The following is a 129,232-nucleotide window of genomic DNA, read 5'->3' as shown; positions in this document are numbered from 1 at the left end:
AGGAATATTGTGGGACAGGGTGCCAGCTTGCGTTTGGACAGTGTGATGGTTCGATTTTGCCGACCTCAAAATCTGCTACATCCCGCAGTACCACCACCACTTCCGTGGCTAGCTCGTCATCTTCAAGCTCTATGATCTCGACCACCACCAGCAGCAGCACCTCCCCAACATCGATCGCCATTCCAAGCTGCTCATGCCCAACCCCCACGGCCACTCCCTCCAACACCTATATCCGCCGCCATCTAAACCCCCAGAGACCGGCCTGCGCTTATGACAGGCCGCAGGCGCTTCTCGACTATCAAGTCGTGACCAGCGACCTCGGACCCAACAACGATTACGCCCCGGGGCTTGCGCAGTGCCAGGCGCAGTGCGACCGCAACCCCGCTTGCGTTTTTTACTTTCTCTTCATAAGCCGATCCCAACTGGTGCTTAACAACAACAGGGGCCAGTGTGTGATAAGCAACCAGCCCTTTCAGTCCGAGTCTTTGTTTTGCGGATACGATTCGGTTACCTTTAGCGCCGGCTACGACCAGGTCCCGAGGGGAGGTGGATCTTCTGTCGTCGGCTCGTTGACAAGCTCATCGATACCGACCACTAGTTCAAGCGCCTCAATGGCCACTACAAGCTGAGAAACCTGCCATCCGGGTGCTTTACTTGACCCATGAATCCACGCAACCAGTTTCCTTGTGTCGGGACATGTTGCAAATAGTTTTCTGTTTGTATATTAAAAGGTAGAAACGAATAACTACAGACAGCAGTTCGAACTCCGCACTACCTTTTTTCCTTTTGATAATAAATCCTACGCTTTACACGCCAGGGCCATAATCGCCCAGTCTAACCTTTGAGCTCTGGTAAGGTTAGGCAGGGTCAGAGATCTGTCATTACGGAGCAGAGGCTCAAGAGAAAATGAACGAGTAAACTGATACAATCGTTTTCAAACATGATGTTCGATCTCGCAAAGATATGGGCGGATTAATCTCGACACACTGAAATGAAAGTTGTAATCGTTAAAGTAATGGAAAAAAGGCGACCAGTCCTAAGGCCAACCCATCGTGATGCGTTTACTTTTACCGCCGATTTGGCTACGATATATGTTAACCAAGGCATTTGTAAAAGCGGAACAAATATTGTTTCAATATGTGCCAAAGATGAAAAAAGAACCAGGCTGTCTTCATAATTATATGCATTTGCGTATGCATTATTTATCGATAATAGACAGGGGGGTAGGTCCCTAGAAAAGGGCCTATCTTCGTTGTACAACCCTACTTTGTAACCTTTACTACTTCAATCAACAGAATTGGGAGCAATCAATAAAGTTGCTTCGTTGGTTTAAAAGCCCGTCGATTGGAGCTACGGGCACCCTATCCTTTGCTAACACAGGTGATAATTTAAAATACACATTGTCGGCCCAGGCGAGCATGGCAATGGCATTCCTAAACCTCGACCAATGTAAGGAGGCGGAAACTCTTTAAATACGATCATCTAAAATAAACAAGTATCCTAAGAAGACAAAAGATCCCGTATATTGAGCCACGTAGCCGAACTAGCGTCAATGTTTTTTCGTCGAGGCCAATATGCGGAAACAGAGCAACTTTTGCTGAGCTTGGTGGACTTCAGAGAAAGTTTTTGGTGTATTGTATCGCAATACACTTCTCACCCAGGTTCGTTTATTTAAGATATACGATATACAAGGTCAATCTTTGAAGACGGTGCAGTACGTGGAATTAGTGGTGGAAAAAATACAGGAAGTTTTGGGAAACGAGGATGCGGACATCGCTCTTGCTTTCAGTTATCTGGCCTTGGCAAGTTACCATTTTCAATGGCACGACAAAGCCGAAATCCTTAGCATACAACTGGTGTGGGTTAAAGAGAAAAGTCTGGGTCAGGACAATTCCAGCAGATTGGGGGTGAAGGTTAATTTCGCTTTATTATATACCTATACGCGAAACCTGAGGCCCACAGAGGTGTTTTCCGTCGACATTACGCGGAAAGAACAAATTAGTTGAAACGCAGGTGGGTTGCCATTCTGTCCTCAAGGCCTACGGAATTTGGGGAGTTGAACAAGGTAAAACTGTCAAACAGGAAAGTTATGGAAGAGAATTTGGCGATATTAGGGCCAAAACAAAGCCACGAATCTAGCCACGACTCAATTCGTGGGGCTCTGGGCTTCAGGGATGTGCACTGAGACTAAATGGATGCTTGTGACGCCAAGAGTTGTGAAGGCTTCCGCATATAGACCTTGTTGAATTGCATAGTCGCTTTTTTACTCAAGGAGTCTTGAGATGCACACGATTGTATGTATTACTACTAGGAGCTGCGACGGCCTTTGTAGGAGGTGAATGATTCAAATTATTATTCACATATTTTGTATAAGAAAATGGAAAAAAGGCACAAGGAAGTACGCGGCCTAGCCCCATCAATGCTCAATTCAGACGAATGACTTTTGGACGTGCTTAGCATACATGTTAAGAGAGTGGTTGCCGAAGCATGGTAGCATAATTGTCCCGAACCAACCCAAACGAAATGCACGGGAGGCTCATTTTTCTGTGGCAATTTCCACGTGGTCGTGGGTTTTGTCAAGTTTACTTTAGCAAAGAATTGCCGTCATGCTAATCCGGGGAAATTCCCTTGAAGATTTGCAATTTCTTTCACTCGCAGTCTCCTAAATTCCATGTAGACAGGGCACTACCTCGCCGAATTGAACAATTGATGTTTCGGATACTCTCTGTCAATACTTGCCTGACCATAAACATATGTTAAGAAACATAAGGAAACCTGAAGCCCATCATGCGTGATCACTGTTTGTTGATGTTCAACAGATCCTCTAGTACCCATGTCTAGAAACATGGTCGGGAAATTTGACCGATTTTATGCTTGTAATTTTACGTACTGGTAACGAGAATATTTCCAGTCATAGGTCATGCGATGTCAGACAAGCGCAAGGATAGCGGGATGGGGCTTTTTGATCTCTCTCAAACAAATCGGTTTTGGTAGCGGCCAATGCTGATGCAAGCCAAGTGCTATTCTTGCTGAGATATTTTGGTTCGTCCAATGTCAAAACCCCACAAAGTTATGTATTATGTACCAGCCTCTTGCGCACACCCAAGCCACATATATGCATAAAATATTTACTAAGCAAAGGTATGTACGTAATCATACGTCAATCGTATCAAGCTATCTTGGAAAAATGTCACAAATGCCAAAAGCAGTAGATAAAATGGACGAGTGCTCTTACTGCCTCGGGGCTAAATGGGATGGCAGCTGCAGCAAGCAACACTACCGTCCCATGAGAGAATGGAGGGGAAACTGTAAGTAAATGAATGAAAAATTAATGAGAGTAGGTAGAGTACGGTGCAATTTCTTTCTAGTTGTTTGTGGCGGGTGAGTGTGGATCCCTTGATCGAACACCAACAGGCTTGGACTGTGCTCAGGTCGGCAGTGTGGGCTGCCAATGTTTGGCTGTTGGATACATCCAGGGTGAATGATGTTTCAAAAAGTCTCCAATCATGGCAGTTGGGTACCTTTTTTTATTAGCTGCTTTCGAGGCCAGCATGACCTGGTACTCTGGAGAGCCGGCCGATGATCACCAATTGCCGAACCTCAGCCCTACACAAACCCCCGATTTCGACGCTCCCTTTATGTTCCCTTACTGCCTAACTCGGTACTCAATTAAGGGGAAACCTTACCCCTAAACATGGGGGGACCATAGGGTTGGCCAGTGGGTGAGACAATTCCATGGATTCTTTCTAGAACTAGAAACCAAAATGCTCTTGAGTTTGAGCGGCCCCCAATCAATTGAATTTTGGTTTGCACTGTTCCTTAATTTAGCGATCGTCGGGTGTAACCTGAAGCCCGCTTGTGCAGACAAGGAAATGGCCATGTCCATTTCTCCCGTTAAGTCTTTCATGGTTGTAGTTGTTTTCCATGCTCCTAAGATCCAATTGGTTTTCCCCACAACACGAGATCTCCAGACACCAGAAGATTCCAACATGGATCAGGGACCAATATTTACCAAACTGACAACAGCCTGCTACAGCCAACACAATGCCTCCCACGGAAGTTTGCTTTCACTCCCACAATGCACTCCCTAACGGGCATCTCAAGTGTATGCACCCCTGAAGCATGTCGCTATCCCTGTTGCACATCTGCACATGGGGTTTTGTTTACTGTGGTTATGTAGCTTCCCGGTGAGCTCTTCCTGACTATATCTGAACACATCCTCCGGGTCCTATCTCCCGACTGCTCGTTTGCTGTCGACAACCTCTCATCTGCTGCACCTCCACAGCACAAGATGTCATCCCGTCGAGGCAGCATGTCCTCCATTCACACCAAGCAGTCGGACAGGTCCGAAAAAAGCGACGCCGCGGCCCAGAAGCCAGCGTCGAAGCTGCGTTGGTACTCGGAGGACGACACGCCCAGGGAGCGGAGGTTCATCGCCAAGCTCGACATCATCCTGATCCCGTACGTGTTTCTGGCCTACGCAGTCAAGGCCATCGATGGCGTCAACCTCAGCAACGCCTACGTCGCCGGCATGAAGGAGGATCAGCGGTTTTTCGGTAACGAGCTCGTCCAGCTGCAGACCATTTACACCCTCGGCGCCGTGCTGGGCATGATTCCGTTCATCTACTTCTTCACCAGCCTTCCGATGCAGTGGTCGATCCCGATGATGGATGTATTTCGTGCCTTGTTCACCATGTGCCAGTGCCGGTCTGATAGTTATGCCGAGTTGGCTGCGTATCGTTTTTGTATCGGCTTTTTCGAGGGTGCTTTTTACCCTGCCATGAGTTATGTTCTTGGTGAGTTTGCCACTCGTTCCCTTGAACCACCCTGGTAGATCTTCTTCCGGAAAACCATTATTTTTAACCAGATTCTTCAGGGTCATGGTACCGCGGAAGTGAACTTGCCCGTCGAGGTGGTCTGTCGGCGATAGGAGTCAACGTGGGCAACATGTCGGCCGGCTTGATCGCAGCAGGCGTGACACAGAATCTTCAGGGCTTCGCCGGCATTGCGGCCTGGCGCTGGATATACATTATTTCTGGCATCATCACTTTCCCCGTAGCCATCATGGGCTTCTTCCTGCTGCCCGGCACAGTCGCCAAGCCGAACCGATGGATCCTGGCCGACGAAGATATCGAAACGGGCAAGAAGCGTCTCGAACGGGACGGCCACGTCGTCGCCGGCAAATTCAACCTCGCCATTCTCCCCAAGATCCTCAACCCGAAGAATGTACGTTTCTGGACCGTCGTTCTGGTGAACCTGCTCTTTTGGAACGCCGGTATCCACAAGAGCACCGGTGGCTATCTCCTCTGGATCAAGAGCTTGAACCGTTACAACGCCACCGAGATCAACCAACTTGGCTCGATCGCGCCGGCGCTGGGTATCGCCTACACGCTGATGGCCAGTTTCGCCTCGGACATGTTCTTGGGCCCCATGTGGACCATCATTGCCGCGTCGCTTTTCAACGCGACCGGGCTCGTCATCCTGACCATTTGGGACGTACCCGAGGGGGCTCTGTGGTATGCGTTTTCGACCATGTTTTGGTCCAGCTCAATCTCTGGAGTCTTGGGTGGATGGGTCAACTCGTTGCTTCGCGATTCGCCTTCGGAGCGGTCGTTTACCATCATCATGGTCACCATCATCTCGCAGCTGACCGTCGCCGGCACGCCTCTGTTGACCTTTTCGACCGTCGAGGGCCCCAGGTACCCCAAGGGTTATGCGTTCTGCCTCGGCTGTGCTTTGGCGTTGATTGTTGTCGCTTACGTTGTGAATCTGTACATGAAGCGGGAGGAGTAAGTTTTTTTTTCCACAAGTTTTGTTGCGTAGTGATTCATTGTGAAAACCTGGCTGACCAGTAAACTTTTTGTCGTCTTGATTAGGGAACAGAAAGCAGCAGTTGAGCGAAGGTTGGAGGAGGGGATTCAAGAAAAGATTGACGACTTTGACAGACCGTACACGTCGTATTCTATTATGACGACGGCCTCGAAGGCCCATGAGACGCAGCAGGCTGCAGGGAACGGTCAGGAACCTGGAAAAATTCCCACAACAGAGATCCCCAGGAGGATCGTCAATTATTCAACTAATTTCAAGGCCACCGCGCCGGCCCGGGTGGGACCTATTAAGCCGTACACTCCTCTATAGGATGGGAGCTGGATAATAAATACGGTTTCATAGGTATCCTAAATAATGTTACATATAATTATAACCAAGCACGTCCAGACTACCACCTGAACACAATTGTGCTTTCTCAACGCGTATGGGGTGTGTCTTGGGTATGCATATTTGGAGCCTCGGGGATTCAACTGACACGGTCCCTCCAAGCAAGAGAGGGCCTCCTATTGCCTGGCGTCCAGCTAAAGGAAGTCAACCAGGCCTTTCGAGCCTTTGATTTTACAATGAAAGAAAGAGAGGATCCTGACTCACTACCACTCACACAATGCGGCCTTTAGTCTCTGAGAGATTCGCGGAAAGCTTTGACTAAAGAAAACATTCTTAACTAGCCAAACACCTTTGTCCACCTGGCATCCTTTTCTCGCGAGTATGCTCTGGCTTCTCGCATAAAGAGATCATTAAACCGGCAAAGTTTTGTGAATTCAACATTGCAAACTAACTAAAAGATCCATCATACAGTCACTTTCGGAGTAGCCGCCTTGCCAGTGGCAAATCTTCAGGTAGCCACCTTGGGGGTTTCACCCTTGTAGTGCTCGCCCACGGGTTTGAAGTTTTTGGGCACAATGCATAGTGGTATTTCAGCCTCGCAAGTCTCACTATTTGTCGAACAGCTCCACGAGAAGGTAGCCTCTTTCTTAATCTCGCGCTTACCTGCCAGGGCTATGAACCAGCTCACGACTTTGCCGTTAGGGTCGTGGAGCTTGACGATGCATTCACCACCGGCTGCGACGGTGAATTCGGGGAAAAGAGCGAGTGCGGCGGCGGCGAGGAGAGCTGTGGAGAGCTGCATGGTGATTATTTCTAGAGACTTGTCAAAAGGAAACTTGTTAATGACTTTCTTGGCTGTTAAATCAGATTGCAAAGGACGGATCCGTGTAGTTGTAGTTAGACCAGTTTGAGTTTTCTTACAGAATTGACAAAAAGCTAGTTGTGCTAAAATTAGATAGTCTTATAGCGAGAGTGCGTTGAAAGAGTGATTGGAAAACGATAGTGTACTTCAAGTATGGTGAGTTTGTTTAAAAGAGATTTTCTCAAAAGAGTGTTTTTGGTACCAGACACCAAGGGTCAATTATTGTTCAAGATGTGGAATCGAAAGAATAATTGGAATGCCTACGCTGGCGGTCTGTCAGGGTTATGTAGCCACGACGGGCCACGAGTAATATAGGGGATAAGCTGGTGAGATTCAGGTTTTCTCAATGCAAGATCATTTGGACTCGCAAGCCGCTAGTATCTTCATCCGTGTGAATGATGCGCGGGGATCATTCCCTCATAAGTTGTCATGACTTGAGTTGGGATGCCCAGGCATCAGCCATCTTGGCAAATGGATAAAATAGCTTTGTCATTGGAAAGGATGCGTAAAATAGACAAATGACTGACATGGACTGAATGGTTGCTATGTCTCATTGGCTGGTTTAGTGCGACTTGGTAGACTTGACAGGCAAGGCATACCTTGCCAGAAAATATAGATTCTATTGTTAGCTTTACATGATTTCCAAATAAAGCCATCTGATATTTGAAATCAGGATACGGGAATGCTTAATATTATTATTAGAATTGCGCACAAGGATTTAGCCATTATTTGAATGTAGTGATGGGTGTTGTTTTGAGCGGAGCAACCCATAGATTGACTGGCCTTCAAGACTAGCAGCATACTAATTTTTTTGGTTGCCCATTTTCAAGTTCTGACGGTATACAGCCTACTGGGTAGTAGCAAAACATACCTTCGAAATAGTAAAAATGAGCCTCTTTGACGTCAAAAGCGCCACAACAGGGAGAAGCCTTGAACGAACCAAACAAAGTGGGGATATAAAGGAATACTCCAGCTACGGCCTGACCTTAATAACACAAACAAGACGAAAAAAAACCTCTATTATGTAGAAATGCAAGTAAAATGGTTAACAATGTTTTATAATCCCAGAATGCTCGGTTTCTTTTTTTCTTTTTCTTTTCCTTCTTCAATAGTCACCCCCCATCAGTCACCCAACAAGCAATAACTCCTCAGAAAAGCATGCAGCTCCTCGAGAGAGTCGTGCGCGACGTCCTGAAGATACGCCGAAGACCTTTCGGCGTCCTCCGACATGGACACGTCGAGCATCATCCGGGCCAGCCAGCACAGCTCCCCAGAGTGCCGCACCAGACCGCGCCGGCTGAGCTCTTCGGCCGTTAGCCCGCGCGCCGCCAGTTCCCACAGCTCCTGCCAGCGGTCGATGGCGCGGGCAACGACGGGCGCTGCGGCGGGGAGGATCGAGGCGAAGCGGGCGTTACGCAAGGTGCTATGGATGGCTGTGTGGTTTTTGTTTTGGTGGGCGTCAGTGGCAAATCTGCAATGAGAGTTTCTTTGGCCAAGAAAAATGAGGGTTTGGGGGTGGTTGTGTTTATGCAAGCTTACCAAATACAAGCACTTGTAGGTCTGGTAGAGTTAACGGCTTGACGGGGAATGCTTCGGGTCCGTCCCATCTTTCTGCCATCAAGGTTTCCACAGCCACGCGCATCGATGCGCCTCTGACCAGGCCGTCCTTGCCAAAGGTGGAAATGGCCTGGTCCAGTTCCGAAGGGCTTCCCGTGTTCCACAGCTCAGGCAGGGACGGCAAATCCCCCGTCATCTCGAGGGTCGTCATGAGCTGTGGGCAGTGAAACACGCCGCTCTGTTGGCAGTCGGACAAGAGTGTCCAGGTTGCTATGCTTTTTTGGGGGGGGAGTTAAGGGTTAGCGGTTAATATACAAACTTGATCAGCAAAAGCCCACGGGTTCTCGTCCTCAACATAAAAACCAGGCTGGACTCACCGGATGCGAGTTTCGGCTTGGACAAACTCGGCCCAACGCGCCTCGGGCGACATCATCATCAAATCCGGCACTGCATGTTTTGTTTTGGCCAACCTGAGCACTCGAACTGCAGACACGAGAGCAGGCAGCCGGACCGTCCTATTACGCCTCCTCGCCGTCGAGCTCCTCATTGTGCTCTGCAGACCGTGCATGATCAGCGCCGCCTGCAGCGTCTCGTAGAGCCTCGGCGTACACCCGACCCCATCCACACCACCACCACCACCCGCTTGCTCCGCGGCCGCCGCCAGCCCGACCGCCAACCTCCTGAACGCCAACTCCTCGGCGAGAAGAAATAGGCTCCGCGCCGACAGCGCACTGTCCGTAGGGGGCATGTACAGCGACCCGCACAGCAGGACCGCCAGCAGCAGCTCGGGCGCGGCCGTTTCGATGGCGAACGACGCGCGGTGCAGCAGCGGGAAGTCGAGGTGCGCGTTGCGAAAGTACCTCGCCACAAACGCCCGCACGTTCCCTGGGGTCAGGACCTCGGCCGCGAGTTCAGGCGTGTAGGTGCCGCCGCCTTCGTATGCAAACTCCTCCCCACCCCCGGCGCCGACGAGCCGCGCGTGCGTCTCCTCGAGCGCCGCCAGCACCACTGCGCATGCCGTCTGCTGCGCCATGTAGCAGGCTCCCCGCCCGGTCGGTGGCGACTCTGCCTCGGGCGTGCTGTAGTCGTACTCGCACCCTCCTTCCAGGTCCATCGGCTGCGGGCCCATGCTCCAGGGGAAGAACCCTGCGCCGGTGACCAGGGCAGCATCGGCTACGGCGTCGGTAAGGTCGACGTCGGGAGGGATGAGGTGGCTGCTGCTGTCGTTGCTGTCGGTGCAGCCCACTTCACCGCCCGTCATGGACGTGTCGTCGGGGGCCTCATCGCGGCCCGGCTCGTTGATCAGCGCCTTGACCATGGATTCCGACTGCGGGTTGGTCAAGCTGAGGAGGAACGACGCCGCCGCCATCTTCTCGTCGCCGTCGGGCTCCCTGGGTGTGTCTGCACGCTGCGTGGTGGTGGGGCTGGGGCTGGCGAGAGTGGTCGGCGTCGGCAGCTGCTGGTACCGTGGGTGTTTCTGGTTCTCTGCTGCCTGGGTGTTCTCGATGGTCACGACGGGGCTGCTGCTCTTGATCTGGAAAGCTGCCCTCCGGCGCGGGGTGACTTGTACTGCCGCGACGGCAGAGCGTTGAATGGTCGCCTGCCCGGTGATGGCGTTCCCATCTTGCACCGGCGGGGCAACCAGCCGCGCGTAGCTGCATTGCAGGCTCCGCCCCAGGCATCTGGAGCAGGGCAGGTCATTGTCGCAGGCTAGACGGCTCCGGAAGCAGGCGTCACATGCCCTAGGCTTCTGGCCGCGTTTCGCCAGGGGAGGATCGGCATTGGCGCCCTTGAGAGGGCAGTGGAGAGAATGTTTGCGGCAGACATCTCTGTTTTTTTTGGCGGGAGAAGAGGTGAGATGTTTTGGTTAGCAAGGTTTACCAGAAGTTTGTTCATTGTGGGTATCACCACTAGGCATACATACCGTCTAGCAAACACCTTGTCGCAAAAGGGACAGCGGAATCCTGCATCCCCAGCATCTGTTTACCCGTTTAGAGATGGTTAGTCAACTAATTGTTTGGTCGAGACTATGAGTTCTAGACCCTGCTGGGCTGTTGGGGGGAAAACAACTGACGTGTGAGTTCATGGCGTCGAAGATGGCTGGTGCGTTGGTACTGCTTCCCGCACGTCGCACATGTATGGGGAGTATCGGCGACGGAAGCCTGTAGCATCGTGACCTATTCTGCCCTGCGTATTAAGTAAATCTGTGTGGATAGTTGTAGATGCTGACCAACCTCTCTGGACAGGGCTGCCATGTGGTTACGGTGCAGAGAGGATGTGCGGCATTAGAATTAGGGGATTTTTCGAGGAGAAAAAGGGACAGAGAAAAGAAAAGAAAAGAAAAAAGGGGGATTTTTGTCGGTGCGTAAGATCAACATGACGCGGGGTGGAAGTAAAGAACAAAAATGTCATTGGGAAGATCAAAAGTCCATGCGTACCTGACGCACGCGTCACCGTCATGTTGCATGTTTCCGATGCCTGCATGTACTAGCAGCAGAAATGTAGCGTCTCCAGAGGTCTCATTGTATATGTATAGTAGGTAACAGTGTACGCTGACAGGGTTTGATGGCTAAAATATCAAAAACATCTTTGTACTTCAGTATACCCGATGATGATTCTCCTTCCTGATATGTGCTGCTGCTTTTATTTGGGATTTGCTATACAGGGTCTAGCCACGTGAGTCTTCCCGCAAAATATTCCACCCGCTCGTCTTTTGCATTCATCCCAAGTCTACGCTTCCGCTCGGACAATTTGCGCACCTAAATAGTGCAGTTTTCTTTTGTTCTGTGGCCCGGTCATCCAATGTGGCAGACTTCCCGTCTCTCGGTCTTATTTGTGACGATGATTGATGACAGTTCAGATGGTTGTGACTTTTTGAACGTGCAGGCTCATGGTACATGTGATACAATTATTGGTCGAAGGCCCACGTAAGGGCAATAGATTATCGGATAACTCAGTAAATATCTATCAATATCTAGGTTTCGTAACAGCCGCTAACTCCTTTCCCAGGCAATTACGGTAAAAAAAAGCGACATCATAATCCTCACCTTATCGTCCTGCACCCCCATAATAACATCAAGAAAGCCCATCAACACAGGTCCAGCAGGCAGCCTTGGCTGAATCCCCACATTCCTTGTCAAATGTTGCCTTCTGAGGATACGGGCAGAGCAGTCTGTCCTCGACATGACCGTCCTTGGTCAGAGCTTCGTACGTCGAGTTTTCAGGCGTAGTCCCGTCCTCGACCCAAGACCGGAGCTGTTTCATAAGCTCCACGGGAACGCCTGCCTTGCCCCCGTAGCAGTGGGACAGACCTGGAACCTCGAAGAAGCGGTAAAAGTCGTGTACGTCGGGCGAGATGGCTCCCACCTTCTTGTAGTAGTCTACCATGCCGCCGATGGGGATGAGACTGTCGGCCTGCGTGGTGAAGATTTATGTCAGTATTTATTTCCTTAGTGCGAACACAAAATATAAGAGGATAGATTGATCTTACAGTGCCGTGCGGGGTGATGATCTTGCCGCCAGCACGTTGGAAGTCGGTCAGGTCCGGGTAGTTGGCCTGCCACTGCGTCAAGTCCAACATTCCAAACTTGACCAGCCTGTCAAACTCGGCCTTGCTCACATTTGAAACGTCCAAACCCGGATCCAACGCGAGGAAATTCTTCAAAAGGCCCGGCCCGAGCGGGTACGGCACGGCGACGCAGGTCCCACTGGAACAGTCGCTCGACACAATGTCAGCACCGGGCGATATCGGCCTGGTCCCGTTGCCAACCAAGTCCGTGCCGGGAGTGACGGGAGCCCAGAGCCGCCTTCCCTGCGCCGACCGCACCCCGTCCCAGGTGGCGTTCACGACGGCGGCCGAGGCCTCCGTCACGGTCCTCGCGCCGTCGATGCAGTCGACCGGCTTTCCCACGACGGAAAACGGGTCAAACTCTGCCGCACACCGCTCGTACTCTGCCACGATGCCATCCTCGACGCCGTCGAACCCGTCGCACGCCTCGACCGCCGCCTCGGTGATGGCCTGCACCTCGCAGTCCCGCGACACGTTGCCCGACTCGATCATGTACTGGTACGGCCAGTGGATCTGCGGGACGATGGCGTTGATGGACAGCGCCGGCGCGCTGGCCAGGATCCCGTCGTACAGGTCCGGGTACTTTTGCGCCAGCGCCAGCGCCTGCCTCCCTCCCTGCGAGCAGCCGCCAAAGTACGAGAACTTGTGCGCGCGCCCGTAGTAGGCTCCGACGACCTGCCTCCCCAGCAGCGCCTGCTCCTCGAGCGACCGTCCGGCAAAGTTGCTGAACCGCACCACGTCCAGGTTCCCCGGCGTCAGGAGGCCCCAGTCGCCGAGGGAGGGCGCGGCTCCCCTCTCGGTGCCCGAGTCCGTCGACGTCGTGGCGTACCCGTCGTTCAGGGCGATGGACATGGTGGTGTTGTAGTTGCCCTGCACGTCACGGCCCGCGCGGAAGCCGCCTCCGCCCGTGGCCCAGATGCGTTCGTTCCATGCGTCCGGTGCGGGCAGCCAGGTCTCGACGTTGATGAGGTCGTCGTAGCCATTGTGGGTGTAGCTGACGGTGACGTTGCAGTAGTCGAGCTGGATCTGGATGGCCGGCTTTCTTATCGTGGCGTAGATGACGGTCCTGATCTCCGAGACGGGCGTTGCGGCGACGTTTAGGATCTCGGCGCCTACAAGGGAGAGGGAGGTGAAGGAGGAAGGGCTGCATAGGGAGGACGCCATTGTGGTGCTGGTGTCGATTGAGCCGAGAATTGTTTGATCGTGGGGCCCCTGGATGGGTGCGGATAGAAAAGAACCCAGAACGAAGCCACTGGCGATACTTAAATATTGAGGGAGGCAATATGGAAACATGACGTTTGGATAGGCAGCCGAGTGCCCCGGGTGAGCTTGGCTAGTGGAGATTGGTGAGATGCCAAGGGAACTCGGCGGCCTATCGCTTAATCTGGTGGTGTCTAGATCAAGCTAATTTATATTAGCGAAGCCTCTCACCAAGTAAGCGGACGTTTCCCCATACGGAAAGTCACGGTGGGATTAAAATTTTTACAGCAGTATGGAGGTTCCTTTCTTCTTCTTCCAGGAGCCAACAAGCCAATGATTCTCCAAGCCTGAAGCGTATAGTGGCAGAGGAGTACATTGTTGCGCAATGTGATGGATCGCCTTGGTAATCTAGCGTTGCATCGTCTCCTGCACCTCTCGTGTCGCCGACTAATTTATTCTCATACCCGCCCACCCCAAACTTGGCGACAGGGGGTGTCGATGGAAAAAAGGTACGATATTTTTTCTTCTCTGCTCTGGGATTTCCATCATCGTCTCCTGCTATCGTCTGCTGCTTGTACCGTAACGACCGGTCAGGCACCGTTGACTGCGCTCTGCTGACTGATATCATTGTTACAACTTACAAGATGGGCGGTGTGAACGCGTCGATTGTGGCCCGAGAGGTGGTGATGGTTGTAGGTAAGATTCGATCGACACCAGAATGACCTAGTGCGGGGAGCCAGTGGGCAACTGATTACTGTTGCAATATTGCAATATGCAGTGAAACCTGTTTCTGATTACCTATATTGCTTACATGGTCGGGATAGGACAGAGACTTTGGGTGGTGGTCTTAATAATCAATTCGTTGCTGTTTCTTTTTCTCATGGCAGGGTATCGTGCTTTTCGCCATTTTGATTCCTCCATTTATGAATGAAAGCAAATTTCACACTGGCTCAAAATTTCCCTATGTTGGAAAAATCCACAGTCTTATGCTAGCGGATCCGGATTCATCGGGGTATATATACATCGGCACCAACTTGCCGAATTATCGGCCGTCGAATCGGCCCCCGGTCACAATGCGGGGAAGCGCTCACCAGCCACCCAGTTCTCCCGTCCGCGGCACCCGGTTGGATCCATTTGGGAAGAGTCGTTGCAACGCTCAGGCCCCTGAAAGTGACGGATATTCCACGCTCATGCATCATACGGAACGATTTATCAAGCCGTCTCGATAAAAGATTCCACGGACAGCCAAATAATTCCATAGAGTACAACACTGATAGCACTGCCCCTTCTTGAGACAGTGGCTCTGTTCTTCTCCAGCTTCCAAGGAGAGCGTTGTCTGTCAATGCAAGTAGATGGGAAATGGAAGAAATGATAATTACTTAGACCCATGCAGGGCTCCAAGTGCATTCATATTCTTGCCCAGACGGCGAACGGACATGCCCGAAGCCGGGATTTGCCCTCTGCAATCAGGTGAGATCCGCCAAAGAAGTGCCCGGGACCCGGCGACTTTGGAACATCAACGCTTGAAACATAAAAGGACGCGTTCCATACTTGCAACACCAGTCAGTCTGTTTCATTTTGTTTTGTCTCTGATGAAGAATGCCTCCACATAAAAATCCCAAGTATATACTGAGTTGAGTAGTCCAATGGAGGACATCTCCGGCGACATTGAATGATTAGATATTTATTATGTATATTAGACTAGCAAATTCAACTTCAATATTACTACAGCTTGCTCCTCATCTAACCAGGCAACTTGTACTAGTCTAATAGTTGTTTGAATACATGCGCTTCTTGGTTTATTTCACAACATCATTCGGCCTCCCCCAATTTCATTTGACTAGGTCCATCTGTTTCTTGATTGCTTCACACTTTATATTTTGATTCTCTAAAACAAAAATCCGCCCAAACGCGACTCTCTAGGATTGCCTTGGCCATTGCCACGTTTGCTGCTGGCATCGAAATCCTTCCCATGTCTCGTCCGTCACAGTCAGGCCCACGAGGATATCAATTTTTTGTTTACTCCCTGTATGTGCGAGGGTTAAGCCTCGGTTTCCTTTCACCTATTTTCGTAATCAACCCTATCAACCTCGGCTAGATCTTCAACAGCCTTTTGGCATTCCGATAGGCAATATCCCTGTACTCCTCCTCATTCACCAAGCCACTATCCCTCAGGCTTTCCATAAACTCCTTGCCCTGGGTGTTGTTCCCAAAGGGATAGTCTACACTGTGCATCACCCGGGTTGCATTCGTCACCTCCAACAACGTGTACATAGCCGCGAGGCTAAAGTAGCCGCCAAAGGTCACGTACACGTTGTTGGCATAGACGTCCGTCACGTTCCTGCCCGTCATCGCCTCCCCGGCCCTCTCTATGCGCGAGGCGACCCGACCAAGATAGTAGGGCACCAACTCGCCCATGTGACCGAGCACCACCTGCAGCTCCGGGTGGCGGTCGAACACCCCCGCGGCGTAGAGCTTGAGGAAGCTCAGGCCTGCGTTGGAGTGCCAGCCCCAGGTCGACGTGCCCAGGCGGACGGCGTCCGAGTCGGAAAGAACGGACGACTCGTTGGTGCCGGGCAGGGAGGACGCGTACAGACCGCCCGTCTTCAGCATCTCGTCCTGCGGCGGGTAGCAAGGGTGCAGGTAGATGGGGACCTTGAGCTCCGTCAAGGCAGCCCACAGGACGTCGTATTTCGGAGAGTCGTAAAAGTAGTACCCGTCACCGCCGTTGGGCGCCTCGGTGCTGTTCTCGGATCCGGTGCGCGTGGTGGAGCCATTGGGGGCGCCGCGGTCGCCGACAAAGTGCGCGTCGACCAGCGCGCCGACGAACCCGAGCTCGGTGACGCAGCGGCGCAGCTCGGCGGCCGCCTCGGCGGGGAACGCCATGGGCAGGGCGCAGAAGCCGCGGAAGCGGCCGTCGTTGGCCGGGTCGACGACGCGGGCGTGCAGGGCGTCGTTGGCGGCGCGGACGTCGTCGGCCAGCCGCATCGCCTTTTGCGACGTGGCGACGTGCGACACCACCTGGATGGCCACGTTGCCCTGGTCCATGGCCGCGATGCGCTCCGGGCCGACCTCGATCAGGCGCGGGATGCGGCTCCGGATCCCTTGCAGCTCCGTGGCGATGTTTTCAATGTAGAGATCTCGGAACGGGGGCGCTAGCCAGTGCTCCTCGAGGGTTATGAAGGAGATGTCATCGTCGCCGTCGTCGTCGGACGGGCAGCTGGTGTCGTAGCTGTCGTCGTAGTCTGGCAGAGCGACGCCGGCTGCCAGTTTGGTGACGCAGGCTAAGAGGAGGAGTTTCCGAACAAGAGATGCCATGTTTTCCGATACGTGCCGCGCGGCCAAGGAGAATCTAAACAGTTGGGCAACCTGTTGTAAAGGCTATGGAAGTCGACGAGTGATGGGTTCCCTTTTCAAGCCATCGCATACGCGCCCCTCATCTGTAGTCCCGAATGTCGTCATTGTCTGATTTCCTGAAGCTTGTTTACCGGGGATCTTTTTTTTTCTTCAAGCCACCTAGATTTTGCTATTATTTTCTCATCACTTTTGAGACTAATGTGGTGGTAATTTGCAGGTTTTAGCTTGTTTGCCAATGGATGAAATCTCCGACGTGGCGCCAAAGGCGTCTGCGCTAGGAATTTCAAAGGTCAAGGTCACATGCACCTTTTTACAGCCTCAGGCGCCAGATGATGTATGACAAGATCATCTAGAAAAGATTGTGAAGACAAGATTGAACCAAAGGATGAAACAGCAGCGCATACTAACGTTAGCAGAGCTCAGGATACGAAGTCACTTGTGCTGTCCGAGGGTACGGTTGGAGCCGCCCCGGGGAAGCTCAGGCAAGCTTCGGTCGTAGCCGCCGAGTTGGCTTCGCCCTAGTTTCGCCCCGGATCTGGGTCTGGATGCCCCAAGGTGTCGATCACTGGCGAAGACATGACATTGTGCAGGGTATGGTTGCTTACAGCAATCCAATCGTTAAATGATCGCCAAGAGGATAATTTGCCAGACACGCTGCAAGTGCAACATTCAGTCGAATTTTGGGTGTTGATGCGCTCAAGGTACCGACCTAAAGCAGATTGACTACACCATCATTTCATATTTTTCTCCATGATGAGTTAGTTGGTCTTGGATTACATCCTAGCGGTAGATGCGCTCCGTTAGCCATAATGTCATATATTATTGCTGCCAATTCTAATCCCGGTACTCTGTCTGCCTACTGGAGTAGCTAGGTCTCGCTGACTTCTGAATTGATACACATGAATGATATTGGAGATTTTGGCACGAGTAGAGAGTGTAAACTTGTAATTACGCATAATCAGCTCTCTCAGATATTAAATTCTCCACCTTAGATCCCAGGTACCAGCCAAGCGAACCCCTGGAATTGATTGTACACATTTGGTAATTGGACGTCATGTTCTGTCACCACGTCTGTTTCGCTATTTTTGGACACCGGCCTGGGGCCTCCTCCAAGAACAGCAACAAAGATCAATGCTGGCTGAAGCGGCCAGATCTGCCAAGATAGTTTTTATGCGCCCCAAGGTTGTATCCAATCACTCCACTACTTACCAGATCTGGTCATCAAATGGTGTCTCGTTCCAAAAATTCACATTGATTGAAACGGTGATTTTGAAAAGTGCTGCGCAGCCAGGACCCACCACTACTTCTTTCTCCCCCTTATTGCAAAACTGTTTCGGACTGCCGAACTGTTTACCAAGTTAGCAGTAATATACCCCTATAACGTCTTTGTCATGTCTACGCCACCCCAGAAGTCGGAAATAGACTGTAACAAGAACTTATTTGGACTTGAGCACATCTGCAAAACCCTCAAGCAAGATTAGTATAAATATCCATCTAGACATCTCGCATTTCCCACAATTCAGTTCAAATCATCCATCATCTTATTCTTCTCTCTACAAAGCAGGCTTTTGTTTCCATATTTCTTCTCTACCAAAAAGATCTCACAACTTCTTTTTTTTTTTCACACCACAAACCGCCAAGATGCAGACCTCATTCGCCACCGTTTGCCAGCTCATGCTGGCCCTCTTCGCTGCCCAGGCCATCGCAGCGCCCACGGCCTCCTCTTCCTCCCGCCCAAACGCCGACAAATGCGAAGACGAGGGTTTCGGCTGCGTCTTACAATGTTACGGCGCGTGCGCCTGGGTTCCCAGGAGCTCAGACTCGTCTCCCAAGTAATCGTGCGAAAAAAAAAACGCGACGAGCATGGTCGACGTTCAAGGCGCTTAGTCTTTTTTTTCGAGAAGGATACCCCCCAAGACTGCTGAGCAGTGGATGATATATGAAGACCTCGACGTGGCGTTGGTGCTCTTTTTGTACTTGTATGCCTTTTCTGTATGGGAAACGAGGCGGTGCCTTTGGTTTGGGTCTTTCCTGGGGTTAGATGGGGCGGAAAGGTATATAGGAATCTCATGGAAATGGGAAAGTTTACAGCAAAGATATCTTGCTGTCAATAGGATACTTTTTTTCCCGTGCGTTGTTCTGCCGATAGTCTTTAAAGGGAGACGAGCCTTGTGAGTGAAATGATGTACATTGTAATTCCTGGGGGGTTTTTTTTTTGGTCTTTGTTTTAGGAAAACCTTAGCATCCAAAGTACTTAAAATCTTGCAATGTATCGTGTCCTCGAAGTCAATGCCTGTACTTTACCGCCAGAGTCCTTGTATTGTCCACCAAACCGTCAGCCAAGCGGTTCAGCTTAACACTGAGGAGCCATTGTTACTTTAGCATAGCTCACAAGTCTTGGCGACCGCTATTCCTCGATGACACATGGGCGGCTCATTTGGGCAAGGAAGTGGAGCAAGTCGCCATCGAGAGAACAACGGGACGGTCGCGGCGCCTAACGCGCTCGTTGCGAGGATAAAATTCCGTGGCTGTAAAGCTCAGTGCTGGCTCCTGCTTCCTGTCAAGCATTGGATATTCAGCAGGTTTGGCGGTTGACCTATACCGACGAGGTTTGTTGACGATGTTGGTCTGAGAGGACTTGTCGTCTGCGTTGCATGATGTACAGATGATGCCGAGGATTCGCTTCGATTTTCTTGCCAGACGAGAAGTCTGTTTCACCAGCCACTGTGCAGTAGAAGACTGAGACATTGTTCTTTTCATATTCTTTGCTGTGCTGCAGTGAACCTTTGGGATTGTCGGTGTATGTCGTTAAGAACGAGTATAGTGGTGATTGTATCGGGTTTTTCAGTTCCTTGCGTATTTACTTTTGGTACAGAATCTTACCAGTAATGCATGAAAATAGAGCCTATAGATGCGAACAATGTGCCTTATGGAAGAACAATGACTCATGATCAACCCGGCCCTTTGTATGGTGAATCCGAATATTGGCTTTGTGACAAAGACTTTGTGGACGGGAACAAAGCAACAATTTGATTGTTTGCCCGAGAAGGAAGCCCGAGAATTTTTATTTGAGACAACCTTGATAACGGGCTCGTTGATTGTGTGCTGTCAAGACTCACACCAAGGCGGACCCGACGGCCTTGTGCTACGCTCGAAAACAGAGGGGGAAATGATCAAGACTCTGAGACAGACTCTACTACAAAGCGGGTTCCTCCATAGTCCTTTCTCCAAGCACCTCGCCACAGGCCACTCTGAGTCTTTGAGTAAAGATGTCTCTGTTCTGCAAACATTCCATTCCCTTCGAATGACCAGGTACTCATCTTGGTGCTAGACGAGGACCGGGACTCCTCATCCTCCGCTCGATAGTCTGGATGCGTGATCCCCGCCTGCCGCAGCACTTCGTGTGGTGGCTGGAGATTTGGGCGTATATGCGTTGGTTCAAGAAAGGGGGCATGTTGTGTTTGGACCATGACTTGGAGTTGAGGAGTTTAGCCCTCGCCATGGCATTGATACAATCTTGTAGCAACTTATATGGTGCATGATGCTTTTTAGATAGGCGAGATTTTGGATCAATATCTATCTAAGTAGGTAGTTAAACAGACGGGTCTTCGCTCTGCTTGCCGAGCAGTTGCGCTCGGGTCTACTTTCTTTTCTGCATTTAGGTACATACATTTCAACCCCCAACACGATTGAATTCTACTGCTTTCTAGTTTGCTGGGCGATAGGAGGAGCTATCAAGTTTGTGTGCTTAGACGAGCTGATTAGTTGAAAATCTTACTCTATCTAACAAGTGACGGGTACAGACAAAATAAACGTAGCAAGCTGCTCGAATCCTAAAGTCATCAATCCAAGCTCGCAGCAATCAAACAATACAGATGGTTTCGGTCGGCGCATCGCTGATGATTTTTTCAATATTCAACAAGGCAGAACGCTTCGGAGGCTCTGTTCTTGGATTCATGTTGTGATCCGGCATGCTTTCTACCATGGCCTCAAAGTCATCGTCAGAATCACCAGCGGTCCGATACTCCTCTATTCTCTCAAAGCAGCCTACTCTCCGAAAGACTCGGTTCCCAGAGCTAAGCATCTCGATTCCCCTTGGATCGAAGCCGCAGGCATCGACGGTAAGGGGGCGATGGAGCTCAACAAGAAGCAGACCAGTTGCGTTGGCAAACCTCATGTTAGGCGGCTCTTCCCCCGATTCCCTGGAGTAGACCAAAAGCCCAAAGTACTGCTGGCTCGACTTTCGATCTGCTTCCGTGTCAAAGTAGATTAGGTAGTGCATAACACCGTTCCGTCCTCCCATTGGGTTGTATGCTGGGAGGCCCTGGAGATGAAGGCCCGCCTCTGATCTGACTAGTGGGAGTAACTTCCCCTCTATCTGAACGCAGGCAGATGCAGCTGGCCCATTGGGATCATTATTGGCGAGTTCAAAGTGGGTTGAAAGCAGTTTGCTCCTGAGAACCTCTGAGCCCGCCTTTTGTTTCCCATAAGATTTATAAGATATGCTACACCACGGCATTGGAGCCATAATCGATAACGTTGCGTACCCCCTGTTCGGCACCCCCCCTGTTCGGCACCCTGAAAATCTAACAACGAAATGCCTACTTTTATAAGCTGATTTAAATATAAAATTATCAACGGACAAAAATACAATCGTTTTCACGCTTCTCCGGTTCATTAACCTCTTCTTCATCAGCTAAAGGTTCCAAATTTTCTATATCCTTTTCCTGCAATCCAATAATGTTCTGTTTGTTAACCAAAAGCTCGTTTGGATCCGGAACCACCCTCCTCCTTTTAACCGGCCGTATTGCCTCCAGTTGTGCTTCCAATAAGCTGATTTTTTGCTGGGCGCTAGCCAAAAGGGTATCTTTAGCTTCGAAGCTTTTTTGGACTTTTGCAAATAAAAGACGTGAAGTAGCGTTGGTTTTGTTGGATTGGGAAAGTTTTTGCAGTTGAAATCGGACATCTCGGGTCGTTTTAGGGGTTTTCCAAATAAGTAAAGACGGGTCGTTAATTTTTTGGGCTGGGCTTTCCGGTGTTTTATCCCTTTGCAAACCGTTGTTTTTATCTTTTATAACGTTGGCATTGCTATTTTCTAACAAAAAAGGGCTTAAAAGTGGTTTAACCAAGTTTACCGGCCATAACCCCGTTGTACGCCAACCAGATTGAATGGTTTTTGCTATAAATGCTTTTAATCTGGCTTTTCGATAACAAAGTAGGAAATTTCGTTTTCCAATAATTGTTGAACAGCAAAATTGGCTAACAAATCCAAGTTGACGTCGATAAGCTTCTTTTAACGGCCCAAAAACCGATAGATCCAATGGTTGGAGAACGTGTGACGAATGAGGGGGTAAATATAGGAGTTGAATATTGTTTTGCAAGCAAAGAAGCATAAATTCGTCCGTTATATGTGATCCATGGCCATCCAAAACTAATAACCGCTTTTCAGGGGTTAAAGGTTGGGTATACGGAATAAACACTTTTTTTAACCATTCGATAGCCGTTTCGTTATTTGTCCACCCGTTTTCGGTTGCGTGAAATTTCCAATTATCGAAAAGGCTTAAATCCGTCGGAAACCATTGTTGTTGTACGTTTTTTCCCTTAAATATAACAAGGGGAGGGAGGGTAACGCCCGTAGCCGATATACATTCGATTATAGTCGTCCAACCCCGCGTTCCGGGCTCTTTCCGTTGCAACGGCCGGATCCCGTTAAGCCCTAATACCAGGCCGTTAGATCCTTTACCTTCCATTATACCGGTTTCGTCCATATTCCAACGGTTTTCCGGTTTAATAGCGTTAATAACCGGGTTCGTAATATAAAGCCACCAAGATTTAATTACCTCCGTAGTAGCGCCATTAACCCGGGCGTTATCTATTCGACGGGGCCTTTGGGTCTTAAGGATTGGATAACGAGCCAAAAAACGAGTTATCCAACGTTTTCCAAGGCCTTTTGTCTCTCCGGCGGCTTGAAGAATTCGTTCGGCAAAAAAGCGTAATTCTTGATGCGTTGGCGGAAGCCCTAAAGCTGTTTGGGTAAGTACCCAATCAGCCAAATGCTTTTCCTGTTCCGTAGAAAGCCTTTGAAAAGGGCTTTGTGCTTTTTTATAAGCTTGAGAACCTTTAAGTCGACTTTGAAGTGTAGACCTAGGTATTCCCCATTTTCGGGAGGTTTTTGCAATTGGATTGCCATTATTGACGTCGTTAATTGCAGATATAAGCTGTTTTTCAGTATATTGCTTCATTGGAAAATGGAGAATCAAGATTAGAAAAAAGTAAATCCAAAAGTGAAAGATTCATCGAGATATTTATAATAGAAGTTGGAGGATAAAAATAAAAGTGTTGTTATTTTTGGGTGCCGAACAGGGGGGGTGCCGAACAGGGGGTACGCAACGTTACGTTCAAAGCCTTGCAGGACAGCTAAGAAGCCCAGGACCAAGAAGGAGCACGGTATTTTTCCGTTCTCTTCTGGCAACGGCTGTCACCGAAATGCCAGCAGATGTGGAATAGGAGTTCCCGCTCCCAGATACCGGCTAAATATCTCCCGGCCCCAAGTGTCTGTAGGTAGGTGATGAGCCCTGACAAACCCGCAAAAAAGTCGGTGTCATGCGTAAGCTTTTTCCTCATGTAAGAAGAGATCAGGTCCGCCCACATTGGAAGCCGAGTGCTGTCCTCCAAAATGGCTCTCTCCAGTTCGGATCTGTTTGGATGTGCCTGCAATTCATATTCTCGAAGTTCGTCCTCAGTATCAAGCTCCATACATTCGCACCAGGTCGCTGACCGACATGCCCAAATCATCTTGCCCGGGAGAAAATGAACCATTCGGCGTGAGAGTAGCAGTTCCTGGAGCGCCCAGGCCCGCGACACGAGGAAGTTGTCCTCTCTGACGTAGAGGTAGCGCGTTTTTCCGAAGTAACGAAGGGGTGAATCCACCGGCCCATGGTCACCTCTGACGCGCGAATAGACCTTTGTAACCGTGCCGTCGGACTCTATCACTTGAGCAAGCTCTGGCTGGCTTCGCTGGCAGCGCTTGGCAAATGCAGAAGGATCCGCTTCCAAGAATCCCGTTCGAGTCGAATCTGACATGTTGGCCGCAATGGTGACAGTGGCACCGTGGTAAACTAACCCCATTTTAGGGCATTCCGCCACCCAATCTGCCTGATCGTCCTGAATGATGCACATTGCATCAATCCAGAGGTATCTGATGTTGAGTCCCCGGGTGAAAACAACGGCATCTCGAAAGGTTGGTGGCAAGGCAGATAGTTCTATACCGCGCATCTTGGCCTCTAAGGTATCCTTGGTAGTTTTGATGGCCAAATCGCCTCCCCAGCGATGACTGAGTGCAACAAAAGCCGACTTCTCCCCGGGTCGGGGAATATAGAGCTTAACTAGCGAGGCTTCATCGGTTCCAACGTCGAGCACACGAGTCGGTAGCTCCACAACATCGGCGAGCTGGCAGGATTTGCCATGTGTCTTCCTGCATCGTTCCAGCGACTCTTTGGTGAATTCAGCCCATACTTCCCCCCTCGTGGGGCCATGAAGCCGCCTGACGCCTATATGCGGCAAGCCGTACGGCCGAGTACCTTTTTCCGTGAAAATATCCAACTGAAAACCATCGTTCCATCCCCAGTTCATGTATTCTTCGTGATGGGATTCGACTGTTAATATTTCGAGTTTTCCATGCTCCCACGCAGCATCAGCCTTTTCACCTGGTAGCTTCTTGACGTGCTTCTGGATTGCCAAAAGAAGAATCTGGCACAAGGGGCATGGGACGTGGCATTCGTTCCCTCCTGTCGTTCGGATGCTGGCCTCGTTTCGGAACCAGTCCTTCTGCTTGCATGTGTCGCACAGTGGTAGCTGATCCGCCTCAGCGCTCAAGGTGATGATAGGCAAATCAGGAGAGGCAGTATCAGAAGCCAGGTTGTCATCTTGGGTAATAGACATTATTGCGAATGTTGGTTGAAGGGTTTGGTTGCTATTGTCGACCAGGCCAAGGGTTTATCGTGGCGAAATGTGTACAGGCTTTGGTGATGAACTGCCTGGAGTTTAAGAACCGGCCGGGACATGAGGATTTGTAGCCTGAAGAACCTGCCAAGAATTCTGGCTCAAGCATGCGGAGCTTCAGAGTTTTTGTGAGAAGCGAGCTATAACCCCGCATGTACACGTACGTGTCCCTACGAGGAGAAAAGGAGAATGGAGACAAAAAAAGATAAGGTCAGTAGTTGTGTGGTATGTCTGTGCTTACATCAACAATCTTGGCATCGTTGTGATAACATAAATCGAGATTGGGTGTTTCTAAGTGCGGGTCTGTAGTCATCTTTTGGGTGAATGGGCTGCACTAACCAAAAAAGGTGTGATGGCGAGCGACTGTGGCCCAATCGGTCACGGAAGTGACAGTTCATGTTATGAAATCTATATAGCAAAATAAAAGTTGTACGTGTATTTAACTGGCTGTTTATAATGCAGCGTCGAGCTTCAAGTTGTGCACACAGATCACATAAACATCGCATTGGGATCGACAACTATCTCTGCAGCAGAAGACCAAACCATAAAGGTATTCCAATACTCTGAATCCAAAAGTAAGCTCTAACCGAAAGGGGACCTAGGGATTACGTGAGATCCATAGACCTAAAAAGCAGGCCCTTCTGGAAGCATAAGTCTTTCGGTCCGCAAAGTCAGGCTCATCGCACGCGACTACTAAGACTCATGGAAGCTAAATTGATATGTATCGCTGCTACCGGCCAAATTAGCCATAATGAATGGTAGTTGGTTTCAGTCAGATATTCCAATTCCGGTTGAGTCTCGATCTTTCCTAACACGACGCCATGGTGCTAATTTGGTGGTATGCTTCAGCTCGTCCCAGCAAGTGCTCTTGGCCACTATATACATAGCTCTTCTTATCGTGACTGGATCCTATATCCCCAGTGGTTTGCCATGTCCTCAAACCCATCCACAAAAATTAAATGCGATTTTGACCTATTCCAGCGATCCGGCACTGCCAACATGAACCCGCGACATGGTTTCAACTCTCCACCACGCGGCAATCTCTCTCATACCCGACCTCTCTTTGCACCATGTAGCCAGTCAGGACTGGCGGTTGATACTGTCGCCTCGAGAGATAGTATACTCAAAGCGAGGCAGTCCTTTTAATGACAATTTGCAGTTTTTCTTGGCAATGATGGTCGCACCGATGCCGTTAACCACTCTTATGTGACTTGTTCCAGCCTCAATTATATCCCATTTAACTTCTTCTCCGTATCTTTTGATAGAATATGGGCATCCTTTGGCTGCTGTGGTGCCGAAATAAGCCATGATTAAAGCTAACGTGAAGAAGGTGGCGTCCGAACGCATGATGCCGGTTTTGTTTGGAAAAATATTGGGGTCTCGTGATATAGGATCAGGGTAAATGTGGTGCGAGAGGATAGTGGAATTCGAGTGAATTGGTTGTAGTTACAGTATCAGCTTGTTAAGTTTTGGCAAATTGGAATAACAGAATTGAGGAACAACTATACAAAAACCGTTCCTTTGAAAATAAACAATTTAGTTCAACCCTTTATATACAGTCCGCATAAAAGTGATCGGCTGCTCTGTCGTAGGTTAATATATAGATTGCATGGCCGTATGAAATTGGAACAATGCACGGGATTCAACTTGTGGAGATTTCCATACCGGACTGGCGCTCGACTAGAAGGGCTGGCGGATGTAATATGATGGAGATTGCTTTATAATACTGGTGAAAACTTATGATAAACATTCAAGATGTTGAGTAGTATACCCCACCCTTGTCCTTATCCATTCACGACTTTTGGTTGGTTTGGACATATCAGTGAGTGAGTGATTGAGCCCACTGATCATCGTGGTGCGCAGGATGACGATGACGTCAAGTCATGTTTTATGCACCGAAAAAGCTTGCGGAATGGGAGCCTACCTGCACTATTTATCTGACTTGCCAATTACTCTGGATAAGGTCTGTAGTCACTATAGCCACGCTGTCAGCCCGAGTTATCAAGACTACAGAGAATCCCATCAACTTCAAAAAGCTGCGGGTTAGGTCTGTTTGAGCAATAGCGGTAGTTCGCACTAGGCAAGCATGATCTTCCCGCCATCCGGTAGGGATGTCCGATCTTGGGCCCCCGAATCATGACAACAACGGTGATCTCCGAGTCTTCATGCACATGAGAAAAATCAAGAAAGCAGATCTGCGTTTCGAATCTATGGCGCACGAGGTGTGCTTGATACCGATCATAGAATACACACCAGCCCCTGAATAAATTTTAGCTCTGGGTATAGAGTTTGCTCATATTAATGAATCATAAGTCCGAAGCTCCGGTTGTCAATGCAAACCAGGTAGCAATGAGGAATTTATACAATGTGATAGATACACCCAAATGTGCGAGCATGGTAACCTTGAATCCATATCCTTTCACGATACGTAGTAGTTCTACGATACATTAATTCAAGGGCAATATGTATGCAGGGCAAAGGCTTCCACCACATCGATATGCGTTCTGATCAACCACATCAAACCACACAAATATCTAAATCGCTTCAGACTTATATATTAATAGAACAAACCATGATCTTCACCTTTTCTTTGTGAGTACCATTATGGGCCAGCGTCTCCACCCTCACCCATCTCTTTGGCTCGAATGTCGAATTTTTGACCCCATTCGTCGCCAGTGCATACCCAAAAGGCTGTGCAATCTCCCCGAGCGATTTTCCAGGTTGTGTGATCTATCTATCTGGCTACGAGTCAGTTACTTCTGGCAAGAAAACACAAACAAATAGCCGGAGATGCCACCAGAATGATTGAGAACCCTCAAATGTAAAAATAAAAAATAAAATAGCCCACAGTATGTGGAGGAAAGAGGAAATAAAGATTCGTACACCAAAAGTCGGATTGAGCAGTTATCTAGACCACATCGACTTCCATAATGTAAATCGAAGGACCTTGCCGCCGCCAACTCTGGCCACATTCACCGAGATCAAGGCCCGCCACGTCGCTCGCGTCCTGTTTGAGAACATTTCGCTCCACTGCAGCGCCTAGACACCGCCCCTGTCGCCAGAAGAGCAAAACTTTTTCCACAGGGTTGTCATTGACAGGCGCCGCGGTTATTGCATGGAGGTCAACGCCTTGTCATCAGCCGCGATGCGCGGGATTGGTTACGACGTACTCAACGTCGTTGGGCAGATCAAGAAGCCAGATGACTCGGGACGGTTCGCAGGATTGTGAACCACCGACTTCTCAACTACCCTTCATTGATACATGTAGCAAAGCGGCCCATCAACAATACTAACAAGCTCTCTAATCTTCCACTTTTTATCCGTTGGCTCCACGTTTCCTAAATCGATCAGATCATCCAGTGATTGCAAGCGCGTGCCGGCTCCAAACATTGATGTGCCGCCAGCGATGGTCATGAGGCGGTTCGACAAGTCTTGGGACTGCCAGATCGTCCAGACCCTGTCAATCATAGCTATAGTGTTTTTAGGTACAGTCAGTTATGGAAATCAAATCTCAACAATTCCCGGAAAATGGGTCTCTTTGTCTCCAGTCACATACAGTGGTGCAGCCAAAACACTGGATCATTCGGGCTGATATAAAAGTCTCCTCCCGGATCTTGACTACCGTGGACAAAGTGTCCAACTGCGTGTATACCTAACGCGCCAGAAGTTGATTGCATTGCTGTCTGAAAAGGCCCGATTGCATTGTTCTTGGTGATGAGGTTCACAATGTCCTGTGTCCGCCCATACCGCGATGACAGGTAGTTTGTAATGTCACGCTGAATGCAGCGCGGGTTTGATCCATACCCGTTGACCTGCGGGTTTGCCTTTGGTCTCGGGTCCGCTGTTGACGCAAGTGGTCCCAGGTAAACGGTCATGCTGAGGAAAAAAAAAGAAAGAAAAAGAACAAAGACCTCGTTAGTAGTCTAGTGGCCAATTCTAGTTGGGCAAAACCTGCTTCTTCAAGGAGAGACTTACTTCTTGAATGGACCTGACATCAGGCAGCCACCACCATCTCCAGGAGGTGACACTGTCGACTTGTGAGTGATATTCTCGCCGTTGCCAGACATGCTCGTGTCGCTGCCGTCAAAGATCGGGCTGTTGAGGGGGTCTTGCGCCCAGCGACCATAGTCCCAGTACGGCTGCGCGCCAGTGTAGCCGCACTCTTTGATCAGAGCTGACTCGAAAGCATAGGTGTAGTGTCTGTGCCAAGACAAAAAGTTTCCCTAATATTCAATTTCAGTAGAATGGTCTTGAATGTACTAGCAGCAAGAAGTTGGGTAAGAAAAGGTGGAGAGCCAAAGGAAAAAGGGGTTGGCGATATGGGATATGCGGGCGCAGAATCTTTCGGTCGCCATCACCACCCATGCTAAAAAGAAATACAGCTTACTGTGTTATGGATAGTGGGAGTGAACTCCATGTGAACGGCAACAAAGTCGTCATATCGAGATTTACAGCCTGGGCACACCGATGGGGAGTAGTGCGACGGGCGCTGGGACAAGCAAAGCACCGCGGCTATTCTGAACGTTAGGAGATAATCCAACCCTTTCCAAACCACCACGTAAAGTCCAAAGGAGTAGGTCACTCACCTATGTACCTTTTGCGTTCTGCACCCGGCAAATCACCCCTTTATATTCCCTCGGGGAAGTCAGCCACTGAATAAAGCTCTTGTCTCCATGGGGGACTGGGGGGCTGAAAAACAGGAAAGATCAGACTCACCATTCTTTGCGAATGCGCATAGTCGCGTTGGTACACGTCTTTGACTTGGCTAGCTGTGCCATTAGCTGCGGCATCCCTTTGTTCTCTAGCTGTTTGAGCGCATCTGGTTGCGACCCTTGGGCAGCGACCATGCCACCGACCAGGCCAAGCGCCAGAAGCGCAACGGAGAGTAGCCGGACCATTTTTTGACACTTCACCTTTTGTCAGAAGTAAAGAAACACTTCGTTGTCAAGGCAGGGTAACTGAAAGTTCGACTAAGCAAATGCGGCTGGGCGACAAATGGGCAGACGATGAATCGAATCTGCGGAAGCTGTCCAGAATTCCGGTTTATATATCAAGACTGAATGGCGTAAGCCGGCTCAACAAGCCGGGTACATCTCCGCCTTGGCTTTAGTACTTCAGTGCATGCTATCAGTAAATAGCTCCAGAAAGTGCCGAGCCGGGTAAGAAACCACTGTGCCAGTTGCATTGATATCTGATGTGCTCAATAGGGCCGACCTCCTGCAGCTTACCATGCAGATACCATGGATTGAATGCATTTTCCTTTCTTCAGAACTAGGAATCCATCAGGGTTGCCTGGGCGAACCAGCTCTATACGCGATAAACATCTCTGTATTTCTTTTCGTCCTCAAACAAATTTTGGCAATCGCCACAGCAAGCAATCCGTCATGTTTGATAGTGGTTCCAGAACTTTGGTTAGAGCTGGTGTGCCACAGCATAAATTCCGGGGTGCATGGCAAATCTGGCGCGTGCCTTACTCTTCATGTTGTGAAAGGGTCCCCGAACCTGGCTCTGGCTAAAGGGGGTCGATGAGTGTGCAGATTGGTTTGTCCGGACCCGGCCGTTTTCGCCAAGCCAAACAGATGGCTTACCCACCAATCAGCCATATTGCCACTATAAATAATCTCGGAATGGTTTCTTTATGGCTAAAAGTCACCGTGAGGCATGCGGGTAATTACCAGCGGGACCCCCCGATGTCGGGTAAGACTTTTGCCAGCCTGTCAGCTATACTTACACTATACCTTGAGTCTCGGCGAATGGCGGACACACGAGAGCCTTTCCAAAATTCTCATTGGCGGTGCATTCCTACCACCTTCTCAAACGTACCTTATCTATCTGGTAAGCAACTATGCATGTATATGGACGCCCCCACGTTGCCACTCTTCAGGAACCCAGCAAATCTGTCTTCCAGAAGTTCCTCGCCAGTGGCTCAAGTTTCTTTTTCAGAGACAGTATCCTCCGGACGTGGCATTTTTGGACCAAACTCCTCGTCAAAAGATGTACGAACCTTTATTCCGAGCAGCAAGCTCTAAAGCCTTTTTCGCTTTATACCAGCCTCCCAAAGTAATGCTCGTCACGCAACCTCGAAAACAGTGATAACATGTTACCAGCCTGCAACTTTGGGTGCGGGCGAGTATCTGTAGGTTTTGAGCTCATACCAAAGGCCTCAGCAGTGATGACCGCCTTGCCAGTTATTTTTGCTGGCGGTTGGCCGGCCCATTACGATTATAATTACCTGAGTGAGGCAAGCTGATCCATAGTTACCAACTGAGAAAGAGGAGACTTCAGGACTTCATCAAGTGCAGAAGTCTTCCTATGTTTAGCTAACAAAAGTCTAGCTAGCTAGCTGTATTGAAACGATGAGAATATGAAAGAGGTTTTAAGAAGGTTTTTAGAAAGCTGAGACTAGGTCAAAGTTGGACCTCAAAGGCAGGAATAGGCCGGGTCCTCGTCCAAGTCAAATATTAAGAATATATAATAGCTAGGCAGTCCCCCCTTTTTTTCTCCTCTCACGAGTAAACACAGGGGCACCCTATGAGGCATATCCGGTAGATAAGCTCGATGTACAAGTTTGTATTAACCTCATCTCATCCGCAAGGCCAACCAGATTTCTGTTCCTGTTGTCGCAGCAGGGTGTGTGGACATCTTTTCCACTAGAGGAACTTTAAAACATTCGTCATCGTGTGCTAGAATTTGGTGATAAATTCACTCCCTGTTCGAAAGATATCCTAATCCCCCTACTACCGATACATCGCGATCCGTGCGGACTCGAATTTTCCATTCAGAATTAGCGTTTTTCTGAAATTCGACGCGTGCATTTTCATCAGTTGTAAGCCATGTCCATCGGATACCAGCTTTGTTCTATGGAAGGAAATGACAACCAGGAAGAAACGTCATACTGCGGCAGGTAAATAGGTATCAGATCCGATGGCTGATTCTGGGCTGCAAAGCCCGGGTCCATGTTCATTGTCGTGGCTATTGGTCCCTGCTGGGTGGCAGGAATGGTGCATCCATTCAAAGTTGTCGACGACGTGCCATCATGAGAATTTGGTAAAGTTTGTGGCGGGATGGTGTATTTTTGTAGTTCAGCTCCCCATCTCACGCGAACAGCGTCCATCATTGGTCCACACTTGCTGAAAACGTCGGTCTCGGGCGGATTGTCTGGATCTATGGGATCGGTTGGGTCCAAAGTCGGGACTAGCCCCGCGACGACAGGAATTGCCAATAGTTTTTCACGCATAAGATCTATCCATTGTAAAAGGTCGATTCGACGGCGAGCCTCATTGGGGTCCCAGACAGAGTCGGCATAAGTGGTGCACAGCTTCAAAAGCATCCACATGGCATGTGGCAGCGACATAATTACGGGGTAGGCCATGTAGTAGAAGCGAATGGGAGGTGCTTCGTAGAAGGAGTTGAATAAGCGCTCAACGGCTTCGAGTAAGGCATGGAGATTTTCAAGCTGCCTGACACTGGTCGGTTTGGTGAATTGAGTTGGTTTTGTAAACGGTGGTTCTTTGTGATCCAGGGCGCTTTCGGCTATTATGGCTTCCACAAACTTTTGTAGAAAGTCGAGTCCAACTGTCATAGAAAAAATTGATCAGCAAACCGTACTTTCCATTGAGAAGGGTCTCAAACATGGAACTTTTGGATATTACCATCATTGGCGGCGCTTTCAGATAAACAGGAGCGCGCAGTTCGTACTGTGTTCAACAGCAAGTTGATGTAGTACGAAGGAAGCCCTTTATGGGGCTCATTGAGGAGAACCGAGTCATTAAGTTGTATCCCGTGCTGAAATCGGGCTTTATACACTTGCTCGTTGACCTGTTGTAGTTTTACGTGGAACACAAGTACCTCGTCTCCATGCCAATCCGACTCTTTGGTCAGATCTGACATCATCTCCTCGAGGTAGGGTGTCCATGGTAATCCTTCTGCCCTTTGCATCACAGTGAACATACTGCGGATGGGTTAGTGGATGTCTACTAAATCGCAGATCCTCAAAGGGGATACATACGCAGATGTGACAAAATAGCAGCCCAGAGCGGCTCGACGCTGTTCATTGGTACGTGCCGGCTTGTTCTTTTGGACATCGTTTTGTTGTCTAAACGCGTTGATCCCATTCGTCTCACCGAATGGCCGATGTAGACCGAGTTCAATAGCCTGTGATATGGCCAACCGTGTAATAGTTGTGAGGAATGGTCTCCTGGACTCATGAAAATGAAACCTGAAGTCATGTCAGCTCTTTCCTGACTGCGTTGCTCAACAAACATGCCTCGACTCAACGAGATTACTTACCAGCCAATGCAGGTGAGAAGAGCTAACAAAAGATCTATTGAGTGCTCGTAGTCGAGAACGATCTTTTGTGCCAGCGTTTGCTGCAGTTGCTTGGAATAGTGCTTCAGTTGCGGGAATAACTTGCAGGTGACCGACTTGATGGCAAGCATAAAGACTGGGTATTTGAGCTGTAGCTGGGATGCAGTCATATTTTCTGTGACGTGGAAAAAAGGAAATGAGTGAAGAAAACCTTTTGAGAAAGTCTGGAGACATTCTTCGGCTTCCTGATCAAGTTGCACGCTTGAAGTAGGAATAATGATGTTGGACGAGGCTGTCCTCTCACGGGATGGATCGCTGCTGAATTTCCTTGCTTTTTTGGGTGGAGAAGGCATCAGGGAAGGCTGATGATTATTGGGAACAGGAGCTGATGATGTTGTTGTTACAGAAACTGGTGATATCACGCCAGCCAAAATTTGGGCCTGTTGCGCTTGCGAGTGAGCCAAGTCCTTATTGGGTAAGGACGCAACTCGGGTAGTCGGATCGAGAGTAGCTGCACTCCCCACTCCAGGTGGTGGTTGCTGCTGGGTTTTGAGTAGCGAAACTAGATCATCAAGCTTCTCCTGTGGTTGCGCCGAAATGCACAAGTTAGGAGCCGAGACATTTATTTTCCATGTGGATAAGAAGAAAAAGAAATACGGCGGTAGAAAGAAGAAAAAAAAAGCACCGGTATTTTAGACAATTATAAGTAGGTATATAGGTATGTTAGAGTTAGACAAAGCAAAATATTACTTACCTCAAGTTGGGCAGTCCTTGATGTGGTTTGGCGCCTTGAAGTACGCCTCCGAATAGTCTCTGATGGCACACAGTCTTTTCCAAGTCGGTGACATCTTTCACAGCTGGTGAGCTCCCGACCGCTACCCCGGTAAAAACACTTGCATTTGGCCTTGACACAGTTGGCGCAGGCCCTGCCATATGGTGCTGGGATGCCTGGTGGTGTAGTCGGTGCCGAAGCTGTGGAGCTTGCTTTGCTACTGGAGCCAGATTCCAGGGGCTTCATTCTGAAGCCGCGGCTGGAAAAAAAAGCCAGCAAAATTGGCTATGTTTTTATACCAAGACTGTTAATTTCGTCCGGTCGCCAGGACAAGTTAGACGACTATTTGTTGGGAGCGGCTTTCGTCGTTGAATCAATTCCTTATTCGGGGGAGCTGAGGGTGGATAGTAAAATTAAGCCAAATGTCAGATGCGGATTGTGGCGTGCAAAGAGCGTGAAAGCCGACCGAAGGAGAGTGAGATGAGGCAGAAGGGTAGCTAGCAGGTAAGAAGATGGGGGGTGGTTGATGGGTTGAGGTCGGATCGAACGGCAATTCCAATTCCGGTGCCGCTGGAGTTTCCACCACAGTAGGTAGGTAGGTACCTACCACGTGACTGTCTTGGAACGAAACCCAAAATAGGTACTGTTTGAGACGTTGCGCTATCACGCCTTAAATTTAGTCTGTCAAGCCAGTGTTTGCCTGGCAATGTACCACTTGGGAAGTGCCGAGCTCCACCTTCCCCCACTTTCCTGCCCTAGCCTCCCACCTTCCAGATGTTTCTTGCATCTCGCTTGGTCCAAGTCAAAAACTTTGTACAAAGACATGGAAATCCTGCCTGACGAAATTGTGACTTTTCCCTTGACACGATGAGTTTCCGATACAAGATTTGAAATTACCGATGTCGGCCAGCCCAAACTCTATTTTATAAACAGTCAGCACTGACAGGGTAGATGGATGAACAAGCAAACTGGAAGAAAAGAAAACAATGACTTGCCACCAGTAGCATGCATCAGACGGTAGACCTCAGGAACGTCTCATGGTGTCCATTCCCAGCCCCAGCGGGCCACTTGGCTGTACACTTCCTATTATTTTACCCAAGTTAGGTAAAGTACCTGCCTAGTTGTTAGACCGTACCTACAGTTTATGCCTATCGTCCTCAAGGTAAAATGAGGTAGGTGCTCATTCCATTGTGCCCTGTTATCCAATCGTGCCTATCTGTTGTGGGCGACTGCTTAGGTTGACAATCCAATGGAATGCATGACGCGAGCTGAGGCTCCATGATGGCAATTGGATGCCCTCAGCCCAGACAAATCTCAACGTACCTAGGTACGTACCTAGTGTACACATCAACACTACCAGTCGTGTTTCCTAAACCTCTCTCCATCATAGGTAGTGTTCCCACCTAGAAATCAACAATAAAACGACAGACGCATTTTGTATTCTTGACTATATTTTGACAATCTGTATCAGCATGTGCTTTCTTCAACTCTCCCTAAATTGCTCTTTATGCTGCCATGGCTGCTCAACCAGCAAAAGTCGGCGCTTCACCAACAGAGATGATGATGGAAGAAGCGACAATCCCAGGCCAGGACAAGAGCCGCGACCTTGCGCAAGAAATTGAGAATTTCCAAGGCCATAGTACATCTACCTCGTCATCTTCACCTGTCGCTAGTTCTCGCATGTCACCCTTGGACCAGCGCGAATGTGTAGGAGGCTCTGCGGTCGGGAGCTCCGAGTCTAATGGCAGGGAGGAATTTGTGACGATCTTGCAGTCTCCTGCTCCAAACATCGGCACCATTAATGCCGGATCTGATTCAATCGAGATACTGGCGGATGTTATCCAGCCTTTACACATGTCGGGATCAAAGCTCTTTGCCATGTTATCTTCTGTGACTTTGGCTACATTCCTTACCCTGCTGGACATGTCTATCATTGCCACCGTACGACGCTCACCCCTAACCCTGGGTTGACAGACGACCCATGGCATGGAAATAACTGACTTGAGCTCGATTTGACACCTAGGCAATTCCTCATATTACCAACGAATTCAGCTCCCTCGATGACGTCGGCTGGTATGGGAGTGCATATCAACTTGCAAGGTATGGCTGTTTGAGAGACCAGGCTGAGCTACATGCGGTGTTCAGTCCTGACTCCTACTTGTCTGACACTTACCATTGTGATTGACCTAGCAAGAATGCTTACCCCATGCATTACCCAATACAACAGCGCGGCCTTGCAGCCTATTAGCAGTCGGCTGTACACTTATATAAACCTCAAGGTGAGCATCGTCATCCATGCGCCCACCTAGTCTTCTCAGATCGACTAAGAAGACAGCCTCTCTGGTCTCAGTGGACGTTTCTTATCTTTTTGACATTGTTTGAGGGTGGCTCCCTGATATGCGGCTTGGCGTCTTCGTCCTTCATGCTCATCGTGGGCAGAGCCATAGCCGGTATGGGCTCCTCTGGACTGATGGGAGGCGGGCTCAACATCATTGCTGGTGCAGTGCCCATGCACAAAAGGCCTTGTGAGTTTCCCAGCTGTTAGTATCTATGAGCAAAAAAAACTGACCTGCTTAATTCGTCAGTGTATATTGGGATCTTGATGGGCTGTACGTATCCGGTTGAATCGACCTCAGCTTTATCTCACAGAGGAACCTTTTCTTGGCCCTGGGCCAATAGCGACTCTAGCTAACATTTTGCCAACACTTTAATTGCGACAGTTTCCCAATTGGGAACGGTATGTGGCCCATTATTGGGCGGAGCTTTCACCCAATTCGTGTCTTGGCGATGGTGTAAGCCCTCTTCAATCCTCGGCGTAACCATGGCCACCAATTGGAATCTGGGTCGCTGATTACTTTTCAGGTTTTTATATCAACCTTCCTGCCGGAGGTCTCTCAATCTTCCTGATGGCTCTCGTGATGGTCCCGGAACAAGTCCCACAGCTCTCAGGCCACGCTTTCCCCTCACGCGGTCATGTCTCCATTGTCCGCAAGTTCGACTTGGTCGGCTTCATGCTAATCGCCGGCGGCTCCGTCATGCTTCTACTTGCGCTAGAGTTTGGAGGCAAGACGCAACCTTGGGATAGCTCCGTCATCATTGGGCTGCTCTGTGGGGCGGCCGCCGCGTTTGTGGTCTTCGGCCTCTGGATGTACCGCTTCGGGGACGAGGCGCTCATTCCCAGATCATTGATCAGCCAGCAGGTCGTATAGTGCTCGACGGTCAGCATGATGTTCACAATGGCCAGTTCTTTCACTGCGGCCTTCTTCCTACCCATATACTTTCAGTCGGTGAAGGGAGCGACTCCGTTGATGAGTGGCGTGTATACCTTGCCGACCGTGCTCGGTCAGCTTGTGTTTTCGGTGCTGTCGGGGTTGATCAGTAGGTTTACCACAATGTTATGTACTCTCCACGGTCTGAACACGAAACTAACCCTGCCTACCATGATCTTAGTTCCTTAGATCGGCTATTATATCCCCGTCGCTGCCGTCGGGGCAGCCGTCAGTGCGGTGGGTTGTGGTATGCTCTCTACCCTGTCACCAAAGAGCACAGCAGCTGAATGGGCTGGCTACCAGTTTATCGCTGGCGCTGGTAGAGGCTTGTATCTCCAGATAGTATGTCTGCTGGTACTTCCAAGTTTTTTTTTTTTTTTTTAGTTTCCTTTTGCTTCGGATTCACAACTGACCGAGACCACAAAAAACCGACAGCCTGTCCTCGCCGTCCAAAGCCACCTTCAGCCCTGTGATCTTTCGATCGGCATGTCGACAATCGTCTTTGCCCAAACCCTTGGTGCAGCAATTCTCCTAGTTATAGGCTCCTCGGTTTTTCTCAACTCGCTTCGTCACGAGATTCCCGTCGCAGCCCCGGATGTCGACCTCCCGAAAATCCTCAAGGCCGGTGCAACGGGATTCCGCCAGCTTTTCGAGAAGAACTCCTTGCTCCCCGGTATCATTATTTCTTACACGATGAGCCTCCGAAGAGTGTTTTATGTCGTCACGGCCATCGCCTGTCTGGCATTCTTGAGCTGTTGGGGTATGGGATGGAAGAACATCAAGAAAAAGGAGGCCAAAACTGAAGGGGAGGTTGAGTCTGGGGAAGTTTTAAATGAGAGGGAAAAGAGGAGAAAGTCTCGGGCGCAGGCTGCCGGGAATGCGGTCGAAACTGGCGTGCGACTGTCGCTATCTGCGACTTGAGGGATTGGCCGTTGTTTGTCTAACGGGTTCCTGTACAACCAATCATCCATGTCAACGTGCGCGATTGGAGGTTTTTGTCTTGGGGCAAATGGAGGTGTCACAGGTGCTCGGTTACTGACTGAACTTTTTAATCATAAGGAGGAAAAGAAAAGCTTCAGCACGCGTTGCATTCCCCGTGCTTAGTTTCGTGTTATCTGTCCAACCATGGTGGGAAATTGAAACGCGTCGAGTCGACATGTTTGGGTGTCACTTGTATAACGAAGCAACGCAATAAAGTATGGCGGAACACAGTTTCATTGAGTAACAATTGGGTTTCTCTATTTCGTTCTTATTTTTTCGGTTGCTCGTCGAATGGTTCCCTTCAAAAGTCAAGAGTGTCCGAATTTTGTAGGCTTGGGAAGATTTTAGCAGCTTACATACGCCATCGTCACTCTTTTTTCTCAGGACGCCAGTGACCCTGAATCAAATTTTAGAAGATCAGATTAAGCTGTGTGTTGTTTTCAGGAGTTCTAAGTCATATGCTTATACAGTGCTTCTTGGTCGTGCCTTGGAAAAACAAGTAGGCAAATGGCCGATGCGAACTTGCCATTTACAGGCTTTCACGTCTACCTCAGAGGTAGGTAACCACATTTTATGCATGTTCCCTTGATATTCAGCACCCTCCGGCCAATGTTGGGGCTTCTAACGACAAACAGGTTTCCAGGCCTGCTTTCTCTGCTTGTTGTCGACCCTCAAACAGGACTGAGAGCATCATCCAGTTCATTCCATCTGAGCCTCCTTCTGCAATTAGCCGCTGTCCCGGCCCGTTGGTCATTGGCCAAGCGAGTGGAATCACCAGGCTGTCTCAAGGTCCCCCGTGTGTAGCACTTATCTGCTAGCAACAATATGCAGACAAAGGTATCCTACAGGTAACAGAAGGCGATTCTGATCCAACTCTGCCCCAGGCCACTTCAAACACAGCTCACATCTGCTTCACCTTGCACTCAAAGAGGCAAATAGACCAGCTTTCAGGGCAAACACCCATAATTTTGCAGCAATCAAATACAAACGATATTATTAGCTTTTTTTCTTTTTCTTTTTTCTTTCCTGTTTACCAACTGCCATGTCCACCCTTCATCACCACCCCTCGGAAAGCTGGCGTCCTTACCGCCCCAACTACGGCCACCCAACCACTGGACATGTCCACGAGATGCATCCATATCCTTACCGTCGCTACTCACAGCATGAGGAAGCCAGTCTAGTGCCGCAGCTAGGACCGAGGACAGGTAGCGTGTCGAGCATGAAAAGCAACAATGGCGGCTACCAATCTGCATCACCACCGCCGCCTCCTCCTCTCATGATCAACAACAAGAACCCATCACCACCACCTCCCATGGCAACAAACCCAATGTCCATCCATTCGCCGCCACCCCTGGCGCCCACACCAACGATCTACCGCCACAACGCCGACAACACCTCGTCGGCACCGGCGCATATGCAACAGCACCATCGAGGGCCCAGCAACGTCGCCACCCTGGCATCGTCGGCGCCCACAATGGCATACCCAGACATGGCGGCCCTGCGCACCATCCCGGAACACGATGTCGACTCGGACTCGGACGCCGCGTCCCGCAGCAGCTCCCGTCGTTGTAGTTGCTGCTGCTGCTGTTGTCCATGTGCGTGCCTCAGCGACCCGCCCATGTGGCTCAGGCAGCTGTGGGAGTACATCGTCCTCAACCGCTGTCTGGTGTACGGGCTCATTGCTTTTGTGGTCTGCAGCGTCGTGTTTGGCATCGTGTTTGGAGTCGTCATTCCCAACGTCGCCGCGGCTGGAGGTGGTGCGGAGTCGAGGTGAGTTTTTTTATTTTTTATTTCTTTTTTATTTCTTTTCTCTTCTGATCTGTTGAGGCGCGAGGGGGTTGTGACATGGGTCTTGTAGGCTTACTGAAACAAGTCTCTTGCCGAGTAGTACTGGGACACTGCCTACGGCGACCGTGACGCCGACGAGCACGACCGAGTCGAGCACGAGCAGTACTGCAACATCTGCAACTAGCACTGCGATACCATTGCCTGTAAGTGTTTCTTCTGTGGTTCCCCGGGTACTCGACACCGCCAATTTCAGTCCGACAGTCTTGTTGTTGCCTGCTAGTTCTTCATGCCTTTTGGCACTTTGCCCATGCCCCCTTTTTCCTGTCTGGTATTGAACCTAGACTTACCTCTCGGCTCGGACCCCTTTCAAACCCATACACCCCAGCCCTAATCAACATCTACCCATCATATCACACTATAAAAAACAAGGAGAAGAAACAAGACTAACCGGTTTGGCTTCAAAAAAAAAAAAAAAAAAAAAAAACTCCCACCCTCAGACAAACCTCCCCCCACAATGCCAACCCTCGCGACACACAGCCCCGGTGTCGTGGATGGGCATCGCAGGCGCGACGGGCGGCTGGTCCTTCTCCTTCTCCTCGGCCGAGACCCCGGCCGAGTGCTGCCTGCACTGCTTCACCCAGGTCGACGGTTGCAATGGCTGGCAGTTCACCCCGGGGTCCGCCACCTCGTGCACCGTCATTGAGGGCTGGGAGGGCCAGAAGAACGGCGACTGGGACAAGGTGACGTGCCCGGACGGCATCGCCGGGGTCCAGTTCAGGAAGCAAGGGCAGGGGGTCAGGGAGGGGAGCGCGGGCGGCGCGGGACCTTGCGGCAAGGTTGCCGGTTCGCAGTGAAATGGAGGAAGTTGTTTCCGTGGAGGGGTTGGGAGGGGGTACTATTCTATTGGGTGGAGTGGTGTTGGTGATTTCTTGTGTTCTGTCTTCATCTTCCACGAGACCGAGCTTGAGAAATCTGCTTCCGTGCTGGGTTAGTATTTGGAGGGGTATGGATGGGCACATATTGCGAAACTTGTCCTGGAAACGGAGTTCAAATAATAATGATACCAAAGCTGATCAAATTTGCAGTTTTGTTTCGGTGCGTTCTGAATTATCAATATCAAACTCAAAACTTTGTCTACGATTCTATCTGGGCGGCAAAAGTCTACAAAGTTGATCTTGTCAAGGATTTTCCAGCTAAATCTTGTGGTATAGAGAAACAGCCAGCAAGTGAAAGCTGTCCATTGTTCGTCAGATGTCACTGGATTGCAAAGACTATATAACAGCCACTAGAAGAAGAAAGATCCGTCTTATTCTATACGAATTCCAGACCTATCAGATAGTCGTGAAACCTCATCAAATCAACACATAAAACAAAATCTCTAAGCAAAAGACTTGGCCTCGCCCTCCTTAAGCTTTCCAGCATCAACAAGCCTCTTGACCTCGCCTTGCCAGACAGCCTTGATCTCATCCGCGACGGTAAGCCCATTGAGCTTACCAGCCAGCGCAGCGATCTCGTCGGCGTCAATCTTGCCCTGGACCAAGTCAACATCACCCAACACGGCATCAACCTGTGCCGGCGATGCATCTCCGCTGGCAAAGTAGTTTGCGTCCTTGACCGAACCCTTGAGCACACGCTTGTTCTTCTTGACAGCGTTCTTGGCTGCCTCCTTGGCCTTCTTGCCAGCCTCGCGATCGGCCTTGGCCTTTTCCTCTGCCTCCTTGGCCGCCTTCTCCTCGGCCTCCTTCTTCAACCGTGCGTCCTCGATGGCCTTCTTCTCGGCTGCCTCCTTGTCTGCCTTCTTCTTGTTCTTGGCAGCGTTGGCCTCTTGCCTGAAACGCTTGATGCGCTCGTCGCCGGCAGAGGCGTCGTCGAGCAGCTTACGCAGACGAGCATTGTCCTCAACCTTCTTCTTCTTGCGGGCGTTGGCGTTCTTCCTCTCCATCTGACGCTTCTGGTCACGGTTCTCGTTGTCGTCGGGCACATCCTCGTCGAGGTACTCGAACGAGCGCCAGCTGTCAAAGTTGTACCAAAAGTTGTAGAACTCCTCGACCTGCTCCTTGCTGGCGTCCTCACCACCAAACTGCGGTACGGGGTGCGTCTTGCTGAAGCGCGCCTCGGCCTTGAAGACGTTGCCCCAGAGCTTGTAGTAGTTGCCCTTTTGCAGCTGCTTCTTGGTCGGGGGCTCAACGTCGGCCTTCTCGTCCACCGAGTCGAATTGGCGACGCTTGACGGGGTCCAGGAGCACTTCGGTGGCCTTCTGGATGCACTTGAAGAAGTTGTCGTCGTCGACGCGACCGGCGGCGGCCTTCTTGTCGGGGTGGTGCTTGAGGACCTTCTTGCGGTGTGCGCGCTTGATCTGGTCCTCGGAAGCCTTGTAGCGGTACTTGGACAGGCCGAGAACTTGGTAGTGGTCTTGGTTCTATTGGGCACAGTCAGTATAAGCTCAGTGCCTACAGGATAGGTTGATGCGGCGAGATATGTACGAACCTTCCAGTCCTTGGCATCCCTCTGGAACATCATAGGGTCTTCGGGCTCGCTGATCTCGCCATCGTCCTCGTCCTCGACCTTCTTGGCACGCTCCTGAGCCTGGATCCTATCATCCTCAGAGAAGGTGCGCTTGTGCCTGGAGCGGCGGGCGTGTGCGAGAAAGTGCGGGCCGACGGGCTCAAGGCTGCGCTCGGTGGCTTTGGTGAGCTTGCCCAGCGGCTTAAAGTCTTTTTCGGCACTCCACCCGGAGGTAAGCGCCGGGAGAGGCTTCTTGACTATTGTAGCGGTAGCCATGTTGCCTTCACTAACAAGATTGGTAGTATCTTGCTTGGAGGGGTTTGGGTGCTTTTCTTTGTCAATGAAACAAATGATGCTAAATTTCAGCGGGGTGTGCCTTTCATTTTTTTTCCCTTGGGGGTTCGGTGCTCCAACTTTTTTTTCTGGCCTGAAAATTCCCACCCTGCAGGGAAGCCCCTGTCACAGATGACTGCGGTCCCACTTTAGAGTCCTCGTCCAATCATTGGACCTTAAGCTTAGCCCAAGTATCGCGCTTCCGTGATCGAGAATCGGGATTAGAATGCTGGTAGAGGTTTTGCGATTCCAAAGATTCGACCATTTTCGACCAGACTTGCCAATTCACCAATTGCTCGTCATCTTTGCAAAAACTTTCACTACATAATATTCTAGAGCCATGACAACTGCTCTCGCCGCATACCGCCATCTGCTGCGCGCAGCAGGAGTTGCCTTTAAGGGTCAGTCTAACAACTCGCCTCTTTCTGCCACCTACGAATCTGAGGTAGTTTTTGGTCCGCATTAGCTAACCCACGGTCTGCCTTAAAGGAGATGAGCGAGTCCTCACTGCGGCTAGGCAGCAAATGGCCGAACTGTTCCGCCAAAACGCATCTCTGCCTTCGGACCAGCGCGAAAGGGCTGTCAAGCACGCCGAGGAGGTTGCATCTTTCTTGAAACAAAACCTGGTCCAAGGCAGGAGGACCGATGATGGATCGTACAGTAAGTTCACTTGGCTTCTTACATCACACTTCACTTGCTGACCTTTGGCCTGCGAAACAGAGCTACAGATTCACGACGAGACGGAACGTGGAGACAACGACACCATAAGGCTGGGAAACAAGAACATCAAGATTGACGGCAAGACGTGCAAGGATACCTAAAGGTGTTTTCGTTCCGAGATATCTGCTGGGGTGAGAAGCTCGCCGTGTGTTCAACTTAGATCCCTTCGGCATACTGTACATTATGATACTGTCCATGATACCCATGTATAAATGACTGTACAATCATCGCCCAGTCATTGAAACTTAACCTTGGTTGATTTTCCCTGTATATATTTAGTCCTCTAACGCCATATGCTATGCCAGTGTGTTTTTGAACGTGGTCGGAAAACTAGAAGTGGGTGTTTAATTTCCTGCTAGACTTGCATATTGCACGTCTTCGGCCCCTGGAGGAGCAGCCACAGGCGCACTATCGTCTGCTCCTGCAACACCTCCAGCATAATCATCATCGCCACCGCCCTCGCCATGACGGCCTCCCCTTCCACCAGCACCACCTCTTGAACCTCTGCTGGAAGCCCGAGTGAAGGCGCTACGCCCATCCCTCAACATCTCCAGCCTCTCCTCCCTGTTCATGGTGCCAACCGCCTTGGGTTTACCCCAATGTACCCTAAGCGGACACCCTGCAATGACCGCGCGGCCCTTGCACTCCATGGCCGCATTCTCGGCCGCTTCACGCGTTTCGTAGTTGACAAACGCGCAGTGTGACATGTGTGAGCAGACCAGCGACTTGATCTTGCCAAAAGTCTTGAAATGATCGCGGACCTTGTGCTCCGGCAAATCGTCCTCGACGCCGGTGACAAACAGCGAGGTGACGGTCTTGTCGTCTGGTGGGAGCCAATCCTTCTCGGTTGGTGGGAGTTGTGCCGCGCTGGGGAATGCTCCACGTCGCCCTCCTCGACCGCGCCCACCACGAGAGCCACCACCGCCTCGCCCAGTGTACGCTTCCGCCGCACGAGAATCCCGCGTCCGTATCGGGCCTGGGCCACCAACGCCCGCTCCAACCGCCGGGTCGCCTCCAGTCCTGCTTGGTCCTCCGCGTCCCGAGATCAAGTTACCGTCCTCATCCACGCCCCTCCCTTTCCTGAAATAGGGTTTACTCTGCGCAAGCCGACGCAGTAGCTCCCGCGCCTTGTCGTCCGTCTTCTCGTACTCCTCAACGCCTGCCTTGCCATCCTCGATGGCCTTTTCGTTGTTCTGCGCAAAGAACTCTCGGTTGATCTCGCTCTGCGGGCCGGGCGCGACCATCTTGAGCGCGGCGTCTCTGACCACGATCGGCAGTCCAAATGATAAATCGAGCATGCAGCCTTGGCAGCAGTTCTTTAGGCGCGCGCATGTGAGGCAGATGTTGGTGCGCTTCTTGCGGCCGTGAGCACGATCGGCCGACCAGCTGAAGACGGTAAATGGACGCGTGCACAGTTTGCACTCGGCGCCATAGTCTTCCTTCATCATCTTGACGTATGGATTCTCTGGTAGACAGGACTCGCAGACGGAAGGGAAGTCGGTCGATTCCCAACCGGAACGGTTGAGGTCTTGTTTTATTTGTGGAGGCATTGTAGCTTGATTTGTTTTGTGGTGATCGCCGCAGGTAGTCAATGATACAGGATTTTCCTGCTCTTATTTTCGATGCGACACGCTTTTCTAATCCTCAACGAGGCTGGCAGACTCTACTTGGTAGACACAAATGCTCGTGGTCGCGATAGAGAAGTTTGGGAATCGTATGATGCACTTCGCGAGTGGTGGAGACGATGATCTAAAGTCTGGAAAGTGTACTGCTACTGTGTGCTGCGTAATGCAAGGGGCAAATATATTTGCTTATGTCATCCAATTCGCATCACTCAAGGTTGTCTGTACATGTGGGTCTCGTGGCAAGCTGTCAAGCTAATCTGCACACAATCTTACTCGCTCTATTGGTCAAAGCCACCCACCACCGCAAAAGGTACAACATGCGGTGGGGGGACTCAAACACGCAGGAATCAAACCCAGGTCGCGCAGCGACTTTCGCAGACGCCAGATCACATGATCCCAGTACATTCATTCCGCAGAAAGGATTGACGGTAGCTGGCAAAGGGCAGGCAAAGGCTAATTGAGGTCCCCCACCGCCACGAAATTTTTCTACAACTGATGGAGCTACCGCGAACAGGTCCATTGCAGCTACAGCTCCAGAAAAGTACATAATATAGTTGCCCCTCCTATGTCTATTTGGGGGCGCACAAACCTACCAGAAATATATCGTGCTGTCTCGGAGAACCTTTAATGAGGTACGTTAATCACTGAATAATAGATAGAGACTTGGAGGAAAGCCGCGGCTGTTGAAAATTCAATTGTAAAATTAGGAGGGGAAATACATTTTGCGAGCTGTCGTAGTCGTATTCGTACACCAGCAGAAAAAAACCAGTCTTACTCAAATAAGAGACAATACTCGCCCACAAACCCACCTAGGTAAGGTACCCATGTTCGATCTACGTGTAAAGCCAAGCCAGCGACGTAGTAGTAAAAGGGTCGTCCGGTAATTTCGTGCTCCCCGTCCCCTTTCTGGGAACTCCACTTGTTCTAAAATATCATCTAAAAAGCTGCATGTGATTTCCCTACCGTGTTCGTCTTCTCCAACCCATCCCTCCTTCCCTCTACTTCTTTCTAAAATCTACTTTCTTCTACTTCAACACACCTTCAACTTGATCTGTTGTCTGTTGTCATTCCAACTACAACACGCTCCTTTGCAAACAAACGTCCTCAACGACAATACCCCTCTACCTTACACCGCAAAAATGGGCGCTCCCAAGCAAGGCCTCGAGAAGGAAGACAAGAAGCGCGATGCCGAGTTCAACAAGGCGCTGCACGGACAGTCTGCTATGGCTGCAGGTGGCATTGCTGCCATGTTCTCCAAGGACAAGGATGCCAAGAAGCTTGCTGTAGACGAATACTTCAAGCACTTTGACAACAAGACTGCCGCAAACGAGACTCCTGAGGAGCGTGCTGTAAGTTGTCCTCTGCAGACCGCCATTACAATGCATGATTTGGTCGCCTAACATTTGCAAAATAGGCCAGGCAAAAGGAGTATGCCACCCTCACGAGGCACTACTACAACCTTGCGACAGACATCTACGAGTACGGCTGGGGCCAGTCCTTCCACTTCTGCCGCTTTTCACACGGCGAGTCGTTCTACCAGGCCATTGCCCGCCATGAGCACTACTTGGCGCACCAGATTGGCATCAAGGAGGGCATGACTGTTCTCGATGTTGGCTGCGGTGTTGGTGGACCGGCCCGCGAGATCGCCAAGTTCACCGGCTGCAACACCGTCGGTCTGAACAACAACGACTACCAGATCGACCGCGCTACACACTATGCTAAGCAAGAGAAGCTGGACAGCCAGCTCCAGTTCGTCAAGGGTGACTTTATGGTATGTTCCCCAAGGTTTTGCCCCTGACCAATCCCCATTCACCCCTTACTCACCGCCATGTACCCCGCAGCAAATGTCCTTCCCCGACGAGTCTTTCGATGCGGTCTACGCCATCGAGGCCACAGTGCACGCCCCCAAGCTTGAGGGTGTCTACAGCGAGATCTTCCGCGTGCTCAAGCCCGGTGGCACCTTTGGTGTGTACGAATGGCTTATGACTGATGATTACGATAACGACAACCTTCACCACCGCGACATCCGGCTCAAGATTGAGCTTGGAAACGGTATCTCCAACATGGTTCCCATCAGCGAGGGTGAGGCTGCTATGAAGGCGGCCGGCTTCGAGATCCTCAAGACGGACGACCTCGCCCAAAAGGGTGACGAGCTGCCCTGGTACTGGCCTTTGGCTGGTGACCTCAAGTACCTCCAGTCCTACTTTGATCTGTTCACAGTCCTGCGCATGACCAAGTGGGCCAGAACCTGCCTGCACGGCATGGCCGGTGTGCTTGAGACGATCGGTGTTGCTCCCGCTGGCACCAAGAAGACCGCCGACGCATTGGCAACTGGTGGTGATGCTCTTGTTGCTGGTGCCAAGGAGAACATCTTCACGCCCATGTACCTGATGGTCGGCCGCAAGCCTCTTAACTGAGCGGACACTTGTAGTGCGGTGCAGGACGGGATTGGTGTTCATTGAACCGGATGGGAGGTCGTGCTGAGCCCATCCTGGACTACTTTTTTGGAAAACTAATGAGGATTATATTATTGATAGCAGTAGCACTTAGCGGAGCAGCGCTTCGACCTTCATAATAGCAGAAGACCTGCGAAATAAAAATGATTTGGACGTCTGGTGGAAAACCAACTACGCTAGCAATGGCGCCGATAATGCTTTTTGAGTGTCCGTATCAATGTGTTTAGTGCAATATCCGTACTCGGGCGGGTCAATTACGGCTGTCGCCTGATAACGACGTGGCTATTCAATTCATGTTAGCGATATGGAAGTTGGCTCCATGGAAAGCAATCTCCCCACTACGTCGTAATCACCACCCACCACCCAATCTTTTGCTCTCGAAATTCATTTGATTTTGAAAAATTCTGTACCGATGTATGGCAATCTTCTTCATCAGATCAGATGATAGCATCGCCTTCTAGAAGATTTCACCTGTACGCAGTACAGATATTGGAGTGCGAGGCCCACGAACCTACCACTAGAAAATGTTGCGGACCCTGACCCTAGCAGTGTTTTGGCAGAACATCTACTACGCTAGTCCCTTTTAGGCTTAGCTCCAAGCCAGTCCCAACAAGTCCAACTCAACTGGCTCAGGTACATGCAGCTAAAGGCATTAAGACATCAGCACGGACGGAAGTAAACGGGCAGCTCCACGCCGCAGCTCCGACTCGCGAGATCGAAAAAAAAATTGCCTCGACAATTTGCTTGGTTGAGCTTCCATCAAACACCACAAGCTCACGACTCATCAAGCAATCCCGACGCTCGTCTAGCCCCTCAATTGACTGTGTTCAACACTCGCCGGGCAGTCGATTGATCTTTTGACATCTTTGACTTTTTTTTCTCTCTACGGTCTTTTCTCACAAACCCAGCCGCCCACGAAAATGTCCCGCTACTTGCGACCGGCAGTCCGTATGGCTGCTACGGCAGCCCGCGCCCCGGCACTCAGATCTTCGACTGGCACGTCGTCATTAATAGGCTCGCAAAGGTCTGCTGCCTTCCGCCCGGCAGTTTCGATGCAGCAGAGGTGGGCATCGTCGGGAACCAAGGAGTACACAGTCCGTGAGGCGCTCAACGAGGCGCTCGTCGAGGAGCTTGAGGCCAACGACAAGGTCTTTGTCATGGGAGAGGAGGTCGCTCAGTACAACGGTGCATACAAGGTCACCAAGGGCTTGCTTGATAGGTTCGGTGAGCGCAGGATTATCGATACCCCCATCACTGAGATGGGTTTCACTGGTCTGGCCGTTGGTGCTGCCCTCAGTGGTCTGCACCCTGTCGTAAGCAGAGCCCCCTAAAACTATCCCCTTTCTGCTGATGCGGGAGCTCGAGCAGCAGCGAAAACGAACGAGTCGTTGTGGCCAGGAAACTCACTAAAGTCAATGCATTAAACCGCAGTGCGAATTCATGACGTACAACTTCGCCATGCAATCTATTGACCACATCGTCAACTCGGCCGCCAAGACCCTCTACATGTCCGGTGGTATCCAGCCCTGCAACATCACCTTCCGTGGCCCCAACGGTTTCGCTGCCGGTGTCGGTGCTCAGCACTCGCAGGACTACAGCGCTTGGTACGGCAGCATCCCCGGTCTGAAGGTCGTCTCTCCTTGGTCGGCTGAGGACGCCAAGGGTCTGCTCAAGGCTGCCATCCGCGACCCGAACCCCGTCGTCGTCCTCGAGAACGAGCTCATGTACGGCCAGAGCTTCCCCATGTCTGAGGCTGCGCAGAAGGACGACTTCGTTATCCCCTTCGGCAAGGCCAAGATCGAGCGCCAAGGCAAGGACCTGACCATCGTCACCCTTTCGCGCTGCGTCGGCCAGTCGCTCGTCGCGGCCGAGAACCTGAAGAAGAAGTACGGAGTCGAGGTTGAGGTCATCAACCTGAGGTCCATCAAGCCCCTTGACGTCAACACCATCGTCCAGTCGGTCAAGAAGACCCACCGCCTCATGTCGGTCGAGTCTGGCTTCCCGGCCTTCGGTGTTGGTTCCGAGATCCTGGCCTTGACGATGGAGTACGCCTTTGACTACCTTGACGCTCCTGCCCAGCGTGTCACTGGTGCCGACGTGCCCACTCCTTATGCCCAGAAGCTCGAGGAGATGAGCTTCCCCACCGAGCAGATCATTGAGGAGCACGCTGCCAAGATGCTGAAGCTGTAAATGGTGAGGCACTTGGTGGTTTGGAAACGAATAAAGGCAGACCTGATGTACGAATAATCCAATAACTTTAACCGAACAAAGCCAACGGGCGCGTACGTGTTTTTTTTCTGCCGAGAGGAAAGAAAATCTAGCAAAGCTTTTTAGCAGTCAACTTCCTTGACACAATTTTTTTTTTTTTTCTGTCTTGTTCTTTAGGGGGAAACTTATAGACACGCATTTTGCCCTTTGCATGGCGGGCTTGGCCATGTTTGTATTCTAAAAACGCACTACCGGGCAGGCGGTGTTTCCATGTCAAGTCCAGTCTTCTATCTTGAGCGTCTTTCTACTAATTTGCGTACTAAGTCTCTTTTTTCCCGTACCGGGTCCTACATCCACAAGGGTTGTCCTATGTTTGAGCAGCTCATTGGACGAGTTGACAGGCAATGTGGTACGGTATCTGGTGGGACGAAAAAAAAGTAACATCCGCACGCATGTTTTTTATTCGTTGACTTACTTCAAATGAACAGTCTGCCTTAGTCTTCAGCCGCAACTAAAGAGAGTGAGTATACTTGACGATCTGCGGACGAGGCTAATCGTCTTTTCCCAGCTCTACTGGCCTCGCAGTCACAGTATATATGTAGGAAGGAATTATGTTGTTTTCATACTTGACAATTGACAGATACAATAGAATACAGAGGTTTTACAACAAAGGGAGGAGTGAACCCCCTTTGTAAACCCAGCACCTTGGCCATTTCTCTTTTTCTCTCTTATCTCTTTTTGTTTTCCTCAGAAGATGCCAAACCCGCCTAGGTTCAAGAACCCAGCCCAGGGCCTGTCGCCACCGAACCCAAACGGCGTGCTGATGAAAGGAGTGTGGATGTGGTTGATGCGCGGCCTGCCGTCGTCGCGGCCGTCATCCCAATACCTGTCGCCGTTGGCCCTGTCGTCCCGGTACCGATGATAATCCCGACTGCGGCCGCCCTCGTCCCGCCAGTCGCGTCCGTTGACGGTGATGGACGGACCACCGGACCCTCCAAAGCCGAATCCCCCCGTGCCGATGTTGATGGAGACGTTGGAGTAGTCGCGGACGCGAGAGGAGGATGTGTTTTGGTAGTCTGCGTCGTTGTAGGAATATTGCTGCTGCTGCTGCTGCTGTCTTTGCGATCCGGCCCGAGGTCTGCTCTGCGGCTGGGGCTCGCTCGGCTGGCGTCTCCTCGTGCCCTGGAACGGACCCTGCGGCATCTTGGGAGAGGTGCGCGTCTGCGGGGCCTCCTTGGGAGGGGTTGGCGGACGCTGTTGCTGTTGCTGTGGTTGTTGTTGGGACCGTGGTTTTGTAGTGTTGGCGGTAGCGCCGTCGTTTGAAAAGTAGTAGCTCGGAAAGGCGGATGCGACAGGTTCTTGTCGGCCGCTAGTGTAGCGGGATGACGATTTGTTGAAGTTGTTCCTGTACTGGCCGCGAGCGGCGTTGTCGTCGTCCGAATAGTCCTGCGGCGGCGTCGGTGGGGCGCGCGGCTGCTGGGCTGCTGGTGGTGCCGGCGGTGCGGACGGACGGGGGAAGGGGGATTGGCCCTTGCGGACAGATAGGGCTCTGTTTTGCCTGTCCATTGTACGTGTGTGTTTGTTTGTGTATATATATATGTATGAACAGGTATGTATCGCACTGGTGGCGCGTCTCTGGACTGTGAATGAATAGCTTTGCTGTTTGTCCTGCTAGGTGGGAAGGTATATTATATATCTTTTAACAAAACTAATCGCTTACTATAACTGTCGCTTTCAGGAATACTCGCAGGGACAAAAAGGAAATCTACAAGAACTAATATTGGAAAATGGTCACAGTTCCAGGAGACGTGTCGGGCTTTTTTGTAACAATGAGAATCTACAAAAATCACATGAGTCCAAAACGCCAGAAATGCCATCCGAGAAAAAGGAGAGACCACAAATCGGCCCATAGATGTCCAAATATTGGCAAAGGGTCGGTCGTGGTGTCGTCGGAATCGAACGATGCTCAACGGGGGGTTTGACGATTTGCGTTTCAGTATTGCCGGGGAAGTGGCGTGGTTTTTTGGGGGGTTTTTTTTTTCTTTTCTTCTAATAACATGTATGTCCTTACCTTGCTGGGTACGTGGGTGTGGAACGTGGTCTGGAAGAATTTTTGACGATCCGGACGAACTGGTATCAAGGTTGGTATTACCTTGGTGGAATGGAGAGGATCAATTCCTTCGCTACCAGTGCCACTGTTGTGTTTCGCGACCGGACCACCTGCATCCAGCCAACAAAAGGTTCTGGGTCGGAAGTTGATCTGAAGGATGGTTGCATGCGAGAATAAGGTAAGGTAAGGTACGGAGTAGGTACCATCGATGTTGCGCCGACAGCTCCAGCGCATGCAAAGCCATCTTAGGCAGGGGTTGTGGGGCATTAGGTCCACGCTGGGCGGAGCTACTCATTTCGTTCCTGAGTATTGATTCCTTACCTAGACGAGACAGAAACATAATAATACTGAACTGGAATTTCTTGCCGGTCACTCGATCAACCGTGTTTTTTTTTTTTTTTTTTTTTTTTTTTTTTTTTTTTTTTTTTTTTTGGGATAGAACCTCCCGACATCCGTGGGCTCTTGTTTCTGGAGCTTGCCCCGTGATAATTTGCGACATTAATTGATGTTTGCCTCAGTTATCAGAGAAACTCCCTGAGCGGCCTCATCCACAGACAGCAAGAAAAGGCAATCAAACCTGCTAGCCAAACGTATCCCATGTTACCTCACAGACACCAAGCAGTATCGCTGATCAAGATGCATTTTCACGGCTTACAAAAGCATACAAATAAATTTTGTATCAAGACTATGCACAGACGCTATGACTGTTTGATCACCACCTCCCACTACCATCATCGTCGTGCGGCGCGATCCTTGACGATGATTGAGTAATGTCCTTTTGCACCATTATACCATTCGGCGGTATCTCACTCTCTACTTCACTTCCTTTCCTTCTAGAGTCGCCGTTCCCACCATTGGAAGTATAACTCGACACCCTGAACATGACAGCTCTTACGTCGGGCCGAAGATCGGCATCGGGTGGACTCTGCAAAGATACCGCCGTCGCTCGCTCATCGTCATTCCCATGAAGCCTTTCATCGCCTCTGCTGCTGGTGCTGCTGATTCGCGCATCGATGCTTCCCAACACGCCTGTCTTGCCGTCGTAGAGCTCATGTCTCGACGAGACGGTGGTCGACCGCGGCTTATTTCGAGTTTGTGGCTGTTGGCTTTCGTACATCATGCCCCCACCAATAGTGAGCTGCGGCCCGGTGCCCGACCCCATGCTTTCCGGATGGGACTGGTCGGATGCTTCGCCTTGCGAGCTGCCAAAGGTGCTGCGTTTGATACCGCACTTGCGGGCGAAATACTGCAGGGAAGGACGCAATGTTGGCAGGCAGGCTGAGATGATGCCGGCCGACATTTCTATGGCCGTCCAGCCTACCGTCGGCGCTAAAGTGTAAGTTGGGTCGTTTTCGTCGTAGGTGAAGAGGACCGTGGTGCGGTATGTTGATGCGAAGACGACGCTAGAGGTGTGGTTTATTAGCTTTGAATCATTCCTTGCCCTTTGTGAGACGTGACTTACAAGAAACCTAACCCAAAGGCAAACGTCAACCCGATTTTGTCCATCCGACGCAGCTGAAGATTCCAGACCTGAGTGAAGGGGATGGCTAGGATGGCCATGTCGGTGAGGATAGTCGAGACGGCGTTGGCGATCCAGGTGGCGACCTGGTTGATGCAGTGACCGGGGATCTGTGGGTACCACAGCTTCTCGACGGGGACACAGATGAAGATGAAGATGAACATGATTGTGAAGCCCCAACAGACGACCAAGATTCCGATGCCGATGGAGATGCGCCTGATGATGTTGGTCTGAAAAATACGAATGTACATGAGCAAGAGGCTGATCTTGGTCCAGACTGTTGTTGGAAATGTTGAGAGACCATGTCAGCGGTTCCGTTACTACGAAAGGAAGATTTGCATCAAATCAAGGCAACCTACCAAGGTTCCACGCATAAAAGATCTCGGCTACAACGAGCCACTTTGCCATAATGACGATGTTATCCATCGGCACCTTGTCGGCGTGGAGTCCCATGCCGTTACTGTACATGGCAAAGGCAAAGCTGACGACCATCAGGTTCCAGATCAGGCTGAAGATGATGGTGTAGTCGTCCCACCACAGCCGCTGACGCTTGAGGCGTCGACTCAACAGGCGCATCCCGACCGAAACCACGGCGAGCACATTGACTGAGACCTCCACAGCCACGAACCAGGGCCGAATGGTTTCCCGATTAAAGCCCGGAAGACCCGGGAGCTTGGATGGAGTTTCTGCCATGCCAAGGCGATGGCTTCCTCTTCTTCTTTTTCTTTTTGTGGGTGCTGATGTATGTGATCAAGCTGTTTCTCCGTCTCAACGCCGGTCTGTCGTTTGTGTGATGCGGCTTTCTTGCGAAGAAATCGGAGCCGACAGAGTTATCCTATGGGCCATTGGGCACAACAATCGCTCCACAGGCCTGAACCCTTCACAACATGAAAAGGCGGGGGGAAATGCAACAGATGGGCAAGGGGTTACAAAATGACGCGAGTGACGATAGGTTTCTCTCCCTGGGAAAAAAAGAAAACTTATTCCCTAGCGTATCACGGAGTTCACACTGCCAAGAGGCACGGTTAGCATCTTGATATATAAATTTGCATGCCTCCTTTCTTGGGTTGACAAGCTCCGATTGGCTACCTCGTTTTTTTGGCAGCTTTGTGGCATTGCTTGTCACCGTTCTATCCCCTAGACTAGACAAGTTGTCTCGTCCCATTGTCTGTTTAGTCTCGGATACAAGCTGGTGGGCTTGGCTCGAGTAACCAAACTAGAACTTAGTCCGGACGAGCTTATAAACACCTTCAAAATTTCCTCGGCACGCTTACTCCGCGAGGCTAGCCTCTCTGTTGGTGAGATCCCCATCCCTTCAGAAAAACAAAAAAAAATATTATTAATCTTTGGGCTACGTTACGCCACCTAACACTGGACAGACCAAGCCATGATACGTTTTTTGTTTGCTGTCCTGGGCGGGGTAAATAAGATGGGAGGCTAGGGTAAGACATTTATTTTTACATATAAACAAACCAGACGCCACTGGGGAACGGAACTGGGACATGTTGCAAACGCTTGTGACCTTTTGTAAAAGCTTATTCTTTCTGGCGATGGGTTTCCAGACTGAACCAACTTCCAGTCACTGCCCCCCTTTGGCTCAGGTGTTGCTCGCCCTTGTCTTTGCTGTTACCGACTGCTACAAACTTTTTTTCAAGTAAAAGGAACACCGACGTCATTATGGCTCACTAACACGTCTTTATATTGACATGGACAGTTTAGTTGTACGGAACGTGGGGCATCACCGAACTTGATCTTCTTCACCTTGCACAGGAAAATGGTATTATTTACCTGCTGACTACTGCCCCTCCACGGATTGACGTCTGTTGCTACCGTCGGGGGGCGGATGGTTAGCTCACTCGCCCACAAATTACCTAACATGGAGATGGATTCTGTCTTGTCCGGGCTCCCATTCGCCAAACTGGGAGGACAACAACTGGAGAAAGAACACACGTAAGGCGAGCATAGCGGGGTGAAACTCAGCATCTCTGCTTTCCGCCGGGCTGGTCTGGGAATGCAATTTCACGATCCTTTTTTTATTGGCGCTCTATCTGTCTTGTACATACAAACCTGGTAAATAAAAAGATCAAGGCAGCTGAATTTGGCCTGGAATAAATAACTCAACCCAACGATACAAACGGGCAGAAAACTGCAGGGGAAAAAAAGGGGGGGCTACGTAATGGCGGCGCAAACCACCATCACCGTCCCGCACCTGGGCGGCATCACAGCCGGCTACCGGCTTTCCGAGCAGCCGGTCCCTGGAAAACCGGTCCTGGTGCTCATCAACTCAATGTGCACGACGGCTTCGCTGTTCGACGCGCAGTTCGCCAGCAAGGCGCTCACCGACGCCGTCACGCTGCTGGCCGTCGAGCCGCTCGCCCACGGCGCCACGCGCTGCGACGCCGCCGGTCACTACACGTACTGGGATTCGGCTCTCATGGCGCTCCAGGTCATGGATCGGCTCGGCGTGCGTGAGGCGTTTGCTTTGGGTACGAGCCAGGGAGGTTGGATTGTTGTTCGGATGGCGCTTTTGGCGCCGGAGAGGGTATGTTTTTTTTTTTTTTTTTGCGTTGCGTTTATAGATGGCTATTTCTGTCCGTGACCAAGTCACATATGTCAATCGTCAATCTAGACAAAGCACCGCTGACAAGAATTGATAAATGCACAAAACAACCAAAACAAAAAAAAAAAAAAGATACTCGGCCTCATACCCCTGGGAACATCCATGGATAGCGAGTCGTCCTACTCCCGATCCAAAGGCTGCTGGGACCCGCGCACAACCCTGGCGCCTTTCATGGAGGCATGGTCAACGACGGAGAGCACTCCCGACTTTGTCGTCGACGACGCATGGTGCCAGGCGGTGGGCAGCCTCGGGTTCTCGGGCGCCGTGGCCCCCGAGACGCTGCAGTTCTGGACCGACACGCTGCGGTCCGTGTACCGCGGCGACCGCGGCAGGCGGATGCTCAAGATGGCCCTGGTCAACCTGGTGGAGCGCGACGGGCTGCTTTGGCGCCTGAGGGACGTCGTTTGTCCCGTCTACTGGCTGCAGGGGACCAAGGACGTCGTGTTTGGTGTCGAGTTGTGCAGGGAGCATGTGGAGCTGTTTGTGAAGGCGGTCGAGAGGGATTTGGTGTTTGTCGAGGGTGGTGGGCATTATTTAAACGCTACTAGCCCTGAGGAGGTGGAGGCTGCGGTTTTGAGGATGGTTGCCAAGTATGCCGTTGGTCGTGGGCTTGAGAAGGCTAACATCTGAAGGGGGTGAACTGGGATTGCATCATGTTCTCTTTCACTAATCTGGGGAATGAAGTTTCAGACACATTATTATTAGCAGGGTACTGTTTTTTTTTTTTTTACTTGATAGCTCAGGTTACTTGTCATTGGTTTGCCTGCCTCAAGCATCGATACCCGACATGCATCATTTGTTCGAGGCGATTTGTCTTTACGATCATGTCTATTGTCAGTGTTGAATGGGACGATAGTCAATAAGAAAAAAATAAATAGTTGAAGGTTAGTATTCTCGACGTCCATTTAAAGGACTTTGTGTCTAGTTGCTAGACCCGCTAGCTGGATTCCATGGATGGGGAAAGACTTACCTTTGATCTTGTGGCGATATCCCCATAGCCGTTATTGCCGTCTTCCAATAGCCCTTATTTTACTCTTAGCGTCAGCAGGCACGGAATCGCCAATATTCCACCCCTCGCCACGAACGGAAGCAGGAGGAGGAGGAGGACCACCAAACTTGGCCCACCTACCTGAAGACGACGACTCCGTCTTGTTCACGTCAACCACCAAATTCCCCTCGCTCTCCCTTTCTTCCGCACTCACCTTCATGCCATCATGCACAGTCGCCGCTAGGCTTCCCTTCTCAGGCTTCTCAAGTCCCGCATGTCCATCGGGGATCGGGTCTCGAGGCGGGAAGTTTGCGGCCAAAGTGGCGAGGACGCCGTTGCGCGCGTGCTTGTGCGCCATGACGCGGTCCCGGGCCGCAAAGTCGGACTGTAGAAACTGCGCCGCCAGGTCCGGATCGCGAGCCAGGGATGGGTGGAAGGTGAAGGGTGAGTCGGCGGGTTGGAGGTTCTCTGGGAGTGGGAGGGAAGACATGGTTGGTTTTGGGGGAGTTACGGCCTGTGATTGATCTTTTTTTTTGTCGCCGGTAGTTAGCCACACATAAGTTGGGGGTGAATACTTACCTGGGGGTTGGCGGTGTACACTGGGCTTCCAAGTGTGACACCTTTGGATGGCGTTTTGGATGGTAATTCTCATTCCATGGAGGGCTGTAGAAGCGATTTATTTATCCGATATCATCAATGCTGTAGTTATTCAAATTCATTATGCATTCTTTCGACGTTTGTTTCTTTGTTCGACTATAGCATTGTTCTATTGGCAAAGACAATCTGGGCTATTTTTGCTACTTTTTAACATGTCGACAAAGAAAAATAGCGCGGCACTTGTTGTTTTTGAACAATGACAAAACACACCCATGCATGATGAACCGTGTTATTTGATTGATTATATGACAGCATCTCTGTTGAAGTTGAAGCCTTTCCGCACACAAAGGGAAAACCCCAAATTGCGTGACTGGCCGGGCAGGGGAGTTATTTGGCGGAACAATCTACAAGCAATGGGTGGGAACTGCTCATATAGAACACGGAGCCACGAGATTCCATGTCCAAAACCATACCACCAGATAGCTATTTGAAATTTGATCTAGACCCTCGGCCCTTTACTCGTAGAGACTGAGCCTGCCAGAACAAGGGAAATTTGTAATATCGAGTCCCAATATCAACGATGTCGAACGGGATGGCAGCCGGTAGCGAGCTCCATAGTGTGGGGGCTCACAATATTAAACAACACAGAAATCAGACACATCGAAGACATGCAAGCCCGAGCTTGTACGCCACCTTGACTATCAAGTCAACGATAACACAGCTCAACCACACTATGTACACCTCACTGCAGCTCCCGCTGCTACTCTTCAGCGGCGCAGCTGACCTCGGGTCAGCCGCAACCCTATCCAAGCGCCAATCTGAGCCGAGCAACATACCCTTTGCGCAGTTCACCACTCCCGCTTCAACAAACATCAACTTCCGCTTCGCAATCCCCTCGACCGCCACCGCCAACGCACCCTTCGACATATTTCTGAAAGTTAGGGCACCTAACGCCCAGCCCTGGGCGGGCATCGCATGAGGCGGCAGCATGACGTACAACCCTTTGCTGGTGGCGTGGCCATATCAGGAAGACGTGGTGGCCAGTAGTAGATATTCCGCGTAGGTTCAGGCTCTCCGTATGCTTCGGTGTGTTTTTTTTTTCTTTTGCTCCTCCCGGGCTATAGAAGACATACTTCGTGACCATGTCTCTTGTTAAAAAAATAGAACAGAACCAAATCCGACCCTTCCGCCTACCCAGACGCTCACTATCGGATCATCTCGTCACACGTCAACGCCACCCACTGGGAGGTGGCCAGTGTGTGCTCGGGCTGCAGCCATTGGAGCGAGGTGCCGGGCGAGCCGGTGCTGTCTGTGCCGGTCGGGGGGTCCGCGACGCTGGCGTGGGCCGCCAGCACCAGGTCCATCCCCAACACGGCCAGCAACACGTCCGCCACGAGCTACCACAACAACGGGGGTTTCTTCTTGGTTGATCTCGGCGCAGCGAGGGTTGACGAAGAGGAGTGGGCGCGGTTGGTTGCTGAGGTGTAGTTGGATGTGGCTTTGATTTCTAGAGTGTAGACCATTGAGGTTTGGTGTCTTTTACTTGGTTCATGCTTCAAAGTGAGGGAAGATATGACTTCACTTGAAATAAATGATAAATCTGTTTAGAGATATATGTGCAACTTAAATAGGTGGTTTAGTCATGTATGCTATCTAAAGATGATAAGAGATCTACCTGTTCTAAAAGCCAGAATTTATTCCAAATAGTCCGGAAGTTTGTCAGTTTTGTTTGTTTGGCATGGTTATGTACATTTAATTCACTTTCATTACAATCCGATTTGTCACGCATGATGATGTTGCACATATGCAAAAGGACAAGTTGTGCTTATATTAAATATGATTTTTGCATGACAATGACCGAAAACCAGTCCAGTCAAAGTTCTAGGAAAAAATATCCCAACAACCTGTTTAGGAGTGCCGGGTATGGAAAAGATGTTCTCCTTTTTCAAACAACCCGTGCCATTCATGGGCATAGGATGCTTATACCTTGGATGGAAGTCTAGTTATCCTGCCTATCAGCTTTTCAATGGCCGAACGTGGATATTCAAAGACGCTATTGTATTATTTTCGTGCCATGTTGCCAGTGCGATCATTCGAGAGCAAGCCATCAACCTTGTTGACCAGCCAATCAGCCGCCTCGACATCAATGTCCAGAGAAGATGACGAACGCGACGCCAACCAAAGCCGCCATGACTCCCAGGACAGCCAGCCACGATGCCAGGTCTGGGACAGGGCCGTCTTCCTCTGCTCTCGGACAACGTCAGCCAGGAGGTCGTCGAGGCTGACGTAGTCGGCCGCTACGGTGTAGGTTGACATGGTTGATGTAAAGATGTGGGGAAAGGGGGAAAGCAAAAGAAAGACAAGTAGTACTCACTAGTCTATCTGGAAACTGCGCACTGATGACTTTTACTTGCTTTCGGTTTCCCGCAGTGTTTGGTTGTGGCTGGAAAAGGTTGAAACGACAGTGGTATCGAAGGGGTTTATATGTATTTATTCATGCTAAAGGACACCCGATCAAAGAAAGAACAATGGGCGGAAACATCCATAAGAACATAGGCCACTTGTAAGTTGTAGCAGGGTCAACAATGAACAGAGGCTGTCCCATACATAGAGTGAATGAATTGGCTCCAAAGAAAGGTGTCATTGATAGCTTCTTTGTCTCAAATATATTACACACAATACAGTCTGTTTCAAGTAACATGCGTATCTGAATGCCCTTGAACTTTCTTGACCAATGAGAAGAGCAAATTAATAACGACACGATGGAAAAAAACATAGGCTATTGACGCCATCTGCGTCTATAGTGGCTCTTTATAATAACAAGGCCACACTCCCTTGTCTCTGGAGATGCAAATCCGTGCAAATCTCACAATTTCTCATGCCAAAACTCTTCTTTTCCTGTTTTCCCTCAGATATTTCAAAGCCTGTTGGTATCTTCTTCATGGAGGCTTCTCCCTAGAATTATTGCACCCTCACACTTTGATTCAGTGCTCAACTGACATAATCAGACACTTGCACCTGCATACAGCTTGAGCCAGCAAAAAAGTCAGGCAAGACACAGAATGATTGGCTTTGCCCCCAGCTTTGACGAGCCCTAGTAACGGGGGAAAGCCCTCTCATGCAGCGCCATCTCGTACGCGCTCCGCTTCGAGTTGAGCTTGCGCGCCACGTAGTCCAAGTCCCGGCCGGCCTCGTCGAGCTGCGCGGCCGTCATCCCCTTGAACTGCTCCAGGTAGCGGGCGCGAAGGCGGTACTCGTCGTAGTCGTAAGCGCGCGGGGGCGAAGATGATTGAAAGCGGGCGGCATTCAAGTCCTCGTCTTGGTTGATAACACCGTCCTGCTGCTGCCGGCGCTGAATGATGTGTGCAGGGGACTGCAATTGCACTTCGTTGTGGATGGACTGGTTGACTGCAGTGTGGTGCTCGCTTAGGGGAGACGGGGCGGGGGCCCGTCGTAGTGCCTCGTTGAGGCGGGTGTGGGCGTCCTCTTCGTCGTTGTAGATAGGTATGTTGGACTCGATGTCGATGGGGACGTTGTCGGCGTGGCTCTCGGAGTCATCATCCTCGGAGGCTTCAGAGTCGCCGCACGTGGAACACACAGCAGAAGAGGAGGCGACCGAAAAGGAAGATTTGATAACATGATCATCTGTTTCGATCTTTGCAGGTGAAGGAGCAGCGTCATGCTCATCTTCATCTTTGCTATCAGTTGTATCGCCATCTTCCTCCTTGGGAACCGGAGATGCCACTCGACACATTGCCAGTCTCAGGCGAGAGCGCACGCGGACCAAAGCCTCGTTCTCATCTTCGTCACTTTCGGTGTCGTCACTGTCAGATGAAGAGTCTTTGCTGTCATTGTCGACATGCTCGCTATCTTCACTGTCATTAATATCCGACGAGCGCTCTTGGATGGACTTGGTATCGTTGCTGCGAGATCCGGTATCATCTTCTCCAGAGGAACTGCCATCCTCGCTTTCAAGCTCGGAATTAGCAACATAACCGTCACTCCAGGAGCCAGATGATGGATAGTGGCTAGCAATCTGTTCTCGCAGGATTTTGAGGTCTTCCTCCCGTCTCTGCTCCTCTTGGCGCAGCACAGTGATGGATGGTGCGGCTGTGGAACCCTGACGACCGGAAACTCCTCGGGCGGTAACTTCATCCTCTTGTCTTGTTCTAGAGCTGTTCTCAATCTTCGGAGCTGTAGGCGAGTATCAAATGATTAGCTTTATACTCTTTATCCTTCGTACGCTCGACATAGGTTCAAGATGGATGCCACTAACCGATGCCTATCTCAGTCCGAGCTTTTCGACTACGAAGCTTGGCTGTAAGCCTTGAAGCCAACCGTCCGGCTGGAGATGAGGACTGATTGGTGGTAGAGGGATATGGTGGAGAGGGTGGCAGATGCATGCCGTCGTCCCAGGCTTGGGGATCACGGCGGCGGCTCATGGCTTGAGTGTTGCGCAAAGTCAAACGGACTGGCGAAGCCGACTCTGATTTGATACTCGCGTCTTCTTTGACTTCTTCCTCTAGAGATGGATGGAAGTATGTTTTCAAGTCAGGTTTTGCTCACTTTGGGCGTGCCAAGTTCACGTCTTCATCAGAAAGTCAGAATAGAATGACTTACTGATACTGATCGGCTGCAGCACCTGACGACGTCCACCACAAGTCTTCGACCTCTTGGCTGTATTGAATGGTGCGCCCTCGAGTTCGTCGGCGCTTCGTTTATCTGAAACCTGAGCCTGACTTCGCGTCCGCATCCTGCCGCCACTGGCGGAAAATATGGTGGTCATATTGGATGAATGTGCATGTGTATGCGAGAGTTAATCAATATGAATGCAACATTGAACTGCAAGGCACGAATAGAAAAGTCGAGGAGGATGATTTGAGAATGCTTGCAAAAATGAATATCCGTAGTGCTAAGTTATGCGTTTGTTGAATGAGGTAAAAGTTGGGAGAGGGGAAAAAAGTGAGTGAGTGAATGAAAGATGAACAACAGCTGGGCAATTTGATAGTGGGGCGTTCCGTTTGCATTCTCCTTTTTCGCTATGAGATCAGATCCTGTTCACTTCCGTCTCAGAAAACAATTGACTGTAGTAAGAGTTCCAAGCCATACTTTGCAAGCAAAAAAAAAAAAAAAAAAAAAAAAAAAAAAAAAAAAAAAAAAAAAATTGAAAAGAAAATAAAGCCACACCCGAAAGATACGTCAGGGATTGCGATCAAGACCGGGCCTTCTCTGCCTCCTTCACCTCCTTGACTATCTCGGGATACGTCCCTTCCCACACCATCCCAGTCTCACCAAAATACTCCCCATCCATAAACGCACACTTCCGATACAGACTAGTCCCCTTGACCGACGCAGAGAGACAAATAAACGGTCTCCCCTCGGCCTTGTTGGCCAAGATGTATTCCATGAGCGAGTGGATGACCAACTTTCCCAGCCCCTTGCGCTGGTGGTCAGGCAGGATGGCGACGTCGACGATGTGAAAGTACCAGCTGCCGTTGGCGATGACGGCGCCCATGCCGACGATGGTCTCCTCCGAGGAGGTCGTCGACGTGTGCACAATGTGGCACCCATACCAGGTCCCCTTGACTGCCGCTTCGGCCTGCTCGTCCGTCACGGGGATGATGCCCGCTCCGGATCGCAGGTCCCGATACACTTGGGCCGGCGGGAGGCCGCCGCGGACGGTGTATCCTGCGGGGATGGGCGGGACTGGCGCTAGGGTTGGTGACGTATGTTCGGCCATTGTTGTTTTGTTATGACTCTGCTGTTTCTTTGCCTTTTTTTTTTTCTTTCTTGTTTTTTCTTTTTTGATAGTTCGACGGTTGAGTTGAATCAGATAATGTTGGAATACGGGATATTTGGCAAGAATTCGACGTTGAAGGACACTCCAGGTGAATGCTTTAATGACGTTACTCGGGGTACGTTGTGCTTATGGTGCCAGTGCTCCCACCGATATGCGGAGCTTGATCCTGCTCGGCCCAAGCTTCGGCGATTCGGACTTGAAACATGTGAGCAACTGCAGCTATGTCACCTCCTAGTCATGACAAAACAGGGACTGGAGAGGAGAAATTATTACTTTTATTGTTTTTTGTTCCTCGCTGTTCAATATATACTATTTTAGTGATATAAGACTGTGTCAAAAAAGAAGACATTCCATCTTTGAAAGTCATGGCGAAGTCGTAATCTTTGCCTTTTGTCGCAAATCCAAACAAAGGCATGTCTGGCCCTTGGACGTATAATGTGGTATCTTTTTCCCCCCTCATATCCAGCAGCGGCTGGTACAAATGTGAAACCTTAACGCCATCTAACGCCCGATTAAAAAAAAAAAAATGAATACTGCACCCTGTCAGTTTCCCGAATTCCGAAAAATCAAACGCCGTTCAAAGAATCTCAATATTGGAACAAGGTACGTTCAGCACCACTGCTGCTGCTGTTGTTGTTGTTGTTGCTGGACTCTTTGCACACCGGCGGCTCCATTCATGACCAACATCTCGAGCCCATCGACCTTCCCCCTCAACCCGTGATTCTCGCGGGCCAGGGCACGGTTCTTGCGCTCCAGGTGGTTGATGTACTCGGTCGCCTTGCTCAGGATCGTGGCCTTGTTGAGCTTGTGCGCGGGTGTCAGGCCTCCGAGGTCTTCCTCAAACTCCTGAGGCGATAGGACACAACGGCTGCTGCTGCTGTCATCTGGCGAGGCGTTTGCCTCAAGGCGGTGGACCATGACTCGCAAGGCCGGGACGGCATCGCGCAGGGCCGAGATCTTGTCGTTGAGGTTGTTGCGGTAGCGCTTCTCGATCATGTTGTGGGCCGTCTTCTTGGGCGGAAGGTGCTGTGCCGGCCTCGGGGGTGGAGATGCGGAGCTGCGCGGTGACGGCGACGCGCTATAGGTGCTGCTGCTGCCTGTGGACTTGCGCTTTGTTCCACGTCTGGTGGACACGCTGAGCTCTGGCCGGGAGGCGTGATGGTTGGTTGGGGGTGGGTTTTGGGTCCGCGCGAGCTGAGGAGATGGAAATAATGGGCCGGTAATGGTGTCTGGGAATGCCGCCGAGTCGCCAAAGGGGACATTGTCGTCCGGTAAAACTGGGGCAGCAAGATCCATGGGGTCTATTGAGGGGCTGACGGAGGAGATGGAAGTTAGGATGGGCGAGTCGTCAAAGGACTCGGTCTTGAAGATGTCTGGTGATGAGAGAGAGTCGAACGAGGTCCAGTCGTTGTTGTTGTTGTTGTTCTCCAAGGTTGGAGACGCCAGTGATTCCGAGTTGAAGTCTGTGGGAAAGTAATCCAAGGGGGCAAAAAGTGCCGATGGAGAGTAGTCGTAATCCTGGGCCATGGTGCATGTTAGTGCATGATTTGCTGGGGTATTGCATAGATGGTATTATTTAGGCTGACCGACCTGTTGATCTCGGACAAGGTATGCGGTTGAGAATGGGTCGAACGGTATTGTTGAACTCTTCATCAACATGCCGGACATTTTGAGGTAGTGTATGGGGGTGGTGAGGGGTTAGATATATGATAAGGTAATGGTAATGGGAGGGTGGTGTTGTTATTTATGTGTGAAGGATTTGGTTGGTTGGTGAAGTGTTATTGTTTGTTCAAGTTGCTTTGCTTGGGGCTGGTTGGTGGTCATGTAATATTAATCCATGGTGATACCAAAAAAAAAAAACAACTTCATTCCTAAAACTTCCAAAAAGGACGCCATGATATATAGTCAAAGTTGTAATGCAAAATTCAAGCTTGGACACATGCATCTCGGCTGCTGGTCATGGGTGCAATGGCTGAGGACTGTGTGACTGATGTGTTTTTGGAGGGCTGAGAATCTGCTGGTCTGACGATTCTTTTTCGTACAATCGAATGATGGCCGGCTTTGCCAGGCGCATTAGGGACCCGCATTTTGTTTCCATTTGGCGACTGAGGACGGGAATGGAGGGGGCGGCTCACAGGGGGTTACAGCGCGAAACCCCATTTCGACGGCCGGTTCCGTCTGCCGAATACCTGCAGTTGGCGACTTGCCTACTACATTGGTGGATATAACGCCGACGTACTGTAGTAACGGCCAAAAGAACTTCCCCTTGCCAGTGATTTGCCATTGAAGAGCTACGCAAGGTACTTAACAAGGGTTGGGTCACTTGACTGTAGGCAAACAGGTAAATTTTCGACTTTTCTTATTGTTTCCATTGGTTGAGCTGAGTTGGTTGGTTGCCTTTCTTCCATTGCTGTTGGCCGACATGCTTGTCGAATCTCGATGTGCCAATTGTCCTGACAGACGTGGTCCAAGGGGGGAAGGTCCTCCTGCTTTCTCTTGCCTTGCCTTGCTGCTGCTACCTGCCCTGCATTGTGTGTGCACTTACTTTACCTTTACCATCTTGTTTTGATGAACCGGCAAAACTAAATCCTCCCCCCGCCCTCAAAAAGAACTTGCATCCTTAATCTTGGCTGTAAGAGGGGTCTTGTGTCAATCGCGGAGAATGCAAAGAATCAAAGAAGAAGCCCAGAGATCATTTCCCGGGATACGACATACGAGGAATGCCAATATTTGAGTAAATCCATGCCGACTTTTCGAGAGTCAATGTCAAAAATGGCCTGATCGAACGAGCTCTGTCGGCTGCGCCCCACATAGATTCCTAGAACACACCACGACTGGCACCATTGTTAGCCCCACTTGTACCGTTACGCTGAGGTTTCCTGCAGAAAGGAACATTGTTTCATATCGCGGGTTATTATCGTGGGGACGAAAGTTCGGCCTGGAACTATTACGGAGAGAGGTAAGGTATGATGGAGAGGAGACGGGAACTGCGCAAAGATACAAAACGTAACTTCTTGGGTTGCAGGTTGCAACCTTCCTTGCTGAGTGCAGCCGTTCAGCCTTGGTATTTATTCATTTTTATGCATGTTTGGCAGGTCTAGACTTTGCCGTGACAATCGGTATTTCATTTGAAGAAACTGTCAAATTACCTACCAACCTACCTACCTACCTACCTACCTACCTACCTACCCAAGCTGCCTTGGGCGAGGTACCTTAGTCATGGTATATCTTTCTTTCGCTTGGTGCTTCCATTCGCTACCATTCATTCCAATTTATCGTCTGCCTCCCTCTCGGCTGATGCCGTTGGTCGGGCGGGCGGATAGGCGACAAACCAAGGACATATGGCCTAGGCCGTAGGTGAATTAACTGCGGGCCAACTATTAACCTGGATCGGTGCCAACTCGCCTAGTCATGAATGACATGGACACAAACTCCAAGCCATAGACAACCACGAAAAAAACAAAGGTTATTCACAATTGTATAATATAATTCACATGGCTAAAATTAACATGTTAAAAGACACATTTTATTGGTCAAATTTGCTGAGATTCTAACAAAGATAAATGTGATATCCTGGGCCGCTGACAACTTACGTGACTCACCAGTCCTTGCCAAATCTCTCCTTGGCTCGCCTCTCCTGGTCCTCGATCGACCGGCCCATCTTTTCTACCCACTCCTTAGAAGGCACAAACCTCTGGGGCAACGTCACAAGTGTCTTGACAAGCGTCTCCTTGGCTCGATCAAATTGATATCGTGCCTGTTGCCCTTCGCCCTGTTCAATGAGCTTCTCAACGAGGTGAAACTGGCCAATGAACGTCCTGACTGCACTGGCCGCCTTGCTATCCTCCTCACTTGTTTGCTTGTCGATTTTTGCCTGTACCTTTCGCAGCTTGCACTGCAGCTCCTCGATATGGCCGGGGAAATGGGCCTCTAGTCTCGATGGAGATACACGCTTAAGGTCGATCAGAATCATAATGGCGCTGACATACGACTGGTTAGCCTTGGCCAGGTGCTTATTGGGCCCATACTCAAAGGCTTCCGCGTCGGCAATGTGATGATCGTACCGTCTTTTGTGCGACGATAGCCATTTATCCAACGCCATGTTTTGCCGCCAGACCGCTTTGTCGGCCTGCCTCCGGGACTCGATGTAGTTCGAACCGCCCAACTGCCGATCGACGTCTGCTAGGCGCATCAGGTCGGAGCCGAGCCGGCCGTAGATCACCGACGCTTCGTGCCATGCCTTCCGGGTCCAAGCCGCCTCTGCCATGCGGTACCCTTTGACATTGGCGGACAGGAGACTGTCGAGCTCCGCCTGGAGCATTTCGTACTGGGACGACCGCTCTGGCCTGAAATCACCGGTGCGCGAGCCTTTCCGGGATGATTTACGGCGTCGTCGTTCGTCTTCCCGAGGTTCCGCGCCCTCGTGGCGTTGGGACTTGGGATATCGTTCCTTGGAATCATATTCGTCATCAACTACCACGCTGCCATGCCGGTATTGCTCTTTGGGGGTGTCGTGTCTGCCAAAGGGGTCATGCCGATTCTCTGATGAAACGCCAAAGGCACTCCACGACCGCTCCCCGGATGGCTTTTGGGATGAAGAGTACGAGTTTTGCCGGGTTCTGGTGCTGGATGAGCGCTGCAGAGGCCGGAAGATGTCAGCCGGGTAGGTTGGCTGGCTGTGCGACGAGCTGCGCGGGCGAGTGGAAGGACCGGCGTTGTAGGGCTCGGAATAGTCCCTTCCAAAGATTTTGTTGTTGGAGGTGGGTGGGTATCGGCGACTAGAGGGTTCCCCGGGGGCCGGTTGCCGTTTGTAGTTATCACTGGACCTCTGGTGCGATGTCGACCCTCTGCGACTGGGTTGGTAAATTGGCTGGCTGTGTTTAGGTTCTATATGTGAGTTTTCATAAACTCCCGTCACAGACATGTACGGGTGCTGCCAAGTAGAATCTGTGTACCCGGTACGTTCATTTGGTTCGGTGTATGGGTACGACATGTCCGCTTGCTGTTGAAGAGCAAATTATATTTAGTTAGGTTGAAGGAAGACTGACAAGATACTTACCTGGTTGGCTTGATCTGCTCTATCAAGATGTCTGGCGGAGTTGAGTTTGCTGGGTGTTTGATTCGATGAAATCTTTTTGGACAAAGTATCACAAGTACTAGCATCAGCAGGAATATATAATGCGTTTATAGCCTGGGCTTTCAGCTTCAGGACTAAGTTCCGAGCACAATGGAGCTCGAGCGACAAAGATGTCATCCCAAGGAGTCAACCTTAAAACCATAATGAGGCAATGAAGACAATAAAACATAACAAAGCATATCCCGCAGTCTTCTCACTCGGGATGACAATGACTTTCTCAGCCCCTTGGTGGCTACGAAAAACAAAGAAACTCATCTAGATCTCTTTCCTCATTCCTACCGAAATTGCCCTATTCCAAGGGACATCCACCATGCTCTCATTTTATAAAAGCTTACCATATAATCTACGGTCCCCCATCCAATCTGTCTAGATTATTTCTTAAGCTTTTTTGGTGGATGACGACTGTTGAAGATACAAACACCCCAAAAAAGGTAAGTCACATTCTCTTTTACAGCCACCAACATCTTCAACGCCAAAAAGGTACAGCCGCAGACATACAATGTGCCAGTTCTCAATCTCAGAGTACGCCTCATGTGGTCACATCATCTTCGAGAGACCAGAGCCCTGCCTTTTCAATGGCTCCGAGCTACTATGTGAGTCCTACCCCATGATCGAGAACCGGTACCGGTACTGTTGTCCCAGGTGCACCATATTCCCAACCAGACGCGCCAACACCATAACCACCCCTTTTCCTCCCCAGTCTCACCTCCGAAAGGCTTACTCCCTCCCCACCCTCAGCAACAGCATGTGGAGACCGTTCAGGCCTCGCACGCAGACGCCGGTGGAGTGGCGCCGCACGAGCATGGTGCAGAAGCTCCTGGTCGACCGCGTCAAGGAGCAGGTGTCCGACAGGGCGAAGGAGGTCGGCGTGGACCCTGCCGAGATGCCCGTGTCCAGTGGGCTGCTCTGGTGCATCAGGGAGGAGGGTGAGGAGATGGGAAGTCTGAGCTGGGGCGACGATATGACGGTAGACAGGGAGTCTTGTGCGAGCAGATTTGACGAGTCGCTTGATTGGTGCTGGATCGCAGGGTCGTCTGTGCCCAAGGTGGCTGCGTTGGGACTGGACAATTCCGAATGTGGTGAGTGGGTGATTGTGAATGTTGACAAGTCCACCGCGTCAGAAGAACCGGAGTAGACGATGGCGGTGAGGGAAGCCTCTATGACCGATTATACACCAGGTAAGCATGTCTGCCATAACTAGGAGAAGTACGATGATGGTGGAAATCCGAGTGTGAAGAAAAGTTTCGAGCTATTAGTGCTATGCACGGGTAGTAAAATCCTCACAAAGACCATCGGTATAGGGGGTCTTGCCTGGTGCAAACCATACCACCAAGCATCACAAATGACAAAGAAATTCCATTCCATACAATGGCCCTCCACCCTAACGCATTCTATCTGCTTGATGTATTTGCTGTGATAAAAATAAGATTAAAAGTTCCACCACAATATAGTATGACCGCTTGCACCTTTTGACCCCAGAGTTACCTAGCCTTGACAAAAGAAAAAAAAAAGTCGACCGTTTTGGCCGAACTACTGCTACTACTACTTCTTTCCCTTGCCCTTGCGCTTCGTCGCAACTTTGGATTCCTCGGCCTCGGCCATCTCCCTATCGATCTGCACGATATCGCTCGAGTCACCTTCACTGTCCGACTTGAACTTGGCGCTCACTTCTACCTGATCGGCGGCGCCGCTTTCGGACCGGGCGGCCAGGACCTCCTTGACGAGACGTTTACCCTCGTCGACCTTGTCCTCGCCATTTTCGGCCCTGCAGCCCATACAACGCCACCTCCCAACATCGCCAAGAGTCTTGACACCCGGCGGCGCCTGTCCATTGACCAGCCGGCAGTGCGCGCAGATCAGCACGATGCGGTTCTTGGCCGCCATCTCGTCGTCGCCCAGCAGCAGATCCATAATGCGGTCATACCAGTGTGGCTCGCTGCCGGCGGCGGGCGGCAGGGGGGCGTACTGCGCGTTGCCCATAGTCGCGGGCGAGTCGGGTGGTCCTCCTGGCCCGAACGCATTAGGTGCGAACTCAGCCGAGACCTCTCGGGGAGAAGGGAACTGCGCTGCGCGGGGAGGCTGCGGCGTACTGGGAGCCGAACTGCGCTGGATGTTGGCGGTTGGCGGTGGTGCTATGCCGGTACGCCCAGGGTTCGCAGAGCCGGAGCGCATGGGCTGTTTACTGCCCTGGCCTTGTGCGTCGCCGCCATCCTCGCCACCAATGGACCCCTTCTTGCCCCGCGGACGTTTCGGTTCCCCGCCGTACTTCTCGAGAAGTTCCAACGTCGAGTCGTACTTGGTTGCCTCCTTGAGCTTCTGAACGGTTTTAGCGCGCTCCTCTTTCTGGCCCTTGAGGCGAGTGCTCAAGCTCTCGATACGATAGTTGAAGAAAGTCGAGATGGCGGTTCGCGTCACATAGATAAGCACGGGACCTCCGGCCACTCCACTCCACTCATACGGGCCCAAGTTTGTCCAACCAACGACAAGCACGAGAACGATAGCGTAGATAAGGTAGGCGAAGGACAGGTACAGCGACCAGAGGACCTGGACACGACGAGCGGTCGATCGGGTGCGGTCGAGCTGTGCCTGGGTAGCGTTGATCTTGGCCGACAGCGAGGAGAGGGCCTTTTCGAAGGAAGCGGTTGAGGAGGTATCACCCTAGAGGGAAAAAAACGCGCATGCGAAAAGCAAAGTTAGCGACACTGACCGACAGAGGACTCCAAAAGGGCGGTGACGGGGCAATCTCGAATATTTATCATACCCTCCATGGCCAAAAGGAAAGCATTTTAAACCTCGATGTTGTTGGAGGTTTTGGGCCAAAAAGGCGAAGAGTGCGCGCTCGGTCGAAAAAAGACCGGCGGCCTATCCGGGGATCGAGGGAAGGATTTTCCCTGGCTTTCGGGTTGGCTTGATGTTTGACTTTTGTTTTTTTTTCTCTTGGGCTTTCTTCTGACTACCTAAGTAGACCAGACGACACGGCAAACCACAGCAGCCTGTTGCTGCATGCGGCGCAACAATGTTTGTTTGATTTTTCTGCAGATGTCGTTAAACGTACCTGCTTTGCAGCAGGTTGCTGAACTACCTAACCTTAGCTACAGTAAACTGAGCGATCAAGAGACAAAAGATTGGTCCTGAAGCCAGCTGGCGAAGTGACCTCATCGTCAAAGATTGCACGTGCGGATTTTGCCGTGGCGGGCCTCCGAAGCGTGGGGCCACGTTAGCGGGAGTTCTAGCCCAATTTAGGAACAATACCTAAGGTAAGGTATTCCGTACCTAGGCATCTTAGACATGGGGTACCTAAGTACCTTCCTTACCTCTCTACCTTGCCTACCTGACTCTGAAAACCAGCTAGTACCTAGTAGACGCTAGTAATTTCTTGCAAAGTGCTTGCTCGCATTCAGCTGAGTGTTATGTGCTGTGAAAAGTGTTCTTTCTTCTATTTTCATCGTCGTATCAATCAAACAGAACTCATGGATAGGGAGGAAATATAAAAGGTGTACATTCGTTCTCCAGATGGGTACCTAATGCTATTGAATAAGCCCCGAGGGACGAGCCGGTAAAGGTACCTACCATTCTCTTTCTCGCTAACAATTGTCAACTGAAACAAACGCGCCATAGCTTGACGCTATCGATAGGATTGGGGGTTTAGATTCCGCTTGCGTAAGGATAGGACCCTGCATCGGTACTTTAGCATTGGGTGTGCATCCTGCACAAACTCAAGTCGCTTTTTTTGGTGGATATGGGGTAGGACACTCAAGCCAGCTTATCCCCCTTAGGAGGTACGATCGGCTCGACATGGGTCAACGGGATACGTAGGTGCATTCCTTGGCTACCAAAAAAACGGTCCAGCTTTACCAGCGATTTGGCTTCGATTGTGAAAGTAATCTCAGTTACCATTGATGACTTTTGCATTCTTTAATGATACAATATACTGCTGCGGGTCTCTGTACGATATATTTCTCCAGTCTACGTTTGTGACTTGGTAGCAGCGCCCAGATTCGGGTTGCGCACGTTCCGATCCCTGGCGCATCGTGTTGCTAGCTCCAGAGCGCCATCACCCAACACATCCATCCCGCATCGCCTATCTTGTGCTCGGTGCCGCCGTCGCATCTACACCCGGCCTCAACGGCTGCAGCTTCGCGAGGCTATTATGTTTGAGGTGAGCCCATATTTCCCCCCCTGCTCCAGGTTTACATTTGTGCCTAGAAACCGGTCAACACCTCCCTGCTTCGTAGCCACAAAAACTGACCGGGATTCCAACTCTAGCGATTCAAGGGCATCAAGAGCGCCATTGATCGGACGATCGCCGAGGAACAGGCAAAAGCTAAAGCACTCGCAGAGCAGAGAGAGGCCGCCACTGTAGCCTCGTCCTCCCGCCGCTCAGGCTCTACGTCGCGCAGCCGAAACAACGAGTCTCCAGCACCACGACCGCGAACGACCCGGAGGACCAGCCAGCTCAACGCCGGCACCACGCAGAGTACAGATACCGATTCTGCTGATTTCGACGCCGCATTTACCATCGACGACGAAGAAGAAACCAGGAGCTCTGCGGGAGACAATTCACCACAGGCGGACACTTCGCGCCAGGAACCCAGCGGGGGTGGTGGTGCTGCGAAGAAAAATTCCAAGATGGATGGGACCACGACGCCAGAGGGGTCCGAGGGGGCAGGGGCTCCTGCTGCCCTCCCTCAGGAGGTTCGGTCGAAGCTGCGAAAGTTGGAGCGGCTGGAGAAAGTCCACGAAGGTATGTCTCTGCCATTGGGCGTCCCCCCATCCCTTCGTTCCACTCCAGCTCCCTTGCGCGACAGCTACTAATGCCCCAAGTCTTCTCCTCATCCAGAACTTCTCAAGTCTTACAGGGTTGCCCACACCCGAGTCACTGCGATTGAAGCTTTTGAACAGGCGCTTAGAGAAAACACGCCTTGCGAGAATATCAAGGACCCTCAGGTATTCATTGAATATCTGAACCAGGTTAAGATGCAAGGTGACATGGTAAAAGAGGAACTCCAGCGCGTATCTTCCGAGAATATCACCTTGAAGAAGGAACTAGAAGATACCAAGGGTGAAGTTTCGAAGCTCAAAGCCTCCGGCCAGCAACCAACAGAGCAGTCGCCTGCTGACAAGCCATTGCCGGAAGTCAAGGGAGAGGCGGCCAAAGAGGGTGAAGCCGCTGATTTAAGCACACAATCGACGACCAACTCAACAAGCATCAAGTCCCCAATGGTCTCCTCAGTCTTGGGAATCTTTTCTCCCAAATCCAAGTCTACCGAAACCTTTTCCGACTCGGCTCCTCCGGATAAGGACACTTCCGAGTTCTTTTCATTCGAAGCTGAGAACTCGCAGTTTGAGTCCCAGCTGGTCGCCAAGACGGACGAGATCAAGAGACTGCAGAGTGAATTGGACAGCCTCAAGGCTGAGGTGTCAACAAGCAAGGCGAAGTCAGAGGAGACCAGCGACGCGCATGCCAAGATCGAAGCACTTGAGAAAGAGCTTGCTACCATTACTGCTCAAAAGGGAGAAGAGATTGAAAAGCTGGAGACTCAGATTCGGTCATTAAAAGAAGAGATCTCTACAATAAATGCTGCCAAGTCCGCGGATGAGGAAAAGCTTCAAATCGAACTCAAATCACTTAAGGCTGATCTCTCTAAAGCGGAAGCTACCAAGACTGAAGAGGCCAATAAGTTGAAAGAAGAACTCAAATCGACCAAGACAGAGCTCTCCAAAGTGGAAGCTGCCAAAACTGAAGAGACAAAGAAGCTACAAGAAGAACTAAAAACTACCAAGACAGAGCTCTCTACCCTAACGGCTTCCAAGTCATTAGAGATCAAGAAACTGGAAGAGGAGGCCAAAAAGACGCAGAAAGACCTGTCGGCCGCCCAGAAGGCAAAGGATGAGCTCGCCAAAAAGCTGGAGAAGGCCAATGCTGACCTGGAGAATACAAAGTCACTCAAGAAGGAGCTTGATGGTCAAAAGGCGGAAGTTGCCAACTTGACTAAAAAGCTGGGAGAAGCGGAAACAAAAGTGCATGAGTTGACCCAGTCGAGGGATGCGTTGCGCAAAGAACTCGATGTTGCCAAGACCGAGAAGCCTACGCCACCATCAGCCGACACAGAAAAGCCTACCGCGGAGACTACATCCTCAGCCGTTGCTTCTGAGTCTCCGGCGAATGCTTCCTCTTCCAAGAAGAAAAACAAGAAGAAAAAGGGCGGAGCAGCCACCACACCTGCCAGTCAAGTCTCCGCAGACAAGGCTCCTGTAGCAGCGAAAGCAGCGAGCCCACCAACACCAGAGGATACGGTTCCAGTGGCCAAGTATGACGAGCTGAAAGAGCAAATATCTGCCCTTGAGCAACAGATGACACAGAAGGATGAATCCATTGAACGGTTGTCAAAAAGAAAGAAGAACGAGGATGATCTTATTGAGGAGGTTGAAAACATGAGGGACAACCTCCTTCACATTGGCCAGGATAACGTCGAGGCGAAGGAGAAGATTAAGGCTCTTGAGGTCGAGAGGGATGAGCTTAAGGAATGTATTTCCGTCTTGGAGCAGGAACTGGACCAGCTACCAATTCTAGCACCACTTGATGGTGTGACTTCAAAGGCTCAGAAGCTGAAAGAAACATATGAACAAATGCTGGCCGAGCATGAAAAGGCCAACGGCAAGCATGATGAGCTCACCAACGATGCCGAGAAGATACGTCAAGAGGCGGAACAAGCCAAGACACGGGAGGCCGAAGTCCGCAAGATTGTAGAGGCCGTGGAGGCAGAGTTGTCCAAATTCCCCGAGGTGCCTGCGGATAAAGGAACCGTCGAAAAGGTCCAATGGGTCAAGACACAATATCAATCTGTCCAGAAAAAGCACGACGAACTTCAAAAGGCATCGGAGGAGACGGCAGTCTTACAATCGGAACTGGGGGCGTCTCAGCAGCTGGCTCAAAGTCGATTCAAGGAAATATCAGAGCTTAAAGAGATCTTGCAAAGAGCCCAGCCAGAGCTGAAGAACCTGCGTGCCGAGGCTGCAAAAATACCAACGCTCAAGGAACAGATTGCAGCCAAAGCTTCAGATATGATTGCGCTGGAGAACCGTGAAAAGAACATCAAGTCTGAACTTTCCCGGATGAAGCAAGATGTAGCTGCTCGTGATGCGGAGCTCAAGACTCTCCGTGACAAGCTTGCAGCTGAGAACAAGCAAAGGTTGCAGCTGGAGAACGACAAGCGGACAGCCGGGCGTGACCTGAGGAGGTCTGAAGCGGAGAAAATTGAGCTGAGTGCCAAGGAAGAAAAGGCCACTCGCGAACTGCATAAGATGCAAGATGAAATGGCCAAGGTCCAGCCGCGAATCAAAGAGCTGGAGACGGAGCTGCAGAAATTGAAAAAGGAACGAGACGATGTCAAGGAAGAGCTACAACTCAAGACTTCACAATACGCCAATGCACAGAATCTCCTGGGAAGCATGCGTGATCAGTCTGCCGAATTGGGAACTCAGCTAAAGGAGGCACAGGCAAGAGCCGAATCGGTCGAAGAAGAGCTTGCGGACTGTCAAAAATTGTTGACTGAGCGCACGCGCGATGCCGAGACGATGAGGAGGCTGCTCAATGAGGCAAACGAGCGCGAGGACGTCAAGATGCGTGAAATGCGCGCCCGTCTCGACAAGGCAGAGGAGGAGCGCGACAGGCTGGAAGCCGAATCAGCGACTGTTGCACGCAAAAAGACTCGCGAGGTGGAGGAACTGCGGACCAAGATCAGGGACTTGGAGCGCGATGCCAAAGCACTGGCGCTCGAAAAGGAAGACCTCGAGACTCGCGAGAAGGACAGACGGCGGCGACTCGAGGAGCTCGAGAAGCTTGAGGAGGAAGCACGAGCCGAGGTTGTCGAGTCGCGTGAGGCAGTTGCGCAGTTGCAGCAGTCTCTCACGGCATCCGAGAAGTCGGTGCAGGATGCGGAGCGGCGCCGCGCAGACCTGCAACGCATGATGGACGACTACAAGTCACGGTACGCCAAGGCGGAAAAGGATCTCAAGATGGCAAGGAATCAACTCGCCCAGCCTGCAGCTGCAAGTTCCGGACGAAATTCGGTCGATTCAAGCCGATCGGGTGGAGCGAATGGTATGTATATGAGCGAATTTGTTCTCCCCTTCTCTCTGCATTGCGTAAATTCGCATGTGCGCTTGGAGCACACCACCCTCGGCTTTGATAGCCGCCGAATGATGGTTGATGAGCACCTTTGCTAACCGTTCACGGAATCCTTTCCTTCATTGCCAGCAGGTGGCTCCAATGCACCGACCCCAGATGTTAACTACATCAAAACTATCATGTTGCAGTTCCTTGAGCAAAAAGACAACAGGCTCCGGGCGGCGCTGGTGCCGGTGCTGGCGCAGCTGCTCAAGTTCGACAAGTAAGTTTGTCACGATCGGATCGTCCGATGAAATTCCTACTTTGCGGCATCTCCCTTGCCCAGGCCATGCCGAGCGATCGGTCCTTATCTTTCTATCATGGGAGAACCAATCGATTGGCGTGTATACGTGCATAAAACGTGCTGCACACGTTTTCCCCCACACTGCTGTCGCAACCGTTACCACTTAGACCCAGGCGCTAATTTGGCTATTCTCACCCAGAACCGACGAACAAAAATGGATGTCTGTTGTCCAGCACATCAGTTACAAGTGATGAAAATCGATTGTGTTCCCTACTATGCGGAAGGCGCAGGGTCTGGGACGATGGAGCTTGTAATATACAACACTTATATACAACTTGCAAAAGGTCGAATACTTGCCAAGATATACACGGCTTGATTTCAAGCTCTCACCGCCACGTGCTATGAACGAACAGGCATACATGGGCAAGTCACTGGTTCGAATGAATGAACAAACCTGCCAGTTGTGAAGAACTGGCATCACGATACTGTTGACGCGGCAACTTGCACTGGCTTGCTTCGAGATGTCTGCACCGTGCCACGCCGAGTTGCTAACATCCTGTGCAGGGCGTAAATCTGTGCTTTCGGTCAAAAATTGACTGGCTGACGATTGCTGATAGTGACCTTGAAGCCCTAAAAGTCTCTTTTTTTTTCTTTTCTTGTTTGTTTTTGTGTACCTCGAAACATCCAGGAGCAATTCTTTCGATCGAAGAAGAAGGAATTTGACCGGATGCAACGGCCTCATCAGGCCATCTAGATTATTACCCGACTCGTCCAGCAGCAGGTGGCAGTCTTGGCAAAGTTTCTTTGTCACTTGTCGGAACGTTAGAGGGGAGCGCTCAGGTGCCCGCGCTCAGCGATATCCAAGTATTCAAAGTCCGGGTTAGTTGATATTTCGATGTTATAGGCCGGGTGGCGTTCAGCCCCCCGGTTCAAGTACCCGTGCTTTTCGCCGAGTACGAAGCCCTCATATTTGCTTTGTTTGTCCTCGGCCCCAGTCATCAGCAAGCCATTCGGTTTCAAAGCAATCCTTTCATGGCGCGCTCAACTGATGATCCTTCCAAGCAAGAAGCATGCCTTTGGTGGTCCTTTCCTTGGGCCCCTTCACGGGTATAACTAGCTCCCCCGTGGCTCATTACGATTGTTTACATGCAGGTTCTAATCCTGATCAAGGTGCATTTATCGCTGCGCCTGCGTGTTTCAGAAGCAAAACCAGCCTCGCTGATGATGGAGTACCGCTGCAAAAACATTTGGCTGGGTGGAGACCCATCACATGTCTCTCTCCCAGAACCGTAATTTCTGCGAACTCGGTGGGCTACGTGCGGCGAGGTCTGGAAGGCAAGAATGGGAAGCTGACCAATAGGTGTATTTTTTTGGGTAATGGTTTGGTTGCTTCTAACAAGCTGTCAATTGACCTATGAATGGTGCATAATTTAAAGCAGCCAGGCAGGGGTCAGTGTGGGATTGCAGACCGCTAGTGCGCGTTGCCTGCCCCCGATATTCGCTTGGTAAAGTACCAGTACTCTCTTCTCAACGTATGATATGTCGAGGACTCGATGCAAGGGACTGATGCTTGAGAAACAGGGAGAAGAAAGAGGGAAAAAAAAAAAAAGTTAGGTACCTAGGTATGGATGGATACTCGCTTAAGGGTATATGTCGGCCTAACCTAACCTTATGTGCTAACTATTGCATTGGAGATCAAGCGAGTATGTGGGATTCGATGGATGGTTACTTAGTTGCCTGCCATCTCTTTGCTCATTCCTAACCCCCCCAAGGTTATCTCAAGTGGATGGCTACCTTGTTTTGCGCTACTAGCCCCTTAGATGGCTTGGTAGCTCGGCACAAAGCAATCGCTTAGCCTCTGAGCCACTTTGAAAACTAGCCTTCTTTACCCGCGTTCAGGCCGTGACGTAGCAAGCAAGAATGATGTTGCCATTTTTTTATTCCAGAATATACTGGTTTTTCTGGTAGCTAGCTGCTTTACCTGTTTAGATTTCTTGGTTTTGTTACTCCTCATCTTTGAACGACTCGCTACAGCCCTGGGAGGATCGTCTCAAAGGCAAGCATCATGGCGCCAGAGGAGCGGAAGCGACACAGAAGACCCAGTGCCGCTGATGACACAAATCTAGATGATGACAGCGATGCACCTAATATCACGGCGGAAGATCTGGTGAATCTGACATTTCAACAAGTTCCAAGTCTGGAGAACGACTCAACCCCCGAAATCGATCCCGGATCTGATTCAAAGATTCGACATGGCACATTCAACATTCACTGGGACCCTAGGCTGAGTTGTCGGGTGGTGGACTTTATAGGAGACATGTGAGTTGGTCTCTGAGGGGTCACTGGCCAGCTGGATTCATCTTGGAATTCCAACAACAATCGTCATACCCCCGGACATTCAAAACAGAACGGACAAACTGATCAACAAATTTGCGTGACTTGCCAGAGAAGTTCGTCGCGTGCGCCCAGCCATCAGATGTCCCTTCCACTCCACTCCAGTCCTATCGCCGCATCGTATCGATGTTGACCCTTCGGTGGGAGGACTGGCGAGTGCCAGCTGGTCCCGACTACCCAAGTCGGATCATGCAGAGGAAGCGACCCATGAATGTCTGGCGACAATCTGTGGCGCGGTCATTCCTCCACCCTCCCATGTACCGGATGCGTCTCATGGGAACATGCCAGATCCACGGCGGCCCAACCAAAGCCGGGTATCTGTATATCAGTATACGCTGAACAAGGCCAAGGCGAAGACGAGCCTGCGCAACGACGACGGCGCCTTTGCCTTCATCCCTCAGACTGGGCCCATAACCCTCGACACCGAGCTGGGCCTGCTGGAGCTGCGCGTCGGCGACGTCGGCGTCGTGCCGGCCGGCATACACTTGTCCATTTCGCCGTCGAGAACCGCTGGGGCTGAGGTCCTCAGCGGGGGCTGCGCTGGGTACGTACTAGAGGTTGTCGGGGCCGCATTCGATCTGGCAGCCGACTCGGACTTTGCCGTTGCTTCGGGTCCGTGGTCTCACGAGGAAGGTCCTCACGAAGATGACGGCAAGGAATGGACGCATTTCGTCAAGGACAGCAGCCCGCCCAAGCCGTGCATGCTACCATCTTACCTAACCACCTCGGGCGCCATCCCGGCGTGGATGCCGCCCAACCCCCCTCCATCACATAGCAATGCCGGAAGGCCGTCGAAGGAGCAGCAGGAGGAATGCGACGGTGAGAAAAGCATACCCGCGACGAACAACAAAGTCAACCCGCTTCAGCAATATACTCTTGCCCACGGTCCCCTGGACGTCGTGGCCTGGGAGGTGGAGGGCTCGCAGTGTGCCGACCTTCCATATAAGGTGAGGATGTCGGTGCCGGGGCCGGATCAGCGGGAACCCTGGCCGGTTCTGCGAGCCGACCACGGCGACGGTCACGTCACCGAGCTGCGCATGTTCAACGGCCGAGTGCAAACACCGCTTTGGGATGCGCCCAACGCGGCGGCAGCGGTTGCTTCGTCCGGGACCAGTATTGTCGCTGATGGTGCTGCTGGCGGCGTTGGAGACGAAGAGCAGCCCCGCGACGGGCTCAACGTCGCATATGGTGTCATCCGTGGCACCAAAGACGACGAGTCATGGCAGGGTCTCCGCGCAGGTGACCTGGTCGTGCAGGCGCCGGGGGCCAGAGATGGTGCCGCCGTCGTCTCTGATTCGATACCTCATTCGGACCCTTCGCAGTGTCACGACTTGTTGGGGTTCTCATTCACGTTCCCTGGCAAGCTTGGCTTTTCGGAGTGGGCTCTTACCGAGCACCCGGCCCGGATCTCCTCGACGACGGCATGAGTCGATATTTTTTTTTATTTTTGGCGACAAATCTCCTCCTGACTTTTGTCAAGAGATGAATACCACCGAGGGCCCTCCTTGTAGGGCACTAGTAAGCGTTTGATCGCAATGCCCTCTCATGAGTATAGGAATGGGCCAATATACGCGCAAGGTCTAGCAAAAAGATAGGGGAGGAGGAACCTTTGCCAGTCTGTGGCCTTTATTTCTCTTCCCCGACACATTTTTTCTCCCCTCTTTTTTTTGTGTTCCTTGGGCATCTTATAAAATCGCAAAAAAAGCACATACAAGACGCGTTTTCGTGGGGGATTTATATTCCTTTCTGCAGACGAAAACCAAGGGCAACCGAAATTTTTCCCAGGGCATTTTCAGGTGTCGAGGTCGGCGAAAGTTTGTTTTGTTTCACTTTTTTTTTTTTTTTTTTTTTTTCTTAATTCACATATAAATATCCCAACGGTTGTTTTAGCAATCGAGCACGGAGGGCAGGCTGCTTTGTTTTATTTGTTTCGGTTTTCTTTTGTAACAAAACCATGTGGTATCCAACCAAAAGGAATTCCATTGAAAAATACCATAGTTTTAGCTGTTGTATGGGTTGTTTGTCTACTCTTTTGTGCATATTGTTGATTGCCATGTTTGTTGTTTATGGCCATGTTTGTATCCTTGCCTTGGTGAAACCTGACACAGTAACTTCCAGAATGTTTGGAAGGAAGATCAAAATGATGGATGACCTTGTCACCTGGATCTGGGAGAGCAAGGCTTAGTCTACATGCCCCCATGTTTCCGATACATGACAAGGTGTCGTGTAAGGGGCCTGGGTTGTCAGAGGGTTGCGCAGGGGAAACGAGGAGACTTAGTTGGTCAGTGTTCGCAATAGTGGCAAACGGATGGGGGAAGCTATGGGCTGGGGAATCGTAAGAGGCTATACATGAGTTCGGTGGTGGGTTGGTCTGAACGGATTAACGGGTATGTTCGTTGTGTAGATAGTCGATGTGTGCAAGAGGGTTTCAGTGATTCGGAGCTAACAAGATGTCTGAAGTTTACTCATGCTAACCACCTTGCATAACTCACTCAGACCAAATCTTATATTCAGCTAGTCAGGATATCTCAAGCCTTGGATTAATTAGATAGTCCTATGTCACAGCGAATGGTATAATATATAAGAGCTTCATTATATACAAAATATACGCGAGCAAATTTGTTTGCTGTCGGTGTTCCCATCTGTAATCTCATCCAGTAAAACAGAGTAGAAAAGAAAAGTAATAGAAGAAAAACAAAACATTTTTACGTGCGAGTGCGTGGCCGTCGTGACAAAAAGAAGCAGAGCACTGTGCTACTTCTGCTGCTGTAAGGTTCTCTGTCTCTTCTTTTTTTTTCGTATTTTCCTTTTTTCTTTTTTTTTTCCCCCAATGAAAAAACTCATTCCTGAAAATCTCGAACAAGTCGGTAGACTTTTGCATTATATCCTCCCACCGTGAGCCCTGATCTGCCTATCCAGCTTCTCATCCGAGTCGTTGCTGGACAAGCCCCCGATGGAAGACGACTTGGTGATCCTCCCAACGCCCTGTGCGTGGTTCACCAGCTCTGCCTGGTCGGCCCTGCCGTTGGCGTCGAGCATGCTCAGCGGCATGCCGCCGTCCTTGTCTGCGACGGTGTAGTCGGTATCGGTCTTGAGGGACCTCTGGACGTCAAAGGTGCGGCTGACGACGATGCCGCCCCCGTGGCTCTGGCTGTGGTTGTGGCTGCTGCCGCCGCCGGCGTAGGCGGACCGGGCGTGCGAGTGCGTGTGGAACTTTGAGCCGCCACCACCACCACCCGCGAGCCCGTCGTTGTCGGACCGCATGTAGCCGCCGTTGCCCGAGTAGTAGCCGGTCGAGCGCGTCTTCTTGAGCACGAGCGCGGTGATGGCGGGCAGGCAGGCGCAGATGAGACCGATGCCGACCTCGGCGTTGCCAGAGAGGATGACCTTGATGAAGGTCATGGTGGCGTTGGGCGAGTTGCGCTCCAGTACGATCATCCCCAGGCGGTAGATGGAGAAGGCGGTCGCGGTGCCGCCGGCGCAGAGGATTCCCATGATGCGGATCTTTTTCCGGTTCGAAAGTTCGAGGGACCAGGTGAGTGGGATGGGTAAGATGAGAATGGCGAGATCGCTGATGACGCTGAGGATGGAGTCGCAGAGAATAATGATATCTGACAAGATGCCCGTGTAAGTCAAATCTGGCCAATTTTTGATCTAGGTCTCAAAAAAAAAGAGTAAAGCAACAAAATCTCACCTTGATTCAAGCACTTGTCCTTCTCTCCCAGCCAGTAAGCCTCAATTGGCCAACATGTTCGGATTTTGATGATGAGTCCTGAACCATAGTACAAGAACAGCAATAGCTCAAAGATCTTGATGCCCAATACTGTCTTCTTGTGCTATAAAGATGCGCAAATCATGCAAAGTCAGCACTTGTCTTCCGTCAATCATACTGTGGTCTGTTGAGTATGTGTATGAATGTCAGGGGCTGTCTACATACCGGTGCATATACTCTCTTGGTCAAGGCCAGCAATGCAATTTTGACAGAGAATGCCATTGGCATATCTGAGGAGAAAAAAATAGTTATATGGTTAGTTTTCATCCATACTTCCTTCATTCATCGTACAAAGGTATATCGGGTAATTACTAACAAAATATTGTTGCCGCATAGCATGCCTTGAAGTATCCCGTTATCAGTGATGCCGGCACCTCCCTGTCAAGACACGGGCATTAGGTTAGCAAACAAACAGAAACACTCGACAAAATGTCAAGTTTACCCATGCTCGGACTTTTCCTTACCATTGATCCAGGCCACCTCCAAAGTGCGTAGCATATATCGCAGTTATGCAATATCCTACCAAGAGGACCCATGTTATAAAGGTAAAGTCTATGTGATATCTCCGTGTTAGTGCCATCACTTCAATATTATTCTGTCTGCTGTTTTTCTCTTCTCTTGTGGTTCGACTGAAAACCACAACCAAGAAACGGGGCAGGCAAGAGACGTACAATCTTCAGTGTGCCATTGATTTCCTAATGCCACATGCTTGCCGTAGAATCGTAATACAACAAACGACGTTACAATCACCAGCGTCAAGGTCTGTGTCACATACGACACGGTCTTGAGGTTGTCATGCGGGTGTTCGAAGTTGGGGGCGACGCCTGCGGGCGGAACCCCAGCCCCGATGACCTCGGTGCTGTTGGTGCTCATGGCTGCTCTCACCGGTGCAATCATTGGTGCTGCCGTCTTTCTTTCTTTCTTTTTCGATCTTCGTTGCTTGTCGGTTTTGGCCCTTTTCTTGTTGCTCCTTTGTGCAATAACCCCCCTACGTCATATCTCTTTTTCTGTTTTCTTCTCCTTCCTCCTTCCCTTCCGTGGTCGTTGAAGAATAAGAAGTAAAAGGTCAACAGAATAGAAACTCCTAAAAGAGAAAGCTAAAAAGAAAAAGGTCGCAGAAAGTGAACTGCCGAAACGCGGGTATCTGTGGGCTTGATGAAAGCAAAAAAGAAAAAAAGAAAGGCGATGGAGAGGGTCGAGGACGGGAAGGGGTAGTCTGCAGATAAGAAGCAATGGGGGGGAGGAGAAATGGGATATCTTTAAACAACCACACCAGAAACCAAAAAAGGGTGGTGACGGGGAATTTTCTGTCCCAAATGATCTTCCACCCAGTGGGATTGGCAGCGTGCCTGGGAACAACCCTCCCACCCTTGGATATCCGGGGGGGTGTACTAGTAAAAGGTAAATGGGTGGATACCCCAAGAAACAGATGTTGCAGGGGGGTAGACCAAAGGCTGTATGTACTGTTCAGGAAATGGAACAGAAACAGAAAAAAAAGTGGTCAAGATGTGGGTAGATGGGTGTTAGTGGCAAGAGTCAAGATGTGGATGCGGCGGAGCGGATCGTTGCCCCTTTTGAAAAGAGTAACCTGGGCCAGGGACAAGCTGCAGTCAGCAACGAAGACATGGATAGAGATCCCCAAGCATTTGCTTGAGAAAGAAGAAAAAAAAAGATTGACACACACGCCCACACTTCCACAATTACAAGCTCACGCAATGAACTGAATGGTGTGCTGGGTTGCGTGAGGAGAAAAAAAAAAAAAAAAAAAAGGCAGGGGAGTTAGAAGTGGTTAGCTCTTCTATCCCTTGACACTCTTTTTCCCACCCCAGGTATACCATGGTTTGTTAATACCGACAAGAAAGTAAAGAATGGTCACTGGCGGGTCGGGGATGATGAGTAGAGGGTAGCCCTGTACAATCGTCTTTTGCTCCTTCTTCATTCTGCCTGGCTATCTGTCTCTTTTCACTGACTCTTTGGCTCCTCTTGTTTGCGATTACGTACGTGGTAGCTATACGTTGGTGTGTGTACCTTATTGTCATGGCCTTACATCTTGCCAAGAAGTACCAAATCGCCCCAAGATGCTGCAGGGTGTTTCTTTCGTATTCTCCGTGATGCTTCTTATCCCTTGTATCCTTTTTTTTTTTTTTTTTTTTTTTTTTTTTTTTTTTTTTTTTTTTTTTTTTTTTTTTCTTGTTTTATTATTATTATTTTTTCAAGCCCATGATCCCGGTGTGATCAACCGACATTACATTATACACAAAAGGTTAAGATACAAAAAAAAAAAAAAAAAAAAAAAAAAAAAAAAAAAAACTGCGTCGCTCTAGTCCAAAGCATCATCCCTTCACAGAAATCTTCTTTATTCTTTCCCCCCCTTCGTTGGCAGTCCCATGACAGAACCGTCGCACCACGTTCTCGGAAGTCAAATCTTGTTACACTCCCGTCAGGGTCCGCATAAAATATGCGGCCTAATAGTCAACGTTTTTTTCTTCTTTTTTTTCCTATTGTGTATTTTTTTTGCTTTTATGATCTAGGATGATTTCCTGCAAGGTTTATTCTGTCATGAACAGGTTAATGCTTTGTAGCAGAGTGATGGATGTAAAGTAACGAATAGATGGATGAGATGAATTTGGGACGCCCCATGTGCGGAACCTCCCCCGTTTCCATACTATGCTCTTTTTCGTTTAGTGGATGAATTAATCACTATCCATTATGTTTTAGCCTCGGGCGGCTAGGCTGCTGCCGTAGTGCGCCCCTCAAGGCTCACCGGGGCCGCTTTTGCGGAGCGAATAGGCTAGGTTCAGTACGTAGTAATAAAAAAACGGGTAACGGCAAGGTTGATTGATTGATTGATTTGTAGAGTAAATTAGAATGAATGTACTGCAGTAACACTTGTCCGGAAATTTTCGCAATTGGCAGTGTTAGCTTTGGTAGGTAGGCTGTTTTTCTTTTGTCCCACTCGAAAGTGGCTCTGGGACTCTCGCTGTTGTTTGAACTAGGATAGATGCTTCCATTATTTCTTCAAGATCGGGACCACCCATAAAATATCATCAAGCTTTCATATCGTTACTCTTGTTTTTTTTTTTTCAACTTTTGCCGACAAAGAACTATACGCACATGTACGCGAACCAAAACTAAGGTATATACGGTAGTTTTTCATCTACCGCTAATTACAGCGTTGATCATTCTTCATATAGATTGCATGACGAGCTGTTACTAGGTGGGTAGGTTCCTGAGCGAGGTGTTGTTCGGTAGCTCAAAGTAAAGTGGGAGAGAAGTGAGAGGGACAGTAAGGCACGGGATGGATGCTACATACTTTGGTCTAGACTGGGCTAGACAGGGATGAAAACTAAGGAAAAAGAGAAGGGGAAATGGAAGCGAAGGATACAAAACACGCCAGGAAAATAAAAGTGCATAAAGAATCTCGCTTGGGTCGTATTAAATACTATAGGCACGTAAGTGCATGTACCATGGATTCTCTCCATACAATACCAAGTTAAGTAAGTACATCTCGTCCCATCAATGTATGTACTTTGTATAGGAGAAGGCATTCTAGCACAGCCTCTCTCGAGAATAGAAACACCCCCCAAGGCTCATGAGTACTGTGGTAAAAGACCTCGTTGGACTAGATTATTCAGGCTTCTTCCCTGGTGATTCTTGTTGCGAATCGTGATCATTTATTGGAAGTTTTGGTTTGTGGATTATCTAATCTAACAGTATCCCGTTAATGTTCATCCATCCGTACTAATTACGTACTGTAGTAAATACATCTGCCGTCATAGTGTAGAGCCTCATTGTTCTTCACTAGCGACTGCATCACACGTGTATGTGGTGTAGTTTACGTGGTACTATTAGAACTAGTTTCGCAACACTAAAAAGCAAAAAAATAAGACAGATCTAGACTAAGCCTACAGTAGATTAGACCTACTCCAGTTCAGAAGCCCAGATCCCCTAACAGTATTTGTTCCCTGGGGAGAGGCGGCAAGACGGCAAGGCGTACTACCGATCCGCTGCAGATTCTTGTGGAGGGAGATTAAACTCCGTTATGCAACCGCCTGCCGAGACCCTTTGCAGATACATGGAAGCTAGTGATATTGGTTGGGTTGGTCACCTTTCCCTGTCCTTAAAGTGCCTGCCTAGATCGCCTAGCTTGAAAAATTAAACATAATTGCAGTTGATCGCCAAGGGGTATAATCTTGCAACCCAAAAAAATTGGATGCAGCAAGAAGATGAACCGAATACTCTACCGTTGTAGAGGTTATGTCAGACCACCCTCTTTTTTTTTTTTTTTTTTTTTTTTTTTTTTTTTTTTTTTTTTTTTTTTTTTGAGTTGTTCGTTCAGGCTAATAGTCATCAGACCAAAAAAAAGAACATTATCGGCATTCCCAAATCGGCAAACTAAAGGGTGCATCGATCCTTGTACCACCACCAAAGTAAAAACAGAACAAGGAAAGAGAAAGATAAAGATAAGACCTGACGTTGTGGTATGTATGGACGGCTCGCGTGGCCGGGCTGCTTAAAACACACCATCCATCATCTAGTCTAGGTTCCTGCACACCATCTTTTGACATTAGTTGGCCAGGGCAGAGGAATCTTGGCGTCTGTCTGGCCAATTGAAACCACCAACGCGTACCAAGTAGCGAAGTAGCGCGGGATATGGGTGATACAAGGCAAAAAAAAAAAGAATTGAGTAGCGTGTGTGTCTGCCTCGAAACGAAACTAACCCCCAAATAAATGACGACAGGAGCTAGGGATAATCAAATTTCCGTCTCATCTCGGGACAGAAAAGATTCAAGCCACTAAAAGGAAAGAAGTTCTCAAGCCGAGTGGCGCACCGTTTTGGCAGTGTCGGCGGGGGGGAAAGCAACGATCATTTACCAACGATTCGGACAAGACCCATCGTTATGATTCTTCTATCTGGGATATGCCTGTTTCGGAAATGCGGAAGATGCGGCGGGATGATGGACCATTTCCATCTTGATGGCTACCGTTTCCTAGTTTCGTAGTAGTGAACAATAAATAAATAAAAAAAAATACTACGAAGTACCTGAATAGAGGGGAGTGGGACGGGACATAAAAGACTGTGCGCAAAGTGGGGAAAGGAAGGAAGGAATGAGGAACAAGACAATGGAAGGTTTTTTGTTTTCCCCCTACGAACAAATAACTCCTTAAGGTAGGTACCTACTCACCGGTGCTGCATATCAGGAACGGTAACGAACTGCATACCGAGGCAATGAGGAAGGAGCTGCGAGACATGAGCGAGAAACAAAATTACTAATAATCCTGCGTACCGTAAGTATCCTTTGGTAGCTCAAGTCGGTTCCAAAGACATGGAAATGACAAGTTGAACAACAAGCAGCAAAGAAAAAGGGGTTCTCCCTGTAAATGCATCACGGGGATTTACCTCCTTACAGATCTTGAATCGTAACCCCCTCACATCTCTTGTCCCTGCCAAGCCACATTCAACACCAACACAGCCACTAGCCAGCAAAAAAACCGACGTCGCAGTTACCAGACCCGGACCGAATACCCACATCCTTCCTAGTACGGCATCGCCTTGGAGCTGGCATGGGGCCGGTATGGAGGGGTCGACGTCGCTGGCGTCGAGAGAGCGAGATAATAATTCCTGTTATTTACCACGTATCACTCAAAGGAAATAAACTGGGGAAATTCATGCAGGTAGGGAAACCAGGCGCCGTTATCAGGCTTTTTGATTTGCATCGGGTGTAAACGTTCCTATTCCAAACCCCTCTTTTTTTCGTTCCTCGTCTGTTGGAAGCCGACAACGAGTTTTTGGTTATCAAATTTGTCCCGTATTTTCATTTTTCCTTTCCCCTTTCCCCTCCTTCCCCTTCTCGTTATTAAAATCTCATTTCCCAACCAAAATCAATAGCATTAGAACTCGTCATCGCTTACTCATTACTTTTCCTTACCAACCTTATCATTGCTACTTCAACAACATTTACTATACCTATTATCATCCCAGCAAACTAAAAGCTGGTCCGGTCAAAAACCACGTCATTATCAGCCCATAGTCTGCGACTTGGCTAAACCTGAAAGACTGTTCTGAATCGTGAAGAAGAAGAAAACAGAAGAGAATCATGGGATCAGCCGGCCCTGCCAACCCAAAGCTCTTTGAGCCCCTCGCCATTGCAAATGGCAAACACGTTTTGAAGCACCGTGTCGTTCATGCTCCCTTGACCAGGAACCGCGGAACGCCTGTCAACAAGAACGACAGTCGTGAGAACCCCAACCGTCTGTGGCTGGCCAACGACCTCATCAAGGAGTACTACACCCAACGTGCCACTGATGGCGGTCTCATCATCTCCGAGGGCCTGCCGCCTTGTCTTGAGGTACGTTCATGATGTGGGAACTGGCTCATGTCTCCCTTCTATTCTGGTTTTGTCACGTCACATCCCGTCACATTGGTGGTTCCATATTTTCAATGCTTTGGTATCACATTTCCTCCAACCATGGAGGAAATAAAATATCCAGCATGGTAAAGGAAGTCCTGGAAACTATGGCATGTTGGCTGTTGCCAACACCAAATCACCTTGTTGGCACTTGAACCAATGTGTCGGTTCCCCGCCGTGCACGGGTCAGTGTTGATCACTTTTGTTTTTCTGCCAACGTAGCATCCAACAAAAGTCAAAAAACATATTCCCCTCTCCCTACCGCACAGACCTTTCCCCAGAACACCCCATCGCAAGGCAAAGACATTTTTCTCTTGCCGAGCGTAGAATATGGATGAATTTAGTTTGGTCCCTGTTTGTTGCATCACCGAACGAGAAAGCCAAGGTCTTGCTTTTCTTGATCACCGGAGAATGATTTGACGAGACAAAAAAAAAAAAAAAAAAGAGCTTTACTAACCCATGTCGTCACCCACATAATACAGGGCGGCGCAATGCCCGGTGTCCCGGCCATTCACCAGCCTGCTCAAGTCGAGTCGTGGAAACCCGTGACGGAGGCGGTGCACGCCAAGGGCAGCATCTTCTACGCTCAGCTGTGGCACTCTGGCCGTGCCATGATTCCGCAGCACATCGGCGGACCGGTGCCGGCTCCCTCAGCCGTGCCCTGGGACGACCCCACCGAAGTGTTCTGGTACCCGCCCGCCCACACCACTGAGCTTTGCAAATACGTCGACTACCCGCCGATCGAGATGACGGTGGAGCACATCAAGCGCACCATCGACGATTACGTCAAGGCCGCCAAGAATGCGCTCGAGGCCGGCTTCGACGGCATCGAGGTCCACGGCGGCAACGGCTACCTGCCCGAACAATTCCTGAGCTCAAACTCGAACCAGCGCACCGATGACTATGGCGGCTCGCCCGAGAAGCGCTGCCGCTTCGTCCTCGAGCTGATGGAGGCCCTAGCTGCTGCCATTGGTCAGGAGAACCTTGCCATCCGCCTGTCGCCCTTTGGTCTGTTCAACCAGGCCCGTGGTACCCAACGCAAGGAGACATGGGGTTACCTGTGCCGTGAGCTCAAGGCCCGTTTGCCTAACCTGAGCTACGTGAGCTTCATTGAGCCAAGGTATGTAATTAAATCCTCGGGTTTTTCTCGCTTTTTAGAAAAAGATTTTTTTTTTTCTTTTTTTCTTTTTTAGTTTTTAAATTAAAAAAAAAAAAAAAAAAAAAAAAAAAAAAAAAAAAAAAAAAAAAAAAACTTTAATTAACCCCACATCTTCTCCCAGGTATGAGCAGCTCTTCTCCGAAGAAGACAAGCAAAAGTTCCTCGATGACTGGGGCATGTCAAACGTCGACCTGTCCATGTTCAGGGAGATCTTTGCCGGTACTCCCTTCTTCTCCGCCGGCGGCTTCGACGCCAAGACGGGCAAGGAGGCTGTCGAGAACGGCACCTACGACGCCATTGTATACGGCAGGTACTTTACTAGCAACCCCGACCTGGTCAGGCGTGTCAAGGAGGACCTGCCCTTTAACCCGTACAACCGTGAGCGCTTCTACGGCCCATTCGAGGACCCCACTATTGGCTACACAGACTTTGCTACTTATGATGAGCAGCAGAAGAAATAAGTGAAAAGAAATAAAGAGAGAGAACAAAAAAATAAAAATAAAAATAAAAATCCAACAGGGAAGCCGGGGTTTAAGAAGCAGTTTTTCTCTTTTATATACTGTATATACTGTATATACAACAAAGTCGAGACCATAGACAACGTGTACTTTGTACAGTATAAACTTCAAGACTCAATAATGGCCAAGAGTGCGCTTGAATTGTTATTGTTGGATAAAGCTATTAGATACAATAAAGCTCATGCCTGGCACAAAGAAGATTATGGCGGTGTCGTTGTTCCGGTTGCCCTGTCGCACACTTGGAAAGCCCCACGATCATACCATAGTGAGGTCATGAAAATTCGGTCTATTGCTGGTCCTGATGGTGCAAATTATTTTCCCATGTAAACGGTATATGTGCATTAACTCCCGTACCGGTAACGGGACAAAGGCGGATTGGCCGTTGATTGTGCGCCACAGAGTACTACACACAGCACTGATGTGTGGATATTTTCATTCCTCAAAGTTTGTTCCGACACGTAATAATCCATGCTTTGACAGTTGCGGTTCAGGGCCGGCGCACGATCCCTGATACGTGGTAGTCTGCCCACTTAACCCCCTAGGTTTTTTTACTAGGGGATTACTATGTATTACTTTCATACAACCTACCCATCCGGATCCGGGAAAGGGACGAAACAGGGATATGCACTGTCACGTATAATACGGTAATCTATTATACATAGTAGTACTCATATATACTTTTTGGGCAACAGAACCATCATAACTCTGTAGTACTATGGGTTGCAATGACCTATCGGTGTCTCCCTCGGTGAAAATCACTAATGGTATTACCTGCAGGTACCATGCAGACCATATCATGCATTTGCACAGGGGGTGAAAATAAAGACTCGGCAGTCAGCGACCAGTTTTTACTGAACAAGGTCAGGGGACAGTGGAAAAAGCAATTTGGACTTGGTTATGGGCTCCGTGCGTTAGGATCTCCAATGGGTCAAAGTTTCTGATACCACTTTTGAGTCGGGACATGCCGCACCCCTGAGGCCAGGCTGGATACGACGTATAGTACTTGCAAGTAGCAGCAACAATGGAAATGAAAAGAAGGCAACGTAAATATAGATATTCATTATGGTTGGCTTGTAATTTATGGTCAAGATCGCCAACTACGGCAGTCTTTTTGCCTGATGGGCCATCTCAGGTCCCCCCCAGGTTTCATTGCCATAGTCCTTGTCTATTTTCTCTTTTTACCCCGTTCCCACCAATCGGGTTTGCCTATTGGCCTCTCCGGGGTGTCTTTCCGAGTGGGTATGGATTCATTGGATTGCAATCATGGGTGGTATTTTTACGTGGTATCAAAAGACGGCCGGTCCGATGGCCTTGGCGGGCTATTCATATTCAGATGGGGAGAGAAAAAAAAAAATGAGGGAATTTTGGTTTGGGGGGAAGGGAACCGAACCTGGGCCCCAAATTGTACCGTGGCTCAGCAGCAATTTCTTTTTCTTTTTCTTTTTTTCTTTATTTCATCGTTGCCTGGATCGTTTGCTTCCTTCTATGATCTTCAAACTATTTGTCAGTGGTTCTTTGCTTCCAAATGCATAGGTAGGTACCTAGGTGGGAAAAACCAATCAATTAACCTTTTTTTTGTTTTGGTCTCTTGTCTGTGCGAGTCGGGACTGAACCGAGACCGAGAGATGAACCTTGCAGCGTAAGGGGAATAAAAAACTATCATTGTTAACGGTTGAATCTAAAAGAGGGTTTGGAAATTATTCCTCCCTTTTTGGGATATGCGCAAACACAAGAATGAAAAAAAAGGGGAGAGGACACGCGACCCATAAATCTTTTGTTATTTCTTCGGCCGAACATATCCGTTCGATTGCAAAGCCTGGTAAGTCTTCAGCCAAAAATCCTGACCGAACCAACAAAAAAAAGGGCATATGTGGGTTAGGCTTGGATTGATTTTTCTACCAAAGGTCGGCCAGTCCCTGAGGGGACTAATCCATGTTTGGTAAAGTAAAGGAATGTGAGAGAAAATCGGAAATTACCTACGAAGTACGATGAGGTATCCACAGGCCTATGTTTTTTGGGGCCATCTCCATTTCACCAACTCTGTTGTTATTATTGTTGTTGTTAATGGGTGGCAGGCAGATGCCAGAGAATATCGCGATAAACCAAGAGGCCCAGCAATTTGTTAAACCGTTTCCTTTTTCTTTTTCTTCTTCTTTTTTTTTCTGTCTTCCAACACCAAGACCCCCTTGCTTAAAGAGTAAATCTTATAGTAATGATATTTACTTTGCCTTTACCACGTTTTTATCCTTTTTTGGCCCCAGAGACAAGCGTCCATGTCCGTATTATCTGAAGTGCACAGACAATGGGTGTCCACCAATGATGGATGCTATCCAACCAGACCTAGTGTTACATGTGTTCCCCAGATTGTTCCCGCTATGGCTCCTCGGAGCATGAATCGCCGCCGTTTGACAGCCAAACCCGCTCAATAACCAACCTCCCTTCTATACCGTAGTACTGTATTATTGTACAGTAGCAGTCCAGTGAACATACTGGGAAATGATTTACATCAGTTCGAGTCGAACTGCCGTGTGGTTTCCGACAATCGTTCCCATTGCTATCGTTTGGCAGAAACTCTAACCCTATTTTTTTTTTTCTTTTTTTTTCTTTTTTTGTGCGCAATGACAGCGGCAACACAAGTTTATCCAACACTTTGCGCATCCATGTAACGGCAGGCAGATCTATGTTATCGTACTTCGTATAATTCTTTTTGTTAAACTCTGCCCAGTATAAGCGCATCATCACCTGAACTGTGGAGTGAGAGTTGAATGAATGACACGGTCTTCCGGCACTTTTTTTTCCTTCAAGTCACATGTGATACGCTTTTGTTTTATTGTGTGATCTTCAGGGAGTATGGTCTATCGGAATTCCACGAGGAAAGATCTTCAAAGAGCATTTTCATCGCGTGACTGTTTTACAAGGTTGGGATTTTCTCCACGATCGTCCGCTGCTGGCTGTCAACCGGTTCACTCGGCAGGACTAGAAATCCAAGCGAGACTACCCTGTGCGCCCTTGTGCTCCCCGGTGTCGAATCGGGGTGTGAAGATGAAGCTCTGAAGAAAGCAAAGATCGGATAATAGCGACCGAGATAAAAAAGAATTATAATAAACAAAACTCCACCACAACCCCCGTTTAAAATCTTTCAAAGTTCGGGGGGACTCGACAGCCCATTGACGCGGCCGCCGATCAACATTTTAAAAACCTGCGGCGATTCGTCGATCGCTTCCGTTCCCGGGACCCCGGAAAACCCGACAAAAAGAGAGTCGGGGGCTGTACCACGTTGCACGTTGCTTGCTTTTCCTGCACTAGATCTCTGTAGATTGCCCATAAGCGCATAATGCTTGTTATTTCTTTTCTTCGTTTGCCTTTTTTCATCTCTATCTTTCTTGGCGGGGAAACCCAGCCTTGTCAGGAAGCCAGGCCCTTGCCATGAAGATCTGCAAAACAAAAAACTTTAAGGGATATGGGGGAGTGTGTTTATCGTGATGCTTTCGGATATACCTAGGTACCTATAGATAGGTACTCTAGGTTTGGCCAGTTCGAAAAAAAAAAAAAAATAATAATAATAATAATAACCCATTAAACATGAGATTAATAACGAGTCGATCCCAAACGCAAAAGAGAAGAAAACTAAATCTCGTAGAACGAGGCAATCTGCACCAGCTGAGAATCTTGAAAATAGATTGCCCAAGGATTAGATTGGACGACCTTGCAGTTTGTTCGGGTAAACCCAAAGAGGGAAGAAAAAAAAAAGATTCGGCTGAATATCTTTCTGTGATTGACTATTATATGCATAAACAAATTGAATATTTTCAGCTAGACTATTGGAGATGTCAATGATTCTAACTCGAACTTTCCGTCAGTCCCTTCTGCTTGACGAACATGTTCTCGGCTTCCCCCAAATGTCTCTGCGTAGCGAATAATAGCATTTTTTTTTTTTTTTTGCTGAAGGCTCCGGACTACCGTTAGCCATACTGTCCCTGTATGAAATCATCTGTACTATCATGAGTATTTGCTGTCTCGTAGAAATTATTAGAACGGGATCCAGAGATCGTCCAATCTGCTCCATCAATGCAAGTACTGACCAGCAGTCGTTTGTATCTTTTCATCCATCGGGTTTCTCGCCTTGGCGAAACACGGACGAGGCTGCTGTGCGATGTGTGTTCGGCTCTAAACCTAGCGTTGTCTTTGCTCGAAATCTAGACATCTCGGGTTCGGTTGTATCTGTCATCGGGATGGCTGCCGGACAGGCATGCCTATTCTCGGATGTTGGTTAGTAATCCTATCTTTAATGCCCTTACTGCTAGGTGATGTGATTAGTCTACTATCTCCGTGTATTGTAGACCCTAAAGCCAATTATTTCTTCTCCTGCGTTCGTTCGCTACATGTTAGTATTCGCACCAGGGACTGGGTGAAAGGAGGGACAATGTCTGAGGGGCTTAAGGTTCGGAATGTGACTAAGTTTGCCGTGATATATCATATCGACGCAGAGTACAGAAAGGATTTCAAGGTTAGTACTGAAGTTAGCATGCTCCAGGGGGTTTATCAGAAGCCTCGCTGGATGGAGGAGGGGAACACGAGGCTAGAGCTGGAGGTATTATCAGTCAGTCAGTAATATAGAGAGTACACTAGTAGGGGTAACAAAAGCCTGCTTGAAAATGAAGTTAGATACATCTGTCTCTTTCAAGTTAGCATGTCCCCAAACTTGTGTTGCGGCTAGCAATGTGGCTTCGCCGAAATCCTAGTAGTTAGTAAATATGGCAGGACAGAGTCCCGAACCATGACCATATGCATTAGACCTAAAGAAAGAAAGAATCGGTTAGAGATCAGTAAGGCCCAAATAATCACTCCCAAGGTAGTCTCGGTAGTGATAGGATTCCTAAAAACACAAATTGGGGTTAGTAGTATGCGTATCGTTCCCCTTTCCTGACTGGTGTTAGCTTGAGTGGTTGATGCTGAAAAATGGCCAGAGTAGCAGATCTCGGACCAATTTAGGGACTTTTGGATAGAAAAGAAAAGAGCGTGCAGATGGTGATAAAAAAAACTGTGTAAGTGCTATTGTAAACTTAACACGCCCTGTTAGTGCGGTCAAGGCAAAGTAGTTTGGGACTGGCTTGAGAAAAGAGATCGAGGAGGTCTGTAACTGCTCTGTGAGTGATTGGCAGTCGATGGGGCAGCATGAAGTCCAAGGGGCCTCTTGCATGCTCGACGCTTCAATCGTTAGATCGATTTTTAGGGACCTATTAATGTTAGCTCTCACTCCACACGACCTGAAGACTACCCTATCTTTTGCTTGGCTGGCCTATCAGGCAGCTGGGGGTACTCGACTCGTATCGCTCGACCCGACTCTCGATTTATCGTCATTCGTTACGTGGTGGCAGTAAAAAGCCTATAATGTTAGCATCTCCATACATCTTGAAAGGCTCGAGAAGATGCTGGACTGGCTAATTATTTGGCTGGTTAGTTAATATCCGTGCTCTTGTTCACTACCGTGACTCGATTGGAGTTCCTATAGACGCTCAAGATTAGTAGATTCGTGTGTCCAACGGCGGGATCGGTATCTAGCAATGTTAGTACTGTCGACAGTTCCTGAAGGTAACCGTCTTAGCCAATTTGTGGCTACTGGGTGATATGTATGTGTATACTTCGTTCTGTTAGAGACTTGTTAGCAATCTCGCCGGTTTAATTCCAGTGGTTTCGTGTGCTCGACTCGGCGGTTCGCTCGTAGGTTAAGAGTCAGTTTGGCGGTCTCGGAGGACGCAATCATCTCTAATGTTAGTATCTCGCTCGACCTAGAGATCAGTATAAGATAAATCCCTCCTTGTGTTAGTAACCTACCACTTTTCGACCGTGGTTAGTTATGCTGTGCTCTGGGTTAGTAAAAGTCTTCAACAAGCACCATGTTAGTGTCCTCGAGTGTGTGTTCATTCCTTGGGCTATGTGAACCTCGTCTTGCCTCGGTCTTTGGGTTCGTGTTTGCCTGTTTGCGGTTGCATATGCTATTCCTAGATGTTAGATATGTCATTATAAGAAATTCCCTTCGGTTTGGCCCCACCGGCTTAAAACGCGAGTATCGATGTAACCTGCTATCATGTATGTCAGTTTGCCTTTATCATGTCCGGAAAGTAAGCCTAGTGGTTAGCATGATATGGAGGTGGGTACAAGCGACCAAGGCGCAGAAGTTCCTGTTGTGGTAAGTTAGCTGCCCAGAAGCAGTCATCAAAGCAGTAATATCAGGGGCAATATGTGCATCTAGCTGTCACTCAAGTTAGTAGGGTTAGTAGAGTTGGTAGCCAAGAGTCCGGTAGCTCAATGAAAGAGTGCAATAGAGTCAAGACCTAGAAGCTTCCAGAACGGATGTTGGTAGTCTTAAGTATGTCTTGGTGAGAGGAGGGATCAGAGAAGCGTTGGAGGCTGTCGAGAGTCCAGGAATCTAGATGTATGTTAGTACGAGACGGTCCATAGGGTATGAGAGCGATGTCAACCGGCCGAATTCGAGACCTAGATGCCAAAAGTAGTTATGTGAGTTCTCATTTAGTAGTTTCAATAAGTCAATCTTTATGCTTGGGAAATTTCTGTGCCTAGAAGTTAGAGCAAGTAAGTCAATAGTAAAGGTTATCTTGGGGATGATACTGTTGTTAGTAATCCATAATCGTCATCTAAGATGGTTTGTTAGTTAGTAGTAGCCCAGCGGCATCAGCCTCAGTAGGGACAAAGCCCCATGATAGAGGTAAACAAGAACTGCTAAAGAGGTATGTATTAGCTGCAAAGCAAATCTCAAACATCTATAGTGAGGAGCCTGTTTAGTGAAGTTAGTAAGAAGAGTTTTACGGAAATCTGTGAGAGGTTTGTCTGTCAATATGTCTCGCAACCAAGTTTTCGACCGTTTTCCCGTCTCGGTATATCATCAAGATACCCGGCATTCACGTGCTACATTTCCCCTAAATTGATGGTTAGTTATAAAGCTGTGGCGCCGTGCCTACAAGTAAAAAAGGTTAGCATTGTCATCTCGGAGTTTGGCTCGTGGGTCGAGGCTCGAGGTTTGCGTTTGTGTAAGATGGGGATTTTGTTCCTATAACTCTTAGATTGTCAGTTAGAATAAACAGAAGACTTGCCTTGTAATGCTGTGTAGATACAAAAATTAGACATGATCTCGAGGAACCAGAGCTTGTGATTATATAGAAAGACATGTAGATTTATTTCTATGTATCAGTAAGTCAACAAACAGACTATAGTAAGGAGATAGAGAGAAGCCTAAGCAAACAATGGGACATGGATTCGCTCCAGGCCGTCTCTGACTAGTTATGACAGCAAGGAGTAATTGCCAGTAGTAGAACTACACTGTAGTAACACATTGTGCCGAGGTTTCCTTCATGTATGGTGGATGCTGACTACCCTACGTGGTACATCATCGACTGAACACAGGACCGACAAGAATGGCCGCTAGCACTCTGCGCCTACAAACAGAGCGCCAACAGAGTAAGTGACGATGAGGCACCCAGTAAGGTAAAGGTAGCAGTAAGTCGTCGCCGAGGGGACAAGCAGTTGGTTGCAGAGTAAAGCAAAACATTACTGGGCAATCAATGAATGAATGGGATTTGCGCCATGCAAGCCATGTAGAGTTACCGACACTTGTTTACGTGGTGCAGTAAGAGAGATGTGGAGGGGTCATGGTAGCAGGATTTATTCAAGGCAGTAAGCGCCAGGGTTGTCTCGATGTGTGGGGCATCACTTGGTGGACAATAGTAAGCAGCAGCAGCATGTGGCGTGGAGGCAGACAAACTTGCAGTGCGTCGTGGTGCTGCTGCATGCATGGAAGCATTGGAAGTAGCCAAGGCAGCAGGCAGGCACCCGCCTACGGACGCATGCATTTCAATTTCAACACGTGCATTTCGCGTTTGACAACTTGTTCAACATTTTGGGAAGCGTAACTCCTAGGTAGGTAAGGTAGGTACTAGGTAGGTAAGTGCCATGCAATTGCGACAAATTCCCCCAAGTAATTACTACTGTATGTAACGCTTCTCAGACAGAGTCGCCGAGGGTTCTTTAAGCTTTCAGAGTGTCTCCAACGGCATACCATGCTGGCACAGGTATGTTTAGGGATCGGGAATGAAGGCGCCCCGAGGTGAACGGCAGACTCGCGAGCGGATGCAGGAAAGATGAAAGACCCTTATCCGCCTTTCAACCCCTTTGCTTCGCCTCTGTTCTGAAGCTCCTGGCCAGATAGGAGGTGAATTGGACTCGTGCATGACCGGTATCCCTGCAACCGCTGCAAATCTACGAACCCTTCCCCACCCGTCGTTCGTATTAAAGTTACCAGATGCTCGTGTCAAAGGACTTTAAGGTTGAAATCTTTCTTCGTTAGATGAATGCGGTCTTGGCAATCGCTTCCCAGGTGATGTTTATGCCGCTTCTCAATGTATAAGCCTTCAGCGTGGTAAATATCTTGAGGCCGACGTCATACAACCTACTTGCCATAGACAGTCGCCAAGAGCCCTAAGAAAGGAGTCTGTGGGACTTGTTACATCAAGGGGTAGGACTTGTTAACCGAGTATTATATCGTACATATATATCTTGAGGACGTCGTCCGCAGTATGAAATAATCTAGTACTTCTATTATATCATCACGCTCACATTGGTTTGTCGAGCTGCCACATTCGTTATTGATCTTGAAACCTTTTTTGGTCTCGATCGTTACATTCGTTCGTCATCGCGACAACCAAAGAACAACATACTCGCTACCATTGAAGCAGAGATTTAATACTAATAAAAAGGAATCCGCAATGCTCGCCGTAAACCTCATAATCTCGGCACTCTTGCCGACAGTCGCAATCGCGGCACCGACAATCACCAACACCAACACAACAACAGCATGCACAAACCCCCAGAAGCGCGTCGAGTTCCGCAATCTCACCACCGTCGATAGGCAGCAGTATGTCGACGCCATCTTCTGCATGTCCAAGAAGCCCTCGGAGCTCGGAATGAGCCTGCTCACGTCCCGCCTCGCCGACTTCACCTACGTCCACGCCCTGCTCAACGACGATATCCACTTTGTGGCCCAGTTCCTACCCTGGCACCGGTGGTTCCTGCACCTGTACGAGCAGGACCTGCGCAAGTGCGGTTACCAGGGTCCCCTGGCGTACTGGGACTGGACGCTCGACTACCAGGACCTCCCCAACGCCAGCATCTGGGATCCCGTGTCGGGCATCGGCGGCGACGGCGTGGCCCCTCCCGGCGTGAGCCGGAGGCAGAGCGCTATGGCCGACTTTGGCGTCGACCGCTCCCAGCCCGTGTACTACTTTTGCGTCGAGGACGGGCCGTTCAAGGACCTCAAGGTGGAGTACAAGAGCGCCAACTACGTGCCGCACTGCCTGACCCGGAGCTTCAACAATGGCAACTACTTCCCCGGCGACATGAACGGGTGGGCCGTCTCGCCGTCCACCATCGCCAACATCATGACCAAGCCCGACTACGACGACTTCCGCCAGTGGCTCGAGGGCCAGCCGCACGGCGCCATCCACAGCGCCATCGGCGGCGACATGGGCCCGTCCAGCTCGCCCAACGACCCCGTCTTCTTCCTGCACCACGCCCAGGTCGACCGTCTGTGGCTGCAGTGGCAGCAACAAAGTCCTGAAAAGGCTGTCGACTATGGTGGCAGGAGGGCCCAAGACGTGCCAGAGGGTCAGCAGACGTCGGCGCTGACCGATATCATGGAGATGTTGGGTTTGGGCAAGAATCTTGAGGTGGCGGATGTCATGAGTGTGCAGAGCGAGCACCTCTGCTATGAATATGTTTAAGTACCTTATTCGTTTGATAATCTTGTTGTTTCCTCGGTCTTCAGACTAGGGTTTACATTTAGTTAGGAGTTTAGGGTACTTGAAAAAGCATGTCATAGAATGGAATCCGGTACATCAAAAAAAATAAACGGTGACACAACTCATACTAAAGTAATGGTAGCCAATGTAATCCAGATGCTAAGATGGTCATCTTCGGCGCCTTTTAACACGGTACTAGCAGCACTTTGATAAAAGCACAATTCGTTGGTGATCATGATAAATTTTGCCCCTGTGAAAACGTAGTAGCAACTCGGTTTACCTCAAGCAAAAAGAGAACATTTCTCCCCAAAACGCCCCCATTAATGAATGACCCCAGCAGGTATATGGTGAGAATCGGTGGTATACAACATAATAATAGTAGAAATTTGAAAATAAAGAAAAAAAAGAAACAGAATCAGCCCTCCAATTACAGCAATGCCCATGCGCCGAGCGCAATCATGGGAATCCACCCAGCATACAGTGTCAGGCTTCCAGGTTGCCGTAAGCTGGCGGCGGCAGCCGATGTGGAGGTGATGTTCGTGTTGACCACCTTGGTTGTGTAGATATCAGTGAAACCAATATCAGTGCTGTTGAAACAGTTGTCTTCGTTGACCTTTGCGAGGCGCGGGTCGTTGGGTTCTACAAAGGTAATGTCGACGCACTATCCAGGGGCATTTTTATGTTAGTTAAAGGAGCCATGCCACAGAAAGTGATTCTCGGTCCCGTCTAGGTGCACTATATGAGTATTGCTTACCGAGAACAGAGCAGCACCATGCACAGCAAGCTCGACAACTTGAATTGTTGCGTTCTCTCCCACTTCAGGTGTGTAGCCTTGCGGTAGCGAAACCTGTGGCAGACAAATCGTGCCTGGGTATGGGTTTTTGCTAGGGCCAGTGATACCAAAGGCAGGCACCATCGACAACGACATATTTAGTGGTCCACCATCGGGGCCCTTGTCGCCGATTCCGAGGTTGACGTACAACGTCGCCGTCTGGTGACCCTGGAACCAACCGGGCTGGAGTGCGACGGCGCCGCCCTGGGTGGACCAGTAGGTTCTGTTTTTTGTCACGTCGATGCCGCCGCACGGGTAGATCCATTGCATTCCATAGGGGTAGGTCTCGTTGGTGACAAGGTTATCGCCGCGCCAGCCTGGGTAGGTGATGACTGTGTGGGCTGTGCTTAGCGCAGCGCTGGCGAGAAGGATTATTGTTGATGGCAACATGTTTGCTGTGTTTTGTGGATGTTGTGTATTTGCTTCGTCGACTCTAAGCCACTTGACGTTGGCCGGATGAGAGGCCTTTTGCAGTTGCCTTGCTGAAGCGAAGCTGACCAGTCGGCCCCTCCTTGTCCACCAAAAAACTGAGAAGCCTGTACTAACAAGGCCTGCGGCTGAGGTACCTATCTCTTGACAATGAGCTTGTCAAAGTGAAAAAGTAAAAGTTGTGTCGGGAATCGTTTGTCTTCTTTGCCAAAGCTCAAAGAAGCTAAAAGGGCTCTTCAGATTTCTCAAGTGAGAAGATGTTGATGTATAAGAGACGGGAAGGAAAAAAAGGGACAGAACCGAGAGGCACCCAGAAGGATTGGGCGGCAAAGGCAAGAGGTAATATCTATCGCCGTAAAATGCCCGGTTCGGTTCTCCCGTCGTGCTGGGCCACTTGGCTGCATCCAGCAAGCACACAAAAAAGTAGCACCACAGCACCAGGGCGCCAAAAATGTATACACCAATGCGACCCGACCCTTTGCTCACTCACATATCCAGCCGCCCGCCCGCCTTTCCCCTCACGACAGCCTACCCTTACCACCCACACATATTGGCTGACCTCCCCACCGAAAAGAGGTTGGACAAGCAGGGAACTTTGGATCGCGAGCCAATGAGAATGAAGAGCTCGTGTGCACGACGTGCGTCGACCCTTGTCGTTCTGTCACGCAGGAGCCAATCAGAGAAGCCAAGGGAGCGCCCATAGCTAGACTCGGCGGTTCGCCGTCCTCTCACCTCTCAGTGCTCGAATCGTTTGCAGCAGCTTGCCACACAGCGTGGTCAGATGGTACTGGTCCTAAAATGACCAATCGGGGATTGCAGTATCCAGGACTGGCGATATCCTTCAAAGATATGGGGCGGTTTGGCCTGCAGAGATCTTGCCTTCCCGCGAGTCTGCAATTGGTCAAATCCGGTTACCTTGAACGGCCATAAATCGCCTGATTGAAACGAAAAGTGTTGGTGATGAGATATTGTCCGCGCTTGCAGTTCCACAGTTGAAAGGGAACGAGATGTGATGCCAAGATGAAACTGTGAAAGAAAACGAATGCATTGAACAAAAAGGAAAAGGGGAAAAAAAGCTTTTTTAAAATGTCGCTACGAAGCAACCGCCCAAGATGGAAGGAGAGGGAGCGACGGACAGTGGGGTATGCTATGGTTCTGTCGTGGTACTACGGATATGTACGGACTAGAGGCCCCGCAACATGTTCAATCAATCTCCAATGGCGATCCATTATGCTCAACTGCTTGATGGTGTTGGGGGCTATTTTTGGTGGCAACTCTCCAATGAAATGTACACGTACTTTTGTACTGCGTGCAACGCTGACATGACAATCAACCATTACCGCCCAGCAGGCACATAATATGTCGTAGGTATTTTGGTAAATTTTCTCCGACCTGACGGGATCAACGGCAAGTCTGACAGACACTAGTGCATTGCATGTCAGCAATCGAAATGTTGAAAAGTTCGATGGGTTCTCTTCACCGAAATTGAATACAGTAGCTGACTATACCTACCTGGGACTGGGATGGCGCGTTGCATCATGCTTATTGCTATACTAATGAAGGGGAACTGTCGAAGAAAAAAGAAAAAAAGTAAAAAAAAAAGACCCACTATGCCCACAACATAGGCACACAGAGAACCAAATTCTTTCCTTTCCTCTCGTCAATCATTTCTCAGATCGATCCCATGGGTCTGATCAATGCCCCTGCCAGGGCGGTCAGCAACTAACAGGGATATTTTTTTCGTTTTGGATTCTGCCACTGATGCGATTGGCAACCCCGCCATCTCCAAAATGTAAAGAAATGTTTCTGTGTTATTGGGACTGTATCGAAATCCACAGGTGATGAATGTAACTTATTGATTTTGATTTAAACTTCCATGCGCATCGCTTTAATCCAATGGCAGCGTCGCCAGAAGTCGGCGCTTGGCACACTGTAGCCCGGCGCAAAAAAGGCCCTCGCAGCAACAACAGCCCCCACGCGGCCGCGCGACAGGCCAAAGCCGGCCTCGACCAACCCGACGCACGATCAACATCTGCCAAACACCCCATCATCAAGAACGGCCGCCTGCAGGAGCCACTGAGCACACCATCACAGCATCAGTCACATCTCGCAGAGATAGACAGGACGTACGGCCGCGTCCGCACCGCATACACATCCAGCCCCAGCTACGCCGCACTCGAGGCCCTCGTCCGTACCCACGCAGCCAGCCACGCCCCCATCACGCGCGCCATCTGCCTCGGTAATGGGCCCCTTCACGCCCCCGATTCGAGTTGGGATAGGCGGCGGGCCGCCAACATCCAGACCGCGACGTTCCTCGCGCTGGTCGAGCTCTTGACCTGCGACTTATTTGTCGGCAGTAGCAGCAGCAGCCATGAGAAGAAGCCAAGGATCCGCTGCATCTTCCAAGAACCCCTATACACGGCCGCGGACCGCGCCTATCTGACCACAACGCTGGGGTGTGAAGTCGTCGACGACCCCGATGCTCTCGAGCATGTCACCGAGGACTCGCTAGTCTGGGGCGTGCACATGTATCACTCCGTTTACGGCGACATCTTGTGCCGGGTTGCCGAGCCGGCAATGCTCGTGGGCACGCCGTGGGACGTCTGGGATGCGCTGCCGCCGGACGAGGATGGGCGGGTCGCCGAGTCGCTGAAGGGCCTGGCCAAGATGGATGCATCGGCCGAATATGACCTTTTCGCCTTCCCACAGGACGAGGGGCATTTTACCTTTTGTGACACTGGTATATACTGGAGGAGGAATAGGACGATGGCTGCGCAGGATAAACCACTTGCTGCGGAAAATCATGTGGGTGAGAATGACGGCGAAGCCGGTCCTCCTGAGAAGGAAGCCCAGGGGTAAACATGTGTGGTCCTCGTCTCAAAAGCCTGTGTACCGCAACACGCGCCATGCAGCATCTCTTCGTAGGTTTGGCTTGGTTGCCATTCTTCCCTCATTGGACTATTTTGGAGTGACTTTCTAAATCCGGTCCCAGCCCTTTGAAGTATGCGGGGAACGCTTCATCGAATTTGGATAAGAAAAAAACAAAACATGCGCAAAAAGTGCCGCCACTTCCTTTTTACATTGGGCACAGGTAAGTTGGTCAGCTTTTGCCTTGTGTGTGACACAAAGCTCAGCCTCTCAACGGGTTAGTGCGTATCCTTCAATTGCGCCTGACTGATTACCTGCCGACCTGTCAACCCGTTGGACAGTAGGTGAGACAAAGGGTACATACATTCATTGTGCTTGTCTCCACTACTGGTAAAATGCTCTCAAGGATGCCATATATTCCTCAGGCTCTGTCCGTCGCGTATGCAGAACGGGTTGCAGTAAGAAAGTGCAGGCAGCCTGACTTCGAGAGGGTTATACAAGCCATTTGACCTGTACCGATACTATTGTGGTTTGGTTTCTAGACTAGTTCGGCCAGGGAATTAGGTAACCATCGGGCGGCAATCAATCATATTAAGAAGGCTATAGAACACCACATACGCCGAGAGGATAGGCAGATGACTGCTGGTCTAGATTCTATCTAGATCTAGACTAGTTCTAGTGTAACATTGGATCATCCCTCTCAAAGCAATCACACATGAATATCGTTATCATTGCATCTGTCACAAATCTCAGCGTTGTTTCATCTGTAAACAAATCCATCGATCTATGCACTGCCATCATTACCGATTATTCTGTGAGGTGCTCTTATGCAAGACTGTGCGTTAGCAATTGGGAAAAAGCGAAAGAAATACATCCATCCGCAGCCTCCAAATCAACCGTTCCGTCGATCCCCAAGGCACAACTCCCTAGGCAGGTATCATGTGCAAAATCATAAAAGGATAAATCAGCCCAGCGACTGCTCTGCCGTAGCAGCCCATCCCCTAACCTCTGCGTCCTGGCTCCTCTGGCCGACTGATCGAGCCCACCCAAGGCCGCCCAGATCCCGCACTGTCTTGGACAGATCCTTGACCTGAGCGAGCGTCCCTAAAGCGCCGAGAGCACGTACGAGCGTCGTCGTTTCCGCTTTGTTTTGCAGTACCTCGCCAATACAATTGACAAGCAGAGATAGTCCCTCAGTTGGAAGGGTGCCTGGCTGCGCCGCTGCCAGGACAGCGTAATTGTGCATAACCACCGATACTGCGATGTTTAGGTTCCTGTTCTCCGGTCCCAGAGGTCCCTTGAACGGCTCAGCCTCAATACCTAGAATTGCCTCGAGTATCGAAACGACACGCGGGAAGACGGCAACCGCAGTTGTGCGACCTTGAGCAGTGGCAAAGCTATTTGCAACGGCGCGCATAGCCATGAACGCCGAAGCCTCGTTGATTGGGGCGCCGGTCGGCGTCTCAAAGGCCGCGCTTAAAATAGCATCGAGATATGATGGACTGGAGCGTGGTGAGTATGTCACGGCTTGCTCAAATACAGCCAGGCACCGGAGAAGGTCAAGGGCTGGCAATCGCATAGCATATTGCCAGTTGACTGCCATGTTCATAATCGTGTCCAAGTCTTGAGGGGTGATACTGAATCCAGGACTCTGAACCTCAACGCGTTTCGTACAAGAAACCTTGCTAGAGACTGACTGCAACGCGGTCTGAAGACTGGCCACAAAGGACTGCAGAGATGAGACTTGGGCCGGATTCATGGCGAATTCTTTGTCGCCGCTCTTTACGAGGTCCGCGTTCAAGGAAAGAATCTTTTTGACGAGTGCTAAAGTCGTGCTCAATTGTCAGCATATGGCCAGGCCTCCTGACAAGCGATTTCGGGGGCATTCCACTCACGTTCCGAGTTTAAACTTGGGATCAAGACATATTCTCGAACTGGAAGAGCATGCTTAGGACCTGCTGAGGGAGTCTCTGTCGGAGCAGGGGCACTTGAAGCAGCGCCAACATTCTCGATGTTCTGGCCTTTAGACTCCCTCACGATGAACGCGGCAACCTGCTCTAAATATCCAATAGGTAGCTCGTTTGCTTCCAAAAACCTCCGCGCTGCATCGTAAGGGTTCTCTCCAGCGTTATACGGCAGAGGTAGTGTTGGCTTGCCATCTTCGATGTCGACTTGGAACACGAAATCCCACTCCTTGCCTCCGTGGTGGATCTTCTTGTCCGAGCTTCCAGGAGAGTCGACGACGGCACCGTAGAACTCCCATTTGTTTTGTGCTGCACAAGAACTTAAGTAAGCCCAAGTTTTAGAACTAATGCAAATGTGTTTCTGTGAACTCACCTGCAGACCATATGTGCGCCTCAAGCCCCCCATCAGGGTTCTTGATTACCTGCACATGCCCGTCCTTCTTGCCTGTATTCGTTTGAAGGAACTCGGGCCCAGGGAACTCTTGATTCTTCAAATCTCCACCCATAGTCTCCTTAGGTATAGCCATGCCTTTGATTGCCTCTTCAAAGTGCTTCAAAGTGACCTCATCCGCGAGGCGGTCGCTGCTTCGAGTCCATATCCGGATGATGTCATCGCTAGCACCTGTGACAATATCGCCAGTCTCGGGGCATACATCTACCGCCCAGACCGAGACTGCTGGATGAACGATTGTCTGCACGCACTGGTGGCCTTTCCATATCCGAAGCGTCCTATCCTCGCCTACGCTAACAATCTCCCCGGATGGCAGACATGCCAGCGAGTAAACATACGACTCATGGCCGTGCAGCTCAGCAACCTGTTGACCTCTCACGGTCCAGAGACGAATCACGAAGTCGTTACCGGCGCTAGCGAATTCGGCGCCGCTCTCGTGCTCAGTGGGCAGTCGGCAAAGGGCACGCACAGGCTCGGCTGTTGCTAATGTCTTTCCAGCTTGCAGGACTTCGGCTGAGCCTGCGCGCGCAAGTCCATATGCCCTGATCATGTTGTCGGCGCATCCTGTGATTGCGGCAGAGTCCTTGAGCGCCAGAACCGCTGTGACTGACTTGTCATGGCCGTCCAACTCAGCCGCTAGATCCCACTTGTTCACATCCCAAATCTTTGCTTTGGTATCCCAGCTACCGGAGACTATGTACTGGCCATTAGGCGAAACGTCGAGGCTGCATACGTTGTTGGAATGACCGGGGAGAAGTATGGGGTAGCCACTGCTTTGCTGGTCCAGCGGTTTCGGTTCGTGAACGTAGATGACAGGGTCGAGCCCACTTGTAACCACCAATCCGTCAGGATGGTTGGTAGAAGGCGGGATGAGGGCGAGCGAGTTGACGTAGGAGCCGGACTGGGCTAGGGTAGCGCTGTCGAAGGCAGGAGGTGTGTTTGGTGCTGACGTCTGCCTCCATATCCGGACTGAGTTATCTCTTGACGCTGAGATAATGACATCCTTGGATTTGTATCGTACAGCCTTGACCTACAAATTAGGCGGATTGCGGAGCGGTCAGGTTTCACTGTCGGGGTGTAAATGGAATTCCAATGTTTAGAACCGGATGTTCACGGTGAGACACGTACATCGTTGGAGTGCCCTATTAACTGGGCGGAAAGCTTGAAAACTGACATTTCAATGTTTGCTGATGAGCTCCCAGTGCTTTATCTGTTTGGTTTTTGTGCAGTTACAGCGTCCGGGCCTTCAATTCTCAGAGAAGTTTGCGAGACGGACAATCGCAAGCGGTAATGCCGGCGTTGTTAAACGGCGGGGCTAGCTCCCCGCAGGTCGGAGCTACAGCGACAGTGAGGAATACTGAAGTGCTGGTCAAACCCCTTTTTGGGAATGCGGTTGCGATATGCAGAAAAATCGGATATTGCAGATGTGGAAAGATTTGCAATGTTTAATAAATTGGGCGAATATCTGAATGTGTGTGGAAAAGAAAAGTGTTGGTTGGTTTTGTTTGCTGAGACTAGATCAGATAGATGGATGTACGTTTGTCACTGGAAGTTTCGAGGCACCTTGTCGGCAATTCGTCATCATCAAGTACCTATTACCTGGCCACCCAGAAGGGAGCTTCCCTGTGAGCATGCAATACTTAATCGCGGGGAGCCAGAGACCCTCCATGTACCCACTCGTATATCGATAAGAGTACAACAAAGTAAAGCCAAGTGTCTGATTTCGGACCCTGAACGATGCACGGACCGTATCATCGCGTGAAAATGCCCCGCCACGACCTCGTACGTAGCCGAACGACACGGCGACAAAAATCCAGACCGCATTCTTCTTGTCAAGCGGACTTTGACTTTCGCTTTCCCTCTTTTTTGTCTAATAAATTCGCTCATCCCAAACCGTCACCACTGCCGGACGATTTGGAAACAGCAAAGATCTCTACGCTTTCTTTTGGTACAATACGTTTCTACCTTCCTTGTCAATAGTATTTTTTTGATCCTCGACTGTTGCTTCCCGCCAGCGGCACGCTCGTCTCTACCAAACGAACCCGACATAAGCAACCCCTACCTACTTCCTTAGCCTACTACTGACGACCGACACGACCTGACGACTTGAACGAACATCTTCCGCTTCACTCGCCCATAATCGACATTATTGCCTTTGGCAAGGCATAGAGTGCCTCTTTTTTGGATCTGCATCCATCACTATCATTTCAAGGCTTTCCACAAGCCCCTCGTCACTTTGGTCAGGGGTATAGAATCGCGCCTGGTGTCTTTCGCCTTGTCTATACGCTTCCCGATCAACTCGAAAATTGGACTATTTGTCAACTTCCAGCCTTATCAACACGAGCTATTCGGACTCGAACTATACAATGGCTACCGAAGCTCCTCGTCAATATGTGCCCCTGACCTGCCACGGTCATTCGCGACCAGTTCCCCACATCAACTTCTCTTCTACCTTCGAGAGCGAGAACTACTTTATGATTTCGGCCTGCAAAGGTTTGTTTTCCCTTTCCATATGCGACTTGGACCAAGTGTCAAGATTTGCGCATCTGACATGACGTTTGCGACAGATGGAAACCCCATGCTGCGGCAAGGTCAGACAGGAGACTGGATCGGCACTTTTATCGGCCACAAGGGTGCTGTTTGGCAGGCAAAGTTGAGCCCTGACATGAGTAATGCCGCTACCGCCTCGGCCGATTTCAGTTGGTATGTTTGGGACTTCGGTTCATTCAGATGTATGTGTTTGCACATTGCTGACCCTGACGCCTATGGCATGTACAGCAAAATCTGGAACTCTCACACCGGCGAGGTTCTCTTCACTCTCAAACATGAACACATTGTTCGTGCCATCGCATACCCTCCGAACACCTCCGACATGGTAGCCACAGGTGGCTTCGAGAAAAGGCTGCGTTTGTGGGATCTCCAGGCGGCGTCCAAGAAACTCGCTGAGACTACGGAGGAGGTTGCGATCGATTCCTCGGAGGCCCACGAGATTGGTGCGGGCACACACACTGATCCCATCAAGGCTATTGTCTGGTCTCCGGACCCAACCAAGATCATCACAGCCTCGGGCAAGACTCTACGCTGGTTTGATGTACCGACTAAGAGTCTGGTCAAGTCCCTCGTTCTTGATGACGAGATCAAGTCGTGCGAGTCCTCACAGCTTGATCCCCAATTTGCGGATGCCAGTGATATCAACGGTGGATCTCCTGTGCTCGCTGTGGCGGCGGGGAAGACGGTTATCTTCTTCGGCGGCCGTCAGATGAACGAAGAGCTGAAGCGTATCAAACTAAGCCACGGTATTGCGAGTGTGGCTCTGGACCTGAAACAGAGGAAGTTTGCTGTGGGTGAAGAGCCCGGTACTTGGGTGCGCGTCTACAGCTACGAAGATGGAAAGGAGATTGGTATGTTCTGTGCAAATCGTCCCATCCACTCACTGGTCCTTGCGCATCCCTGATGTTTCTGTTGCTCGCATTACTTACCAAAACTACTCTATTCAGATGTGCACAAGGGCCACCATGGGCCGGTATGGTCGATTGCTTTTTCTCCTGACGGCAAGCTGTACGCTACAGCTTCCGAAGACGGAACAATCAAGTTGTGGAAAAATTGCGAGGGTTTCTACGGCCTTTGGCGTGGTGGTGCTAATGGGGTCGAGAAGTCGTCGGACTAGAAGTCACGACGCTCGCTCGATTCCGCGACAGTGGACAGCGGGGTTCAGTCGGACTAGTCCTCCTCGGCCCACGCTAAAGAGTCTACGAGAACATCACACGAGTCTGGACATTCGGCTCTTCAGTCTCAGGAACTTGTTCGCGCGAATTCCCCGGGTTACTCTGCGAAGTTTCCCGAACCATCCGATGCTGTCAAGTTGGAACTCTTCGCTCTGCGCTCACCAACAAGCGGGATTGTTATCAGCCACGATTTGCAAACCCACCCGCAAAATTGTCACAAACACCCTTCAGCGCACCCATCAACGAATGGTGTGTGGTTGAACCCGCGTTTGGTAGGAAATAGTGAGACTGGTTCGTGTAGCTCTGGAAGCTTGGGATATGTCACGGCGTCATCTCTCACAGGCAGCCAGCACCTTGAAGCTAGCAACCGACCACGAACACAATCTGACCTGCCTTGTCCCAGCCGGGATCTTAGCCCCGGCGCCCACAGAAAACTCAAGTTTCTTGCGGCACTCGGCCGTCGCGGGCTTACATTTAGCGAACCTCTCCCCCACCCCCCAAACCCCTGCAGCTGATTGCGCCTTGTCTTGATCAGTCAGTGCATGGAACCCCCAGAAAAGAAAGAGAAAATACACAGATGATGTACCATGCAACATTGTTGATACACCTGGTGCACCTCTAGTCTACAGTCTGGATACGCAGCATACCCCCTTGGCAATTCATGTTGAGCTGGCTTGGCCTCTATACTCAACCGTTTGTGTCAGTCTGGTCGCCGCACTCATCCAGCTTGCTTTATAAGAATACATAGTTTCCTACTTCCCAGTTACCGCATATATTTTTGACTCACGTTGTCCGCACCTCTGTTCTTTTGGTTTTTTATTGGTGCTAGAATTTGTTCAACTTGAGCCATAAATCAACCTAGTTTCTTCTTTTTTTTTGTAAGATTCGCATTTTTTTAGCGCAAAAGATAACGCAAAATCAGCGCGAGCTGAGCATTTCGGAGTTGGGTCCCCATGGCTTGGATCTGGCAGAGACTGGGTGGGTTGTGATTCACTTAAGCGCACAAGCAATAGACGCACATAGAAAAGCTTCACATAACGCATTTGACTGGTTACACTGATCTGGAGTGTTTTTTTTTTTTCTTCTTTTTTTTTCTCCTGTGTTTAATTTTTGATAGCAAGCAAAAAGTTCATAGCGGCGGACTTCAACTTTCTCTCCAAACACCACAGGGTTTGTATTTCCTGGTGCTCCGTATACCTAGTCCTTGTCTTTGCTCTCTGGACGCCGGGTATAATGCGAGGCAAGTTGGTGGGAATTACGATCATGATGAAAAGAGTCATATATACCAATGCTTGCTGTTTGATCATCTTCGGGGAATTGTAATGCAAATCTCCGCTTGCTCTTCATCTTCTGTATCCTTCCCGTCTTGAAAATATATCGTGTTCCCAACTGCTAACTTGATATTAACATATGGCGCCGGGAATGTAGTGACATGCAGGCCGCAGGGTAATGCACGAACCTGCGTATCGAAAGACCCTCGCCATTCGATTTCTCAGTTGTCATTAGGATGGGTATATAGGTAGGCGTGGAAAGAAAAAAAAAATGGATTGCTAAATAAACATAAATGACAGTAAACGGCTCCTCAAGGCTACCTCGAGAGCATTTGTGTGGCCAAGCTTGAATACAAGGACCCAATTCTTCGTTGCCTGACTACTATATGTTTAGAAGCTGACATCCGCTTTTGTATTACACCCTAGATTGCTGTTCAAAGGCTGATAAGCTGTATGGCTTGAGTGTATAACAAGGTTGTTTGCATGCACCTTTCTCATTTACGATCAACCAATGAATTCTCTTTGACTCCCATATCAACGTCAACTTTTCTCCCGGAATTCATAAAGTGGTCACCAAGCAGACAACTATGGCAATCGTTGATCATTGAGTGAGCCACGTCTACGGCGATTGCAGAGCGGTGCAGTCCCTCAATCATTATTGACTTTGAAGTCGCTGTGTGGCGGCAGTTGCTGAGTTGAACTTTTTCCTTGTCGCTGCTTGTTGATGGATCGTGATTTGGAAGGCTTTTCTTCTTTCATACGTACCTTCCTGCTTCTCTTCTCACTGTGCCTTCTGGCTTTCTTTACTGGCTGCCGTCATCTCGCAACTTCCTGTGTCCATTCCTCAATTCTCTCCCCGTGTAATCCACAGCATATTCTACTTTCCCATATCTCGTTCCTGCCTACAACGGTGGTATCCTTATCTACTGCATTTCTCCTTCCAAACTTGAGAGGTTCTAGTTACATGTCCCTACTACTCCACTACCTTGCCTACCTGCCTAGGTACCTTCCTGCGTCGCAAAAAGAAAGTAGTGTACCTCGATTGGGGTATCTTACCTGGGTGCATTGAAATCAAGGTGCTGCCGTCTGGAATTCGTTGGAACCGCCTTCTATGTCTACCTGCCTACGCCTTTCCCTGACAACTGGCTCTACGCGCACGCACATAAACACATTTAATTTATTTCGTCTCCTTGTCACAGGCCTCACAATCAAAGGCAATCCCTTCTTTCACGCCCGGTTTCCTTCTTTTTCTTTTTACCTGCACACATGCACCCAGGCCGGTACAGCCTAACAACTCTGGAAACTTCAAGGGCTCAATTTGTTTTTGGGCTACGGAGTTTGCCCAATCTCATCTTTGTTTTTGGACGTTTCCCACTTCTCCCCAAGTTACCTCAAAGCGAGTCGGATCAGTGAGAAATCACCTCACGGATCCCCTAACGGCCTACCTTTGCCGGTGCTCTGTACACTCCCATCGTATTGGGTTTTGGTTTTCCAATCCGTCCCTTCCTTCCAGTATCTCCCCTAGAACCATTTGGTCTCATCAATAATAAGTTAGCCATCCGAACCTGCAGCAGTCAGTCAACCATAACGCGAGCTGCAACAATGGCTGGCACTCACAGGAGTCTCTCTATGCACCCTGACGTGGCAAACGAGTCGGAACTCAGCATTACACGGGACCAGCACTCTCGAAATGCGAGAAACGCCGACTACAAGGCCATGCTAAATGCCCGGATTGCTGTCAGACGGACAGTTGAATACTCACTTGCAAGCGACCAGGAGAGGGACAGGTTGCTTAAGGCCGCAATGGCTGAGGCTTCTGCTAGAAGGTAACCGATTACTTGACCATGCACTCTACTATACTCTCCACCTAATTTCCACCTTATCTAGGTACTTTGGGTAGCTGACGCTCGAAAATTCATACAAGACTCCAAAACCGCCAGGACCATGACTCCAAGATGGCCGACTTCGACAACGGTATCAGGCAAAAGAAAACCAATGTACCCATCAAGGCCTTCCTCGAAAGCACAGCCGCTGCAAACCGCAGAAGTCAAACCCTGCCCTCCATGGATCTGGGCAAACTCGCTACCCCAAGGACTCCCGCTCCACAGCAACTCTACCCCACCCCTTCTACGGTATCCAGTACCATCTTCCGAAGTATCGAGACCATCCCTCGCGGGCCTGGAATAGATATTGCACCCCCGGAGCCCGTCCCAGACATGGAACCCTCCCGGCCCCCATTGACACGGTCTTTCGCCCGCCGCACGACAGGCATGACAGGCATGACAGGCAAGAAGAAAACGACAGGAGGCACAGTTCATGCTGCGAGCATGGCTCAGGGCTCGCCCACATCCTCCACCTCCGCATCTCTGTCTCCTCGTAGTAGCCAACGCACCACCACGAAACGTACCAGTGTGGTGACCAAGTCTAAGGAACCAGACTCACCGCCCTTCTCGCTGAGCAACAATCATGGAGACCCTGCCAGCGATACGAGTACGGGTACCAATGGCACTCGCCTCAAGAGAAAAGTTCCCGGCACAGATGACGACGCCTCAAGCCCCGGCAAACGTCCCCGACCCAGCATGGAAACCCAGTTCGAAGCACTGCGAAACGTCGTGCAAAACCTCAGTGGCCAGATGAGCCAGCAGCGTAACAGCATAGAGGTTTTGCAACACGGCAGCCAGCCCAGAGATGGTGGTGGTGGCTCGCCTGTGGTTGTTTATCAGTCGAGCAGCTTCAATGCGCAGGTCCAAAACCTCAACCAGCTTGCCAAGGCACAGCACGAAGCGGCCCTTACCCTCATTCAGCTGACGTACCCACGTATGGCAGCCGCTCTCGACCGGCTAAACGAGGCAACTGAAGCAATAGTAACCCGGGTCCGGGCATCAGGCGTGTCTGAAGATGAAATTGCATCAGAGACTGGCGAGTTCAGGATTGCGATGGACTGTGTTATGGACCTACTAGATGGTCAGAATCGGGCCCGATAGCTGGTGAACCTGTGTGTTTATCCTTGCTTATTCCGGGTCTTTTTGGAGTTTTCGTTTCACACGAGTAGTCTGAAGTATGTTGTTTAGACTGTTGGACTGACTGGAAAGACTTGGTGTCTCGCATCTTTTATCGACTTTTTCCGAAGTGAGGAGTTCACAGAAAGGGATCACAGGTACACAAGCAAGTTATTGGGGGTTTTATCATACAGCATATTTTGGTTGCTTATTCAAACATATCACATTGCACTCAAATCCAAGCATTGTATCAGCCGAAGGGCTGAATGGACTTTTTTCAGTCCTATGGTGGGTTGCTTACCTTCTGGTTCTATTCCCTTTTTTGCGTCACCTCGTTGACCTTTCTTCTCAAACGTTTGCGCTAGGTAAGCCCAAAGGCCTACTAGATTAGCTTCTCTCAATCCGAGTATGGAGTTCTCGACCCAAAATCTCCCCGAGCCCGTTTGCAAGCCTTCAGTTATAAAAGCGCACCCAGAGCTGTCTGCGTACGCTTCGTGTTGCTGTGAGTCGTACAGTCATTTTTCAGATGCGAAAACTGCTCCCCATGAGCACGAGGAAATGAGGCAGTCTTGGCTATTTAATTTTCTACGTGACGCTCGTATTTTGACAGTTAGCCCTATCAGATATGCACGCAGATATGAGCACTATTATATTGCTCCAGTAGCCTTGCAAAAGTATAACTCACCATAAATTCGCTACTATACAAGACAACAGGAAACAAGTATGTGATGCCGCAGAAAGCCGGATGTTCTGCCTCGCTTGTATAACTCCAATTGTATTCCCTACATGGGCGGTAATGCCCGGCTAGACGTACAGTAACTGTTGGATAAATGAACACCCTTCATAAGCCCAAACACAAGCGCTATATTATATACCCACGCTCCAGCACAAATTGAGCAGGCAGGCATACAAGAAAAATAGTACGCACACACACACACACACACACACACACACTGAAGCAAAGGCATACAGTAAGTATATCGAGAAGACACGACTGATACTCTGACAGCCAAACAGACTCATGTTACCATCTTGGCCGCGGCCCGGCTGCCCGGTCCCTAGCCGGCAACATTAATCTCGTAACCCACCAGGCATTCGGTTGAAGTGCCGTCCCAGCCGCGCGTGCCCGCAATGGAAACCATGAAGCGGGCCGAAGGGTCGATGTAGAGTTGCGCAATGACACCTGCCCGGGGCGGACCCGGTACGATGAGGAAGGGGACTGACGAACCCTTGAAGGCGGAGCTGTCGCGAAGGTCGTAGAGACGAAGAATGTCGTGCGACGCACTTTGGGTATTGTCAGTGATTGTCAAACGACAAGTAATAGAAAAGAAAAGGGGGCAGATGTGAGATGCAAAGACTTACACAACAAGATGTCTCCCATTCGGCATGGCCCTTACGGCGCTTACCGCACCACTCCCCGCGGGCAGCTTCAGAGCGCGCTCAGGGGCCCAGCCCGACCTGGCCTTGTGAATACTGTACTCCTCGACGGTGCCATTGCGACGGCCGGCGTAGATCCAGTTGCCATCGGGGCTCCAGCATGCCCCCATGCACCACGGCGGGACGCCTGGGCGGGTGCCAATGCGGGCCACGGGATCGCGAGGTACGCGTCGATCCCATATACGCAGCGTGCCGTCGATCGAGGCTGATAGGAAGACCTGGTCAGACATCTGGGTAGGGTCCGCGTGTGCCGGGGCAGCAGAGTTGAAGACAATATTCGGTTGGTCTGTGTTATTTTCAGTAGCAGACGAGGTGGCAGCGATGGCTGGCTCGGACGACAAGGCTGGTTCTTTCTTGATGTCAATTTCGGTTGTTGACGAGGTTGCTATTGCGGATGTCGTCGTCGGTGCTATAGACGGTGGCAGCTCTGTGCCCGACGAGACTGTTGTTTGAGATGCTCCGGCCGCGTCATCCCCTGTGGCAGTAGCGGTTGCAGTAGCAGGTTGAGCGGCGGAGGCTCCATTGTTGGCAGTATCGCCGACAGAATCTTTAGTCTGTCCCTCATCAGTGCCACCCATAGCTATATCATCCGCACTAGCACCAGCAGCCACACCACCGTTTTGACTTGACTCGCCTCCCCCATTAAGGTCCATGTCCATGGTGTGAGTATTGAAGTCGTCGTCATCGTCACCAAACACATTGCCATTGCCGCCAATGGTGTCGTCGCCAAACAAGGACCCGGCCGGGCTGCCAAAAAGACTCTCGTGTGCTGGTGATGCCGTTTGTGCAAATGCGGTTCCTACCGCACCGTCGCCGCCAGCAGCACCAGAACCAGTACCGCCAAGACCCGCTGCGCCATTGGTCCCCGTGCCACTTGCGCCAGAGTTACCTTGATTGATGCCGTTGCTCAGCGATCCGTTGCGAAACTTGGCGTCGTTGTTGCTGCTCATGGTAGACCACACGCCCTTGACATCGCCGTTGTTCTCGTCGTCAAACAAGGCCCCCAGCGACGGCACGGGAGCGCCACAGAGCGGCCTGAGCTCCACGACCGAGATCTGGCTGCCGCTGCCGACAAAGGTGCGCCGGACCTGGCCATTGTTAAGATCCCAGTCGGCAACTGTTTTGTCCCAGCTGCCACTCAGCACTGTCTTCTCGTCCGGTAACATGGTCAGCACGCTGACAGCGCTACTGTGCTTGTGTAAGCACGCAATCCGCTTGCCTTCCTCGTGCCGCCCACTTGACAGATTGATGCCGCCACCTTCTGTGCCCGACAGTACCCACAGCCCCTGGGCCTGCACCGCGATACTGTACACGGGGCTGAGGACGTGGTCGTGGGTAGCGGCGCCGACCCCAAAGGCCAAGGCCCCGCTACTGCTCCCGACACCTCCGACTCCAGCACTGGTACTGCTACTGCCGCCGCTGGGCCCTGACACCTCCTCGTTTTCCCAGTAGCTCATCAGAATGCCGGCCTTGACAACAGAGTCGACAAATGGGTGACGCTGCGCAACCGTCAACGGCAGCTTGCCGTTTATGGTCCCCTGGGCATCGTACTTGCGCACGTATCCGTCTGACCCTCCGGTGACCCAGAAGCGCTGGTCGGGCGTCGCAGCAAAGGCATTAATACTAGTCGCCTGCGGAGCCGCCATGGTGGGCACAATGTCGTAAAGCCGCGCCGAGATGCGCGTCGGGTCTATCTTGGGTCGCCACCCGGGCTTGATTGGGGCCGCCGGCGTCTTTTCCCGCGTCGCATCCGTCTCTGGTGCCTTTCCTGACACACGATCATCCTTGCTGCCGTCGTTGGCATTGCTGCCACTGCTACCTGGACGTTTCTGGCTCGCCGTGGAAGCGCCGTCTCCTCCATCGATGGCGGCGGTGGCCATCTCCTTCCCGGTGACCGTCTTATCGTCATTAGACTTGTCTTGCATCACGTCTGCATCTTCGTTCTCGCCGTCGTCTTCCTCCTCGTCATCATTCTCGTTTTCATTATCTTCCTCGTCTTCTCCATCGTTGTCTTCGACCTCGGGCTCCTCGACGGCGTCCTCCATCACCTCATCCTGTTCATTATCGGAGCTTGCGTTGGATTCTAGGCAGTAAAAAAGTTGCACGAGTGTGAGTGTCGAGTATTATTTGAGTGGTTTTGGACGTGCGCAAGGGTGTCGCATCTTTGCTTGTCGATCCGTACCTCTGTCATCGTCTTCCATTTTGACGGCTCCTACTACTCAAGACAAACAAACAGACCAAGCTTCTCCAAGCCAGCGGTCGCGACCCCGCAAGGCCCCCGGATGTTGCCTTTTCTTAATCTTTCCTTGTTATTATATGCGATAAACGGGTTCAGGGAATCGAGTCGGTGCCAGCCACGACGGGGGCAGGCATATACTGGACAGAGGACGACGAAGGGGTTGGTTCCTAAGATATCGCAGCGGCCTCTCCGTTGTGGCTAGAGAGCACTAGTAATTGAGGGCACATATATAAGCATAAATCCCGGTATCCTTTTAGATGCGACTGTGCCCGCAATCTAGGTCGAATTTTGATGGTTGGAACATGCGCAGGTATGAATATTCGTATTCGTAGGGGCAAACGCGCATTAGGTAACTACCAGGTATGAGGTTGAAGCTGTCGCGTCTATTTTAATTGAAGCTAGCAACCTAACGCAGAACGCGCCTAGAGTTAGACGTCACTGTATCCCTGTTAGGACTTCCCGCGCCTGCGGGGTAGAAAGCTAACGGGCCTAGACATGGAGGTAGCAAGCCTGAGACCTGCCAGGTACCGTCGCTACCGCAAGCTTGGACTGGGTTCAATCCTAACCCTCTCTATTGGTTCTGCGCACCTCACTAACAATCGCAGTCCGTTTCATGATTATAGAGAATGCTTTCATTTCACTTCACTACCTACTTATTTATACATTTGTACAACTACCTATCTTCACTGCGTCCACCAGCCCACCCTTGTCAAAACCTCTACTTTCCCTGTTAACCTTATCAAGCACAAGCAAAGAAAATCAACACTTCTTCACTGAAATTACCAGAACAGCGTCCATGGCGTTGCAAAAAAAAAAAAAAAATCAAAAAAAGAAAAATGGTTTACCATGTTGCTTTCGATGGAAACTGCCCAGAAAAGAAAAACACAAAAACAAAATAAGTATGGAAATGATGACAAAGTATAAAACATGTTTCCCCCAAACTCCCTTTGAAAAATAAGCGTAAATCCCTACCGACTCGCAAATTCAAGCACAGCGAAGCAAGTGCACCAAGAGAATTCCCCAATTCGTAGTATGACAAAAAGAGAGAGAGAGAGAAAGGGAGAAAAGAACCAAAGGGTATTGCTTCAAGCGGCCGGCGCCTCCTTGCCACCACAATCCGGAATCGTTACCCCACTCTTGAGTTTCCTGTCCACCGTCATGAGCCCCCAGTGATCCTCCCAATTCTCCTTCGCCGTGTTGAACTTGATTTTCCACGGCTCATCAAACGCCGAGAACCAAAAGTAGTTTGTCCCATTGTTGAGCGCCGGGCACACCCAATCTTGTAAAACCTTGTTAAGCCCCTGGATGTCCGCTGTCGCAAACGTTGAGCAGCTTGCGGCATTATCCGGACATCTCTGCCCACCCTGTGACGGCCACCCATACTCAGCGATAACATTCTTCTCTGCCTCTGACTTCTGATTCGCCTTGACGAAGTCATTCCAGAAGTCCATCGTCCATGCCGCAGCTTTATCTGCCGGCGTCCCGCCGAAAAAGGGGTGGATATTCGCCATGATGTACTCTGATGTGTCGGCAAAATCTTTATCTTTCCAATCTTTACCAAGATCTGATGTCGCCACAGGAAGGTTGATGCCCCTGGTAGTCAGATTGGTTTTCACGTTTGACAAGAGAAGCTTCAGTTGGCTTTTGGTCATCTCTTCGCGGTACAAAATCTCGTTGGCGACAATCAGGCCCTTGAAGTAGTCCTCTGGCTTGCGACCATCCTTGGAATGGTGATCGAGGATATTCCACATCTCACCCAGCTGTCGCGCGTTTGTTGTGTCATTCCCATCCTGCCAGACTCCGAGCCACACCTTCATCTTGCCCTTGAGCTTGAGCCTGTCGATCGCCGTGATGACCATCTCGGTTTGATTGCAGTCAGTGCCATAGGTACGAACAATGTTGGTGAGTTTAGACAACACAGCGATGTCGCGGGTGACGTTGTTCTGCGACGGTGGGGACTTGAGGCAGTCCGGGTACTGCGTATTAAGTGGAGTGTAGTCCATACCCATAAATACTTTGTGCAGCTGATTGTTGTTCATCAATGACTTGATCTCTTGACTGTCCGCATTCAGTTCGCCGTTGGTGGCCTGGTCCTCCTCAGCCGTCTGCCCGGAGGAGGCGGCTGCGCCACCGCCGCCGCCATCCTTCATAGCCACACCGAAGACAATGCCCAGCGCCAAGGCGGCAATGATGGCAACAGCAACAATCCCGATAACGATGAGCCTCCACACCTTTGACTTGCCTTTGGGCTTCTCGCCCCAGGTCTTATCGGCACCGAGATTGTGTGTCTCCTCGTACGGGGTATTGCTATTAACAGGTCCATACGTAGCAGCTCTGGAACCGCTACCAGCCCGCCCAGCACCGGCGCCTGCGGCAGCGGCAGCGGCAGCGGCAGCGGCACCCAAATTACTGCCACTCCGGTTGCTCGATGCTCCCAAGCTCAACATTGATGTACGGTGGTTTTTCCTACCGTAATCGAGGCCGTCGTCCCCGTCGTCGAAAATGTCGTGTGGATTGACGACGCCGAGATTTGGTAGGCTTGTTCTCGAAAAGCTCAAGTATGGGTCATCAGTGTACACGGCGCTGCGACTCAACGGGCTTCTTGACGGCGTAACGTTGCCTGGCGTTGATCTGCCTGGAGGGATGCCAGAGGCACCAAGGCCAGTGAGACTAGAATGAGAATCCCTGTCCCCAGCATCATGTCCGTAGCTTCTTTGCCGTGGCCCATCGGAGGGGGAGGGGAACGGAGAATGTCGGCCAAAGTCATCATTGTGATTGTGGCCATTCTGCGCAGCGTGGTGCGCCTGCTCCGGGTAGTTTGGTTGGTCCGGGTCGGTGCCCCTCATGGCCTCTAACCCACTCTCTCTAGCGTTGCGGTCGGCTACCTGGTAGGCAATTCCAGCCATGCCACCGCCGGCGGAGGCGCTAAAATTGTCGGCGCCTGGCGTGACGTTGCTTTTAGGCGGTCTCGCTCGGCCACCGTGCTCCTGGTCCCAGTAGCCGTTGTCAGCTGGCTGTGGCGACGACAAAGGTGAAACTATATCCGGGTTTGGTGAAGCAGCGCCGGGCCAGTTGTGACGGTCTCGGTCGTTCCTTCGCTCGGCTCGCAGACGACCCAGGGATGCGTCCAAATCTGCGTCTGGTTGATAAGCGTCGGCAGTGGCGCGCGGAGGTGAAGGGGATTGGCGATTGTTTTCACTATCGTCGTACCGGTCGCGGGTGTGGTCTTGGTCGTAGTAGTCCTGCGGTTGTTGTTGGTGGTGGTGGTGGTGGTTTTGTTGTTGTGACTGTTGTTGTTGTTGTTGTTGGTATTGACTGTGGTCGTCGTAGTGGGTAGCAGCTTGTGGCTGACCTTGGAAGTGGGAGTAGCCAGAGTAATCAAGAGGCTCCCGCTCGGCAGAATCACCCTCGTACCTGTTGTGCCGCTGCATTTTTTAGGGTTTTTTTTTGTTATTGATTTTTTTTTTTTAAATTTCTCCGGTCGCTGCCTTTCCCCAGTTCTCAAGCGGTTTGTTCCCTGGGCGTGTGCACGTTTGAAAGGGTAATGACGACTGGCGCGTCCCGCTTTCCAAGATCAAGACTAGCCAGGCGTCTCCCCGTAAACCCGATTGATGGGTTGATGGATAACGGCAGGAAATGAGCAATCCGCAAATTGTCCTAGTGTTGGCGTCAAATGGAGCGTTGGAGGAGAAATAAGAGGGCCAGACGCTGGCCAATGCTGGTCTGGTGAACTGTAAAATGACCGGTTTTGCACCTTGGACCGAGAAGCAAAGTAGTGGCGGTTGTGGTACTCGTGGGCCCAGACTGTGCCAATTCTCGGCAAACGTAACCAACAAAGCGGGTAGGTCGGTATCAAAACTGGAGAATGTGAAAGTCGGCGCAGCCCAGATCGACGTTCGGCTGGCTTGAGTTAGGTGGATTGTTGTGGGCTGGGCCTGGGGGGCTATTGCTGCATTGGCACGGTACTTCCGGTGCGGCACAGGGGTAAGTAAGTAGGTACGAGGGAGGATTGAATGTTAATTGATTAACCTTCCCACCTTGAAAACTCGTGTCCCTGGATACCTACCTACTGTATTGTACGTATAATGCCGTTGCTATCGCTCCGTTCGTTTTGGTTTGATTCTTTATCACTTCTTTGTGTGTCTCTGGTTTCTGTTTACTTTTGTTCAGCTTATCGATGTCTCTTTCTTCTTTTTAGATGTTTGAGAATGGTTGATTCGTGCCCGGATTCTGTATGACGTCGAAAGATACCTTACTCACCTAGGGTGCGGGTATTACTTTGTCCGTTTTTAGGCCCAGTTTTAACTCGGTCGGGCCGTCTTCACCAGGGCTACCGGTCAGGGCGAAAGAAATCAGAGAGGTTGTCTCGGGAAGTCGGGAAAGGGGGCCCTCGAGGGCTGCTCAGTATGTAGCAGCAGCTGTTTGACAAAGAAGATGCCGGGGTACCTTAGGTAAATCTTCCAATAAATAGTACAATCAAGGTAATAATTTTTCAATTATGTCAGTGACTAAACGTCAATGATCAAAAGTATGTAAAAGCTCATCTGACAATTCAGACTACTCACTCTACATACCTTAACGACAATCTAGCGGTGCTCAAGCGCCGGGAATGTTCAGTTGACAGGTCTGACTGGACTTTGCTGTTATTTTGACCAAGAGGAACAAACTTGCTTTGATCGGCGAGTCGAGCCATAGCAAATGGATGGAAGGATGTGCCTGGGCGCTTGGCGCTTGGCCCCTCGGTTGGCCGATCAACACGACACTACACACGAACTTAATTGGGTCTCCATTCTCGGCTGTACTGTGTCGCAGTTCTACCCTACACCGTACAGCAGGTACGGAGTACACGATCGCCAGGTACCTCGCGGGCCTTTGAGCGCCTCCCCCGTGCCTTTCCTTTGCATCCAACATGAATAACGATCGCTAGCTAGCCTGATATCTCTCCATAACATCAGCTGACAGTATGCCTAAGATACATCGCTAAGTAAACATAATGCAAAAAAAAAAATCTAATAATATTACGGTGGTTTCTTTAGTCAGGCTGCGTTCTTCCAATACCCCTCTGAATCGCAACCCCAGGCAAGCTAGGGTACACTGACTGTCCTTCGAAGCAAGCGATCCACTTTTCCAAGATCTTCCCTCTCAAACTAGAGCCCAGTGCCAACTTTTTCTACTTTGGTGCAACGTATGGAGATTACGCGGACGGGCTACAAGGAAAACCCTCGATTACATCATCGCTGGAATCAAAATAGCGCTTGATAATTTCTCCTTTCGCTCCATTTTCTCGCGGCAAATCTAACACGTACATGCATATCTTTTTTTTATCCCTGTGATTGGGGGCAATGGCTTGCATAAGGCTCGATAAGATGAAAACAAAAGAAATAGTTTATTGTGGAAAAGAAATCAAAGCTGGCACAAGGGATTGCCCAGTTTCGACAACCCTGCCAAATGTTATAATAGGAACAAAAAAAAGGGGGGTAGCCACTGAAAAGTCAATTCATTTCTTTATGTGATACCACCAGAGACCTCCTTTCCTCTGAATTTTGCAATCGTCTGTCTCACTGCAGACAACCCCTTTTTTTGTATCAACCTTACATAGATAGAAAGAAGGGTTGCTTTGTCCACTTCTCAGCACTTTGCCCCGTTTCACCCAACGTGAGCCTCGCAAGCCCAGAGGTGCTACTACTAGGGCAAGTAGGGATACGAAATGCTTTTTTATCTTTGTCTAGATAGTATTGTTTTATTTGATTTTATTTTGCCTCTGTCGTTCCCATGATCGGCAAGAAAAGCTCCAACCTGTACGAACTCTGAAGAGACGGCACGACCTGCCTGTCCTCTTCTTCATTGGCAAGCACACAGCTGGCAAAAACCATTCACGTGTTTCAGACTCAAGATTTTCCCTCGACCAACTTGTCATGTCTTTAGGTACACTATTTATTACAGTTGGTAAAGTCCTGGGAGTTCATCAATGCTTGGTATTTCAATCGCCTCTTGGCGATGCCCCAGACCTGCGATGTGGTACAAACCCATGCAGCGGTCGGTGCGTTCGCGCTTGCCCCTGAAGCACGGAAACAACCATAGCAATTCGTTCCACTGTTGTTGCAAACCCACAGCCCCGTGCCGTGTCAAGAGAAGGGAAAGAGACATAAAGCTTCAGGAGTTAGACGAACTAGAACTAGCAATCCTAGAGGTCATCAATATCCCCTCAAGTGCTACTATGACCCGTCGCTGCTCAATGACCGGTGGCGCCCCTGACCTGGACATACTAGGGCTCATCAATATCCCCTCTCCACTGCTTCCATAATTCGTCGCTGTTCAGTAGCCGATGGCGCCCTTGCTTTGGCATCATCGAGGCTAATTTGGCCTGGGTCTCGTACAAGCGTAAATAGCAAAACCCGATGGCGGCCCGTAGTGATTTCGGACCTCTCAACCCATGTGGTGATGCGGTACAGACCGTCATACCGAAGACCCTCGGCTGGTGCATGTTGCGATATATGATTCTTTTTGCGGATAACCCTAATAAGGTTGCCTCGGCTGAAAGATTCGAGAAGCAACTTTGTCGAAGCCGAATCCGATCTGTCACCGGGCAACCGCGCCCCTGACTTTTGTGCACCCGAATAGTAGATAACATTCCCACAGTCCTTGTCAACGTTTTCGTACACCGCTGAGCCGACAATGATAGATACAGCTCCCTGGCCCCTGGAACCCGCGATACCTCCCTGGCTCGATCCATGTGCGCCTTTGAAAAGAGCAACCAGTTGTTTCGGAAACCAATCGCCTGGGACAAGGCCATTATGTCCGATTATGTGGGCGTTTTTCTTCGAAAGGCGAGGGTCAAGTGTGTATCGGAACCTGGCGCCCGAAGATGGCTTTCCAGCCAGCACACCGAGCATAATACCTCCAACTCCGTAGATGGGGTGGTCCCGGGGCGGGTACGAAATTTGAGGCAGTTCTCCCGAAGCTTGGCTTGTATTGGCTACGTCGTCGTGAGTTGTGTCGTCCTCGTTTCCACCGTCGTCGATAAAGTCCTGGATTTGTTCAGTCCAGCGCTCCCAAATAGAATTAAAGCGGTCTACAATGAACCCGGGTATGATGCCCCTGTTTTCCGCCTTTGTGATCAAGCCATGGCACAGTTTCAGCTCTTTGTTGTTCTTGATGGCTGGCGTAATTTGAATCGTATCGAGATACGCAACGAATGACTTGAGGTCAGTATAATATGGTTCAAGTTGCGCGTCGTCGTATGGATTGGTTTCAGGTGACTTTTTCCGTTTGATAAGCCATTGCTTGCACTTCGGCAGCATGTTGTAAATTAACGTGGCTACCGCGGAGTCGCCCTCTCCTGGAGCAAACGCAACAATTTTGTCCCAGTGCTCCCAGCTCTGGGCATGGTTGGTATCAGACCCACTACCTGTCATGATCGGAGGCATCTCGACATGGCCTGCGGGTGGTCCCTGATGCTCTGACTGCTGCTTCCCAGCCCCGGGGTGCTGACCTCAAGTCAAGTTAAGAGATGTTCGATCTTGTATAAGGTGTGGGAGTGAAAAGGGAACATACTAGTGAGCGTTATATCCAACGGTGGATTTGGTGGGATATGGGTGTTCAACTCTTCTGATACGAGTGCTTTGTTGGTGAGGGTGAGCGGGTTTGCTTCTACGTGCAGTCGAAGAAGGGTGCTTCGATACACGGTTTTGCGATGCAATGTATGACCTTTTATGATTGGAAGCTTGTTTGGCCAAACTATCGTTTTCGGTTGTCATTCCGCCTGCCTGGGTACGTTGATGATACCTAAATGAGGCAAAGGTGAGATGTAAGATATCAGACTGAGTTAGACCGAAGAAAGTCCCCGCAAATCTGGAGTGTTGGTGAGGTTTTGTTTCAGAGGGCAGAAGTTAATCTGCTAGACTAGTAGTTTGTAGTTTAATCCAACCACTCTAGACAGAGTTTGAAGAAGGGTAAGGTACCTAGGGTAAAATTTCGTTGGATATACTACACGTGATTTGCACGTGCAGCTTGTTTGCCTTTGTTGAAAGGTGTTGCAGGCTATATTTACCAAAGTCACTGGCATTAGTCATTGACGGGGGCCTTCGTTTTTGACGATGTTTTTAGTGCAACAAAAGGACTGTTGGCCCAAAAAGGAAGGTATGATACTAAGGCTTCTTTTTGTTCTTTTCTCTTCCTTTTGTTCTGCAGATTTCCACACCCTGTCATAGACCAAATTTCGCCTACCTGGTAAGTGAGTATGGTATCTAAGGTAAGGTAGGTAGCTAAAGTACCTAGGTACCTAGGTAGGTACCTAGGCAAGCTAGGTCGATGAAATTAGGAGAACTTACCCAGGTAGGTACCTACCCACTTTATGCCATTAAGGTGTACATGATTTGCAACGAGCTGTCATATCAGAGCATAGACAAACAATGATCGGCTGGCAAAAACGAGGGCCAGGATCTGCAATGGCATGAGCTTGTTGCCGAGTATGGTCAGCTCCAGTCCATCCCGGGGCATTCGCACATTACGGCGACCGCCATGATTACACGCATTTGTTATCATGCCGCGGTATCCTCCTCAAAATCGGTACTGGCTGGCCTCATTGTAAACAAGGAATCATGCCTGCCTGCGATGAAGTACGTTCAATCTCAATGCAGCTTTTACCATGCGGTGCGGCAATGTCGAGCCGGAAACGTGGATATGATATTGGGCGTGACTGCCCCAAAGTCCTGGTATTCCAAGAAGGAACACAACAGGAAGAGGAACAGAGTGCCGCTGTCTTGGAGATGCATAGTTCGAAGCCACGCCCCCTTGCCGGACTATTTTGCAACAGCTCATACATCATCTGTATCCAGTGGAGCAGACTAGGGCGCACCCTCTCTGTTCACTGCTTCTCAACGACGAATATACATTTCTGTGGGCTGAAGATATATGTACCTTTTCACTCCACAATCAAGGATCGACAACGGCCGGAGAATAAAACTGACAACAGTTCCCTGGGTAGATTACTTTTCATACCACCGGCTGAATCATGGCCAACGACGAATCAGCACGTTTTGTGCGCCGATACTTCGGATATCCATACACACCCGAAAGCAGCCCCATGTTCAGTCGATATACACATAACATGAGACGCTTTAGCGGCTTCTCTGACGATGTAATAACCCCGGTGCATGACCACCGACCCATCGTACTCCTGCTTCTTCCAGACCGGGACACCCCGTTTGGTATAAGTCGCGCCTTATACGAGAACCGGCTGACCATCGCGCAACGGATCCTCGGCGAGTGGGCCATCGTCCGTCAAGCTGAGCGCCAGGTGGAAATAACTGCAGAGCTTTACCGAGACCCATATATGGTCATCATGTTTACTCATACGCTAGAGGGCATAAGCTTAAGTGCCAGCAGCCTGGACCTGCACGAGTATGCGATGCGCGGGGGAAAGGTTGTCGTCTCGCGCGGCCTACACGGCTACAGGGCCGACTAGGTGTTCGCCCACATGATGAGGGCGCGCAGTCGCATGCCAAATCAAGGGCCCATGCCGTCGCCTGGGTTTGTGCAGATCGCTCGCCGAGAGCTACTTGTGCTCAGAGTGCGGGCAGGTTGCGGGAAGGGGAAGTGCATCTGGATCAGGCCACAGACTTCTCTACTAAGGGAGATGCAAATCGTGAGGGCTTTGTGTAGCGAGTTCAGGGTTGCAGATGGGTTGCCCGGAATGGTTTGAATGGGCGCTCTTGTTGATTTCTTCTATCCTTATGTCGGCTTCGCCGTGTGCAAATGTGGTAGGTGAATTTGGGAAGGAAGACCATAACTGGTCAGCCTGTATGCTTTGGCTTTCAGCGTTATTGGAATTTTGAATACGGATGAATGGTCAGGTGTTCGTTTCGATATTCTATCTATGCTACTATATCGTTTATCACCAATCAGATATTCTAAGCGCATTCAATATCAACCGCATCCAATCACAAACCAAGTCGGTAATGAGGGGCATGAAACACGGCACGTATACGAAAATCGTGTTGCAGCCAGCTCCGTACCTTATCCATATATGCGGAAACTTAGCCATATAATGCCAGTAACATAAGGCAGTTGAGGGGATTTCGGACCATTCAAGTCTGCTCTC

General features: G+C 50.2%; 46 protein-coding genes across 46 annotated transcripts; 21 read left to right on the top strand and 25 right to left on the bottom strand.

The window, feature by feature from the left end:
- Window positions 1–131: 131 nt before the first annotated feature.
- Window positions 132–629, top strand: PgNI_11056 (uncharacterized protein; the record flags this gene model as incomplete). Its single annotated transcript, XM_031131030.1, has 1 exon — window positions 132–629. The coding sequence occupies one exon, from the start codon at window positions 132–134 to the stop codon at window positions 627–629; it is 498 nt and encodes a 165-aa protein (XP_030979655.1).
- Window positions 630–4,078: 3,449 nt separating this feature from the next.
- Window positions 4,079–6,138, top strand: PgNI_11055 (uncharacterized protein; the record flags this gene model as incomplete). Its single annotated transcript, XM_031131029.1, has 4 exons — window positions 4,079–4,105; window positions 4,181–4,796; window positions 4,877–5,789; window positions 5,877–6,138. The coding sequence occupies 4 exons, from the start codon at window positions 4,079–4,081 to the stop codon at window positions 6,136–6,138; spliced, it is 1,818 nt and encodes a 605-aa protein (XP_030979657.1).
- A 526-nt stretch (window positions 6,139–6,664) lies between these two features.
- Window positions 6,665–6,958, bottom strand: PgNI_11054 (uncharacterized protein; the record flags this gene model as incomplete). The annotated part of the gene is made up of 1 exon (XM_031131028.1): window positions 6,665–6,958. One exon carries the CDS (start codon window positions 6,956–6,958, stop codon window positions 6,665–6,667), a length of 294 nt encoding a protein of 97 aa, XP_030979656.1.
- A 1,182-nt stretch (window positions 6,959–8,140) lies between these two features.
- Window positions 8,141–10,746, bottom strand: PgNI_11053 (uncharacterized protein; the record flags this gene model as incomplete). The annotated part of the gene is made up of 5 exons (XM_031131027.1): window positions 8,141–8,451; window positions 8,558–8,850; window positions 8,953–10,404; window positions 10,500–10,554; window positions 10,650–10,746. The coding sequence occupies 5 exons, from the start codon at window positions 10,744–10,746 to the stop codon at window positions 8,141–8,143; spliced, it is 2,208 nt and encodes a 735-aa protein (XP_030979652.1).
- A 679-nt stretch (window positions 10,747–11,425) lies between these two features.
- PgNI_11052 (uncharacterized protein) lies at window positions 11,426–13,472 on the bottom strand. Its single transcript, XM_031131026.1, has 2 exons — window positions 12,066–13,472; window positions 11,426–11,989 (listed from the first exon to the last, which is right to left on the bottom strand). The coding sequence occupies exons 1-2, from the start codon at window positions 13,434–13,436 to the stop codon at window positions 11,651–11,653; spliced, it is 1,710 nt and encodes a 569-aa protein (XP_030979651.1). The 5' UTR covers window positions 13,437–13,472; the 3' UTR covers window positions 11,426–11,650.
- A 1,965-nt stretch (window positions 13,473–15,437) lies between these two features.
- On the bottom strand, window positions 15,438–16,661 carry PgNI_11051 (uncharacterized protein; the record flags this gene model as incomplete). Its single annotated transcript, XM_031131025.1, has 1 exon — window positions 15,438–16,661. One exon carries the CDS (start codon window positions 16,659–16,661, stop codon window positions 15,438–15,440), a length of 1,224 nt encoding a protein of 407 aa, XP_030979654.1.
- Window positions 16,662–18,341: 1,680 nt separating this feature from the next.
- On the top strand, window positions 18,342–18,536 carry PgNI_11050 (uncharacterized protein; the record flags this gene model as incomplete). The annotated part of the gene is made up of 1 exon (XM_031131024.1): window positions 18,342–18,536. The coding sequence occupies one exon, from the start codon at window positions 18,342–18,344 to the stop codon at window positions 18,534–18,536; it is 195 nt and encodes a 64-aa protein (XP_030979653.1).
- Window positions 18,537–20,562: 2,026 nt separating this feature from the next.
- PgNI_11049 (uncharacterized protein) lies at window positions 20,563–24,641 on the bottom strand (the record flags this gene model as incomplete). Its single annotated transcript, XM_031131023.1, has 2 exons — window positions 20,563–21,053; window positions 23,285–24,641. The coding sequence occupies 2 exons, from the start codon at window positions 24,639–24,641 to the stop codon at window positions 20,563–20,565; spliced, it is 1,848 nt and encodes a 615-aa protein (XP_030980195.1).
- A 1,140-nt stretch (window positions 24,642–25,781) lies between these two features.
- PgNI_11048 (uncharacterized protein) lies at window positions 25,782–26,048 on the bottom strand (the record flags this gene model as incomplete). Its single annotated transcript, XM_031131022.1, has 1 exon — window positions 25,782–26,048. The coding sequence occupies one exon, from the start codon at window positions 26,046–26,048 to the stop codon at window positions 25,782–25,784; it is 267 nt and encodes an 88-aa protein (XP_030980196.1).
- Window positions 26,049–27,953: 1,905 nt separating this feature from the next.
- Window positions 27,954–29,599, bottom strand: PgNI_11047 (uncharacterized protein; the record flags this gene model as incomplete). The annotated part of the gene is made up of 6 exons (XM_031131021.1): window positions 27,954–28,171; window positions 28,258–28,577; window positions 28,677–28,924; window positions 29,089–29,213; window positions 29,288–29,325; window positions 29,418–29,599. 6 exons carry the CDS (start codon window positions 29,597–29,599, stop codon window positions 27,954–27,956), a joined length of 1,131 nt encoding a protein of 376 aa, XP_030980203.1.
- A 1,459-nt stretch (window positions 29,600–31,058) lies between these two features.
- On the bottom strand, window positions 31,059–34,193 carry PgNI_11046 (uncharacterized protein). Its single transcript, XM_031131020.1, has 5 exons — window positions 33,763–34,193; window positions 32,991–33,589; window positions 32,710–32,919; window positions 32,354–32,652; window positions 31,059–32,276 (listed from the first exon to the last, which is right to left on the bottom strand). The coding sequence occupies exons 1-5, from the start codon at window positions 34,024–34,026 to the stop codon at window positions 31,522–31,524; spliced, it is 2,127 nt and encodes a 708-aa protein (XP_030980204.1). The 5' UTR covers window positions 34,027–34,193; the 3' UTR covers window positions 31,059–31,521.
- A 1,102-nt stretch (window positions 34,194–35,295) lies between these two features.
- PgNI_11045 (uncharacterized protein) lies at window positions 35,296–37,970 on the top strand (the record flags this gene model as incomplete). Its single annotated transcript, XM_031131019.1, has 9 exons — window positions 35,296–35,721; window positions 35,804–35,880; window positions 36,008–36,059; window positions 36,131–36,305; window positions 36,366–36,389; window positions 36,501–36,572; window positions 36,643–36,983; window positions 37,239–37,391; window positions 37,485–37,970. The coding sequence occupies 9 exons, from the start codon at window positions 35,296–35,298 to the stop codon at window positions 37,968–37,970; spliced, it is 1,806 nt and encodes a 601-aa protein (XP_030980201.1).
- A 1,102-nt stretch (window positions 37,971–39,072) lies between these two features.
- PgNI_11044 (uncharacterized protein) lies at window positions 39,073–40,672 on the top strand (the record flags this gene model as incomplete). The annotated part of the gene is made up of 3 exons (XM_031131018.1): window positions 39,073–39,800; window positions 39,904–40,021; window positions 40,316–40,672. 3 exons carry the CDS (start codon window positions 39,073–39,075, stop codon window positions 40,670–40,672), a joined length of 1,203 nt encoding a protein of 400 aa, XP_030980202.1.
- A 297-nt stretch (window positions 40,673–40,969) lies between these two features.
- PgNI_11043 (uncharacterized protein) lies at window positions 40,970–42,715 on the bottom strand. The gene is made up of 2 exons (XM_031131017.1): window positions 42,306–42,715; window positions 40,970–42,237 (listed from the first exon to the last, which is right to left on the bottom strand). Exons 1-2 carry the CDS (start codon window positions 42,597–42,599, stop codon window positions 41,197–41,199), a joined length of 1,335 nt encoding a protein of 444 aa, XP_030980199.1. The 5' UTR covers window positions 42,600–42,715; the 3' UTR covers window positions 40,970–41,196.
- Window positions 42,716–42,907: 192 nt separating this feature from the next.
- PgNI_11041 (uncharacterized protein) lies at window positions 42,908–45,094 on the top strand. Its single transcript, XM_031131015.1, has 3 exons — window positions 42,908–43,057; window positions 43,146–43,316; window positions 43,377–45,094. Exons 1-3 carry the CDS (start codon window positions 42,997–42,999, stop codon window positions 43,475–43,477), a joined length of 333 nt encoding a protein of 110 aa, XP_030980289.1. The 5' UTR covers window positions 42,908–42,996; the 3' UTR covers window positions 43,478–45,094.
- PgNI_11042 (uncharacterized protein) lies at window positions 43,721–44,926 on the bottom strand (the record flags this gene model as incomplete). The annotated part of the gene is made up of 1 exon (XM_031131016.1): window positions 43,721–44,926. The coding sequence occupies one exon, from the start codon at window positions 44,924–44,926 to the stop codon at window positions 43,721–43,723; it is 1,206 nt and encodes a 401-aa protein (XP_030980200.1).
- An 803-nt stretch (window positions 45,095–45,897) lies between the features above and the next one.
- PgNI_11040 (uncharacterized protein) lies at window positions 45,898–47,625 on the top strand. The gene is made up of 3 exons (XM_031131014.1): window positions 45,898–46,350; window positions 46,416–46,772; window positions 46,843–47,625. Exons 1-3 carry the CDS (start codon window positions 46,141–46,143, stop codon window positions 47,416–47,418), a joined length of 1,143 nt encoding a protein of 380 aa, XP_030980198.1. The 5' UTR covers window positions 45,898–46,140; the 3' UTR covers window positions 47,419–47,625.
- Window positions 47,626–48,190: 565 nt separating this feature from the next.
- Window positions 48,191–51,152, top strand: PgNI_11039 (uncharacterized protein). The gene is made up of 2 exons (XM_031131013.1): window positions 48,191–48,770; window positions 48,889–51,152. The coding sequence occupies exons 1-2, from the start codon at window positions 48,378–48,380 to the stop codon at window positions 49,645–49,647; spliced, it is 1,152 nt and encodes a 383-aa protein (XP_030979765.1). The 5' UTR covers window positions 48,191–48,377; the 3' UTR covers window positions 49,648–51,152.
- Window positions 50,413–51,231, bottom strand: PgNI_11038 (uncharacterized protein; the record flags this gene model as incomplete). Its single annotated transcript, XM_031131012.1, has 1 exon — window positions 50,413–51,231. The coding sequence occupies one exon, from the start codon at window positions 51,229–51,231 to the stop codon at window positions 50,413–50,415; it is 819 nt and encodes a 272-aa protein (XP_030979764.1).
- A 1,243-nt stretch (window positions 51,232–52,474) lies between these two features.
- On the top strand, window positions 52,475–53,820 carry PgNI_11037 (uncharacterized protein; the record flags this gene model as incomplete). Its single annotated transcript, XM_031131011.1, has 3 exons — window positions 52,475–53,111; window positions 53,350–53,539; window positions 53,674–53,820. The coding sequence occupies exons 1-3, from the start codon at window positions 52,894–52,896 to the stop codon at window positions 53,818–53,820; spliced, it is 555 nt and encodes a 184-aa protein (XP_030979772.1). The 5' UTR covers window positions 52,475–52,893.
- Window positions 52,488–53,987, bottom strand: PgNI_11036 (uncharacterized protein; the record flags this gene model as incomplete). Its single annotated transcript, XM_031131010.1, has 3 exons — window positions 52,488–53,178; window positions 53,238–53,571; window positions 53,654–53,987. 3 exons carry the CDS (start codon window positions 53,985–53,987, stop codon window positions 52,488–52,490), a joined length of 1,359 nt encoding a protein of 452 aa, XP_030979771.1.
- Window positions 53,988–55,470: 1,483 nt separating this feature from the next.
- Window positions 55,471–56,544, top strand: PgNI_11035 (uncharacterized protein; the record flags this gene model as incomplete). Its single annotated transcript, XM_031131009.1, has 2 exons — window positions 55,471–55,836; window positions 55,987–56,544. 2 exons carry the CDS (start codon window positions 55,471–55,473, stop codon window positions 56,542–56,544), a joined length of 924 nt encoding a protein of 307 aa, XP_030979770.1.
- A 371-nt stretch (window positions 56,545–56,915) lies between these two features.
- On the bottom strand, window positions 56,916–57,392 carry PgNI_11034 (uncharacterized protein; the record flags this gene model as incomplete). The annotated part of the gene is made up of 1 exon (XM_031131008.1): window positions 56,916–57,392. The coding sequence occupies one exon, from the start codon at window positions 57,390–57,392 to the stop codon at window positions 56,916–56,918; it is 477 nt and encodes a 158-aa protein (XP_030979769.1).
- Window positions 57,393–58,079: 687 nt separating this feature from the next.
- PgNI_11033 (uncharacterized protein) lies at window positions 58,080–58,478 on the top strand (the record flags this gene model as incomplete). The annotated part of the gene is made up of 2 exons (XM_031131007.1): window positions 58,080–58,118; window positions 58,155–58,478. The coding sequence occupies 2 exons, from the start codon at window positions 58,080–58,082 to the stop codon at window positions 58,476–58,478; spliced, it is 363 nt and encodes a 120-aa protein (XP_030979491.1).
- A 9-nt stretch (window positions 58,479–58,487) lies between these two features.
- On the top strand, window positions 58,488–58,987 carry PgNI_11032 (uncharacterized protein; the record flags this gene model as incomplete). The annotated part of the gene is made up of 2 exons (XM_031131006.1): window positions 58,488–58,558; window positions 58,669–58,987. 2 exons carry the CDS (start codon window positions 58,488–58,490, stop codon window positions 58,985–58,987), a joined length of 390 nt encoding a protein of 129 aa, XP_030979768.1.
- A 573-nt stretch (window positions 58,988–59,560) lies between these two features.
- PgNI_11031 (uncharacterized protein) lies at window positions 59,561–59,815 on the bottom strand (the record flags this gene model as incomplete). The annotated part of the gene is made up of 1 exon (XM_031131005.1): window positions 59,561–59,815. One exon carries the CDS (start codon window positions 59,813–59,815, stop codon window positions 59,561–59,563), a length of 255 nt encoding a protein of 84 aa, XP_030979767.1.
- A 778-nt stretch (window positions 59,816–60,593) lies between these two features.
- PgNI_11030 (uncharacterized protein) lies at window positions 60,594–62,285 on the bottom strand (the record flags this gene model as incomplete). Its single annotated transcript, XM_031131004.1, has 3 exons — window positions 60,594–61,693; window positions 61,776–62,021; window positions 62,120–62,285. The coding sequence occupies 3 exons, from the start codon at window positions 62,283–62,285 to the stop codon at window positions 60,594–60,596; spliced, it is 1,512 nt and encodes a 503-aa protein (XP_030979766.1).
- A 426-nt stretch (window positions 62,286–62,711) lies between these two features.
- Window positions 62,712–63,239, bottom strand: PgNI_11029 (uncharacterized protein; the record flags this gene model as incomplete). Its single annotated transcript, XM_031131003.1, has 1 exon — window positions 62,712–63,239. The coding sequence occupies one exon, from the start codon at window positions 63,237–63,239 to the stop codon at window positions 62,712–62,714; it is 528 nt and encodes a 175-aa protein (XP_030980291.1).
- A 669-nt stretch (window positions 63,240–63,908) lies between these two features.
- PgNI_11028 (uncharacterized protein) lies at window positions 63,909–65,293 on the bottom strand (the record flags this gene model as incomplete). The annotated part of the gene is made up of 2 exons (XM_031131002.1): window positions 64,890–65,293; window positions 63,909–64,817 (listed from the first exon to the last, which is right to left on the bottom strand). The coding sequence occupies exons 1-2, from the start codon at window positions 64,965–64,967 to the stop codon at window positions 63,909–63,911; spliced, it is 987 nt and encodes a 328-aa protein (XP_030980292.1). The 5' UTR covers window positions 64,968–65,293.
- Window positions 65,294–66,897: 1,604 nt separating this feature from the next.
- PgNI_11027 (uncharacterized protein) lies at window positions 66,898–68,292 on the bottom strand (the record flags this gene model as incomplete). Its single annotated transcript, XM_031131001.1, has 1 exon — window positions 66,898–68,292. The coding sequence occupies one exon, from the start codon at window positions 68,290–68,292 to the stop codon at window positions 66,898–66,900; it is 1,395 nt and encodes a 464-aa protein (XP_030980293.1).
- A 643-nt stretch (window positions 68,293–68,935) lies between these two features.
- Window positions 68,936–69,571, top strand: PgNI_11026 (uncharacterized protein; the record flags this gene model as incomplete). Its single annotated transcript, XM_031131000.1, has 1 exon — window positions 68,936–69,571. The coding sequence occupies one exon, from the start codon at window positions 68,936–68,938 to the stop codon at window positions 69,569–69,571; it is 636 nt and encodes a 211-aa protein (XP_030980294.1).
- A 95-nt stretch (window positions 69,572–69,666) lies between these two features.
- Window positions 69,667–71,560, bottom strand: PgNI_11025 (uncharacterized protein). Its single transcript, XM_031130999.1, has 2 exons — window positions 71,198–71,560; window positions 69,667–71,094 (listed from the first exon to the last, which is right to left on the bottom strand). The coding sequence occupies exons 1-2, from the start codon at window positions 71,219–71,221 to the stop codon at window positions 69,979–69,981; spliced, it is 1,140 nt and encodes a 379-aa protein (XP_030980295.1). The 5' UTR covers window positions 71,222–71,560; the 3' UTR covers window positions 69,667–69,978.
- Window positions 71,561–72,586: 1,026 nt separating this feature from the next.
- Window positions 72,587–76,833, top strand: PgNI_11024 (uncharacterized protein; the record flags this gene model as incomplete). Its single annotated transcript, XM_031130998.1, has 4 exons — window positions 72,587–72,595; window positions 72,703–73,180; window positions 73,277–76,540; window positions 76,697–76,833. The coding sequence occupies 4 exons, from the start codon at window positions 72,587–72,589 to the stop codon at window positions 76,831–76,833; spliced, it is 3,888 nt and encodes a 1,295-aa protein (XP_030980296.1).
- Window positions 76,834–78,915: 2,082 nt separating this feature from the next.
- Window positions 78,916–80,671, top strand: PgNI_11023 (uncharacterized protein; the record flags this gene model as incomplete). The annotated part of the gene is made up of 2 exons (XM_031130997.1): window positions 78,916–79,169; window positions 79,297–80,671. The coding sequence occupies 2 exons, from the start codon at window positions 78,916–78,918 to the stop codon at window positions 80,669–80,671; spliced, it is 1,629 nt and encodes a 542-aa protein (XP_030980297.1).
- A 1,453-nt stretch (window positions 80,672–82,124) lies between these two features.
- PgNI_11022 (uncharacterized protein) lies at window positions 82,125–84,009 on the bottom strand (the record flags this gene model as incomplete). The annotated part of the gene is made up of 6 exons (XM_031130996.1): window positions 83,688–84,009; window positions 83,481–83,568; window positions 83,333–83,394; window positions 83,182–83,246; window positions 82,939–83,080; window positions 82,125–82,855 (listed from the first exon to the last, which is right to left on the bottom strand). The coding sequence occupies exons 1-6, from the start codon at window positions 83,911–83,913 to the stop codon at window positions 82,125–82,127; spliced, it is 1,314 nt and encodes a 437-aa protein (XP_030980298.1). The 5' UTR covers window positions 83,914–84,009.
- A 4,805-nt stretch (window positions 84,010–88,814) lies between these two features.
- On the top strand, window positions 88,815–91,285 carry PgNI_11021 (uncharacterized protein). The gene is made up of 3 exons (XM_031130995.1): window positions 88,815–89,366; window positions 89,909–90,546; window positions 90,707–91,285. The coding sequence occupies exons 1-3, from the start codon at window positions 89,115–89,117 to the stop codon at window positions 91,044–91,046; spliced, it is 1,230 nt and encodes a 409-aa protein (XP_030980299.1). The 5' UTR covers window positions 88,815–89,114; the 3' UTR covers window positions 91,047–91,285.
- Window positions 91,286–99,883: 8,598 nt separating this feature from the next.
- Window positions 99,884–100,897, top strand: PgNI_11020 (uncharacterized protein; the record flags this gene model as incomplete). Its single annotated transcript, XM_031130994.1, has 1 exon — window positions 99,884–100,897. One exon carries the CDS (start codon window positions 99,884–99,886, stop codon window positions 100,895–100,897), a length of 1,014 nt encoding a protein of 337 aa, XP_030980300.1.
- A 78-nt stretch (window positions 100,898–100,975) lies between these two features.
- Window positions 100,976–102,617, bottom strand: PgNI_11019 (uncharacterized protein). Its single transcript, XM_031130993.1, has 2 exons — window positions 101,670–102,617; window positions 100,976–101,576 (listed from the first exon to the last, which is right to left on the bottom strand). Exons 1-2 carry the CDS (start codon window positions 102,135–102,137, stop codon window positions 101,343–101,345), a joined length of 702 nt encoding a protein of 233 aa, XP_030979730.1. The 5' UTR covers window positions 102,138–102,617; the 3' UTR covers window positions 100,976–101,342.
- Window positions 102,618–104,072: 1,455 nt separating this feature from the next.
- PgNI_11018 (uncharacterized protein) lies at window positions 104,073–105,035 on the top strand (the record flags this gene model as incomplete). Its single annotated transcript, XM_031130992.1, has 1 exon — window positions 104,073–105,035. The coding sequence occupies one exon, from the start codon at window positions 104,073–104,075 to the stop codon at window positions 105,033–105,035; it is 963 nt and encodes a 320-aa protein (XP_030979729.1).
- A 694-nt stretch (window positions 105,036–105,729) lies between these two features.
- PgNI_11017 (uncharacterized protein) lies at window positions 105,730–108,982 on the bottom strand. The gene is made up of 4 exons (XM_031130991.1): window positions 108,588–108,982; window positions 107,382–108,489; window positions 106,940–107,317; window positions 105,730–106,868 (listed from the first exon to the last, which is right to left on the bottom strand). Exons 1-4 carry the CDS (start codon window positions 108,633–108,635, stop codon window positions 106,009–106,011), a joined length of 2,394 nt encoding a protein of 797 aa, XP_030979722.1. The 5' UTR covers window positions 108,636–108,982; the 3' UTR covers window positions 105,730–106,008.
- A 246-nt stretch (window positions 108,983–109,228) lies between these two features.
- PgNI_11016 (uncharacterized protein) lies at window positions 109,229–112,293 on the top strand. The gene is made up of 4 exons (XM_031130990.1): window positions 109,229–109,952; window positions 110,027–110,162; window positions 110,238–110,860; window positions 110,957–112,293. Exons 1-4 carry the CDS (start codon window positions 109,826–109,828, stop codon window positions 111,124–111,126), a joined length of 1,056 nt encoding a protein of 351 aa, XP_030979721.1. The 5' UTR covers window positions 109,229–109,825; the 3' UTR covers window positions 111,127–112,293.
- Window positions 112,294–113,913: 1,620 nt separating this feature from the next.
- PgNI_11015 (uncharacterized protein) lies at window positions 113,914–115,807 on the top strand. Its single transcript, XM_031130989.1, has 2 exons — window positions 113,914–114,281; window positions 114,380–115,807. The coding sequence occupies exons 1-2, from the start codon at window positions 114,058–114,060 to the stop codon at window positions 115,437–115,439; spliced, it is 1,284 nt and encodes a 427-aa protein (XP_030979724.1). The 5' UTR covers window positions 113,914–114,057; the 3' UTR covers window positions 115,440–115,807.
- A 486-nt stretch (window positions 115,808–116,293) lies between these two features.
- On the bottom strand, window positions 116,294–119,461 carry PgNI_11014 (uncharacterized protein). Its single transcript, XM_031130988.1, has 3 exons — window positions 119,074–119,461; window positions 116,817–118,974; window positions 116,294–116,738 (listed from the first exon to the last, which is right to left on the bottom strand). Exons 1-3 carry the CDS (start codon window positions 119,090–119,092, stop codon window positions 116,513–116,515), a joined length of 2,403 nt encoding a protein of 800 aa, XP_030979723.1. The 5' UTR covers window positions 119,093–119,461; the 3' UTR covers window positions 116,294–116,512.
- Window positions 119,462–120,215: 754 nt separating this feature from the next.
- PgNI_11013 (uncharacterized protein) lies at window positions 120,216–122,561 on the bottom strand (the record flags this gene model as incomplete). The annotated part of the gene is made up of 1 exon (XM_031130987.1): window positions 120,216–122,561. One exon carries the CDS (start codon window positions 122,559–122,561, stop codon window positions 120,216–120,218), a length of 2,346 nt encoding a protein of 781 aa, XP_030979726.1.
- Window positions 122,562–125,405: 2,844 nt separating this feature from the next.
- On the bottom strand, window positions 125,406–126,975 carry PgNI_11012 (uncharacterized protein; the record flags this gene model as incomplete). The annotated part of the gene is made up of 2 exons (XM_031130986.1): window positions 126,685–126,975; window positions 125,406–126,622 (listed from the first exon to the last, which is right to left on the bottom strand). Exon 2 carries the CDS (start codon window positions 126,555–126,557, stop codon window positions 125,406–125,408), a length of 1,152 nt encoding a protein of 383 aa, XP_030979725.1. The 5' UTR covers window positions 126,558–126,622; window positions 126,685–126,975.
- Window positions 126,976–128,143: 1,168 nt separating this feature from the next.
- On the top strand, window positions 128,144–128,596 carry PgNI_11011 (uncharacterized protein; the record flags this gene model as incomplete). The annotated part of the gene is made up of 1 exon (XM_031130985.1): window positions 128,144–128,596. One exon carries the CDS (start codon window positions 128,144–128,146, stop codon window positions 128,594–128,596), a length of 453 nt encoding a protein of 150 aa, XP_030979728.1.
- Between the last annotated feature and the right edge of the window lie 636 nt (window positions 128,597–129,232).

The sequence above is a fragment of the Pyricularia grisea genome, chromosome VII (genome assembly GCF_004355905.1).
Source record: "Pyricularia grisea strain NI907 chromosome VII, whole genome shotgun sequence".
Classification (NCBI taxonomy): Eukaryota; Fungi; Ascomycota; class Sordariomycetes; order Magnaporthales; family Pyriculariaceae; genus Pyricularia; species Pyricularia grisea.
Note: the sequence above shows the minus strand (reverse complement) of the source record. Positions and strands in the feature narration are given on the sequence as shown.

What these genes read in the sequence shown, in the direction of transcription:
- PgNI_11052 (XM_031131026.1), bottom strand. Translation starts at nt 13,436, where the DNA reads ATGTTTCCATATTGCCTCCCTCAATATTTAAGTATCGCCAGTGGCTTC. An exon ending in TCATCACCCCGCACGGCACT is followed by an intron (nt 11,990 to 12,065) that starts GTAAGATCAATC and finishes TTCACCACGCAG; the next exon opens with GCCGACAGTCTCATCCCCAT.
- PgNI_11046 (XM_031131020.1), bottom strand. Translation starts at nt 34,026, where the DNA reads ATGAAGCCCCTGGAATCTGGCTCCAGTAGCAAAGCAAGCTCCACAGCT. An exon ending in CAAGGACTGCCCAACTTGAG is followed by an intron (nt 33,590 to 33,762) that starts GTAAGTAATATT and finishes GCGCAACCACAG; the next exon opens with GAGAAGCTTGATGATCTAGT. An exon ending in TGCTATTTTGTCACATCTGC is followed by an intron (nt 32,653 to 32,709) that starts GTATGTATCCCC and finishes ACCCATCCGCAG; the next exon opens with TATGTTCACTGTGATGCAAA.
- PgNI_11043 (XM_031131017.1), bottom strand. Translation starts at nt 42,599, where the DNA reads ATGGCTACCGCTACAATAGTCAAGAAGCCTCTCCCGGCGCTTACCTCC. An exon ending in GGGATGCCAAGGACTGGAAG is followed by an intron (nt 42,238 to 42,305) that starts GTTCGTACATAT and finishes TGTGCCCAATAG; the next exon opens with AACCAAGACCACTACCAAGT.
- PgNI_11041 (XM_031131015.1), top strand. Translation starts at nt 42,997, where the DNA reads ATGACAACTGCTCTCGCCGCATACCGCCATCTGCTGCGCGCAGCAGGA. An exon ending in AGCAGGAGTTGCCTTTAAGG is followed by an intron (nt 43,058 to 43,145) that starts GTCAGTCTAACA and finishes TCTGCCTTAAAG; the next exon opens with GAGATGAGCGAGTCCTCACT. An exon ending in GACCGATGATGGATCGTACA is followed by an intron (nt 43,317 to 43,376) that starts GTAAGTTCACTT and finishes CCTGCGAAACAG; the next exon opens with AGCTACAGATTCACGACGAG.
- PgNI_11040 (XM_031131014.1), top strand. Translation starts at nt 46,141, where the DNA reads ATGGGCGCTCCCAAGCAAGGCCTCGAGAAGGAAGACAAGAAGCGCGAT. An exon ending in AGACTCCTGAGGAGCGTGCT is followed by an intron (nt 46,351 to 46,415) that starts GTAAGTTGTCCT and finishes TTTGCAAAATAG; the next exon opens with GCCAGGCAAAAGGAGTATGC. An exon ending in TCGTCAAGGGTGACTTTATG is followed by an intron (nt 46,773 to 46,842) that starts GTATGTTCCCCA and finishes TGTACCCCGCAG; the next exon opens with CAAATGTCCTTCCCCGACGA.
- PgNI_11039 (XM_031131013.1), top strand. Translation starts at nt 48,378, where the DNA reads ATGTCCCGCTACTTGCGACCGGCAGTCCGTATGGCTGCTACGGCAGCC. An exon ending in TCAGTGGTCTGCACCCTGTC is followed by an intron (nt 48,771 to 48,888) that starts GTAAGCAGAGCC and finishes ATTAAACCGCAG; the next exon opens with TGCGAATTCATGACGTACAA.
- PgNI_11025 (XM_031130999.1), bottom strand. Translation starts at nt 71,221, where the DNA reads ATGCTTTCCTTTTGGCCATGGAGG. An exon ending in TTTCCTTTTGGCCATGGAGG is followed by an intron (nt 71,095 to 71,197) that starts GTATGATAAATA and finishes TTTTCCCTCTAG; the next exon opens with GGTGATACCTCCTCAACCGC.
- PgNI_11021 (XM_031130995.1), top strand. Translation starts at nt 89,115, where the DNA reads ATGGGATCAGCCGGCCCTGCCAACCCAAAGCTCTTTGAGCCCCTCGCC. An exon ending in GCCTGCCGCCTTGTCTTGAG is followed by an intron (nt 89,367 to 89,908) that starts GTACGTTCATGA and finishes CACATAATACAG; the next exon opens with GGCGGCGCAATGCCCGGTGT. An exon ending in GTGAGCTTCATTGAGCCAAG is followed by an intron (nt 90,547 to 90,706) that starts GTATGTAATTAA and finishes ATCTTCTCCCAG; the next exon opens with GTATGAGCAGCTCTTCTCCG.
- PgNI_11019 (XM_031130993.1), bottom strand. Translation starts at nt 102,137, where the DNA reads ATGTTGCCATCAACAATAATCCTTCTCGCCAGCGCTGCGCTAAGCACA. An exon ending in ATGGTGCTGCTCTGTTCTCG is followed by an intron (nt 101,577 to 101,669) that starts GTAAGCAATACT and finishes GCCCCTGGATAG; the next exon opens with TGCGTCGACATTACCTTTGT.
- PgNI_11017 (XM_031130991.1), bottom strand. Translation starts at nt 108,635, where the DNA reads ATGTCAGTTTTCAAGCTTTCCGCCCAGTTAATAGGGCACTCCAACGAT. An exon ending in TAATAGGGCACTCCAACGAT is followed by an intron (nt 108,490 to 108,587) that starts GTACGTGTCTCA and finishes CCTAATTTGTAG; the next exon opens with GTCAAGGCTGTACGATACAA. An exon ending in CCCAAGTTTAAACTCGGAAC is followed by an intron (nt 106,869 to 106,939) that starts GTGAGTGGAATG and finishes GCACGACTTTAG; the next exon opens with CACTCGTCAAAAAGATTCTT.
- PgNI_11016 (XM_031130990.1), top strand. Translation starts at nt 109,826, where the DNA reads ATGGCTACCGAAGCTCCTCGTCAATATGTGCCCCTGACCTGCCACGGT. An exon ending in TATGATTTCGGCCTGCAAAG is followed by an intron (nt 109,953 to 110,026) that starts GTTTGTTTTCCC and finishes CGTTTGCGACAG; the next exon opens with ATGGAAACCCCATGCTGCGG. An exon ending in GCCTCGGCCGATTTCAGTTG is followed by an intron (nt 110,163 to 110,237) that starts GTATGTTTGGGA and finishes TGGCATGTACAG; the next exon opens with CAAAATCTGGAACTCTCACA.
- PgNI_11015 (XM_031130989.1), top strand. Translation starts at nt 114,058, where the DNA reads ATGGCTGGCACTCACAGGAGTCTCTCTATGCACCCTGACGTGGCAAAC. An exon ending in GCTGAGGCTTCTGCTAGAAG is followed by an intron (nt 114,282 to 114,379) that starts GTAACCGATTAC and finishes AATTCATACAAG; the next exon opens with ACTCCAAAACCGCCAGGACC.
- PgNI_11014 (XM_031130988.1), bottom strand. An exon ending in AATGGGAGACATCTTGTTGT is followed by an intron (nt 116,739 to 116,816) that starts GTAAGTCTTTGC and finishes CAATACCCAAAG; the next exon opens with TGCGTCGCACGACATTCTTC.